Source organism: Vanellus vanellus (assembly GCF_965231255.1).
Source record: "Vanellus vanellus genome assembly, chromosome: 2".
Classification (NCBI taxonomy): Eukaryota; Metazoa; Chordata; class Aves; order Charadriiformes; family Charadriidae; genus Vanellus; species Vanellus vanellus.
In genome coordinates this window covers 14,539,934-14,684,112 of record NC_138906.1, presented here as the reverse complement: position 1 = coordinate 14,684,112, position 144,179 = coordinate 14,539,934, and positions in this window count along the sequence as shown.

Genomic DNA, 144,179 nt, shown 5'->3' with positions numbered 1-144,179 from the left:
GTAATTATTAACAACAGTGTTATTATTTATTAGTAGCAGTAATGTTTGATGCTAAAGATAAATAAAGATCATGTCACAAACTGAGCTACATCTCCTGGAGCAAGATGGACTGCAGCTATTCTGTTTCTGTTTGATGATTAGTGATAAACAGGATCTGCCAAGTTATCAGAAGTAAAGCTGACGCACCAAAGGGTCTGGAGGAACAGAAAGCAGATTTTTGTCACATCAACAAATACGTACCTATAACCTGTTTAGGAGATTCAGATCCTCAGCAAATATAAATGGGGTAGATCGTACTAGCCTCACTGACATTCAGTTGAGCTTGATCTTCATAAAATTTCTCATAGCATTCTGTTTCCATACAGTTAATCATTAGGTAACTTACACTTTGGGATAGAAGTATAATATAAGATCATGATATTAAAGTCACATGGTATCTACAATCACAAAGGAAAATCAATCTCAAGAACGTTTGACCAGTAGGAGTCATTTAGCAGTTCAGAAATTCTGAAGCAGCATAAAATTATTGATCAAAACAAATTTGAAACGTTAAAGCACAATGCTTACATTTCCCTGGTCTTGAAAACAAAAAGCCCCCATCGCCTGTGTAGTGTTCTATAAAAAGAGAAATAAATAAATAAACCCCCACATGCTGGAAACCCAATTGAGCTATTACCAGAAGATGGCAGTGATGTCTTTTTACAGCTGTAGTCACTATGCCATTTACAAGAATAACCTAATTGCTGCATAGTTATATCATAGTAAAAAAGGGACATTGGTCCAGTCAAACCAATTACCTCCTGGTATCTTCAGCCGTCTATCTAATGTGGTACAATTTTTCAGTAATTTGCAGTTCTGTTACTTTTCTTCTATTTTTAGACTATGGTTGTTTTGGAAATCATCCAAACTCTAACAACACGAGTATCATTTCAGTTGTAGCATTAAGAAACAGTTTGACACACCTTAAGTTTTATTATTTCCAAATTAGAAGAATCTGGTTGTAGGCCATTTCCCCACCACTTACTAGGTCTAGGCAACTCTCATTTGCTTCGGGTTTTTTTGCTAATTTAAAGGATCTGTGAAATAGTAGCAGGAAATGTAGTGAGGGTAAATTTAACATAAACAAGAACATTTATTTTATTGTATCCACCTCATAGCTGTGTATGTGAGTTCCCAGATGCTAAACCACAATGTGTTTCATTAGAGGGGAATTCCCTAACCTCAGCAGAATGATGCTACGTTTGCAAAATGCCCTTAATTTCATGTAGTGATGAGAGCCTGACAGTCATTCTCTATCCGGAATGATGCAAAGAGCTATAAAGAGAAAATCAAGGTTTCTGCTTTTAATTTCATAGGTCACAGAATTATACCATCCAGAACTAGACAAATGAGTGATTTGTGGAAGGTATGCGATGCCTTTTGCCATAAAGCCTGTCACCCTTACACACTTCATTGTCTCATCAAGAATGAGCGTGTCTGCTACTGCCAGTGCTGCCGTGAACCGAAAACCTTTCCGATCAAAGGTGATGCTGCTTATCAACAATTCAGCAATAATAATATGATCTGCCCGTCTAATTTTTCTTAGAAGAATAAAGGCTTTTAAATTGAATCGTACAAATGAACTTAAACACTGTTATTTGTAATAATACTGTCTTAAATGTTTTTCTTTGCCAGTTACAGATTCCCTAAGCTCCTTATTGCTATGTAAATGCGAAAAACCCAAACCTTAGCAATGGATTGGAAGCGCTGATTCTTCTAAAGTCCCCTAAGCAAACTGAACACTGAGCTGCCATGTCAAGCCTGTTAAGTCATTTGAAGGAATTTGGGAAGTCAGCACACTTGGGGTAATTTCCTGGCAATTCATCTATAATGTCTACTGCCTGTTCCAATTTCTGACACATAGATGTATTATACCCAACTGTGACCAGCCTGCATAAACAGTAAACTCTCTTGAAGATATAGAATGTGAAGAAAAAGGCTTTCTTAGTAGTTTTAGAAAGGTAGATAAATCATATCAAACTTGAAATAACAGATGATCAGATCTTGTGTATATTTTTGTCTAAGAACTGAATGTAAAACGTGTCGATAATGTATCAGTATTAATTTTCTTAATTATTTCAGAGTGTTTGCCAAATACCTAAGTACCTGAAGCAATCCTACAGCACATGATTAATTTTCCTGTTTATCTACCACAGGCTTCTCCCATCTATTTATAGAAAATGACTTAAATTCTTTCCAAAGTATGTTTGATTTCACTTGAATTTACCAGGCTGCTGGTGCATATTTTAAATTATGCAGCTTTCTGAAAGGGATAGATATGTCATAGGAAGTTTGGTGGGGTTTTATTATAAAAGGGAATTGGAAGCTTTTAAAAGATCAAGGGCAATAATGCAAAGATGTAGGTCAGCTGAAATTTAAAGTTCATGGAGCACTCTGAAGGCTTTTAAATACATCTCAGTAGGAAATCTGTGAGTAGGACTGCAGGTCCTTGCCATGTGGAAATGCCTTTTCCTTATGAATTTGTTATTCTGAACTCCAGACCACTCGTATAGCCCCAAATATTTTCCCTTTCATCAGTGTCTGAAGATGTGAAGTTTGGGTGGGCTTTTCTTCAGCAAAATGACAGAAACAACACATGACCAATGAAATACATAATTATTTTACATGTTTTGATCCACTAAATTGTGAAATTAAGAAAACTCATTGTGGATATTCTTTTTTAAAGGTGAACAGAATAGTTTGGGGGACGAAGCAAGGCTGCTTTAGAAAGCTAGAGGTGTCCACTGTATTTGAAAAGGGAAGCGTTTCCTTTACAATGTATTAATAGATTAGAGCCTTCCTCGGTCTATTGAAACTAATATATTTTTTGCCATAACTGATGTATTTCAGATCCCTCTTCAAGCCCTTCTTTTTCCTCCAGCGTGGTACAAAGTTAATTGAAACCACACAGGTTCCCATTACACAGACCAAAATCTGGTGATGAAATCTAAAGAACCATTTCCTTTTTTGTTCTTTCACTCCTTTAATTTTCCTCCTCTTTCCAAAGTTCAGACTATTTCTGTTCCTGGATAGAAAAGATATTTTTCACTTTTTATACCTTTTTTTTGGAAAAAGTAATAATAATAAAAAAAATTCTCCCGAAAACATATCTCTTCTTCACTGTAATAATCAGAACACCTCATTCCGGATAATTCTTTTGATCATAATTTTTTTTTTTTTTTTAAAGCTCATACTCATCCTACTCTGTTTGCAACTGTCAGTGATGTCATCGTGAAGGAAGAAAACTTAAAAGAAATATTTTGGTGGTTGTGTATAAACTAAAATCAGATCAAAATGCTCTCTGGTTAGGATAATTTATATTTTTCTACTGTGACTTTGTCTAATAAAACCATCAAATGCAAAGTTCACTCTCTGATGACTGAAGAATTGGACTGTGCAGAAAATAAAAAATTGGCAGAGCAAAACATCTCAGCTGTAGGCTATAAAGGAAAAAGGAACATAGAAAAGGTCTCTGTTAAAAAGAAAAACAGTGACTGAAGAATCATTTCTACATTCTGGAGACCTCTTTTGAAAAACGATGACCCTGGTAACTGGGCAGACAAAGAACACACTATTAGTGAGCATTAACTTCAGGACTGCAGCCAAGGGACAGATATTAGAAAATGAATAAAGCACTAAAAATCTCTTTCTCTCTCAAGATTGTGGAAATATAATGGCAAATTAATTAAGAGGAACCATACAATCATGCGCTACGATCTTGTCAATTCACAAGCTAAGAAAGGTCATGCGAGGTCAACATTTGGATGCAACCCCCTCTTGGGAGCATCCAGATCAGCAAAGTCCAAACTTCTTAGACTAAAGGCCAAACACATCATTCAATAGTATCAAAGGGATGATATCCTCTTTTTAGACAGGTTCTATTCTCTGTTCTTTAGGTAGTTTAAATGAAAAGCAAAGAGTTGAAAGCGTAAGCCAAGTTTTCTAGTGGAAATTCATGTGCACTGCAGGAAAATAATTACTCATTATAGTAAGAGAGGGTGTAAAGAAAGAATAACAGGCCAAAAGCTGAAAATGAGAATTTCTTGACAGTGACTGACTTCACTAGATTACTGTAGTGACTCCCAAGGTAAATGTCGAGGCAGGCTTTTCGATGTAAAACTGGTCTATGTAAATAAAGTTAGCTAACAACCACAGAAATAATTATAAAAGGTAGATTTAGAAAGAAACAATTAGAAAGGATGCTTTGGTTAGAATTTATCTTATCTAAATTAGCCTCTAAAATCAGACCATCTTTGAGATTGTTTTGTGGGATCCCCAATAATTAGTGGGACAAGACAGAAGCACTTCTAAAGGGAGAGTCTGCTATTTGCTTTCTTGGACACTGTCTGTAGGCTTGCCTTCCAGATGTGCCTGTTTCTCTCCACAGAGTTTAGAAGCAGCTTAACGAAAACCTTAGGCTACAGGCATAACTTTTTGATGATTAGTGTGGAAATGTATCCCATCTTCATTATCTCTATTCTCCATTCACTCTCTGAAAACGTGGATGATTGCAGGACAAGCTCGCAGGAGCTCTGACTTCAATAGGGAAGCTATAGGTGGTTTACAATCCAAACACTACGCAGGCCCATGGCAATGTATCTACTGACAGCGATACAATAGGAATCCGGAAGGAACCTTAGAATGGTATAATTTAATCAAGTTTTTCATATCCATATTCTAATATAGTCAAAAAAGTCAGACTACATGCGCAAAATAACTGAAATTGCTATTTCAAAAGCGGTCATTGGTCTGTCATTATAACCGTCGTTTGGTAGAAGTCTTTAGTGCGGTAGCTTTCACTACCACTCCAGTGATAGAAATGCTGTAGTCACCACAATGATTTGAAAGAGAAAGTATTGTAACTTTTCAGTCGGCTTCCTAAAAGGCATTACTTCTTCCTGCAAACCTTGTTTTAGTTATACCTTTTGACTTGGAAAACACTGACCAGTGGCACGATGAATAATGGTAAAGGCAGGGTATTTTTTGACTGAGTCCACCGCTCGGTTTAATGAGGAAGACTCTCATTGTCTGAATTGTTACAAATCACTTTGACAGTTAATGAAAAAATGGAGGACAAATTCACTTGGTGCCTCTTCAGTTCCCTCTCTGATGTTTTTTAACCAGAGTTACAATAGTATCCCGTTTCCCTGACCTGTATAAGGAATGAGGTCTCAGTTACTTTTTCGTTTTAAAAGTCAGAGATTCCAGCTGGTAACAGCGGCTTTTCTGCCCTTTGAAGTAGAGATAACAGATAATATTAGATTTACAAAAGCCCAGCAACATTTATTAAATTTTAGAAGCCTTCCTTCTAAATACACAATATCCTTTAAAAACTTGATCTGAGGGGGATTATGAAAGACAGAGTGCAGCAAGAGAAGAGAGGCCGCTGCCTGGTGTAGTTCAGAAGCAATAGAGAACACATTACAGAGTATTTTGTTCTTCAACTGATTTTCATTTGCTGATTTATTAGTCATGTACAGTTTGAAACTGAGAACAGAGCTAATCTGACAAGATATATGCATCTGCTAGAATCGATCTGCCAACTCTTGGTATTCACTAACTCGGTGCCCGAGCTCTCCACTCTACATGGTGAGGTTTTTCCTTTTCTGGAAGAGATGATTAGGAACACACAAAGGGTCACTCGGAGGGGCAGGAAACATCTATGTTTCCTCTGAACAGACTGGCAAACACATACCTGCAGAGGAAATTTGATGGTAATATTTCTTTTCTCATTTATACACATAAGTAAGATAAAAAAAAATTTGGTTCACACCACTTTTCAGAGAGGTAAAAAGTGCAAAAGTGAAAATATATCTGCATTGGTGATAACCAATAGGAATAATACCTAGGTAGGTACTATTCTTGTAGTGAGATTAAAGACTAGCAATGATTAGCACTCATACCTCTATTAATGTGTCCTGTCAATTTATATGACGATAATAACAGTTAAATAATTAGAATGAGTTTGAGTCTTCAGATTCTACTCTATATAGGAAGAACGCACAGACAGGCACACTACCTACTGAAACACTGAAGGTCAAAGAAGATTTTCTCCTCTTCATTTCTCACTCCTTAGGGAAAATTCTGCTCTTGCAGCAGAAAGATTAAGATGCTGAAGCCAAAGCTCTGAGCGGACAAGTAAGGTATGGCATGGGCATTCAGTCCCTGCTCTTCTCATGCAGAAGAAAGACACAAAAGTGTGCGGGCAGAAAATGGCACAGTGTCCCTCATGCATACTCAGCTACCTAGAAAATATGGAATGGAATGTTCCATTTTATTTGATTTTTTAATATCCCTACCAAGTTATGCCTTATTTCAATACATGCCAACGATTTATCAGGCCTAGGTATCACTTGTTCTGTAATTAAAAGTTTTGAGGACCAGTGTGTGATGTGAGAATTCCAGCTTCCACCCTTTGGCATTCCTGTGAGAATTCAGGGTGAAAACTTTATATTAATAAAGGAGAGAATATAAACAAAAGCCTCTCTTAAACCAATCAGCTATTCGGAAATGAAGTGATTTTTCTAATTGACAGGTTTGCGCTTTTTTGTGTGTGTGTTTGGTTTTTTTTTTTTTCGTTGTTGTTTTGGGGTTTTTTTTGGAAAGAGTCTTTGGCCAATTTGGAAAAAACTTCCACTCAGGTCTACTTTCATGTAAACAGAAGACCTCATTATATCAAGCCCCAGAGCAAAAAAAAAAAAAAAAATTGTCGATGACGGAAAATGTGAACTAACTCTTTTATTAAGACAGAAGTTGCAACATAATTGGCTGATGTAAAATTCCTAGTGAATACAACTTTCAGAACACTCCAGTTTCAGATGAACCAGATGTCTGGTGCATATGTGGAATTCCCAAGGTGACCTGTTTATGAATACTTGACATCAACAAAGACATAGGAAAAGATGTGAATGTAGAACATTCATTGTACCTCTAAGCCTTATACTGCATGTGTTCATCTTTAGGGAAATAGCTTGAAATTTAAAGTAACTCATGTCTTTTGTTCCATCTCTGTCTCATCAATCAGTAAGGTAAGGATTTCTAATGTTTTGCTGGTGTGCCTCTGAAATCTGTGTAAAGTTCTGTCGTTAGGCAGCTATAGCTGTGGTTTCTGGCCAGCTCTAGGACTAAGGGAGAACATTTTTTTCCTGGGTATTTTTTTCCACGGAACAACCCCTCACCCCTTCCAACTCAGCCTCATTTGAATGGAAATTTGAATGGTACATTAGGTGCTTGGCTGAGCAATGGAATATCTGCCAATTCGTCATGCCAAATGATCGAATTCAGCACAACAAAAAGAGTAGTGAGTAACACATTACAGTCCAGTCACAGTATGTTAAAGTTTGACATACACAAGATTATTCCAAATTCAGTCTTCCTTTTGCTATTATCATTTTAGTAATCAGCAGCTCTGTGATCTTTGTGCTTATATTACTCTTCAGCCTACAACTTATGTCAGGTTTACAGGGAGTCACCTGGACAGAAGATCGCTGAAGTTGCAGTAACCTTATCGTGTCTAAATGACTGACCACTACTAACAAACCTGTTCTATGCTTTACAGCAGCTATCTAAAGCTGTGACCTATTGGTTATAGATCAGCATGGGCAATTAGACATGGAGCTGTAAGACTTCTTGATTTATTATCTCACAGCTTCCATTTGTACCCTATCACTGTCCTGAAAGTAAACATCTTTTAATGTAGTTTGTAGGAAACCTGGCATATTTTGCATGAATTCCTTAACTTTCAAGAGATGCAAAGAATTGTAACATTCTTGAACATTTTGCGGAATCATGGAATCACAGAATTTTCAGAGTTGGAAGGGATCTCTAGAGATCATCTAGTCCAACTCCCCTGCTAAAGCAGGATTGCCCAGAGCACATTACTCAGGACTGCATCCAGGCGGGTCTTGAAAATCTCCAGGGAAGGGGACTCCACCACCTCCCTGGGCAGCCTGTGCCAGTGCTCTGTCACCCTCACCGTAAAGAAGTGTTTCCGTGTATTTGAACAGAACTTCCTATGTTCCAACTTGAGCCCGTTGCCCCTCGTCCTGTCACTGGGAACCATTGAAAAGAGCCTGGCTCCATCCTCCTTCAACCCACCCTTTAGATACTTGTATGCCATAATAAGGTCTCCCCTCAGCCTTCTCTTCTCCAGGCTAAAGAGTCCCAGCTCTCGCAGCCTTTCCTCATAAGGGAGATGCTCCAAGCCCTTAATCATCTTAGTTGCCCTTCGCTGGACTTGCTCCAGCAGTTCCCTGTCCCTCTTGAACTGGGGAGCCCAAAACTGGACACAGTATTCCAGTTGTGGCCTCACCAGTGCAGAGTAGAGGGGGAGAATGACCTCCCTCGACCTACTGGCCACACTCTTCCCTATGCAGCCCAGGATTCCATTGGCCTTTTTGGCAACAAGAGCACATTGCTGGGTCATGGATAATTTACTGTCTACCAGGACCCCCAGATCCTTCTCCTCAGAGCTACTTCCCAGCAGGTCCGCCCCTAACCTGTACTGGTGCTTTGCATTCTTCCTCCCCAGGTGCAGGACCTTGCACTTGCTTTTGTTGAACCTCATTAGGTTCTTCTCTGCCCAGCTCTCCAGCCTGTCCAGGTCACGCTGGATGGCAGCACGGCCCTCTGGGGTGTCAGCCACCCCACCCAGTTTGGTATCATCAGCGAACTTGCTGAGGATACACTCTGTCCCCTCATCCAGGTCATTATAACTGCTTGTGTTACGCTGTATGGCAGCTTTATTTAGAAGGGAAGTTATTTGAACTTTGAAGTTCCTAAACCTGAGTTTCAAAAAATAAACCAAGTGCGAAGTATGAGTCTATGTACAATTTCCTTGGATGTCCTACTTTTTTCAGTACAGTCAACACAGCTGTTCCATTCCTCCACTCTAGAATTACACGAAGACTTTTTCCAAAACAGGTGTCCATTTTGTCTTCTAAATAAACAAAGCCCCAAAATAGAGCACAAAACAGAATACAAAGCTTAGCGTTTTGCTCTTTAAATCTTTTCTGTAGAAAGTTTTGATCGGGTTTGTTTTACACTGTGCTGTGTACCTGCTTCGAAGAGCCATGATCTACGATGCTGAAATAACAGTACATAGCATGAATATTAACCTATGTCAACATCTCACATATAGGTATTTGTAGTTAGCTGTTATATCTATCCAGAATTTGTGTATTTATGGTAAATCGTGTATCACTTTAGAAATGCATAGTAAGATTATCAATCAGAGAGCTAGGCAGTTTACTCGAGAGAAACAATGGACAGCTGAATTACAGCCTTTTTTTTGCTACAACCAGTGCAATTTTCCCGAACATATTTTTTTAATAATTAATCAGATCATATATGCCATCCAGATGTATTTCATGTACTTACCTGTGAACTGAAATCTACAGCTACTTCCTCATGGCATGTTATCTAAGTTAGATATTCTATAGCCTTTATTAACTGATGTGATCGTCTAAGCTTTACAAACAACTGTAGCTTTCAGTTAGGAAATGAGGCAGCAAATGAACCAAAGAGATAAAAAAGGTTAAAACATGATTTGTTGAAACTTTCTTAAATTTCAAGTTTTCTGATCACAGAATCACAGAATCACAGAATCATCAGAGTTGGAAGGGACCTCTAGAGATCATCTAGTCCAACTCCCCTGCTAAAGCAGGATTGCCCAGAGCACATTACTCAGGACTGCATCCAGGCGGGTCTTGAAAATCTCCAGGGAAGGGGACTCCACAACCTCCCTGGGCAGCCTGTGCCAGTGCTCTGTCACCCTCACCGTAAAGAAGTGTTTCCGTGTATTTGAACGGAACTTCCTGTGTTCTAACTTGTTCCCATTGCCCCTTGTCCTGCTACTTGGAACCATTGAAAAGAGCCTGGCTCCATCCTCCTTCAACCCACCCTTTAGATACTTGTATGCCATAATAAGGTCTCCCCTCAGCCTTCTCTTCTCCAGGCTAAAGAGTCCCAGCTCTCTCAGCCTTTCCTCATAAGGCAGATGCTCCAAGCCCTTAATCATCTTAGTTGCTCTTCGCTGGACTTGCTCCAGCAGTTCCCTGTCCCTCTTGAACTGGGGAGCCCAAAACTGGACACAGTATTCCAGTTGTGGCCTCACCAGTGCAGAGTAGAGGGGGAGAATGATGATAAAAAGGATATGTTTTCTCACTAAAATGTCCCTTTTTTTTCCCCAGTTATGTTCTTTTCCTTATCCTTTTATCCCTTTTCCTTATGCTTATGAAGTATAGCTGTAGTAGGCTATGAATATGGACTTGCCTCCTGCTAGATTGGCCTCTTCTGTCTGGCCCAGTCCTTCACATGATCATTTATGCAGAAAATGACACTCTCTGTCACGCTGCAGATCCTTGTTTTCCTCGGCCTCATACCCCATGACTTCTTTCTGTCAACTAATGTTCCCGCTTCCAAGCACAAATATCAAAATGCAAAATATCAACCCCATCTTTATGGAAACCCTTATACAAAGAGACACAAATGTGGACTAATTTGATCCATGTTAGCAAGCATGCTCTTGAATATATTTTTCTCCCATTCAACCAGCTCTTCAAGAAATGTTTGGGTAAGATTAAGAAAAGAACATATGTAAGTTGCTTACCAAAAACCATTTTATATCTGTCATTTTATGTAATATAAACGTAAGCTGAATGTCGGGAGAAATTTCCTGAGGTGGAGATTGGCACTGAAATAGTTTTCCAATGAAAATTGAGTAGGAAGCCTTAAGAGATTTAAAGCTAGACAAGATAAAATAAAAGACTGTAGGGGAAAACATTGCAGTGATAGAGAGTGAGAATATGTTTAATAGGTCTTTTTCCATCTCTCACCTCTGTGCTTTCATGATTATTTTTTTCTGCCTGAGAAATTTTGAGAAGCTTCTTTTTGATAAACAGAATGATTCTGTTCTCTAAAGCTGTATGATTTTAGACAGTGAGCAACTCAAGAGCTTTGAGTTAGTGCTCTTGAGGTAGCACTTGAATGATGATAGAACAAAATGGAGCATCAATTAAATACGTTTTAAAGATAATTACAAAAAAAAAGTGATTTTAATTTAAAATACATTGATGCCATTCTGCCAAAGCCATATTAATTCTAAAGAACACTAAAAACGGTCTACTAATCTCATTTATTAGAAATAGCAGACTTAAAACAAACTAAACAAATAGTGATGATTTCTCTGTGTTGCCCCTTAACGTCTGTTGAGATTTGGGGAGAAGACAATTTTGTTCTGTATTTGAACAACACCTTACACAGCTGAGTTATATTCTGTCTCTCAATGTAAAGACTACAAATCCATAGGAAATAGCAACATAACCTACCTTGCTGATAGAAAATTTACCAAAGTGGGGCATATATTTAAAAACATTTGGTTTCCAAAAAACCGAAAATAAATATCTGTCCATAGGTGTAGGGACAACAGGTGTAATAATGAAAACGAAACGTTATGCTGAAGAAGAGGCAAAACTGCTGTTTATTTATTTATGGATAAGAAATTACAGGACTGAATATGAATTGATGAAATTATTAATAGTTTTTGAAACCTTGGTAATTCTCCCAAAAGATTCTTCTCACACCATGTAAAGTTAAAAGCAGAGAGAGACAATCAGTACTGAAGACCAATAAATATACAAAAATGTTCTGGATTTTTTTCTCTAGCTTCATCTGTATTCAAAAATTATACTGATTTAATTAAGCTGATATAAATGTAGTCAGATCTGTACAAACTTAGCACCGGTAGCAGTTGAACCCTTTTCCAAATTAAAGTCACCAAGTTATGTGAGAGTTATTTAAGCAAAGGTTTAATTGGTTTGCATGTATCTATTGTACAATTAGTGTAACTTCTCTGGGATTGACAAGGTTTGCAATGCAACCTATAGGAGGGGGGATCTCCATTTGATAAGAGATACTGTTTCCTGGGTTCACAAACACTGGATTTGTTAAAAAGGCTTTAACTAATTATGAAGAAAGAATGGTGACTTTCCCTGAAGTCAGATGATTTCAAATGTACTTCTGATGTGCAAAAGATAATTATCCTGCAAAGGAGAGAGGACCAAAGAAGAAAGGGGTGGGAAACCAAAAAGAAAAAGACTGAAGGTAAACAGCAAAGAGGGGCTTTTGAAATGCGAGAAGGCTAAACAAGTAGTAGAGAAAATAGGTTTAGTAATACACTGAAGGAAAGATGTTAATTACATGTCCAAAAGACACGTGGTAATGATTTTTTTCTGTTAACTTGTATATAACAGGAGCATAACAAAGAAACAAAGATCAGAAGAATTATATAAACTATTAAAATATTGTTTATTACTGAAGTTAGTTTTACTTTAGGATGATATTAATTAGGATAAATTAGTGTGAAGTGCTTGAATTCAATAAAACTACACTGATATCCAATAGATGAGGGTTTGGTAACTTTTACACAGCTATCAGTATCCTAACTTTAATAAAATGCTTCTTGTTATTTGATACCTCTTTCTGTGATTTCCCTGTCTGTTTTCAGGATCTGTCTTGTTCTGTGCTTATGTAAAGACAGGTGGCTGCAGCTGTTTTTATGGCAGTTCTGATTTGTTTTCTCACTTCTGTACCAAGTTTGGGGAATTCTTGTGCTTACTTGAACTGAATTTATCCCGTCCATCTAAGGATTTTATACAACTCTGACAGTTAAATGGATGAGGATCCTTTAAAAGCTGTAAGTCCAATAAAGAAAATTATCTTTAATTTTGTTTTTGCATCTTTGACCAGTTGAAAACTTCAGGTGAATGGACTTTAGGGTGTGTTTTTTCTTTCATTTTTATTAGTTTAGACAAATACTTACTGTTAGTTGCCACACTTTCTGGCAAAACTTGCAGTAACCTTTCACCTAAAAATGAAAACACTGTAAAATAGCATGCCTTACTTCTTTCATATTCAGAATTATAATTACAAGACAAGACAAATTGCAAAAGCGGTGCGCCTTTATCCTGGTGTACACACTAAGGCATCAACTGAGTGAATGCAATAATCTATAAGAAAGGAAAATGAGATGGTCACTTAAGTCATGCAGCAACCTATGCAGTGTGAGGAACCTCACACCAGCCCTTCCCACTTCCCCAGAAAATACTTTACCTATATTTCTTGGCTTTCACAACAGGGAGTTCTATGAAATACAGAAAGAATATATATCTTGCTGCTGAAATGTTAGATGTTTCAGGTGGGACATTAATATATCTTTACCAAAGTGTCCAATATTAGATGATTACATCTTCAGAGCCTCCTTTTATTATAAGTGCAGAGCGATGGAGTACTTTTCCACATGTTGACTCATTTTAATACAGTTATCTGAGATAGATCGTATGCACTGATCTTAAATGCCTATTTCTTTTCAATGACTGTTCAGTGGTCCAAGGCTGACTAACTCAGACTTTGAAATATACCCTTTTAGATACAAAGATTAAGGAAGCGAAATCCTGCTGCGTAAGGTCTGTTTTGCAAGGCTTCTTCACAGCTGTAAATGTAAGATGTACCTTCTCACCTAGACTGGTCATTCAGTACCTTTAACCACAGACCCACTATTTCATGCATCTGTGAGGATGACCCCTTTCCTTCCAGCAACTGGTGGAGAAACATGTCACGATTCTTAACAGAAATAAAACCCAATGAGTGATGCTCAGCTACTGTCAGCTAAGCACCATTTTGTTCTCTCTCAAAAAGAGATTTTAAGTAGATGGTGGAGTTATTACCAGACAAAATTAGAAGGATATCACTGCAACCCCTCGACAGGAGGACTGATATAAAACAGGGCCATTGAGAGCGTTATAAAAAGCAAAATATCTCTCCTTCCCACCCTGCTGTAATGCTGTCTGTACTGAAGCGATGTAACTCTAGCAGTAATTGCACAATATGGTACTGTATTAACGCTACCCTGAATAAAGGTGATTACATTTTTAAAAGTCTTTAAAATAGCATATTTTCCTGATAATCTCTGATAATAGTTTTGCTTCACCATCTGTCTAGCTAACTCCTGATTCTTTGTTAAAGGCAAGGAATATAAGCAGATGCAGATGGCATCAGAATCCAGGATCTCTACAAAGATTTGCATGAGCAGAACAGGCAGCACATGTATAAGGTTACCACGGAGTGGATTTGCATACCAAATAGCAAAACAAAATAGGAAAAAAAAAAAGAGACTGCACTATGTATGTGGTATATGCCGTGATCACACTAGGCAATGGTGTTTCATGTGCTATTAGGGCATGTATATCACATCAAATATTAAATGCTTGTAGAAACAACAGAAGGTACTGAAAGATACCTTTGTTTCCTGGAGTTCTTTAGATGCCCTAAGGGGTTAGGAGAACACTGGAAATCTGTTACACTGCTAACATTTTCAGAAAACAAAGTTTATACATCGTTCTTTTAAGGAATGTTTTATATTTTCAGGATTTTACCCAGTAGGACTTCAAGCTTTTACAGCTTTATGAAAATTAATGTTATGTGAATGGAAAACACAGTAATCTAATAAATAACAATTCATTAAATAAATACTTCAGTCCATTTTTTATCAGTTCCATTACAGAGCTACATATAAACTAAGAACTCTATTTCATGCTAATACCTTCTGATTGTTTTTCTTATTGTTTAAATGAGAAAACAAATTGGAGCTTTTGATATCCCTGAGAATTATAGACTTCTAGAGCAATGCAACAAAAGACCAGACTTGCTACTGGATCTCATTCTGCTGACAAAGGAGGAATTATTTCCATCTCAGAATGACAAAACCCATCACCACCAAACCAAAAAACCCCATATGAATAAACAGATTATGTTAGAAAGAAAAAATATATTTTATCAACAAAACAACCATGATGTAACATTTTTTTCTAAGCTGTATTTCTGCCATGATGTATTGACACATATTCTTTTTTTAAGGAATAGATTTACTGTCCAAACCAGCCCTACTCAAAGAAAATGAGGAGATTTTAGCGGTGCTCGGTTCTGACTGGAAACTTCTCTTTTCCAGGATACTTTCTGGCTAGAGCTCTCTATGCTATTCAATGAGAATAATTAAAAAAAAAAAAAAATATCACTAGGAAACGTAGTCTTAAACCACTGAGATCCCTTGGGAGACTCCTGTTCCTGGGGGTTTTAATTTTCCATCTGCTGGTCTTGTACTGGGTACCTTGTTGACCAAGGAGGATTTATACCATCTTTTTCTACTTGCTTAGGACAAATGATTGATTCATAACTAGGCTGGGTGGCATATTCTGATTCTTACTCAGGTCTTCCACTGAGGTAGTAATATCTTTTGGTATTTGGTAGCCTATACCATGGCCTGTTGGATTTCTACCTGTGCACCTACTAGAGTCATCCAAACTTTGGGCTAAGGGCTTACAACAGGTTCCAACGAGAAGTTTTTACCTAATACGTAAGATTTTTAATTAACTGGTAACAGCTCATTCCTATAATCTGGTTCCAAATAAATTAAGAAACCTTCGCTTATTGGCCCTTTTACAGTTTTTTATTTCCTGTTATTTTATTGCACTTGCACATGCAGGTCCATCGCTGCATCCACCCCACAAGGATTCTCTCTCCCTGTTTAATAGACATGAAACAGCTAAGTCGCCTCCTCTGTACTGAGTTACTGGTGGCATTACCATCCCAACATTGTGTACAACCAGAAATGTACCGACTGTGTTGAGGCAATTCAATCAAATTGATGTGAACCTTGAATGTTTATCAGATCATGAGCACTTGACCCTGTTGTGACACTTCTGGTCTGCTTTTCAACCTTCTTTTCCTCTACAGTGATATATGCCAGCATTTGAATCAATAGCATCTTTTTAGTTGAACAGAAATGTATGGTTCTATTTGCTGTGTTTTCGCCAGAGCACTTTAACATCTTCATAAAGATGTTATGGAACAGCTTGCAAAGCAGCTATTTTCACCACAGTTCATAAGATATGTGCAAACCAAATATTCACAGTAGAGCCTTGCATTTTTTCTGTCTTTGAAGATCCAAAGCTCTGTTGCATGGGTATCTGTAAACAGCTTTTACTCTGACAAAAGCAATTTTTCCATAGACCTTCTGATCTGTTTTAGCCATTCTGGTCTTGGCTAAACGACGCTTTGAAACATATCTTAGTATTTCTTTCCCAATAATAATATCAATAAATTAAATAATTACTATATATATGTGTGTGTCATGATATTCAAAGGTTAAATTCTTATGGTGCTAAGATTTTTCCTATTAACCTCTGATCTGATAGTATTCAAACTAAAGGGACTTGATAGTACTTAAACCAAAGGGACATGCTTATCCGTCTTCATTTGATGCAGCTCCACTGAGTTCAGGAGAGCTACTTTATTTTACACCTCGTAAATATTTGGCCCTCGGACAAAAGTAGACTCAAGAGAAATAATGGATATAGAGGCGAAAACAACATCAGACAAAGCTGATTGTCTTCCCTTACATCTCCCTGTGCAAGGTTCACTGTAGCACTATTTCTTCCTGTCTCTTGCGAAAATTTCTCACGACCTTACCCATGACTAACTATGTAACTGTGGTTTATAGTCTATTCTGGTGGAAATACCGGCTTCAGGAACATGGGGTAGCATATGAGGAATGGACAACGTGTATTTTTTTGTGCTGAAAATAGATTCTGGTGCCTTGAATGTTGTGCAGAAGATACTTGCTAATGGTATATTTTTAAATGAATTTTAAAACCAATAGGTTACTGTGTGTTCAGCTCTGACTTCTGAGAGGAGGAACAAATGACTTTCTCTGTATTCACCTTTGTGCTGTCATCCCACAGGAGGCAGCCTCTAAAAGCACAGACGGTACAACTATCCCATTCCCAAGGAAGGAATGACTCTCTGTATCTTGTTTTTCCCATTGTCTATTCCCAAAAAGGCAGATACATTTTTAGCTTTGCCATGATCCTGCTGCCCTAAGGAAATAGGATGTGGCTGGCTGTAACAGGATCGCTGTTTGTTTGCTCTCTACTGAAATTACATTAATCCCATGCTCTGGGGCTTCCAGTGGGCTCTAATGACTAAGGGAGGAGGAAGGGAAGAGGTGACTCCTACTTTTATGGCTTTTGTGATTTCCTGTAGGGCAAAGAGATGTACCACAGCTAAAATGGCCATGAGGCAAGGTGTTCAGAGATAACTAGGAGAATTTCAGTTTCTCAGAACCGAGGTGACATACGTTCCCCACACACTCAAAAGTAAACTGAGCATAAGACTGGGGGTAGGAAGGGACTTTTCCCTCCGGTCAGTTTGGAGGGAACTGAGGGTTTTTCTTTCATTGGGTCCTCCACTGGAGCATAAGTGATCCTAACAGTTTTCCTTGGACCAGTAACCCTTTTTATTTACAAAATTTTCCTACCCCTAGTAGTTATCATAATGTTCTTTCCTGCTCTGTTTCTATGGGACATTACATTTCTTCTTTTTTATTACCAGTCTTATATTTTTAAATGGATGCTGGAAAGGATTTTTTAGCTTATAGTGTGTGGGGACATGTACTGCAGAAATTGTTTGGATCCTCTGAAATTAGTCATCAAGCACATTATTTCCTGTGATTTCAATGGAATTAGTATAAAGGTGCTCATGCTGTTGTCCAGTCCTACATTCCTACTGTAAAAGAACTCCTGGAACAAGAAAAAACAAAAGATCAAATTTGACAGTGCGCTAATAGCCATAAGAGACATAAGGAAGGGAAAGTGAAAAAGGATGCTACAGTCTTATCTCAAAATCAGTAATGTTTATTGAACTTCTAAAACCTTATCATAGCTCCTTCGCCAACACAAAAATGACTTAAAACCAACATAATGATTAAGTGGGATTTCTGCTTGCTTAAAGATGTCTAGGTGGCTTCACTCAAGCATCAAAATGACATCAAAGATTCAAAGATACAGGCAGAGAACGGACCAGTGACAGACAGTGGTAGATTTTGTGTGCCATTGTTTGCAGACATGGGCTTCTACGGTCTGGTAATTTATCTCCTAGACAAGATGTATATTTGGCCAAAAACTAATACACTTCGCAGTGTCTGGCCAGTCTCTGGCCCGCTCTTTCCAGGGACTATAGTATCACCTAGAAAAATAAATTATTTTCTGTTCAGAGTAATTTTCATTTTCTTTGCTCCTTTAATTGTAGATTACCTGAGAAAAATTAAATATGTGACTTACAAGAAAAAAAATCTTTACACATTTTTTATTTTTTCTTAGTTGTTCCAGACTTTATAACTTGGTGCCAGATCAAGAAAACAGTGGATATAGGATTGTGTAGTAGCACAGCTCAATTTTACATTTTCATTATTATTCGTTTACCTTATGTGGTCATGTTCAAAGAACCACGAGTAAGTGGTTTAAATGAGATAGCATATCACGGAAAAAATTTACACCCATGCTTCTCAGAAAGAGGTAAACAAATCTGTACAATCTGCAAAACATCACCATACTGCAGATATGTTTAGCTAAGCAGAAGAAATTTAAAAAGTCCATATGTATGCATTGCCATCCCGTTCCTCAGCACAGATGTTTTCAGAGAAAGAATACAGAATGACTTAACTGGGAATTCAGCTAACCCCTTGACTCTCATCCAAAGTCTTTAGCAGGTGACGTGCTAGGCCTACTGTGGCTTACATTTCCTTCTACTTAATCTTTTTCTCTAGTAGGTTGCAGCTGGAGATATGTGACGGGAGAGTTATATTTGAATGGGATATCAGATCGTATCACCCCAGGTACTTTAGCTAAAGAAATAAAACCAAGCCTGTGCTTGTTTGTTGCTGTGCATTTGCCCTCTTTTTTCTTAATACCGCACGGAAAAAGATGCATTTAAAAAGTAAACACTAAATGGACTTTCTTTGCGATCCCCTACAAGGATCATTTTGTGTCTGGAGATTTAAAAATCTCAACAACTCTAGGGCAGTGACAGTAACTGAATTATGTCTTCTGAAGTTTAGTGTTCTGTCACATTAGATACTTAGTCACATTTGAAGCTCTCTGAACACTAAACTCAACTAGTTATTCATAGACAGTTTTTGCAGTTATACATAATTTACACCAACTTCCTTTCTTTTCTCCAGGGGAGCTGGTGTTAACTATCTAGGAATGCTTGGGAAAGCCTAGCTGGTCTTCATACTTGAAATAAAAGAAGTGGGAGGTATCAACCAACTTAATATCTGGAGACGGTAGGTAGCACAAAACATTTATGATCAGACTTAATAGCCAGGGTGAAATCTAAGGAACAGAATGCAAATTTCCAAATAGACCTGGACTTAGAGTGGTTTAGCATCCGTTTGCCCTCTGTGCTTTTCCAGAGATCAACTAAATGTTGACAGCATTTAAAAGTTTCCAAAGTGTAATAGCGCTGACTGGAATCTGCACGGAGCTGCACGCTGAGGCCCTGCCTCCCATGCTCTCTTCTGTCCCTGCTGCTGGGGGTGGCACAAAATGGTCTGGTTGGGAAAGGACCCTCTCAGACCAGTTTCCAGCTGCCTGCCTTGGTCTCAGCACTGGAAGAATTCTCTTCCGTCTGTGAGTTTTCAGATCCCCTCCCTGGTCTTTTGTGTCTTCTTTTCCAGCTAGGATTAAAAAAAGCAATAAAATTGTGCTTGAAAGAACGTTTAGGGAATCCTATTGGTAGCGTTTGAACATTTTTAATTCCTTTATTTATTTCTTACGTTTTAGCAATAAGAGTAATGAGAAAAGGAACAAGACTGAAATAACAAATTAGTTCTCCAGTCTGCAGCTCAAGCCCTGATCTGTGATTTTAAGGATAAGGAACTAAAGCAATGGTTTCCTGTAACTCGCACCTAATTACAACAGTGTGTTCAAGTGGGAAGAAACAAAATGTGTGTTGGCTTTGTCCACAGAGGCCCAGCATGAGGCAATATAAAAGAGTAGGAGCTCTGTGATGTATAGTATATCTCAGCAACACAAGCACATCACAGTCATTTTCCAATAGCTGCATTGTGAAGGAAGGTATGCAAACAGAATTGCTGAAACAAACATTCAGCCAACTGGACTTGTGTGGGTAGACACAGGTGGTTGTCGGCTGGTTGTGATTTCTGTTACTTATTTGAAGTGGCACAGAAGAGATGTGGCAAATTATAATGCTTGATTTTAAATTGGCTCATTTAATGTGCCTATGTGATGTGGTGGGAAACAGAAATTAAAAACATTATAACCCCTCTCTGGAATGGCACTGACAGGACATGAAATTCCAAAACCCTCAGATGCATTCGCTATGTGGATTAAACCTGAAGTGACAGTTACCTTTCCAAGTATGTGATTGCAGTCTTTGAATGTGCTTCTGAACAGAACAAGGACATTGACCCCCAGACCTCACATTGCAGGATGACCCTGGTCCTGCTTCCTTTGAGGCCTTTGACAAAGCTCCCATTGACTTCAGAGGCACAGCATTATGCCCCATACAGGGAGATATTCTTTCTGAAGAGCAATGTTTTTGGAAACTGTAGATATTTGCATGCCTGAGCTACACAGACAAAACAAATGGTGTATTTACATGTGATTTGTCGAAGCATTTCTGAAGAAGGTTGCATTTGTGTTGCCCACATGGTGGAAACTTTAATGTTTCAGTGGCACTCTGAAAAATGTTGATGGATAATATTCTATTTCACAAAAGACAAAGATTTGCAGTATCAAGCTGTTATTCTTGGACAGTTCTCTCTTTCCTATTATAGTCCAAGAAGTCACCTAAGATAGACCAAGATCTTTGTTAAGTTCTAGCTCTTAAGCCCCAACTTTTTCCTCTACATGTGGTCCAGTATCTCTCCAACTTTTTTTTTGCACCTTTCCAGAACTGATAGTATACATATAAATCTCATCTTATCTTCAAGAAACAGCTTGTGGCAAAGCATTAGTTTTCTACTTATCATAACATCTGTATCAACAGTGAGCATAATTCATGTGTTGACAATGAATTCAATGGCCAGCCATTCTTACATCAGGGACTTCTGAGAGCATAACATAGAGTAAATAAAGGGTAGATTAGGTTACAGAGGGAATGAAAGTATAATACTTTCTATCAAGTGATATTACAACAAACTCTTAAGCATAGACTTGACTTAAAAGGTTATGCTAAAATGCATTTCTGAAGCAAGTCTGAAATCATTTTCTTTGTAACAAAAGGCATCTTTCTGCATGGTGTTCACAAGCTTTGATGGTTGTCCCCTAAATACAATCTGTTACAAATAATTTCAGGAATAACACTTTTGACTTCTGTAGAAACTTCAGGAAAACCAAAGACATGCTATATATTGCACATATTGTATAGTAGTAAGTAGTATGTGTTATTACTTAGTGTTATCCACTTTCTAATAAGTTCCATGTGTTTATTTCATAGGCAGACTAAAGTAGTAAGTGTAAGCCAGATGGACCATGGCTCAAGAATGCACATTATTACTATTTCCTCCTGAACTAGCAAAACAATTCACGACCCTTTTATATGCGTGTCCCAGAATGTCAGGGAGAGTGGGCAGCTCTGTAAGGAAAGGTGACCCCAGAACCAAGGCAGGCCAGGCAGTGTCTTCACCGACAAAGGTCCCACGGTAAATAGAAGCTAGTGGCTGCCAGACAAGTCTCTAGTGATGAGGTAGAACCATGTTAAGGCAGCACTGTGCAAAAAGAAGCAATGTTTACAAATTACAACCACACACATCCACTTAAATATTTGAGGAAAAAAATCCCCAGTGAAGGTAGCCATACATTGGAAGAGGGTCCCAGAAAGGTTCAGAATTTCTCCATCTTCGGAGATATTTGAAACTTAGATAATAAATGCCCAGAAAACATGACCTAAGCTGGTCACACTTTAAGCCAGGTGACCTCCAGAGATCCCTTCCACCATTAAGTATTCAGTGATAAATCATCTTGATCATTGTCCAGCTCCAAGGTAGAATTAAATCTACCTTTCAGACACAATGAATCACAGAGCATGGTAGTTCTTAAGCTAAGGATGAATTTAAAAGTAGCTGCTCTTGTGAAGAAGGTAAATTTCAGCTTGGGATGGAATAAGAATTATTTCATTCTACCTTGTGCTAGTGAGATCTCAGCTGAGGAGTGGTGTCCAGTTCTTGTAATCTCATTAAAATGTAGCTTTACAAGACACATAACCCAGAGAAAGCCTAGAAGACAGCAGTAAAAAGAAAATGTTCTTTCAAAACCTTACCTCATGTGGAATGGTTAATGTAGGAAAAGAGAAATGAAGAAAAAGATGTTATAAAATTCTGACAATAGATAAAAGGTATGGTTAGAAGGCAGTTATCAGCTATTTTTCAAATTGCCCTTCTTGAATGTCTTAAAAAGAATAAGAAAATGAATTTCTTTGTAGTAAAGAGGGCTCAGGTTAGGCAAAAGAAAAACTATTCTAATTCTGCTCTTTATTGTGAACACAGTTTGAACAAACTGGCTAGAGAGGCTGTAGATTCCTCTTCTCAGGAATTTTGTCAGAGCAGGTTTAGACAAACATCTGCCAGGGAAGCTTTCTTGCTCTTCTGTGACTGCACTGAGGAGAGGCAGCGACATACTAAAGACTCTACAGAGAAACTTCAAATGAAGAAAGGGGTAAAACAGAGCAGGGGGAGAAATGGAGGTTAAAGTACACACCCAGGTTAAAAATTATGATGAATGAAGCAGATTGAGCCAGTGCACTTTCCTGGGGGAAGATTTTCACTGTTTTATTTTTAATGTAAAAAAGTGAAATTTTCCCCTGATCCCTTAATAATAAAAGTACTTTGCAATTCTGTAGCGTCTTCATCTTAGGATTTCAAAGAACTGTAATGAATTAAGCCTCTGAGTTTTCCTCCAAGCAAGATAGATGGGCTCCAAGTGCTTCCCTTTGTATGTCTGTCTGGCTACCTACTGTCGAATGTCATCGTTCTCCAATGGAATGAGGAAAGATGAGTAATGGAGGAATGAATATGTTTCAAATTGAATACATGAAAGCATAGTTTTCACGAAGGCACTTTTCCCATCTTAATGCAAACACAGTGACCCACATACATTCAGAATGGGACTGACAAAAATTACGTTAACCGCTTGATTTAAAATCAACAGCTGACTTCAAAAGAAAAGAAGTGTCACAAATATTTTTTTTCTAATAAGGGAGTGTTGCCATATTCTCTCATTAATATGGTAAATAGTCATATTGTGCACATTTTAACACATGACTACTTTGAAGTCTGTCTTCAAAGTAGGCAAGTAGAGCTACATGCTTTTGCTCTAAACTTCAGAGCAGGGAGCATTCTGCACTTCTGTCTCTTCATCTACTGGTCTCTTGAGCTATCAGTCTTTCAAAAGCAAAATATCCCTCACCATAATGCCGCTAATTCACAGAAGGCTGAAACGTTTATTATTACTAGGAAAATGTGAAAATGAATGAATGTTCCATTATGAATAAATACAGACAGATGGAAGAGATACTAATAATAGATCCCCCTACAACAGACCTTTTTCATTAAGATGATTCCATGTGACTATAACAGAAGCAGGTCAAATGTTGCATTTGGGGATACATGGGATATTTTGGTATTCTTAAAAGCTATCAGTCTGAGTTGATATGTAAATGGTAAAATCCTGACATTTTCTACAGAAAAGAAATTCAAAGACGTTTTTGCTTAAGAACAATTGGATTTCTTTCTCTCTCTTTCCCTCCTTCAGAAAGCAAAACCCTTAAAAAGACAGAAGAGTTGGTCTGAGAAACGTGGGGCCAGAATCAGCCCTGAGAGCCTCCTGGAGCTCAAGTTATCATCTAACGGGGGCTGGGAGAGGAGTAGTCCTGGGAGGTTTGTGGTGAGATCCAGAGTGGATCCCTGCTGCGTCTCCAGCTCTGCTCAAACCACACAGGGGTGTCCTGGTGTCCTTCCCCTCCAGGCGCCCTGCTCCAGGCGCGCAGCCTGGGAAGGAGGCCACCCCCAGCCTTTGGAAATCAGTTCTGTGGCTTGTTCCTGTAACTCGGGTCCTCGGAAAGAGGAGGCTTCTTGGCTAAAACAAATCTGCTTGGCAGACCTGATTTGGAAACATAAGCTCATGATGTCCCAGCAGCCTGCCAGGGCAGCAGGCGGAGTATACCGGAAACCAGCTGGCATTTTGGTGAGAGACCATCAAAACCAAAATATCAGCGTAAAATAAATGTGGATTTGGCCCCATTTTTCCCTAATACTTGTGTTGTTGGGCATATAGTATATGTCCCTAATATATTCCGTCCCTAATATATTCCACCCCTAATATATTCCTGGACCAGCTATAACTATAATAACAAGTGTCACCTATGCTGCTAGTATACACTGCTTATGACCAACACGTTAGCCTAAATCTTTCTCTTTTTTTTTTTTTTTTGTTTGTTTCCAGTAGCTTTAATTCTTCCTTCCTTCCCTTCATATATGCCATGTATCTAACTGGTATCCCTTTGGCACTTTTGCCTGGGACTGAGTGAGCTCAGCATTTATTTGAATACTGTTGATCTACTGATAATGCTAATGGCAGTGTGCTAAGCTGGAACATGCAGCTCTACCAGAAAACTCCACCCTATGAATCATTAATAGGACTTGCTGTAGTGTGCCCCTGAGGATGACAAGCATTCATGTGTGCTGTGTGAATCATCTTCTTGCTATGATGCCTGCCATTGAAAGCCCTATCAGGTTATTTAACAGAGTTACCAGAGTCCTCTATTATATTATTATTATTATTATTATTATTATTATTATTATTACCCCCATTATTATTACCATTATTATTGTTACTGTTGTTATTGTTATTATTCCACATAAGCAATGCAGACAGGCAGTTTGAGGCTAGTTATTCATGTCAGATCTCTCCACTTAGCGGGAAATATAAGGAGGAAAGCAAGATTAGAAATCCTCATCTCATTGTATTGGGGGTCACAAATTTATGACACGGAACTCAATGGAAGTATTTGTGCCAGGAAACCTGGACTTGTCTCTCTCCCTCAAAAAGAGGCAATTGCATAGCTCTCTTAGTGTGCTATTTGTTTAACAGGCAATGATCATAAAAGTACCGAACTCTAGTTTCGCCGCTTGAAAAGTTGACGTCGAGAACGGAGCTGAGGTATCTGGCGAGATCAGTACTTCAGGCCTCTCATCTCATTTATTTTTGTCTCCGAAAGCTATTTAATGCAGCACTTATTTGTGAAAGAAGAAAAAGGGGCACCTAAAATGATTGTACTCATTTGTGCTTTAAGGGGTTGACTTGTTTGAGATTTATGCATCAGAATGCCGTATATTAAAAAGCGCTCTGATGTTTTATACAACAAGGAAGTACCATTGTATGAATACATAAATAGCTCTTTTCAGCTTATATTACACGAAGGCAGCGCACAGAGTATGCCATGAGGTTTTACTTTGCTTTGAAGCTATCTTTAGTGCCGTGCTAAGAGCCAGAAGATTGAACAGATTAACCACACCCTGCACCTTCGCATTCAACAGGTTAAACGGTGCTTGTCTTAACTCTCAGCCTGCCCCACGTGTAGCGTACCCCGATACTGCAGGCCTGGTGCATCCTTGGGGAAGGAGCAACGCCTCTGCCTCAGCTGCATTAACGTGCATGGGAAAACAAAACGGACAAGACAGATAAAGCATGTGACAGCCAAAAACAGATAAGAAAAATGAGAATTGTCTAGCTGAAAATGGGACAGTTGGCATGTATGAAGGTAGAGATGGAGAGCGTTGTCACAGAAGTCTAGTGCAGTAATGAAAACACCAGTTAGTCATAGAGAAAATTCAATGGTTTTCATCATGCTGAGTTTGCGCACGGCAAGATTTCGGTAAAAAGGCTATAAGCTATTTCTTCAGCGTTTGACCCAGTCATTATAGTTTTTTCCTGCTGGTTCGGCAAGAATAGTGCTGAGGAAGTGGCATAGCTAAAGAAAAGGACGAAATCAACACGTCCTTTAGACATACCTCAGGGATGGTATATTCTGTTAAGTAAATAATTAATTCTTTTTTTGTTTGTTTTTCCTTTTATTTGAAACCTGCTAATTCGCTGAGGCTGTGAGCAAAAGGCTCCCTCCTGTTGTCCAGTTTTCTTTAAATTTGAAAAGGTGTAAAGTACGTCAGAGCCTTAAGTTATGGCCCTTCAATTACATCAATAGCTTGCCGAAAAAGTTGAGACTGACTGCTGTAACAGATGTATTTGTGATTACTGTAAGCATAAAAAGTAAACTTAAATGCTAAGAACATGCTTGGGCCTAAGGAAAACCATGAGGCGATGAGTAACATTGACTCAGCTCCCCCCGTAGCTATACGTTGATTAAGGTGGTCAAGTGAGGAAGCCCATCTGAAGGAAAATGCTAAGCTAGCCAAGTTTGTTCAAGTAGGCCAACTCCACTGCCTTTTTGTTTTACAGGAAGGGTGAAGAGAGGAAGAGGGCTGAAAAAGAGAGCACAGGTCGCTGTCAAACTTGAGCCATTCCTTGTGGTATTGCAAGGCTCTAGAGGGTTACTCTAAATAGTTCAGGGTTGGGTTCTTCATGATTCAAATCTAACTGGCTTTGCGACTTGGAAGGAAATCACTTCTGTTTCAGAGGACTGCAGTGAGCAGAAAATGGCTGCCCTGTACCCTGAGAAGAGAGCAAATGATGAAAACATTTGTGAGAGCAAACTCCCTGGCACCTGTGAGCCCCGGCGACGCTGTCACTCTTCCTGATAGCTGCGGTGCGAGGGACTGGGCTGTTATTTCACATCCCTACAGCTTACTTATCCCAATCAACCTGTCAAACAAAGCAAACAAACCCCTTCCAATTAACTCGGAATGAATGTTTTAATTCCACAGGAAGATCTGGATCTTCAGTTTGTACAGATTGGGATGTAGGATGCTTGGTGGAGGGGCTACAAAAACAGCAGAAAGGGCACATCTGCCAAGCCAGACATTTGTAGGAGGACCTTGCCCTTTTCATCACCACACGTTAGCTTTCCATCCTCTCACTGAATGTACATTTCACACATTATAGCTGCAAAGAGCAAACTTAAAACATTACATGAGATATTAAGCTTACTGTGTAGCGTAAGAAGACAGCATGCTGTGTCAATTAAGGCCACCTGCTTAATATACGAAACTCTAAGGGCCCTTCTTACCCTGTGTAATGTAAAAATATATTTAATAAGGAATCTGGAATATTGGCATAGACTTGGTTTGGAGTGCAGAGGAAGATAACAAAACCCAGAAATGCTTCATGGTAATTCAATATGTATTATTTAAGAAAACCGTGTGGGTTTAGAGTAAGTCACAAAATACTGAAGCAGCATGGACTAATGGTACTGACATGATATTAATGTGAGGTAACTCATTTTTTCACTGTGTACATAGACAGTTACAAGTGTGCAGGGCGCTTTTTATGTGTCTCCAGTGGAAGAATGAAAGCACCAAAGGTATCAGGTTTAAGATAAACAAAAGGCAATACTTTTTACAGACATGATTAAACTGAGGAATTTATTTCCACATGGCTTTTTTGATATGAAAATTTTACGTAGGTTGGAAAATCAATCAAAAATTGTCAGAAAAAAAAGGGGTAGAGCATATTAGATGCAATTATACCATCTGTGACTCAGCTGGTCTTGAAGGTGGAGAATGGAAAATACTTTCATAGTGTTCTGTTCTCCTTCCTCAAGTCTCTTCTAATGGCCACTACCAGAGAAAAGACAGTTGGTTAGCTGGACCTTCTCAGCTGTGTGTGACATTTGTCAGCCAAAATCAAATTTACGGTGTATATAGGAGCCAGATGGCTTTTATCCTGGCAGGGTTGAGCAGCAGAATTTAGCTCTTAAAGTTTTTAAAATTATTAAAAGTAACATAAAGGTATTAGTAATAGAAATGTAAACATATAATTAACTGATTTTTAATGTAAGATAGCCTTGAACAAGCAGGTTTAATGAAGGATATGCCTCTGTGCATTCTTCACCACTTGTCATTCAGTATTTTAATCCCAAAGGAAGTTAATCTGTGCATGGAAGGTTCTGAGAAATCACTCATGGAGGTGTGGCTAAGTGATTTCGTTGACATTAAATTGTTATTGTATAGGGCATGAGGGAAACTCTTCCCTTTTGAGTGGAAAGGTTTACTTTCTGTGTTTACATTAAATTATCTACTCCTGCTATGAAAAACATTGGAGAAAATTAAAGTGAATTAGAGTCCTCAACCAGCGAGGCAAGAACTGCTTTGACTTCATAGAAGAAATTAAAGGAGGCTATGCCTCACAAATCTGAGATGCAAAGAGTTTAAAATTGTTAATTTTTAAGCATTTTTTTTTCCTTTTTTGTCCTTTTGAATTTCCTTCAATTCCCAATAGCAAGACATGTGGCTTATTACATCTGGAACAAGTTCCTGGAACCGGCTTGCTGGATACCATGAAGAAGCTGGTTACTTGAGATAGAACCATGTGAAGACAGACAAGAGAATATTTTTTCCAAACGTTATTCAGCACTGTGTTAGGTCACAGTGGCTGTGGCTTGGGTTCACTACAAACACGTTTTTCCATATCACATCACCTAAAGGATTCTACGTGGAGCATAGCCTACACAAATTGTAAATGTCATCGCACAAGTTTCTGATGCCTTGATTTGCAGAAAACTTACTCATCGAGAAAACACTTCCCTCTTGGAACAGTTAATATCTCATCTTTCTTCCAGATCCTGTAACAAAAGAAGTCTCACATTTGAGCAAGCTGGAGATTGCTTGCAATGTGACTGAAAGAGGCACTGACTGAGAGAATTACAAGCAACGTCCAAAACAGACTTTTTTAATGAAGAAATCCATACAGCTAGAGGGAATTAGAAGGTGATGATGATGATGGTGATTTAGAGAATGGTGATGATGCCTAGAGTGGCTTCAGTTAAATGGGTATTTTGAGCCTAGAGTACTCTTTGAGTCTATTTTCTATGAGTTAGACTTGTGGCTCACAGACTGGGCAAAACGTTCTCAAGATAAATACAAGTGTGATAATGTTACACTAGAAAATTAGGACCAAATGTTGAGGTAAATTAAAAACCTGTGCAGCTTTTAAAATTTATTTTTAATGCAATGTTATTTGTCCCAGTACCTTTTTCTTTTTCCTCTTGCTGACCCGTGGCACGTTTTTTAGCCAACAAGGTTATTCTTGGGATGGAAACAGATGCTATGGTAAGAAGCTATGTTATTTGCATGTCAGAGAACTGATTACCTTACAGATGTCAAGTGATTTTAATATAGTCTCCTGCTCTTTTACTTTCTAGCAGTAAATGAACACTGTTCATTTTTCAGACGTTGATTTAGAACCTTACAGTAAAGCAGTCTGGTTATTATTATTATTCAAAGCTACATTTTATTGTATTTTCTCTTAATTTAGCAATTGGATCAGCTCACATGAAAATACATATCAGTGGTCATCATGAAAGATAAGAAACAGTAAAACAACCAGATTGTTTAGCACAGTAAGGTTTGCGAATAGATTTTCGATTTGCCAAGCAATCTAAGCTGGGGTTTGGGGTTTTTTTTTGAATGACAAATATACTAAAGAACTTTTATCTTGCATGTTATTTTTCCAGTATGCTTCAATCTGAAGATAACAGGCATTTTCATGAATCCAAACAACTTAGAACAGTGTAATTTAAAATAAGATGAAAGTACTGTATATTTGTTTGGTGGACTTACAGGTGTGATTTGCATGATCTCAGTTTACTTCTCACAGTATTCTCTTTGTTAGTCCACTGTATCAATAGACTCTCTTCCTGGATTCCCAACAAATGAGCCAAGACTGAAGGACAACGAAGACAATCGTAAAACTTCCAGTGGTGATGTCTCATTTATCAGTTTAGCTAAAGATTTAGCATATCAGCAAAAAGTTTCCTTCCATTTCAGAGTTTTCTATGATTCCAGAGACTTTTATTATGCAAATTTATTCACTGCTATATGTTGTGTGGGATCATCTCCATCACAGCCGTGAGAAATGCAAATTCTGGAAAGAAAGAATAATACAATAAAAATTAGAACATTTTATGACTGTTCTGACTTGCATTGCTGACTATGCCAAAATCTTTCCGGCATATCAACTGCCATTCATTCCTCCCCATGCACCTTTGACAAATAAGTCCTCCAGCAAGAGTTACAGTATGAGAGAAACTGTAGAGAAAAGGAAGAAGGAGGATGAGTTGTGTGGAAGAAGATGGATTCTATATCAGTAAATTGCAGCAGGCAAAGTAAATTTTTTTCCTTCTAAAATTAAAATAAATCAGACTGAATGATTAACATGGCCTTTTAAAACACAGATATTAGATGACAGATTTTGTACCAACATTAGGCTATGACTCAAAACCATGAGTATAAGAAATGAGCAATGAAAAGGGAGCTAATTCAAGTTGGCTAAAAATTACTGTAACAAACCCCCAAAGATTCACTAAAAAATTTTTAGGGTTTTAAAAAATTTATAATAGCTCCTTTTACAGGTACAGACGTGGTAAAAAAATTCCAAGTTTGAAACATTGCTGTAGAATAAGAAATTTATACACTAATGTGTTTGCAATGCATTTTCCAGTACAAATCAAGTGTTTATATCTTATATGGCTGTCACAGTTAGTTTTAGATAACTCAAGTGCATATTAAACAGGAGTTACTATGACACGGAAATTTGTAAAGTGGTCTATCGTCTTCTGTAAAAACAGCAGAAAAACATGCATCAGACACGGTAAGTCTCATTGTTCTCTAGAGGACACTGCAAAAAAGTAATTTTGATTATTGAATTTGACACTAGGTGACAGTTTGTTTTCCATAAGCATTTGTATTATTTTTATTACCAAAAATCATAGAAAAAGCTCAGTGAGTATGCATGCAAGCATGAAGTATTATCACAAATGTGTCTAACTTAAGTTATAGCTTTTGTATAAAAACTTTTCCAGAGTTGTTGAGGTCAAACATCTCCTTACTTATGTGCAAGCAAAATTACATTGCGAAAACACTCTCTTCTTTCAGCATAAGGGTTAATATGTATATTTCTGCCTGTAAACACGGACATTAATAATCTATTAATCTTTAAAGTAAACCCTTGAACTTTTACTCTGTCAGTGAATATCTGGTTTAATGCTTTCTGAGCACTTCTGAGAAACTGCTTTTGCATACAGTCCCAGTGTCTTAAAGGTGCCATATGACAGAACATTGCTTGATAGACAGGGCTGAGAGGACTACCTTTCCTGAGACTTAGATTTTTATTTCCCCACCTGTTAAAATTTTTGTTATACTTAAATAGAGATAAATCTCACCTTAGGCTTGTTTTCTATTTCTAAATGTAGAATGAGTCTGGAGAACCCCTAATACAATTATGTTTCTGGTACTATTCCTATCAATGTAATATGTTAACATTTAGTACACACTGAAGCATTGACCACCTGCCTGAAGAAATGGCTCATAGTTCATTGCATTTGCAACGATTCTTCTGATCCCAGACACTGAAGAGAAGACGAAGCAGGTTTCAACTGCTGGGAATGACTGCACAATACACTGCATTCCATACCTTTCTGCACTCAGCCTGGCAATCTTTTGTCTGTAGGACTTCAAGTTTCAAAATACCATTTTGGAGGAAAGAGCAAAGAAAGCAGTTCTAAGACAGTATTTACTAACGTGGAAAGCTCAAACATGTTTCAGAATCCTGCTTTCTTTCTGCAGTACAACCGTTTGGAAAAGATTAATGTGATAACTATGGTATACTTCCAGTGCTTTTTGGCAGGAAAGTACTGAACCTGGTTAATTTTCACATTACTGCTGTTAAAAGAGAAAAATAAAAGCTATTGAATCTCAAATTTTCAGATCAAGCTACATGTGCCAATCACTATCAGCCTATAATTTTGGAGGGAATTCACGTTGTCCAAATTCAGGCCACCCAGTAGGTCTCTGGATATCTCTGTCGATCTCCATAGGCTATATAGAAAATATGCCTCCAAGCACTAAAATAAATTACAGTAGGTTATGTACTTGTCTTTCTTTTTCAGAGTCCTTTTAGAGGAGTCCCATCAAAGGAATCAAGTGTACGTATTATAAGAAACATTGTTCATCAGCTCTTTTGTCATTTCCCTCACACTCTCTCCTCTATTTTTAAGACACAATAAGTAAATCAGTTCAGGGAAGCTTCAATTAGAAAGCATTGCCCCTGTTATATTAGAACCTCCACCTTGCTTTAACTTTGGTTACATCCCTTTATATTCTCTTGGGAGAATCAAACTCACTGATTAATATTGCTGAAGTCAAGTGATTTACAGTTTTCTCACAGAATCAAGAAATGGTCACTAGTCAATTAACTGGCTACTCAAGGTATCCAAGTGGAGGCAGTCAGTAGAAAGTGAATATTTACAGATTTGGGGTTTGCCAGTGAGGTTCAGTGTTTCTCAAAGGTGACATCACAGCTTTCGTATGATGATTCCAAACCACTAGGAAAAGGTGGCATCAATTGGCCGTGCTATATTATTCGAAGGACTAATGGAGCCATCTCCTGTTATCCTATAGATAACAGGGGCATGCCTCTCTTTACTGAGTATGTTTGAAAAGGAGTAAGCCCATAGTTAACATGTTTTGACAAGATTTCCTTTTGATATCATTAAAAAACCACAATCAAGTATTCAGAAATCATTACAGCATTAAAATATTAAATTGATATGGCCTTATTTATATTTCCCACAGGGAGAAAGTGTCCACTTATGTCTGATGTGGCATTTACTAAGAATTATCCACCATCTGTAATGTTAGGACTTACTCCAAAATCCTTTGAAGTCTATGGAAGGATTTGTATCAATGGCAGGAGACTTGTATCAGGCAGCTACTGCTCTGAATTTTGAAAGCTGACTGCACTTAATTCTAATCTTAAAGATTTCAAGCTGTGGGTATTTTGAAGGGGTTTGAACAGAAGACTTTGTGAGTGGAATCGCCAGGATTCCAATACTGACACTGTACATACCTGGATTCCTTGGTAGGTTATAGCCCCGTCTTTACATTTTTGAAAGTAGGGTTTCCAGGAAGCAATGCAAACAGCAAGAAAAGATCAGATATCTACCTTTTGTCTTATTTAATACATTAAAACTAAACTTCTACTTAAAGCCAGAATGTGTTTGGAAAGGTTATGTATTCTTCAATCTTACTTGGATGATTTGTGAATCAGGTCTGGGGAATCTCATTTTACAGTACAGATGTGAAGTCCCGAACTATAATGACGTGTCAAAATTTAAAGAGAAGATGACTTTCATTAATCAAATTCTACTTTTCATAAAAATAATAAATGAGAACACAGTGTGTGAAATACTGAATTTATCATTTGACAGTGTTGTTTCTACCAGCCCTAACATTTTCTCCACCGTTAATTAGCATTTCTTGATCATTCTTTGTCATGCCAGGTCGACATTCGCTCATCTGTAAAGTTGCGGTTGTAGTGGAGTTTGATATCCATGCTTTTTTTATCCACTTCTTTGCCCAAGGAATAGAATTTTGCCTTTTTCCAGTCTTTCACAAAAATAAACTGAAGTTAAGATAAGCCTGATTATGAAATGAAACAACTGGTCTCAATTGAAATAATAGAATTGCTGCAAAATATCAGGAAATCTTTCCACAGGAACTTACCAACAAATTTATTTTCTTTCTAAATTGACTTATTTGGCTCTCTGAATGTTAAATTAAGAAAATATTTTTTTAAAACGTAATATAAATGGAATATTTGGTGATTAAACATGAAATTATGTTCAGGAAAAATAAATAAGGCTATGTAATTTTGTTCCAAAAATAAAAATGTATTTTACCAAAGTTGTACTGGAATATCAGTGATTTCCTACTTAGCTGAAAATAAATTATAAGGTCACCTGAGCAAAAATATAAATACGATGAGGTTTTTTGTGTACAAAGTGTCCTCATTGCCACAAGTTTTGGTGTTGTCTTACACTTTAAAAAGCTCTTCATTTTGATCGAATTCATGCTTTTTGATTATTTGTGGTAATTATGAGGTTATTATTTTGCCATGTAAGTCAAATGCTGATTTTCAGGTTCATAGTTACAGTGTTTGTGAAGGAGCACGCATGTACTGTTTCCTTACTCTTTCCTGTGTCATTCACTACCTTTGATTACACTTCATTCTTTCATATTTCAGTCATCCAAAAGGGGTAGAAACAGTCTTTTAGTGAGTGGTAGTAGAATGTCTGATACAGAACTTGATTTATGAATCTTAATTAACAAAGAATTAAAGAAAGAAAATATAATTGATGCCAATCAACAAGGGTTCAGGAAAATGAAACATGTCAAAGTAACTTAATATCTTTTCTGATGAGATTAAATATTTGGCTGATAAAGATAATAGTGTTCATGTAGTATGATTAAACTCCTGATTTCACATCACATGCCCTTTTGATTAAAGAACTTGAACAATATGCTATCAACACATTAAATGCATTAAAAGCTGTTAATTAAGAGATCTCTGTATCAAGTTGCAAATGACTAATCACCAGTGAGTGGATGTTTCTGAAAAATTCTTACAGAATTTGATTCTTCATCCTGTACTATTTTCTCAATGGTCTAGAAATCATAAAAAGATCTCCAGAGAACTCTGCAAATGGCAGAAAGCTGGAAGAGTGTTAAGTGAACACAAAGACAGCTTACCCGTCTAATGATAACAAGCAATCTAGATTGGTCAACGCCACCACCACAGAAAAAAATTGAGGTTTAATTTTGACAAAGTCATGCATCTAGAAACAGTATCTGTATATAGAAATATAGAAAAAAGTACATGATGGAAGAGTCCTGAAGATGCAGTTACTCTGAAGAGGACTCAAGTGTTGCAACAGAAAATTGTCTTCATCTATATAAAGAAAAACTCGTTGTCTTCGAAATGTTTTCCAGATGAGAAAAGCCTAGTTAAATGGCCTCTTGCCCATACTCAGAACCTGAACTGTGCCCAAAAACTGTTTGGAAGTGGTCCAATTGGTATAGATCAAAAAAAAACATAGACAGAGGCGTCTGATGGAGACGAGTGATCAATTATCTGCTAAGACTGCCAGACTCAATGTGGTGGCTAAAAGGGCTAAGGTTCTTATACATGAAAATGAGAGAATACTAACAGTAGCAGGGCTTTATGACTGACGGTAATGTTAGTGACTCAGGAAGAGTATGCCTAGAATTAGAATATTTGCTTCAAGAAAGGTGTTGATAAATAGGAAAGGGTTCAAAGAAAATCCACAGGAATGATTAAAGGACTTAAAAACAATACAAAGGTATGTGAAAAGGTTAATCTAGTTTACCTCAGCAAAAGAAGGTTTAGTGACTTGTTCACACACTCTGAAAAATATATATATGGAACAAAGTGTTGACAGCAGAATGTTGTTCAGTTAATGAACAAGTGGATAATGATCCAATCAGTGGAAGCTGAAGCTAGACAAATTCAAGTGACAAAAAAGCACGTATTTTTACATTATATCTATATTTAATGAAGAGTTTAAAACAACTGTCAGAGCACAGTAATTGATTTTCTCTCCGTGGCAATCACATAGCAATTCCAGATCAAAACGTTTTCTCAATCATACAGCTTCTTTCTACACTAGTTTCCTAGCATGGACGTAGCTGCAAAGGTCTTCTGAACCACTACGAAGCCTCACAGTTTGGACGATTTGCGCTAATGTCTTTAATAAGAACTAGGTTTTCCTGCTATGTTTTAATCACTGTACAGTTCAACATTTGAGCCAGAAGACAGAGATGCCAGCACGCTATGCAGCACACTGCTCAGTGAGGGATCTCAGCAGAGAGGTATTACTAAGGGTATGAGACACTTGCATGCCATTTTTGTGGTAGTGTAGATTAATTTTGAACTCAGCCAAGTTATATGTTTGATATAATTACAACTGATTTTGGTTTTTAGCGCACCCTAGAAAAATCTTTACAATTTACATTTTCCACTAGAAAAAAAGAATCTTAAAATCTTCTCACCATTGGCCTGTGTATATAGAAACAATTTGCTCTGATTTATAGCTGATGTTTGCAGGAGCTAATGCGAAACAAATAATAATCTCCCGGTTTTGATTAATGTGCTTTTCTAGATATATTTGCCCAGATATTACCTAATTCTAATTTTATGTAATAAGCAATAAGTAGACATGAGAGAGATTTTAGAACTAAATATTATAAATGAATGTGCTTATGCAGCATAAGAGAGCATAGAAGGTCTTCACAAAGTAAAATGAAATTCAATGACCAAATTACTTTAATGTTTGATATTTGTATAAATTCAAATTACGGAAGTCCATGCAAGGGAACAGAGATTCAGAAAGCTATGTGTATCTGAGGTAAAATGTTCAGACCTTCTGAAGGCTGAACTCCCTGAGTTCTGGTTTCTAAAATAATTTTCAATATTTAATACAAATACAGCACAAATATTTATACTCTAATGTGGAAAAAAATTAAGATAAAAAGAAAATCTATAACCAATGAAATTAGGACTAGGGTAAACGTAGAAAACAGCTTAGAGCACACAGCCAAAAGCAAGCCGAAATGTTACAAAACGTGCCTACCTCCCTGATAGCTGATCAAGAGAACTGATCATACATACATTCCAAACTTATTTTTTGGATCTGGCAAAATACACATCAGGAAAGCAGACTTCACATGCAAGAAACAAAGGATGAAAGGAAAATCCTGAAATATAAGGGCAACATTTTAAGACCTAGCTTGGATGGAACGGTAAGGAAGTAGCAGGTAAGAGTAAAATGTTCAGGAAAATTTGAAAGTAAAAAAACATACTTAGTTACTCTGATGGAAATGGTGGCTATTAACAATAATGATGAGATGCAGCAATCAGATGATATAGGCAGCTCCGTCCATGCTGACAATAGTGCCATATAAAGATGGAACAGGGGCAGAGTGTAACTGCTTTCCCATCTCTGCTATTCACATAAGCGTTTTAATATTTTGGCTTTGTTGCTGGTATGTTCTGTGGGGTCCGTGTGTTCAATGTTCACGCTCTTTCCGTCACATCTAAATCATTTGTAGATGTGAAGTATTCCCAGGTCGCAGCTCTGGTATCTGCCCCAGCTGGGTCTTGGGTTTATATTGGGGTTAGCTTTCAGTGTCTGGATTGCAGCCCTCTTGGATCATAGTCGGAAAGCCCAGGACATAAACTGAACGAAGCAACGGTTGCTCTAACATGTTCCTCAACTGGATGGTCGGAGTCATACTACTAAGTTGTTTTCGCCTCCGGAACGGAGGAATCCTGTGCAAGCTGTTTATTGATCACGAGGGGTGGATGCAAAGCCCTGAGCAGGGAGGGCCTGGGGATTGTTTGGCAGAGCACTAACCGGGCAGACGGACAGCAGAGCAGGGATGCTCCGTACAGCCAAAGAGTGCAGACGGTTGAGGTCCAGCACCCAGGGTTGGTCCCAGCCCGTGCTTTGTGCAGGAGTGGAGGTGTCGTTTCAGGGGACCAGGATCGCAGGACACTCCACTGTTTAACTTAAAGAACAGTGTAAATGTAGTAGAAAAATGCTTATGGAAATGTAAGAACAAATTCATTTCCAAACTACTTCAGAAGCTTGCAATCCTCACTCGAGCAGCAGTGAGGGCATTAATTAAGAAAAGGAGCTTGTCATTTCACTCCAGTGCACATTAGCTTTGTCTATCTAATATTCCTAATGGATGTGTCTGTGTAAAGGCCCACAGATGGCTCCAGCAATGAGGAGGAGGAAAAGGAAAACATATAATCTCTAAATGTCAGAGAAGAATAAAAGCCAGCTAAACAAACCAAACAAGATGCTGACAATTGACACTGCCCTGCAGCAGGAAGCTAAACCCCTACCTTTGCAGTAAGATTATAATATGTTTTTTTTCATTGCTGTTGTTATTGTTGATCGCTCCAAGAGAGCTTTGCCAAGGAAGAAAGAAAGAAAGATCACTGTGAAGAGTGCCAAGCTACACAAAATGAATTCCAGGATTTTACTGACCAGAGTGCTTGACTGTTGGCAGAGCATATAAAAGTAACTATTTGTGTAATTTAGGACTGGATGTTCTCAGAAAAGTGCAATTTATGGGCTTCATTGAGGCACAGCCTACGAGTCATGATAAGAAGTACTAGTGGTTAACAGTCCCCATTACTCTCTTACCAAACGGCATTTAGTAAGTGGTCATTGCATGTTTTTCTACCTGTTTATACCTTATTCAGTGAGACTGAGTCAACTTGAAGAGAGACATAGTAGAAAAAATAACAATTTGCCTTTGTTATGCCAGTAGAGGCCAGTAGAACAGGGGATTTGGAGGAATCTCGCATCCCATAACAATTTTGGAGGGTGGTGCAATTCAGGATTCAGCAGCATGTCACAACAGGACTCAAACTCTGGAAGGGACACTCAGAGGTGTTTCAGATATTTGCTCTGCATTCTCCTCATGGCATTGCAGGAGCACACTCTGTTTCACCACATCATCATCAGATGTGAAATGACTTAACACACTGCAGCTGACTGCAAGTGACGCATCCGAAATACTGTCTGCATGTGAAACATTTGCAGAGACTGTGCATTGGATATTCATTTTGGGAGTACTTTCTTATTTGTTCTCCTTAAGCCACAAAGAGACCTTGAAATAATTGGTTACTTAGCCATTTCCAATTATCTAAATGATTTTGTTTTATTGCCTTGAGTGCCAAGCTAATTATTATTAGAGATGTGAGAAAATATTTTATTTCCCAAATTGCAAATGGATCATATAAAATTCTGGTAAAAACAAACAGCTTCTGATAAATCTTCATTTGCAGTCACTTAGGAAAAAGACAAAACCCCAAACCCTTGTCTATTCATTGCTCCCGGGACTATATAGAGTCTTACAGGAACTACACAATTTTCAGTGTTCTTCCATAAAAATAGAACATATTGAAATAGCCGGAAAACCCGACAAAAACACCAGTCAATGTAATTATACATACCTGAGCAGAAGACACACAATTCTGAATTCTTAAAAGCAGCTAAACTAAATTATGCTTAAATTTTGACAGTAGATACAATATAGCTCCATTGGAAACTAACGTGTCCCAAACACCACTGTATCCACACACTTCCTGAGTCCTTGAAGGGGTGAATGCAATGCAAAAGTGCCGTCAGGTACAATGTGGGATTGTTGAAGGAATGTAGGCATCAAGAGTCCAAAGTAGCACAGACCTGACAACATTTATGTCTAAATACCCTTTTCAGAATCTTGAAGCTCTTCACTGCATTTTGGGGACCCCAATGCCTTTGAAAAGCTCATTCTTAGCTGTTCTGTGCCTCAGTTCCGTGTTATCCAAGCGAGATCAATATGCTGCTCTGCCCAATAACGGAGATGTGATCGTAAATCCTTCAAATATTGCAAAGATTGGAAATCTAAATTGACTAACAGAAAATTGCCCTTGATTGCACACCAGATCCTCTATTGTGAAAACATATTGGATTAGGTGCACTAAAAATCTCTTTCCCTTCTTTCTTTCATCACAGTCTGGGGAGACCCTTTCACCAAGCCAGGGAAAATCTATAGAATTGCTTAAATATTGACTTCCTTTTTGATGCAAACAAGAATCCAGAATGTAAAGCATATATTCAGTTGATCTCCAGATTTCCCATGAGGGTCACACTTCTATGGGTAGTTTTATTGTACAGGGCTTGTGACGTGGCCAAAGGTAAACCCTTCATGGTCAGGATGAGTGAAAACGTTGGATATAGCATTCATCTGCACAACTTTTGGTCTCCTTCTAGAGGAGTCCCCCTCTCATCTTTTCATAAAAGAGTGCAGAACAGGCAGCAGCCTTGCCTACGTGCCACTTAAATGGTTTTCATTTAAATACCATTGAAATTTTCAGCACTTGTTCCAAAGCCTTTGACATTTGGCAGGCTTTTCAGAAACAAAAGCAAACTTGAAAATCAGTTTTGTTTTTCATATGTGCAAAACACGGCTGGCTTTGTTTAACTGTAAATATCATCAAGCCTCCTCCTTGCTGTGACATTCCTAATATGCTGTATTTCACTGAAGTTATGTGCCACGGTCACATTTGCACTAATTCAAACACATTCACAAGCCAGGAATATATAAAAATGGACTATTTTTCTTCTAGTGCAATGTCATAAATGTGAGCTCTTTCTTAGTGATACAGTTTTTTTTTTTTCTTTTTTTTTTCTTATATTACTAATTTAATTTTATTTTCATTAAAGATGAAATATTGAAATACACATTCATCTATTTCTGATACAAAAGACTAGACAACAGCCACATTATTAGTCATGCCATTAATTTGATTGCTTTCTTATTGATACTCTAAATCAGAAGAACTTCACATGTTGTTCCAGGAGGTGCAAGGTACCTTAACCCATCCTTAGAGCATCGTGAATTTGAATAGCATTGTGTGGACTTTGCCAGATCTTAATGCATTTAGGGTTTTGGAGTTAAGCCCAAAATACATAAAATTACACTGTAGAATCTCCGGCAGAAATATGAATAATATATTCCTTATTTTATACATGAAGTAACAAAGGCCATTGTGTATTTTCTACATGTAAATGTGATAAGACAAAAAGAATTAGGTCAACAAGACACAGACAAGACAATAACAAAACACATTATTTCAGAGAAACATTTTCTACTTGAAGGAAAAAGAGGAAATTACCTTTGTAAGAGAAAATATTTGTGGAAAGTTTAGCAAAACAGAGTCTCTGCTTAAGTTATTTCGGTACTGTGCCATTTAGTGTTGTTGGTTTTCGTTTTTTTCCCCCCTAATAAACTCAGTTAATTAGCTTAATTTGAATTATCAAGTGTTGCTTTTTGTTTAAATAAAGATTACAGCGTTAAAAGCTCAGAAAGGACTCAGCAAAGTATCGGTAGTGTAACAACAATTTTACATTGTCTACTAAATTGTGAACAAGGTGAATTTAGCTTCTCAGCCAGCATTGGTCACATCACCTCACGTTCCCTATATATGCGTATATAGAGGCAGATATGTCTCTTCCACAGAGTTTTCCTGATACCATTAGGACTGTGACACCCTTTTCCAGTATCCAGTGACTACATTTTGACTAACATACTCTGAACAGTATGCATCTCTTGCATGAAGAGCAAGAGACACCCACACTGTTTCTTTCAGAATAAGAAAACACTCTGAGTTAAGACAGAACAAATCTGAAACTTCTGTTAGGAAGTGGGAATACAGTGACTTCCTTGGCTGTATTCTGCTTCTGCACCGAAATGCAAAACGGCACCTGCTCTGGTTACAGAAAACACATTTGCATGTAATGGTGTAACACTAGAAAAAGAATGTGCGATTTCTCCTCTCACTGAGCTCTGTATACACTGTATTAGGCATTTTATACAACGATGCTCACTCCAGTACTGATTTTTGTCCTTGTTCGTGTATGTCACAACTACTGAAATCAATGAAGTTAGGGAGATTGTCTCTGTACCTGGAAAATGTCACTATTAGATAATATTGCCATATGTTGTCACTAAATTGTCATCCTGCACTTGAATGCTTCTTTTTTCCAGGGGAATTCAGAGCAGGCAAACTTCCAGTGTGAGGCACAGACTCTGAAATGGCAGTTCCCAAAGGAATGCTCCAAGGCTGACGGGTTTCCATGTGGAAGTGACAAGTTTCTTAGAGTGTCTTTGAGACCCCGTTGTATCTCGTGGTACTTCAGATGATCTAATTACTGTGTGTTCCAGCCAGGCTGACGAGTCCAGCTGAGAACTGCATAGTGAATGACGATTTCCTTCCAGAAGGAATTGTCTCTGGAGCAGAGCACGTGAAAGAAATACCTTTGCTATCTGTAATCCTGCCAGGAAACAGCTATTGTGGCAAGGTACAAGATGAGTCAGTTTTACATCATGAAAAAAAACCCTTATCACACTGAAACTGCTGTTATTGACCATTGTTTTAGTTTTTATCGCTTGTTACATCAACATGAGGGGTGTTTGCACTGACTTGAACTGTACTCAGCCCTTATGTGCTACCATGCAATTAGGCATTTCAAAATGCCCTACAGCGTTAGGGAAGTCCTTCATCGGTCTCTCAGGTATGAAACTGCTCTTTATGTCTTTTTTTCATAGGCGGGAGGGAACTTCTAATTGTGGATTTCTTTGTCCAGAAGTACTGAAAGCCCTGACAAAAAGACAAGGGCTATGCAAATGTTCCCTTGTGAAAATTAGATTTAAGTTATTTGAAGCTAGCCTTGGCAGAAACTTAAGCACCCTACGGAAATGGTTACGCCAAAGTAGTTCAACGTGAGTGTTTAGGCCAGCCACCCAGCAAGAGTGGAATGGTCCCCAAAGCTCCGACTTGCCAGTAAGTTGTTCTGCTTATCAGGCACCAATATTGCGTTCCCTCCATAAGCTCCCGATATAGCATCTTTTCCAGCACATCCATTTGTAGTAAATGGTTCCATAACCTCCCCTTTTCTGATTGCACTGAGCATCTCCTTTTGAAATGTGTTTCACCCTTAACCGTGCCAGAGTATATACATGGCATCCTTCCAGGTGAGATTCAGTATTCTGTTTGGAAGGCATTTCTCGTGAGATGCAGTTTGGTTCCTGGGGGAAGGGCAGTTGCAGACCGGCTTTTTAAAGGTTCATCTCAGCTCTGTATTGTCTCCTCTTGAGCATTATCTAAAATTTTTAGTTTACTGATAGATACAGAGGCAATTAAAGATATTAATGATAGCATTCATGTTTTTTACTTTTCCATCCGATTCTTAGATACATACAAGTCACATAGAATAACTTTTGGTAGTCAGTGTGAAGTATGTGATTTTTTTATTGTTATTCTTTTGGGGTTTTTCTGTCAACGTATCTTTCTTCCATCTTTTCTTTATTGAGTGGAGAGTACCCATCCATAACTATAATCATTCTGAGCACAATCCCATAAGGTAGAGGCTTGGTTTTGATTAGGAATGTGTTGATCTGCTCAGACTTGAATTACTTCCCTTAAGAAAACAAACAAACAAGAAAATGAACAAAAAAATCCTGGTGAAATGTTCATTCAGCCATCTGTATATCTACAGTAAAGTTAACATTTAACAATCAGTTATATTACTCCCGTTCGTATGAATTATGCAGTTATCTAAGAATGTGATATTGGGTCCAATTTCTATTAAAATATGACAGGAAGATTTTTATGTGTGAGTGTATATGTTTATGTGAATTTTTCAGAGCCTTGGATCTGTTATTACTGTCATTGTACCTCATATTAAAAAAAAAAAAAAAATCTTTGCAGAATTTATAAATGACAGCAGAAAGGAAACTAAACAATATTCTGGTCAGATACTGCTTTTCCTGGAAATATGTTGTAGAATACTCCTCAAGCTCATCCTGTATGTTCCAGGACAAGACAATATATGTTCAAACAGACGTGTTATTTTTGTTTTAAAATTAAGTGTATTCAACAAAGCGTTTGGAGATCTACATGGTATCTCTTTTCCAGCTTAGTCATTCCAGTTCTTTTTGTATTAGCTTCTATGAAGGTCTTTCTAGGTATCCCCCAGCTATTGTTTACACTTTTATATGAATACAATGTGTTTTGAACTTAGGTCAAAAATAGGGCTTGTAGGTTTCAAGCAGGCGTTATTAATTGTTGTAAACATCTAAGATTTAGACTGAACACTATAGTAGCTACATCTTTCTGCAGTCATTTGTAAGCTCTGCCCGAAATCCTCCTGAATATTTGGGTGGCTTCCTCATATGATGTGCTTCAACCCTTCAAAAAAAATTCACTGGATGCTCTCCAACAGGCGGGTGTCTACGTATCTGTGGCTTTGGTCTAACTTTGAAGATGATAGGATCTTAAGCATCGCTATCACTGTTATCACTAATCATGTGATTGGCAGTCTGTATCACTTGTCTATATCTTCAGAAACGGGGCTCTAGCTGTATGGTTTCTGAGCAATTACTGTTAATTTCTGAAAATTATATAGATTTACTGCTGGTTTGAGGGAGAGCAGAGGGCATAGAATAACTTCATTTGTAAGCAGAGACAGAACACTGCATAAAATTCCCAGGCTTGGTTTATTTTATTATTATTTCAGTACAAAAGGCACCACACATTTACAAATGCATAAACAAGATCCACACCTGAATATGAATTAACTTGTAAGGAGTGCAGTGCTGACAGGAGCAGTTACCCTTCGATTTCAGAAGCAGCTTTGCTATTTCTGCTTGAGACAGCTGTATCCTTTAGAGACAAACAGAACAGAAAAGAAAGCCCCAGAGCGCCCAAAATATTGAAACGTCAACATTTTGGAAAATCATTAAGAAATGTGAAATTCCAGATACCTGAAGGGAACAAAACCTTAAAATGCAAAGTATGTCAAAAATAAAGTGAATGTTTTCCCTTATATGTCTTCTCAATCCCTCTTTCACAAAGAAGCTTGTAGGGATCTTCAGTTAATACCATTTTTCACCATTATCATAACTGTTATCAATAATACATCACCAGTAAGAGTCCAAAATTGGAAGCTGTAGGGTTACATTCGTGTTCCTTGGTACTGCAGGGGAGCATAGAAGTCAGAGTTCACTCTGGTGGATGTTGTTTTCTGTTCCTTCTCAAACAGTGGATCTCTATTCTTTGCTCTTATCAGTTCATGGTCAGCTAAAGGAAGCTGAGTGTTTACTGCTGGTAACACCTCAACATGGACTACAGCTCATAGTGCTTTTTTGGCTAATCCTGTCCTCCTTTTCCATGGGATTTTTGTCCCAAAATGGGCTTCCTAAGCAGGGCTTGTTATGTTCAGGTCTTTATTACTTTCACTTGCCTGTGAGATCTTACTTGTATGCACAAGATCAGACTGTGCACTGACAGAAAGTGAAATAATTAATTTTTTTTGTACAGGCTGGGTTACGCACTCAGAAAGAGTGGGTAGAATCAGTGTTTGCTTTATGGGTACTCTTATTACTCAAAGGAAGAAGGAATATAGAAAAAAGTTTTTCAGAAAAAATGGAAAAAATCTGAAAAATCACTGCTCTTGATTATAGAATCATATAATCATAGAATGATTTGGAAGGGACCTTGAAAATCGTCGAGTTCCAACCCCCCTGCCATAGGCAGGGACACCTCCCACTAGACCAGGTTGCCCAAGGCCATGTCCAGCCTGGCCTTGAACACCTCCAGCGATGGGGCATCCACAACTTCTCTGGGCAATTGTGCCAGTGCCTTACCACCCTCCAAGTGAAAAATTTCTTCCTAATATCCATCTAAACCTGCCCTCTTCCAGTTTGAAACCATTCCCCCTCGTCCTATCACTACATGCCCTAGTAAAAAGTCCTTCCCCAGCTCTCCTGTAAGCCCCCTTTATGTCATGAATTGTTTTGTTTCATGGTACCCCCATCTGTGATTGGTGAGATGCTACTGTGTTATATTTAACTCATGTAAATACTTGTGGTCCAGAGTATTTTAATTAAGCTCAGTTAATTTGTTGAATATTATTTTCTGAAAACCTTGGAAATTGTTACCTGGATATTTGCATAAAACATGCTTGGACCGATATTTACACTCATTCCAAAGATTTTGTTCCTGTGTCACTTAGAAACTGCTCTGTAATGCCTTCTAAGTTTTGTTTTCAAATTTGGCTATTAACGGCACTACACATTATTATGAGGCTTTCTGGATTATGTTGACGGACACCAGCATTTCACAGGAAAGTCAGTCCTCCAAGTATTAAACATTGCTCATCTTACTAAAGATATCTCATGAGCTAGATTACTGAGTGTCTGGATTAGCAGTAACAACTCTGAAACAAAGAGGGATTTATGAAAAAGTAAGAGTCCTGTGAGACGATAATGGCATATTTGATGGACCTAACAGTGCTGCAAATAGAAGTGAGAGGGAACATGAATAATTTTTTTTTTTTTTTTCAGGTTTATGTCAGGATTGTGTCTCAGTAAATTTTAGCCGTATTAACTGAAAGAAGAAACTCTCTTGAATTCTTCTGCTGAAACCTTCGACCAAGACCCAGACCTTAATATTTTAATGTAAAAAAAAATTACAGCTGACTTTCTCTTTTAATTTTGTAATGCGGTAACTCTTTCTTTTGGCACAGTCTGCATTTGGAAATACTGAAATACCACAAGAAAGGCAGCAAATGCAATAATTCAGGCAATATTCAAGGAAAAAAGAGAGAACTTTCCAGATGGGTTTTCTAGGAGAATTTACCCTTCTCCCTAAGAATAAGGTCTATGTAAAAGTACTTGTTGCAAACCTCTGAAAGTAAAAGGTTTCATTTATGATTGATTTCTCTTTGTTTCTCCATTTTCCATTAACATTTCTTGTATAAATTCAGCATAAGAAAGCTTTCACAAAGATAATCATTTCAAGGTCACAAATGCTTTGGTGAAATTTATTCAGTGCAAGTCAGACAGTTTAATACACTCTAAATTCCAGGATTCCAAGGACATCTACTAAGGTTTTCAAGGAAATGTGCTAAAGCTGCCTGAAAAATACAAGGTAACACATGAAGAGATGCTACATTATCAGATGATTCTATTGTCGAAATGGTGGTAGAAGTCATACTCTATGAAGATTTTGTAGTCTTATGTCTTGTGTTACCGACACTGTTACCTGAGTTTGGTAATTTGCTGTCAGGTTGAGCGCAACAGAGCTCCCTGTGCAGGCCATTTTACGCCTCCAACCCCTTTGAATGCAAGAGTAATATGGGGAAAGAAAGATCATATTGGACTTTCATTGAATAATATCTCAAATCCGTTATATGCCAGAGGAAAAGAAAAAGGAAAAAAAAAAAGAATTAGAGGGTTTAATTTTAATGTGTTTCGTGTCAAATAAATAAGGCCAAAGATAAAGAACATGAAAATATTACCATTCTAAAATGAAGTGAGAATTTTAATAAAAAGAAATTGGAAAGTTCAGTAATAAACAGCACAGTAGATCAACACGAAAAATTAGCATAATTGGCAGCTGGCATCTTCAATTTGTCAAAGTGGTAGGAGGCACAGCAGACTTTTGCAGGCAGTAGTGGGGTTCACTTCTTAGTCCCTTGAATATGATCAATGATTCTCTCAAAAATACTGGCTGTAGATATTCACAAATGAAAGCCATTAGAGATATTTTTTAGCTGCTTATAGAAATAGAAAGGGCCGCATATTAATTTACCATGCTCTTTCATTAGTTTTGTGTCATTTGTTTCATTAGTCATCTGCTGTTTCACACCGATGTCAATGACACAAAACTAATTTCTGGCTAAATTGTACTGGTGAATTGCACCCCATTACAGGATTAATTCCATTGTGCTCATTTGTATTTGGAATGAATGGTTGCATCAAAGCTGTTGGCTTTAAGCGCTTCATCCGAAAGGGCTCCTCTGTGAAAAAGGAAACACGAAGGTTAGATGGTATCTGAGCTGGATTTTTGAAGTCAAATAGTGAGTACTCAAGTCCCTTTTGTAGTTCTGTCTGTAAGTGCCTTCCTGAACGTATCCCTAACAGGTGATTTATGCAGGCGTCCTTCAAGGTTCTGCTAATGTAGATGGGTACAGCTGTTGCCTGTGCGAAAACTTAGGAGTCCAAGTCATTAAAAACCAACCAATCAACCAAACCAGAAACTCAGCCCTGAGAACTTCTGCTTGACAGCATGGTATAAAGAAAGTGAATTACTACACCTGGATATAAATCTTCATGTCAGGCCTCAGTTAGTGGGTTAATGAGACTGTGGATGTCTCCTCCTATTTCTCTGTGAAGGGTAAGCAGTCGTTTTGTCTAAAGTCCTTTCTGTAGGCTTCTACAGCCTAATTGTCTTTCTGAGGGCTTCCTTTTACCCAGCGAGATCATGGCACATTCATGAGATGGCATAACTTCTTCCAGAAGGAGACCTTGGTCCTTAATGCTGTCTAGAAATTTTCCTAACATCAGGTCTTTGAAAAAGGGGATGCAAGAAAGGCAAAAATAATATTCTATATTGCAAGGAAAAAAAATAAATGTTTTGAGAGTAAAAGTGTAGGGGAAGAAATCCATTTCCAAAAAATCAGAACTTTCTCCGTAACACTGCAAAATTCACACTCAGAAATTAGATCTGGAAGAAGTGCTTTATATAAAATGAACAAGGGACACAAAATCTAGCCTGACGCCTCCAGCTGAGACTGAACGGCCGCAATCACCTTCTCTTGTTTTCCTTCTATTATGTACTTAGAAAGTGTGCAGTACGCTACTGTGTAGTAAGAGAAAGGAAATATTGTATCCTTTATGGTAGCTCTTTGCTTTTACTTATGTTTGATTAAACAAGTTTTTTAAAGGGGAGAAATATTTTTTAGTCTCACAGAATGACTACTCTTCATTCTTTAGATGTCAACAAAAAACAGGGATTTTTTTTTTTTTCTTTTTTTGTGCTTCCAGAACTGCTATGTTTTGGGTAGCCGCTATCAAAAGGAGTCTGGTACTTTTCCAGTCTAAAGCAAACTGACAGAGCAAATGACAATGTCTTAAAAGGAGAAAGCTACTTCATTCTGAAACGCATAGCACAAAATGACATGTTGTGACATATTGAAAGATGTCTAGCAGGCAGATTTTTAATCAGCTTGCTGGTAGCCTTTGACCGCTGCGGTGAGTGGCGCGCAGGTAAGCAAATTCTGCAGCCTACCACTGCGCCCTGTGTGAAGTACCACCGCTCTGAGTGACTGATCTGCTAAACCAGTGCATTGTGCCGTTCTGTGCCGGGGGTGCAGAGCTGTACCGGGAAGGGCGATTTTTGCCTCTCCCTATGTTTGTAAAGGTTAAGATGCTGTTTCTGCGTAGGTCGCTTACTCCTCGTGCCTCAGCCATAGCTCCTTTTCATTGGGCAAATCTTAAGAGAAAAAAATTATCAAGTGTTACAAATGTAATCAGCCGCATATGAACATGTATTGAAGAATATGTTTATTTAATTTTCAGAACGTTATTTATATTTCACCCCGGCTAAGATGTGACTCTTTAAAATGGTGTGGGAAATAGGAATTAAGTCCAGGAACTTGGGTGGCATTAAACCAGCAACAGGCTCTTTTAATTAGATTTCTGGTCACTTTTTGCTCAGGAACTCCAAACAGAACATGAGGCGGGACAATGCATCAAATATAAGGGTGCATTTGAGGATCTCATAGGATGTTACCGCACTCTAATAATGGCAAGAACTATAAGAACCCCTCTAAGTCAGGCAGTCTGATTTCATTCTTGACTGTCTTAATGTTGGGAAGACACAGGACAAATTTAATCTGGAGTTTATCTGCAGTCACTTCAGTGAAGTTAAATCAGGTGATACATTTGCTGCAATCCCTCGAGACACTGCTGTACTTGATGTACTTTGCTTTGTGTATGACAGAGAGAAGCCTGATGGTATGTGGATGACGAAGTTTAATATGGTTATCAGAAGGCCCTTTAATGACTATAATAATTCCCAAATCCTGAGCTTGTCAAGCTAACTGCTTTGCTTTCCTTTAATTATAACTAATGATCATTCTAGAGACAGAAAGGGAGAAATAAAATATAGGAAGAGAAAGATATGTTACTAGAAGGGACTTCATATGACCTTATACTGCTACAAACAATTAAAAACCCCAATCATTTTGTCTGATTAGATGGTTTACACTCATTCTGTTCCAACATGAGCTACTTTCTGATCATCCCATTAATCATGTTATTTAAGTGAACGTTAATCTAATGTCTCTTCATTATGAGAAATGCTAGGAGAGACAAATTTGTCTTAGTGATCAGACCAGCGACCTTTCTCATTTTTGGGAGAGTAATAATTAAAAAGAGATCTTTTCTATATTTTATACTGATTTTAAGATCACAACAATTGTGGAGGCAGAGCATCAGGCCTTTTGAAATAAGAGAAGGAACATTTTTCTGCAGCAGCCTGCTTTTGCTATGAAATGAAAGAGCAATATGCATGCCTCGGAGAATCCTTCTGACCCATGCAGGACAAGTACTGTAGTTAGTTCGAAGTCATTTTACAGGAATCACAAAACATAGTAAGTTACTATGAAAAAACCTCTTCTTGTGTATACAAGTTTGTGTGTGAAATAATAAAATAGTCAGTGAAACTATTCGGAATCTGCTTGGGGTTTAGGGCTTTGTAGAGCTTTACACTTTGGTTTGCTTTTTTATTTTTGTTTTGTTTTGACTATCATCTACACAAAAAAAGAATTACCTACAGTGAGTCTTAGCCATTGCTCTTTGTCAACGACTATACATCAAACATTCCAATTTAATGGGCATTCAATAAAAGAAAGGATTAATGCTTTCAGAATTTTGGTTTAATGGGATGTCACTCGGCTCAAGCACCAGGTGTTGCTGTGTTCATGCAGCTAAGGAAGGCAAAATGTCTTTTTAAATAACAAAATGGATCTTAAAACTTAATATTGTGGGTTTAAGTTGAATTGCAACATCCAGCACAAAAAGATAAGTGAGACCTGATTTTGAAGGTTCTCCTTTCTAGTGCAACTATAGGAAAACCTCATCCTGCAATTTAGGAAATAATAATTTATGTGAAAACGATTGGAGTTGTCTTCTACCTTAGTCACTGAGAAACCACCTGAGAAGCTCAAAATAGGTAAAGAAATTCTAATAAAACAGTTACTGAAGATGTAAAATCATCCAGTTTAAGGTCAGCCTCTGCTTTTGTCGTAAGCCTCGTGCAAGAGGAGGTGCCTTTATGTCTCTGTAGGGGCAAACAAGCTTATGGACAGGCAGCGACAGAAACCTGGCGCTTCATTCTCTGTGCTGGTGGGGCGCAGGAGGTACGCTGTTGCCACTGGCTTTTTTTGCATAGGAACAAAAGGTCCCCAACAAAAGGTCTTTACATTAAGGGGTTTTGCCTATTACTTAAGCTGTTAGCAGTCACCAGATTTATTCTGACTGAGCAGGGTTAAAGCAGAGATCACAGCAGCAGCTCGGAGGTGGATGAGGCAGAGCTACAGCCAAAAGATGTGTGTGCCCAGTTGTCCTGGTTTGAGGTAAAACAGAACCAATTTTGTTCAGTAACTTCGCTTCTTAGCTGGGCCTCTTCTAACTACTGAAATTAACTGCGTATTGTGCAGACAGTGTTCACTCTCTCAGAGTGATAAGAGCAATTGTCTATAGGTGATGCCCAGGGATGGGATGCAGAGAGGCTCTTGCTTATACTTATTGCTATAACCCCCACGGCCAACCAACTTTGTTATTTGCCCCGTTGGAGGGTCGGAAGTGGAAAAGCATAGTGGGGTCCCACCTGCAGGGAGGAGCGGACAGGACAGGTGACCCAAAACTGACCAACAGGGTATTCCATCCCATCTGCCTCATGCTCAGTATAAAAGCTGAGGGATCAAAGGGTCAGCGCTCTTCCTTCAATGGCCAACGTCTGAGGAGGACTCTGTTTGTCTGCCTGTGATCCCGATCCGGAATCCAGATCCGGAATCCAGTTCCTGTCCGTCACTGAGTCCAGCCTGGGACTGCCCCAGTGCCAGCCGGTGACGTGATTGTCATCTCGGGAGCTTGATACAGTTTTGTATATATTTTTCATTATTTCTTTTTATTTTATTATTAATATTTCATTAAAGTAGTTTAGTTCCTTCTAAACTCAGAAGTCTCTTTTTCCTCCTCTGCCTCTCTCTTTGTAGAGGGGTAGAGGGGAGCATCTGTCGGTGCCGTCTGGGGTCCCTCGGGTCCCCAGTGGTGGATTTGGCCTAAACCACGACACCAGTCTTAAAATCTAGTCTCCAGACCATCACTGAAATAGTTGCACTATTCTCTGTGAAGAAATTAGGTAAAAAGACAATTCCATGACCTCACCCCTTTTACAGAGCAAGCAGTGAAGCACTGTGTATGTGACACATTTATCTACAATTTTTCTATGCCATATTCTGGCACCTTCCTCTAGCACCATCAAAACTTATGTTCGTGTTGTTACTAACAAAATACACATACACACATACATATTTGTACGTACACCCAAGTAAATATGCATGTAATCACCATTTATGAGTATATACTTGAACGAGACTCTCTTGCAAGTAGATCATATATATAATGAAAGTCATTATATTCTGTATTTGACTCCTTGTATTGAAATTAATTTCCTGTCATGTTTGCTATCATTGCTTTCTAGTAAATTCACAGCAAACACGCTGACAGACGAGGATTAATGTTTTCAGAATTTCTTTGGAAGCAGAACTGGACCCTAGAGATAAAAAATTAGATAAGCATAAATGGGTGTAAGTGAAGTAATAAGTCCCACACTTCCTAGTGACCTCTGCATACGTGAGTAGAGCAGAATTCAACACCTTGGTCTCCTGGTGCTTACATACTGAACATCCTTTTTCATTTCCTCTGTCTGTTTCGTAAAATCAAGTAAGATCAAACCTGACAGTCCCCAGTAAAAAACAAGAAGGTAACAATTAAAACGGACGCCTAGGATTTATTTATTAATGGAAAGGGACTTTCCTTCCCTTTGGAGACACCTTTCAAAATGGTAATGAATAGTACAAGAAATCTATTCACCTTTCAGGCGTCTGCTGTATTTTGCTGTGATATGATGGGACTAAATATAGCTTTTCTGAGGCTGTCGCCCATGTGTGCTGTGCATAGCATGCTTTCAGGTGCTCTCCAGAAGCATACATGGGCATGGCAGGGCTGAGCTGCCTTCCTGTATTTCCCTCCTCTCCTCTTGGGGACAAAGTGAGGATAAATTTCATTCACGGCTGTAAAACACTTGAATGCTGTAGCAGCCGGCCCATATAATAAGCAAAGCAGATCTCAGAGACACATTAGATAGACAATCCCACATCTGGGTGAAAAGACTCCCAACATAAGGGCGCCAAAAAAGAAAACACTCATAAAAAATGTCCTGAAAAGACATGGAAATCTGGGATGCCCGGTTAACAAAAAAGTGAGCTACCAGGCGATCAGAGGGAAAGCCGAAGCCCAGATACCACTGGCATGTTTTGCTCAGCTCCCAGTCTGCACGAGGGAGACCAAACCGCTGGGAAAACCAAACAGAAGAAAATCAGTCAGTCTTTCGATATTTCAAACTCTCTTTATGAGGCTGCCATCTTACCAAGAGACTATCAATTTACTAAGTCTTTCCTATTTCTTCTGGAAACTTCTGTTGCCAAGGGAGTGAGAAGTAACATATAACTGTAAGGTGTTATACAGTCATGAGTAAATTTAATTGCTTTTACTGGTACATGCTGGAACATACATTTATGTAGTGTAATCCTTTTGTCTGAGTGACACCACACTGTTGATGAGTTATGTCTCCTTTTTTCCTGACTGAAAGCGGATATCGCCTTCATTGTCAGCCTAAGAGCAATATTTCGAAGCAATGTATGACAGAGAGAAAAACAAGGACTTTGTAAAGAAAATACTGCATTGCTAATGTTCAAAATTGCAGCTTAGTACCAAAATCTTTTTTTCGTGTCCATGATCCCATGTGAAGCGATGCAAGAGGGGGAACTGGTTACAAGGAGACATACTTTTATTGGTTTTCTGCACAAGTTCCATTTAGCCTATTGTTAGTCAATTTTCTTGCTGTGTGGGAAATAAGACTTTTTCCACTGTTCGTCTCCAAAGTCTGACTCTTCAGTGCCTGCACTTTTGAACTGACAGAGCTGTTCCATGAAAAACAGTGCTGGTTCATAAATCAGAGGTAGGCTGAGATCACTGGGACAGACTGCCTTCCATGCACACAGAATTCAAAAGAAACACTTGCTAATAACAACCACCACCACCACCACCACCAAATGAGCATGAAGAATTATGAAACAGTGGATAGCGACATTTTATTTCTTATTTCTTCAGCGCGAACATGAGTGGAACTTAGTATTGTGTATTAACACCGCTGCCTTCAATTTAGAAGAGTTTATTTTTACTTTGTAAGACAATTAACAGGGAATACAGAAACAGTAACAGCTTTTGGGGCTATTTACGAAACTAGTGCAGTGTCCCTGCTCTGCAATGGCAGAGACATAAAAACGATTTGGAAGAGTTAATAGCCAAAAAAAATATACCACAAAATGTTCTTGAACTTTTTTTTACATGATTTTCATCTTTGTTGCTTTTGGAATGATCTAAATGTCCAAATGTTGCTGGAAGGCATATTGTGTATGTTTGGCTACGACTTTTTATGAAGTTACTTCACTTTTTCATTTATTTCTGTTTGTAACAATTCCGGTGCTTATTCGAATACCATTGATTAGAAGATCAATTAACATTTACAATCATTGGACAGATTTAAAGAAATAGATTATGGTTAGGAAGCAAACTGTACTTGCTGAATTTATAAATGGTGAATAACAGAGGTATTTTCCCACAATTAAAAATTATACAGAGTTTAGTCCTTGCAAATATTTTAAATATATTTTCCCGTTCCAGCCTCTGATGTCTCCTCAGTATATTGGTTGACCTATTACTACATAAGGCAATCCTAGAATTTTAAAGGTTTTGATTCTTTATCATCAATTTACATGCCCTGAAACCTCCTGAAAAGAATTGCCAGAAAAAATGCCACCGATTTAAACAAGGCCTTATTTAATTTGTTTGTTTGTTTGCTTGTTTTCTGTGCTGACACTAACAGAGAATACAAATACATGGTAAAAATTCACACAATAGCTGAGCTTTATAGTTTGCCTGCTATAAAATTTGCCTTTTACTTCAGTAGACAGAGAACTGGATAGAGATGTGAAAGACAAGTGAAGCTGAAGTTGGTGAAAAGCAGTTAATAGCTACTGTATGTGTTCAGCAGGGGTCTAGCACAGGGCTTGTGCTTTGTTTCAGTTCACAGGTGATGGATATTTTGACCGGGTCTATTTCTGTAACGGATATTCACTTCACTAACTGTATTTGCTGAACCAATTTTAACCATGTTTTGAACATATTTAAAATATGTCATGTCTTTCTATTTGTCGAGTTTCTTGTTTTGACTAAGGGTAATTGCTATTTCTACAAATGTCAGAAAGTGTCATGTTTTCACTAAAGTGTAAGCAACATTGTCAACTCCAGGGCACATGTTCTATGAAGGACATTTTAATGCTTTATTTTTTAAGAATAATAAAAAGAAAGAACACATATATATGTGTTATTTACTCTACTCCATACTGGACAGAATAAAAAAACACTCCAGAAAGTAAATACTAGAGAAAATGTGATGGAAAGTATTAGATGAAGCAATTTCAACTAGTAAGATATTTTGAAATATTTTTTTTTTTCTGTACGGTCTTCAAAACTGCCAAAATGCTACTTAAGCTCAAACTGCTCTCCAGAATATTATTAATTTATACTGCATATGATAAATACAATATATCTTGAAGGCTTGATTCAATTGCCCACCTGCTGGTAGCTAGTGACATTTCAGATGCTCCTATCTGGCATCCAGAGGTATTGCAAATGGCACAGGTTTCCCACAGGTCCTAAGCCCGGTCACAAGAGCATATCTCAGATACTGTCATTAGGTATGGCATTGAGTACCTATTTGTGAGCGATCGAAGTAGGTGGCAAGTGACTGCCCTGATATTCGAGGCGAGGTTTAACTCACGGAAATGAACTCAAACACCATGTCCTAAATGTAAGCTTGATGTGCAGACACCTAGTCGGTACAAACAATAGAAGCTTTAGCAATCTTTTCAGTTTACCCCAAAGCAAACACTTGATGTTCAACTGTCGAAAAAGCCTTCTAGACCTATGTATCAGCTAGATCTGCATTGACTATGGGGTTTAAACAACAGCTCACACCAAGAAACTGTCTTAAACTTAGCTGAGAGAGGAGTCCCATCCTTGCATGCCCACCATTCTCACTCAAGTAGGGCCAAAGAAGAGATACTCAAAAGTTAACTCCTGCAGTGCCTGGTTTGCACACCTAGCACCCAGAGTAGAGTAGAGATTGGTGTCTGGGCTTCCTATAGAAAAGATGAGTAGTAGGTGCTTCAGGAAGCACTCCAGCTAGGCAGCCCATGGGACAGAGGCACCTACGTCCAGAGGACAAAAGTTGAGAGCAAGAGGAGGCCTGAAACCCTGCCCCTTTCTTGTCTGCAGGCACAGGTATCTGTATGGCAGCCACAGTGAGGTGAAAGATGTGGTTCAATCCTTCCTCCAGCCACCCTCCAGGAAGAGTAAAGGCGGTGCCCAGTTACACACCTGGCCTGTGGGTACAATACTTTTCTAGGTTGTGGAAGATGCAGATACAATTTGTCTACTCAGCTATAAATAGATTCAAGCACATTTCTGACGTTTAGGCTAAAAATTGTACTGAGTGCTGGCAACCTTCTACTGAAGCAGGGTTTCTACTTGCAATAGTATTTGAAAGTCTTTGTGTTAAAATAGAAGACACAATAAGGAGTTTCTTTGTGCAAGTGCAGCACTGGAATGTGTTTTTCCCCCCAGTTTTGTTGCTATGTATTATCTCATTACTTGGATTTTATATGTGTATAATTTATCTCTTTCAATTTAATACGCTTAACAGGCTTTCCCCCCTTCTTTTACTGATCATTTAAAGACTCTTTCTTTTTTATATTGCTTTCTCTCTATATATATATCCAGCTTGTCATTGATCACTTGTGTTTCATTGCTTGAACCTTGTTTCATCAAGTTTGACATTTCTTAGGGGACTACAATTAACATAAACCTAAGCAGCCACAGTTAACTGCCTTAGATCATCTGTAAAGTTATTTTTTCTTGTTCTAACCATTTCATTATCACTTCACCTTTGTTTTCTGCAGTATTTCCCTCGGGGAACTCATCTGTAGAGTCAGTATTTTTTTGTTTGTCGTCATGCTTTGTGGATTTCTACGTGTAAACAGTAGCTTTATATGACAAAATCATAACTTGTATTTGAGTTGTTTTGGCTTCTAAAAAAAAAAATTCTTTCAAATCTTGTCATTTTTTTCAAATTCAGCAGTAACTAGACTCCTTCTCTTATATCCCTTCGGTACTACATACTCTTTCAAAACACAATGTGGTTTTTTCCTATGTCTTGTAGTCCTTGGTCTCTTAATTTTTGTATTGTTTTTCTCCCCTTATCTTCCAACAGTCTATTTTTTAAAAATTTTCCTGATAATCATCACTCCATATTTTCTGCTTTGTCAGTCTCCATTGTAAATTAGTTTTGATAGATCAAGACTGTGAATTCATTGCCATCAGTGAAGCTACAGTTCTTTGCTACTCCTTTATATAGCGTGATTTTTATTTCATGTCTGAAAGCAAAAATTATGATTTCTTCTAGCAGTAAAATGAATGTATCTTATGACAGAATGCTACAGTCACTCTGATCATCATACTATGGTCCACCTCCTGTCTACTCTCACTGCACTGCTCAGCTTGCGGAGATGCAGTCTCCCAGCCTGATCTGTTTCTCAGGAATAATGTACATTTTGAAAACTTGCCTTCTCTCATATACTATCAAAAGCCTATTTAAAGCTTATAAAATTTTAGGGATATAATAATTTCTGTTCTGCAAACTTCCTTAGGATCTCTTTTTTCACAAACAACTAAGCAGCTGTGTTGTTCTAAACCTTGTCTACTCCTTCACTGGCCCTACTCTCATGGATGTCTTAATTTATTCCTGAAATGTCTTAGTTAATGTTCTGGCTCTTACGTTTAATAAGCTAACTGCTGTAGCTTCTGCATTCATGTCTACCTCAGTGCTTGTGGTTTTTTTTTAAATCTTCTTGGAGAACTAGTGAGTTGATCAAGCTCTGTGGTTTCCCAGCATCCCTTGCTTTCTCAAATTTTATTCTAGAATCTTTACTTCTAAGAAAGAATCTGGCACCTTGGTTACACTGAGTGGCTTTGTATGTCCTCTAACGTACCAAAGGATATTCTGTCTTTTACACACTTTAAAATATTTTTTCTGTCTCATTTTTCTTCAGACATCCTTTATCATTGCTGGTGCTTGTATTTCTCTGCACAAATATTTAAGTTATTTCTCTGATGATGTGATACAGCCCTGAGGTCCTATTTCCTTTGTTTATTCCTCTGAATTTTTGTACTCCTTGTTGGTCTTATCACCTCTGCTTTTTATTCCTTCCCTTCTTACCCGATGACTCTGTAGCGTAAAATCCATGGATATGTTCAGCCAGTTGTTCTTGTTAGATATTTAGGAGTTACTTCAGTGCCCAGTGGTGGGAGGCTGCCTGAGTCTGGAGTTTGAACATTGAAAATAACACACATAGACGATGCCTTGCTTGCCTTACTGAAAGTTTGGGCTCCACTTCAGAGACCTGCAAATCTCTATGTACAGTACAGGGAGTCTGAGAGCCAAGCTGAGAGTGTGAGGTCCAGTGTCGGGATACAGGAGCCCAAAAGCTGTTTCAGTGTCAAGGGCCTATTTCACACCTAACCTTCATTCTTGTACATCTAGTTGTAAAAGAGCTACCACTGCAAGTCCGCGGAGAGTTGCTGGCTGCTTTACAGTCTGGTAGAAAGATACTCAAATTGGATCAAATGTTGATAGCTACCTAGCTGTAGAAGAGATATTTGTCTTTCCTTACAGTATATTACATTGGGTTGTTGTTTTTTTTTTTAAATGAAATGTAAAAGACATAAATAAAGAAGCTAAAGATCCATGTCTCAGAAATTGCAATGTAGCATGTTTTTCTCCAGATACTTATACTTTTATTATACTGCGTATTCCAGGACTCTCATAACCATTTTAGCACCACTTTGACCCACTGGGAAATGGCAATTGACTGTATTTTCTTCAGTATGTAAGTCTTCTAATTGCATACCCTTCATCTATCAGATGGACAGGAAATAATCAAAATTCCCATCTGCAAACCTGGGTGACTTACTTGAACGAACTTGTTTTAAGACCAAGGAAGATATCAGCCTCTATCTTATACACTACTTGGCTTCAACCATAGACACAAATCAGTCATTCAGACTATCTTGGACCCAATTTTGTCTTTCTTCTGTATGCATAAATCTATGCTAGGTCTCTAAGCATACTTCTGTGCTCTTACAACAGGATGCGGTCAATTCATACTCAGTTTTCTGACCCATAACACAGGTTAATTGATCTAAACAAGTCCTAACTTCCTTTCTAGAGGAAAGCTCACCTAACCCCCCAGTTTTCTATTGCAAAATATTTGGAAGACAATTCTTGTATCAGCCATGTCTGTGGCGTTTTCCCTAAGAAAAAAAAAAAAAAAAGAAAAAGAGAGTGCACATGTGCAGGAACTAAATGTGCAGTATTATAACTTAAGAATTGTTCTAACAGTTGGGTTTCTAGAAATTCATCAGTTGTATGATGCAAAATAGATGTTCATTATTATTACTGCCATGGAGCTCACGGGCTACAATAGAAATTAGATAACTGAAGTTGCTATAAAGAAGGTAAGAGAAATTACACGCATCTAGGAAAGAAAACCTAAGTTCTGCTGAACCCAGCAGCTAGTAGAGCAGTGGAACTGGGGTATATTAACTGTATGAAAATGCAAACTGAAAGGGTGTACTTAGTGTTTCTTGCTGTTTGGCAAAACTCCAGGGTCTACACAAACCTGCATGCATGCTCTGCTAACTGTGTAGCCGCCACAGAGCAATTGAAGGGTGTACTGTATTTTACATCTATGCTAAGACTCTGCATGCAGTGAATGCATGCCTAATTTGAATATGGGATTGAAACCTTTCCCTGGTAACCCATGTTTCATTTGTTCATTTGTACTTTTTTTTTTTTCCCTGTCTGTATTGTGTGAAGATTTTATGACAACTTTCTTTAGCTCCTTCTGTGAATTTAGGAGAAGCCCTTTAACTGACTTCAAGTACACAGAATTATTAAGCTTCCTAGCTCAGGGAAGGTACTCATGAAAGATGATCTAGAAAGTTTTGCCAGCTCTCATTTCCATAATGCATCTTTTGGGGTTATAAATATGGGTGTATGATGTTTCACAGCTTTTTCTACCTATTTCATGGCTTATTAGTGCATCTCAACTGCATTTTGCAAAGGAGAGGAGGATCAATAATTTCATTTTACATATCAAGAGTCTGGGAGAAGGAGAGCTGGAGTGAATTGTTCAAGGTCAGTTGGAGACTGGTGTCTGATAGAAAGGCGGAGTGCAGGTCTGAGATCCCAATCAGTTTCAACAGTCATCTGGGAAAGCTGCCTCTCAGCTGGAAGAATAAAAAAATACTGTCTTCTCATATCTACTATCTCATCTATATGTAACATGACTGTGTGTGTATTCCAGGTACACCTATACTCGCATATGCTGAGTATGTGATGCATAATTTCTTTCGTATAGAAACCACCTTCTGAAATCTCGGAATTTTCTCCCTGTCTCACTCATCCTCTGCTCCAACACACTGAAAAGGTCTTGACAGTATTTCATCTCATTCATGTGTTATCATTACTACTGTCAGGAGATTTTGGATAATAAATGCAGTGCTTTACCAACTAAAAACATTTTCTTTTTGCACTGACACAGACTCGTCAATAAAACCCCACGGCATGTTAACTTCCCATCTCTCAGATGTGGCACACTGACATTTACAATGCAGAGAAAGGTAACAAAGTGTGAAACAGATCATAAATCATTTAAAGAGAGTTAAAAAGAGACTTAAAACAAAAGCCTCCAGGAAAGGAAGGAAAAAAAAAAAGTGGAAAAGTGAAATGGGCACCAAAAATTGTTTTATACAAGAATGAAACGATGACCTTTTCACCTATCATCATTCACATTGGTTTGCCTTTCTCAGCCTCTAGAGTCTAGAACAATTCACTCAGTGAGCAGAACGCTGCATGAGGAATGAACCTTTTATTTTATTATTACCCAGGGCATGATACCCTTGGGAGGAATGACAAAAACAAGTAAGAACAGAGCGAAAGGGAAAGCAATAGTCACTACTGGTTTGGGGTAATAAAACCAAGCAGCGAATGCAATATACTTAAAGATAGTCTTCAATTCAAAGTTCACAAGGCAGGCAAGTGCACTTTATTGGAAACTTTTACATTTCCAAATATGTTTTACAATCTTTTCACTCAGCCGTTTAAATATGAGCTTTGCAGATGCCTGGAAATGTAGCGAGGGAAAGGGGCACAATTCATCATAGCTTGAAAATGCGAACGTACAAACAGTACTCTTCACGAAGGCAGAGAACAGAAGGTTGGATATTTATATGATCAGCTCTAAATCATGATGTTTTACAGGCAAGCTCTGTTTTCAATTAAGTGGAGCTACGAGGGTGATATAGACTTGTAACCAAAATCAGAAATTGGATGTCTGTGTCAGAAGCCTCAAGCCCCCACCCCAGAAAAAATTATTTAATATTACATGACTAAGTGAAAGCATTTCCATACGAAACACAAATGATAACAATTAACAACTGTGGGCAGCTTGTTACAACCCTTTTTATAGACAAGAGAAGCAAAGACTGGAACTAGGAACTAAGACAAAGGAAATGTAGCGAGGTCACAGCTAATTCAGCTGCGCTTATGCACGTGCCAGGTAGTTCTTACTGAGAACAATAACATGCATTTATATAAAGCCTTTTATTATCAGGTACTTCGCAGACATAATACATAAGCTAGTTTACCAGATTCTGAAACACTAGTAGTGGTCTGAAATCTAATTATTGCTAAAAAACACAAAGCAAAAATGTGTAACAGTTTTTGGCAGGAAGAGAATAATAATAATATATCCAATTAACACTGTAGAAGGTATTTTAGGTAGACAGATTGACATTAATAAACTAGAAATTGAAAATGAATTCACAGTTAACCATAAGCTTTGCTGAGCACATTAAGGAAAAGAGAAAGAAAGCTATTTTTTGGTGTGAAATAGACTCAGGCTTGATCTGTGACTTCTGTTTGGAAGTGAGGTAAGCCACAGCAGTAAGTAACACAGGCAGAGACTTAAATTTCCACTTCCTTGATCATTTCTGCTAGTTTCTAAGTCACCAGTGATTTTCCAGCAATTTATTCCCAGGCCGAAAGCAATATTCTAACTGCCTTCCTTCCAGGGTCTCAGAGATAAAAGGCTGCTAGAGATCAACATTGTCCAAAATGTACAACTCTGACAACACTATTTTTTTCATGAAAAAATGCAGTTTAATAGAAAAGGCAACAAAAAGGAAATATCAATAGAAAACTCTTGGGTGATTTTTACTAGCTCTAAAAGTTCTTCCAGTTCCCCACTGCATCCCTTTTTAGATTTGGAAATGAGGGGCACTGACTCTTTCTTGCTAGCCCTTTGAAGTCGTGTGTGGTTTGCGGTCTGCTATCACGAGCTGGTCATTTGACCAGAGCTATTTTTCATCTCTCTCCCTGCCACTGGGAGTGCATTCTGAATTCCAGTCGCCACCCTGAGATTCGTTAGGCTGCATTTGTCCAGTCTGTATCTGACTAAGTGTCCAACGACGACGTCGCCTTGCACAGCAGGGCATCCTGTGACCGCCCAGGAATACGGGTACAGGACTGATTCACGCCGTTGTCAACATGACTCACATAAAATGTTCCACGCACCTAATAAGCGATTTTAATATTTTTCTTGTGACATTAGATTGCTTATGTCTATTTCTTTATCTGATTAGTGAGTTTCATTACAGTACTTAATTTCAATTTTCTTCAATTTAGATTGCCAATAAAATTAAGTGTCTTAACTCTGTCAAAGGGCTGGGAAGGGGATGTAATTAGCTTGTGTTACGTAGTCATTTTAAGTCTGTGAATGTTTCTAAAGCAGTTGCAAAAGGTCAGAAGAAAACACAATGCAAACACGCACGAGGAAAATAAATGATTCATTTGCATCTTCTCAATGTTCAGCTCTCCATCGCTGCTTGCATTCCTCTGACGATTTTCTCAGCATGCCTGATCCTCCATTTTCCATTGCTCCAGCAGAACTCATTGTTTTCTGTAGGCATTTTGTCTGGGTAAAAAAAACTTGGATCTGACTAACAGTTATCTCTTAGAACATACAATACGCCACACAGATCGCCACAGTAAAGGAAACTAAGGAAAGATGCTATAAAATTAGTAGCAAAGGAGAATGCAAACTTATGGTTCCAACAGGCATTTTGCTATAGAAACTTGCTATATTCAAAGTTACGTTTCTTCAATTACTATTCTTTTTTGGTTCTATAAGATTTTCCTTACCCAAATATGGCTTTAATAACTGCAACATTTACAAATGTTTTCAGCTTCTAATACAGCTAGAAGTGCTGGTAAAAACATATTCTTGTGATATTTTTCCAGTTGTTTAGTGACTGCTTTCATTTGCAGTGGCAGTGGCATGGCCATAGAGATGCTGAGACTAATACAAATGCTAAATCAGGAAAATAATCATGATTATTCCTAAGGTTCATTATAGCATCTCACTCAGCACTTTAATTTCTGGATGCAAAGCAGTTTAGTGCAACTGGAAAGATACAGAATGCCTTTTCATTTTTCCTCTGTCTCATAAATCAAAGACACTATAAAATTACAGCAGTAATAAAAATACTAATAATGCACTGTGAATCTCTTTAACCAATTATCCCATTTCCTCCCTGGCTATTAAGCTGCACTCAGAATTCTCAGAGAAAATGCATTTGCATTGTACAGTAAAAGGCAAGTTTAAATGCATTACATGACAGCTAGCGTATTAATGTCACTTGTGATCAGCAACTCGAATTGCCGATCTGAGAAATTCATGGACAGTCAAGACGATGAGCTGAATTACTCAATGGGAAAGACTTTTATGTCCTGTAGGACTCACTTAAGGTACATAAATGTAAGTTATAACAGTGACCCATGCTATAACATTGGATTGCTTTGTGATTGCTATTAATAGGGGGTCAAAAACCTACAGTCTACAACCCCAACACCTTTGAATGTTTAGACCATGAAGTCTGGGTTCAGAAATAAGTCTGTGGTTTTGTTTGGCTGGTTTTGTTTAAAAAAAAGACAAAAAATCTCCTAGTGAACTTCTATAGAGAAATTGTTTGGAGAGCCAGGGTGGATCTACTTTTAGGGCTGTTTTTTCTTGTGCAATATTATGATCATGAATGTGGAGCAGTTCAGACAGATTTATTTTTTTTAATAGGTCTTTGTCAAAAGGTTTGACAATTTGTCTCTGTCCATAGCCACCTATATTGAATGGATATGTTTTAGTTTCATGATTTCTATGCTTAGATGTTTGAAACCTTTCCACCAAATATCAGTAGTATGCATACATTTTCTGTAATGAACCTTTTTTAAAAAACACTTCACAAGAGGTAATGACTGATGTGCAGGAAATACTTTTTCACACTTAGAAATTCCTCTTTGTAAGAATGATTATAGTATCAGATAACATGATCATATACATCAGAATTCAGGATCTTAATGACTGTTTATAAGTGCTATTTTGCAACACTCAAACAGAGAAACACTTTTTAAGTCTTCCGGGTAATTCCCTCTGCGATAAAAACCTGGCTCTCCTGAGGTCTAAAAGACTTTGAAAATTGATTCCAAGGAATTTGTATGATGAGTTCCATGTAAGTGCCGACAAATATTGTCACTCAATCAACATCATGAAAGACAGTGATTTTACAGCTTAATATTTGTCTTTCCCACAGGTTGGAGGTTGGAGTACTCATGCCCACTCCTTTTTAAAGGACTCCGTGTGGGCAACAACTACACTTCACACCTTCTCTGTGACACTTGTGTCCCTGAGATACTAAACATGCGCACACACATGCACGTATTTACTTTCTTTTTCCTTCTCAAAGTGATAAGGGAATGCTGAGCTTAATGTGAGAGCATGTGCAGACATTCCAAAGGCAGAACACGCTAGAACAGTGTTGGAGATGTTCTGCATAGACAGAGGCAGACCTGCCATACTGATGCTCGGAAGTGGGTCTGGGAGATCAGACCCTGAAGAAACTCAGGATCAAAGTCATTTGACATTATGGTTCATCCACAGGGAAACCTCCCAGAGGAATTCTCAAACTCAGTGTATATGCTGTAATTCCCTATTCTTTTTCAGAAATATACCTATCTCAGTTCAAAACATTTAGTTAAGTTTACTGCAGTTGAGTTGTGAAGCTACTGTGATTCCAGGCCAAAATTCTGTCAGTACAAGATTGACATAGGAACTGCAATAGCTGAGTGACATAACATTGTAAAGGAATTAATGCATCATGCTGTCAGCATGACTGAGAAAATCTATTGCCATTATTATGCATTTTAATTCCGTATCAGCAAAAAGCAACGTCTAAAACAAATGTTTATCAGGGTATAAATTTAGATTTATTTTGGCCCAGCTTTTCAGTTCTTATTATTAAAATAAACACCTTTGAAGTCAGTATTAGTTCTGTTCTACTGGAAGCTTAATTTCTGGCCTCTAAGTAAAGCTTTCTATGTAGTCCGTATTGTATGTCCTTCTGAGAGTGTACTCTGGTTGCTTTTTTAATGTCCGTAACTAATCTTCTGAAGGGATCTATGTTTTTATGCGCATAGGGAGAAAGCTTGTTTGTCCATGTGTCTGCAAGGAAGGGAAAGACTTCGAATGCAAGAAAGATCTGCAGTACTTTGTGTTTCTGCAACAGAGAACACAGAGTCCTGGATAAAGAAAGAGCCAAATCTCCAAATACATATAAGCCCAACACATTTTGGGAGAGCTCATGACAGGCATACCTGTGGGACTGAGATCACGGTTTTACTCTTGTAATTACAGCAAGCAGGATCAAGAAGACTCTGTTTTGGGAAGTGAGCCCAAATGCGTGGACCAAAGGACGCGGTGTTCCTAACTACTTCTCCAAATATTTTTCTGTTCCTTTATTATTAAGTGGGTGAAACTGTTTTCATCAGTGCATGTTCCAAAACTGTATTGTTGGCATTGGAGGATGTTGAACCAGATCTCAACAAGTAATTTAAGAATGCTTCTTTTTGAGAAAGCATAGCATAGATTTCTTTTTTCCTTTCAAATATTTGCAGGCTTATGGTAGGTGCTTGCCTGACTGTTTTCAGTAAAGTCATGACTTTTTTACCAGTACAGGAGATAGTCAAGACCTTCACACCATTAACTTCTTTTCCTAGAACTCTATTAGCAATGTGAGGATTGTGTAGCCTTAATTTATTACTTTTTCATACCTTATGACGCTATCATTACATCTGTAGCCAGTCTAAGTGTTATGTTTCTAATGCAGTTGATGAAAGTTTCACCTGCTCTTCTGCAGAGCTGGCCTCTTACTGTATGCTTAATTGCAACTGCAGCTACTATATAAAATTTCATAGACCCTCGCGGATTAAGTCTAGTTATTAATTTGCATAGTTTTATGAAACATTTATTGAATTTGTGTTCTTTAGTGTCTTTAGCATATTACTGACAGAGATAGGCTAATTTGAAAATAACGACAAGGGACTTGGAAGCTTTATGAGGAATTATAAAACTATTCCCCAGTGCAATATTATAGGAACATAGCTTTTCAATGTAGTTGTGATGTGACATTTTAGCAGTATATGCTATATCGTTAATAAGTGAACACTATCCACATCTATTTCTTCTACATGAAGCCCTTACATGTACGCTGTTTCTTCTGTGCTTCTCATTTTGACAGTTGTTCAGGGGAGAGGGGGGAGGGCACACTGGTCTTTTATTAGCAATCTACATCAGTGCAAACCACTTCCTTTAACTCCCATGGAAGCACACTCCTCTTCCCTACTTCTATATTGCTACACAGAAAGGCAAACATTACACACAGTGTATATAGCTCAGTATCTAAGAAATTCTGCAATGTTAAATTTTCCCCTTGCTATGAATCTCTGCAATGTGTCTATGGTATAAATATCCCTTAATTAATTTTATAATGTTTGGTATCGCATTGCTCAACAGGGAAAGAAAATGCTAAAACCTGCAAATTCACAATTACAGATTTGAAGTTAATTTTGTACAACTGTAAATAAAAATAAAAAGAGCTGCATTGTTTGTTCCTCAGCAAGCTGGCAATAAAAATTTAGCACACTGAAAAGTTTCCTAGTGTTTCCTCTTTGCGCGATGGAACACTTTTTGTAGCCCCAGAGTATCGCTTCTATTGTTGCATCTGACATGTATAAAATTAACTCCTTTCCTCAAAAGTTGTTAAAGAGTATTAGGCAAAGCTTCATGCTCCTGTGAATAAAAGGACCTGGCAATCCTGGTGGACACATAGTTGAACATGAGCCAGCGACGCACCCTTGGAGCAAAAGCGGCCGACGGCCTCCTGGGCTGCACCAGGCAGAACATCAGGTGCAGGGAAATGATCCTTCCCCAGTACAGGAGAGATACGGACATACTGGAATGAGTCCAGTGAGGAGTGCAAAGGTCATTAAAGGCTCGGAGGATGTCTCAGATGAGGAGAGGCTGGGACAGCTGGGACTGTTCATCCTGGACAGGGTCAGACCATATTTCTGCCTACAAACCCTTACTGGGAAGGTGCGGAGCAGACTTTCCGACTCATGTCAGAGATGCATAGAAACAGGCACAAGGTGGAGCAAGGAAATCTGACTGGATATTTAAAACTTTTAGTTCACCAAGACTGGGGTCAAAAGGGTTGTCCATAGAGGTTTTGGAGCCTCTACTCCTAGAGATATTCAAAACTGGACAACAGAAGGCCCAGAGCAACCTGATCTGTCTTTGAAGTTGGACCTTTGCCTGTGAGGCGGTCACCATATGATCAGCAGGGGTCCTACCCAAACTAAATTACTCCAAAAAAAATGTGATATTAATGTTTTACAGTGGAAGTTAAGAAAGGGAAATTCCAGTTTTGAGCTAGGACTGAATCTATGAGTATAGGAACAATATCACGTCACAAGCTTGGCCTGCATGACAAAAGCTCCTTTTGTCTTAACCATTTCTCAAACTGCCTACATTCTAACCTTGTGCTGAAAAAAAAACAAAAACAAGAAAGAAAGAAAATTCATTGCTAACTTGAAAGCCTTAGAGAGACAAAGCCAAGAAATAAACAAAATTATGATGTGTAAAAGTTGGAATTTTTCCTACAACCTTAATTCCTTGCTTCTTTAACTCCTACGTGTGTTCATCGCTTGTATTGTTCAAAGGTGGCTCAGACTTGGAAGAACAAGTCCCTTTACATGGTGCTCGTCACTCTGCCAGAATCTTTTGTAACCCTGCCATCAGCTCCAGTTGCATAATTTTTCACAGGATCCCTGACTTTTTCAGTATCCAAGATGGACATCGTTCATCACATCAGTCTGGGTTTTTTTTACTTTTATCATTATTGAGAATATTGTGCCACAGTTCACAGTACTTGATCTTGCTCTAAAAGAAACAAATCACCCCAAAGAACACAAAATGTTACATTAAATCGTACCTGTTGTATATCATTGCATTTATTGTAATGTACTTAATAAATTTTGTGCCAGAATGAAGGCATTTTATAACCCAGGTTTTATCCTTTTAAATCCTTACACATTAGACATAGACCTTAGACATAAGTACGCGCTTATGCTTAGTGTCAATGTATATGTAAGTATACATGTAGCAGACACACATACACAAACTTATACTGGAGTTAAATATTACCACCCGAGATAGCAGTTGATACAGCTTTTCTAAATTGGCGTTTTGTACTCTCCATCAGTAGACATCAGCTTCCTCTCAAGTCTTTTATATCCAGCTGTTGAAAGGGCTGCATTTCGGTTCAATTAATATTACACAAGTAATGACAGGTTTTGAAGCGTCCTTTGCAGTAAAAAGATAACATTTCCAGTGATGCGACTGAAGTGTTATAATGTAATCAGGAGAGCCATTGTGGTTAAATTCCAAAGTTCTCAGAAAAGTATGCAAATCTTATCATTTTCACAGCATGTTCCATTGCACATTCGATTACTTATCGCTCCCTTAATATGAATTGGTTGTTTGTTTCACACAGGTTTTGTTTACACCGGTGATACCCTTTCATCTTTTCAATGAGGCAGTTAATATGAACCATCCAAAATACACCCGAGTTACAAGCTGCAATGTCCTTTCCATACCCTCCAAAACGCTGTTATTTGCAGAGCAAATGTTTTCGTTTTAAAATTCGCTGTCTGAGGATTTGAATACCTTCAGTTCCCCATGAATATTAGGTTGTGACTATATACAGAGTGGATCGTTTTCTCAGTGTCTGTAATTCCAGCAGCCATGCATGTTAGGAACTCATTCGGCATAAACCAACCATAAATTCATCTAGCTTTAAGACTACTTTTGAAAGTCACTGGGAGGATTTAGGAACCAAACGATTCTTCAGGAGACAAGGACAAATAGAAAATAAGTGAATCAGGGTTTGCAGTTCTTGGGTGTTATACACAGCACATATTATCTTGGCAATCATATAGTGACACATTACTACTCTAAATATTCAGCTCTCCTTAGTGTTAAAGGGGCATTGTGACAAATTGCAGGAGATGTCTAAGACTTTCTGAATGTGAAGAGCATATCATCACTCAAATTCAGATAATTCTGTTGAAGATGGTTGCACTTATATAATTCATCTGTCAGGAAAAAAAATGAAACTTTGCCACACTGGAATCCAATAAGAATTTTTTGAAAGGTTTTGACTCACTTGCATGCCTAATCTTAGTCAATTAAATAAATACTCTCCAGAATTTAACAAGGAATACATTGGAAATTAGTCTGTCTTGTAGGTGAGCTCTGTGTCCACTGAAACAGGATTAAGGTCTTAAAGGAAAAAAGCTAAATTAGCAGAATAAAGATCAGAATGTATCGTAAGAGGATTTTAAAATTACCAAGTTTCATAGGCTACTTCAGAAAATGAGATTTAAACCAAACCGAAGTCATATGTCTTCGATTAATATAAAAAAGAGGTGGATTTTTTGTTTTTGTTTGTTTGTTTGTTTGTTTTGTTTTCTTTTGTTTTGGTAATCTATGGAAGGTTTTAGGGATTATGTCTGATAAAAATTGCCCTAAATAATTCATCTGGAATGGTCCCAAGTGTTCTCTCTGGTATGCCAGATCGGGTCCATTAAGAAGTGAAATGTGACCATCTCCAAATGTATACTGCTTTACTGATGCGAAAACATTTTATGAAGAGGTAGCTGAATATAAAATAGGCTTTTCTTCTCTTTGATGAGATCTCAAGTAAAAGCTATATACAAAATCAACTGGGTGTGGGGGATTTTTTCATAAGCTGTTTCACTCAGATAAGTTTCATTTCTATGGTGAAGGCAGAAGGGAATCTGTAAAAGCAGCATATTCTGGCTGACTCTAGTATGGCATTTTCCTTTTTGCTGCTTAACATGAATATTATACAGTAGCAGACTGCACACCCACGGAAGTCCCATCTTCCTTTTAAACTCTCAAAATAGGAGCTAATTGTCAGGTCAAACTCCAGACAGTGTTCAAATAGATCCCTGCTCGAATCTAATCCCAAATGCTGGACTTGCTTGTTTCACTCTTCTGTTGAGCTTTGGGACCCCAGCCAGCAGGAGCAAATTTCCACTGGTGTTTACCAGCCATGATTTCATTGCCATTGCGGGGCTACAGTCATTTTCATCTGAGGCAGATTTCCAACGTAAACCAGTCCGATATTCCATTAATCTATTGCTACATTCAAATGTGAGTTTACTTGCTTGCTCTATTACAATGCTGTAAGAGGTACTTTTTTTTTTTCAGTCTATATTGTTGACTTTTAAATTCAATATATCGTCTTTTATATCTTACTAACATCTATAATGAACTTAAAGAAGCTCTGGGTTTGTACTTGTTTCAAAGTTATAACAAATTACTCAGTATTTTAGTTATTTATTTAATTGAATTGACACCAGCCTTAAAATGACATTCCTTTATAAGTTTGAATAATGCTAAAGGCTAAAAAAGTGTTCAGTGCCAGGCATATTCAAAAGTGGCTACTTTGTTATTGTATTTGTCTTCCAATTTACTCTTCAACGTGTTTAGTGTTTGGATCACAGTATGCGGACTCATAATTAGTAGCTTAACTTTAATAGAGGAAATAAATAGGTCTATGGACTGTTTTTTTATTTATTTTCCTTTAAATTTATTTTCTGATGTACATCAAAAGTAGCTTTCCATTTAAATATTCTCATCTTAGTTGAAGACATGATGAGTACAATGAAAGTCTTAAAACCTAATTTGTTTCATTCTTATTGGTCTAAATAAAAGCAGTCAGAAGAGTCTCCAAGGTGTTCATATCACATACAAGGACCTGTTTCTGCAGTAAACTGTTGGTACTTGTTCTGTAAAAAAACACAAAAGCAGAACTGATAGGAACTTTGTATTGGCTCAGAGCTCTTTAAAGTGAACCTATGGTGATGTGGCCATATTCAGTTTCCACTGGGGAAGGTTGCAATTGCAAATTCTCATTTACTCCCATTTTCCGCATCCATTAAAAGAGAGGACGACAGGAAATGGGTTCAAGTTATGTCAGGGGAGCTTTGGAAATGGACCTGGGAGTTCTGGTGGACAACAGGAAGACCATGAGCCAGAAATGTGCCCTGATGGCCAAGAAGGCAAATGGCATCCTGGGGTGCATCAAGAAGAGTAGGGACAGCAGGTCGAAGGAGGTCATCCTCCCCCTCTACTCTGACCTGGTGAGGCTGTATCTGGAGTACTGTGTCCAGTTCTGGGCTCCCCAGTTCAAGAAAGACAGGGATCTGCTGGAGAGGGTCCAGCAAAGGGCTACAAAGATGATTAGGGGATTAGAACATCTCTCCTATGAGGAAAGGCTGAGGGACTGTGGTCTTTTTAGTCTAGAGAAAAGAAGATTGAGGGGGGAACTTATTAATGCTGACAAATACTTAAAGGGAGGGTGCCAGGGGGATGGGAACAGTCTTTTTTCAGTGGTGCCCAGTGATAGGACAAGAGGTAATGGGCACAAACTTGAACATAGGAAGTTCCTTTTAAACATGAGGAGGAACTTCTTTACTTTGAGGGTGGCAGAGCACTGGCACAGGCTGCCCAGAGAGGTTGTGGAGTCTCCCACTCTGGAGACATTCAAAACCCGCCTGGACGCCGTCCTGTGCAACTTGCTGTAGGTGACCCTGCTCTGTCAGGGGGGTTGGACTAGATGATCTCCAGAGGTCCCTTCCAACCCTGACCATTCTGTGATTCTGTGATTCAGAAAAATTTTTTCACTGAAAGGGTTATTAAACATTGGAATAGGCTGCCCAGGGCAGTGGTGGATTCGCCATCCCTGGAGGTGCTTAAAAAAAGGGTAGATGTCGTACTTAGGGACATGGTTCATAAGTGATTTTGTCAGGGTAGGTTAATGGTTAGACTTGATGATCTTAAAGGTCCCTTCCAACCTCAGCAATTCTGATTCTATGATAATTTTGTCATGTAGCCATGTTCAGTTAATATATCTGCAGATACATATAATGAATTTCTTGCTTTAATGCAATAACCCCATGGAAATTTTCAATAGTTACATTTCTTTTTATGCCTTCCAAAAAATTTGCTAGGACTGATGGTGATTTCTGATCGTCACTGGGCTCTGATTTGGGGCTCTAGTAGCTGTTACCAGAAATCTATGGACAAAATGGACCTATGAAGTCTAAAACCTATTGTGCAAAGTGTCTTAGATTTGGGATGTTTTTTCCAGAATAGGAAGGGGGATCTTTGAGAACCTTGACAAGTGTTGGTTGCTGTTTCTACTTTCACTTCTTTACCAGCAGTGAAACTTTCAAGAATGGCATCATTACCATATGTCTAAAGATATAGCGGAAGTTTCAGTTGTTGCCTGTAAAGTTTTGGGGTTTGGTTTGAGAAGACATTTCCTGAAATCTATAAACCATTCTTTTCTCTTCTTTTGTTTTGGGGTCGTTTTTTTGTTTTGTTTTGTTTTGTTTTGTTTTTTTTTCCCCCCAGACAGTTCTGATATGCAAGCTAAAAACAGCCATTTTGTAATTGGGTGTCCAGAGACACAGAGAGCTAATGCTCCCAGTCCAGGAGCACTCTTTAAGTGACTGGCAGAAACCTAACTGAATTATGGGGTGGTTACTTTTAGAGTTTACTCTAATCTTGCAACCACTTTTCTCATTTTGTATACTGGAAAACTGTAAGAAGAAATGCGATATATTTTCATAGGCATTTGTTAAGCAGTTCCTAGAAATAAACTATTTGCCAGCGCATAGATTGGTAATGACGGGGAAAAAATGTGCCGGGCTGAGAAATACACTAAAACACATGGGTCAGAAATAAAGTGGAAATGAGTTTAAATGTATATCTAATTACTCCAGAAAAGCAAAAAGAACACCTGACAATCTTGTTATTCAAATAAAACCAGGTTAACTAAAAGCTATAAATTTCTCCATCTTCTGTTCCCTAATAATGAACCACCTTGATGCATATATATCTTAACACTTAGTACAGGATATTTAGAACTAATAATGAAATGACATAGTTAATGCCCCTTATGATGAAATTCAATTGCAACTGATATAGAGTGTGAAATTTCCATTGAAACTCTGTTGAGATCATTGTTTTCTTGGACAAAATGCAATTTCTGTATGTCAACAATATATTACGGCATTGAAATTAATTAGGTTTTAAGACTTTCACTGTACTGATCATGTCTTCAACTAAGATGAGAATATTTAAATGGAATATTTAAATGGAATTCAGCCACCATCATGGAAAACCCCATTGAAGTCACCAGCATCATTTTGAAGAGGACTTTCAACAACACAAAATGTTAGATTTCTTCCTTGGGGTTGTAGTTGACAAACGTTGCAGAAAGGAGAAACGCAGTGTGTCCGGTTTCAAATAGGATAAAAATCAGAGGCTATCTTGCAAATCTCCTGTAATGTCTTTCCACTGTGCCAGGTTTATCTACAAAAGCACTAGTAGGAATCTATCATTGATCATGAAGGCTGTAATTAAGCAGTGTCTTCTCACTCCGTTCTTTTAAGAGGCGGCAGAGTGTGAATCTATGTTACTTTTATTGCCACTCATTCATTTCCTATACTGAAAGCCGGGTCTGGGAGGCTTTCCAGGCAAAGGGAAAGGGCGTTCTCAGACCATTTCCACTACAGCTTCTGTGTGTAGTGGAAAGGGAGGATATTGCACAGCTGTAAATGAAGGTTTGTAGTGGAAGGTGGACTACTTTGCAAAATTAGAGCCTTGCAGAGTACAAGGGAGCTCAAGGGATGATGACAGAAAAAGAGCTGTGAATGAATAAAAGAAAGGGAGGTAAAAATAAAATAAGACATTAAGTCCCTTAAATAAATAATGCAAATCCATCACTTCATTTTTAAGCTAGATGCAAAGGTTTTGTGTTCCAAATGCTTTTCTTACACTGCAGGACAGACATCTTCCAGTTATAGCTTGGATATATAGAGAACCAGATTCCTGAAAGATTTATATATCCTTTGTCAGAATGGAAATCCTTACTGCTGCAAATGGGCCAGATCCTAAGAAACTGCTTTTTTTTTTTTCTTTTCTTTTTTCCTTTGGCAAGCTTACCAGACATGTCAGAGGAGGAAGGAATGTATTAGCAAAGGAAGGGAGTGGGTGTGGTGGAGCAGAGTTCAAATCCAATAATTCTTTATTAGCGCAGTGGCCATTAAATAAATTCTTTCCTATAAATACACTAACTTAACCCCTCTGACATGATATCCCAGTTGCACAGCTGAGAACAACTAGCCAGCTACACTAAATCACAACAGGGATGGGTGACTTTATACAGCTGTGTCAATTTTCATTATAATACAGAAGGCTAAAGCTGCCATTACCACAGTTAAAACACTGGCTGTAAAATTAGCAAACTTGTCATTTATTCATTTTCTCCCCTGTTATTCATATTTAATGGGAGACACGACTTTAAGACTTAAAAAAAATTAGCTGTTCTGAATGGCACTCTCTCAGCTATTTTCTTCTTAATTTAACTGCCTTTTTGCTCTCAAGTTCACCACAAATGCTGAACTACATTAGGAACCTAGTGTAGAAGAATGCTTTTGCTGGATTATCTCTAAGTTGAAAGCAAGGTTCTAACAGAATTTATGTTCCCCAAAAGAATAGTAATGTGATATTTTTTGAAGAACGGTACTTCTGTTGATCCAAAACATGCAAGAAAATTTAATGACCAGCAAATGCATATTTTCTGGTGTTTTTCTCTGTCTATCCCGTGCTTTGTAAAGGGTCATCTGATGACCCATCGAGACGCCAATTCGTCTGTTATTTTTAAAGGGAGTTTACGCCTGGCAAATTGACTCAGAAAAAGAAAAGCTATCAAGATTTTCTTCGTGGCCGAAAGAGAGTAAAGGTAGGTGAAGACAAAGGTTTTAGTTGTTGGTTGGATGTTGCACAATCTGAAGATGGGTCATGATGCAGGAGACAGAGGTAATAACAAAGTTCTGCCTGCAGTCTGATTTCCAGACACCTCTGCTCTTTACTCCCGTTACTCGGCACACTGCTGAACCTCAGACAGGAAAACATCAAGTATTTTCTCTGGCTTTTAGTCTAATTTAGGTAGATTGGTTTGTAATTTAAACATCTTCCATTTTTCTTCCTCACATAGCTTCAACTTTCCCCAGTCTTCATCCTATTTTATTACTGGATCTAGCCATACGTAAGCTGTGTGTATAACCACGCAAGTCCATGGACTAGGCAGAAAAAGAATCCAGAAGGTCAGAAATGTCTTTCTTCCCTTCCTCACTGCCTGGTGCCTAATACCTTATACAACCAAATGAGTCTCTGTCACTCCCTGACCTCTTTCTTACCTCTCCTCTCCTTTCATGAAGGATGATGTGTGGGATTACAGATTTTGGCTTTCCACTCCCTGCAGCACAGGGAAGGTCTTAACTGTACCGCTCTGCCCAACTGGGTACAGGCCATAACGGTCTGGCCCTTTGTGGTTAATAAGGGAGCCGGATTAGGAACCAGAGCTTGTCTATCTGTGATTTCACATCATCCGACAGCGGCTTGCTGACTTCTTATTTGTGGCCTTCCTTGCCTCCTGTCACTAAACCCCTGTGAACAGATTTTAGTCCAGTATTTACTAATATCTTCATATCATCTTCTGGACAGAATGTTGTGCTGTTACTGAAGCCAAGAAAGCAACTGCAGCGGAGATGTGTTGATGATGTTTTGGCTGCTTTTCAAGACAGCACAGATGCTCTGAACACCTTTCTAGAATTCTTAAGTACTAAAATGTCCTTCCATTAAAATTTACAAAGAAAATGGAGAAATACTGCTTAATGTCTTTTTCTAAATGAGTATGGCTGTATACTGCTGATGGTAAGCTACTAATATGTTCTGGTTAGCAGTCAGGAATCAGTATATTATCTGAAAACTAAAATTCATACCCTGATTGGGAAAAGAAATGCTCTAAAGACATCTGAACAACAACAACAACAAAACCCAACCAACCAAACAACAAACAAAAAACCCCAAACCCTCCTGCAATATCTGTTGTTCTGAATAAAGTTCTTAGAAGCAGAAGCCTTTTATCAGTCTATTATGCAAAATAAGGAGAGATGTCATGTCTGTTTTGATTTTTTTTTAATGTGTGTTTTATATCCAACAGGTGAAGAAACATCAATCTTTACTTTGTGAATGTAAAGGGAATAAGGTCTTTTTAATTTAAAAAAGAATCTACTAGCTTTTTAAAAAAAGATAGAGGACTGAAATCAATCTTATTTAGTAAAGCCTTAAGGAACCACAGAAACCATCTATCTTTTCCTTAACTGCTTGTCTGGTAATCACCAAGTAAGAGTCTGTCTTTCACTTTAGATGGAAACGAAGTTGCAATTAGAAAAGGTGCTTCAATCACTTACTGCTGTCCTTAAACTAAGCGTGGGAAAAGTAGCATAGGTAAAAATAAGAACTGACCCAAAATTGGCCATAAGGTCAAACTGAACTTGAACCAATTACTCGAGGGTTTCTTGTAATTTGAGAAGACATACTGAATTACAGGGAGGAAAAAAAGCAATTCTTGCTGTAGTTCTGGAAAAACCAAAAAGTCCTGAAAATCTTCCTGAAAATAGCAGCGCTTTTGAGGTTTCCAAATAGAACCGCAGGAAACGTTAAGCAAAAAAAAAAAATACTCATGCACCTAATTTCTCCTAACTCTGCAGATCCCGGCCGTCTGGACAGGATGGTACCTGTTTAGTCTTTTTAACACCAAGTCAGAGTCATGAGGGCACTAATGGGCCTTACTGGCCAAGTTCCCAGCTGGTCTCCGGCTCTGCTGCAGCCCTGCTCTTCCTGGCCATCCCAGGACCATGTCTGACCCGGACCCCCATCCCGGGCTCGGCCCCCTTACGTGCCCCCAAAGCCGTGGCAGGCAGTTTGACAGCGAGTGCCAGTTGGTACCGAGCGCTTCCTGCCTGTTCGCAGGCTTTCTTTCCCGCTAATTCCCTTAAGGGCTCGTGCTGTCAGCCTGTTCCCTGAGGGATGAATAACCTTTGGAGATAAATCTATCTGCACTGCAGCTCCTGATCTGTGTCTGGCATAAAGCGATGGCCGAGAGGGAGCAGGGCAGGCAGGGAAAAGGAGGACTTGCATCCGCAAGTGAGTGAGGCAGCATGGGGACGTGGCGGGGATAAGTCACCCCGTGCGGCCGCCCGAGCAATTCCCTGCTTGCTGCGGCAGCTCCTGTGAGCGGGGCGCCTGGTCAGCATCCGTGCGGGAGGAGGAACAGCTGTGCTGCTGTGTCTGACCAGCCCTTTTTCGGCCCTTTCTAGCGGAAAAAGTGCTACGACTCCCCACTTGCTGTTAGCCGCAGGAACAGGCTCCGCACCGGAGCAAAGAAACCGCCTTGTAGCTAAGTTTTTCTCATCTGCTTATCTACACTGGTAACAGCCCTGGTCAGCGGAAAAATTAATCACATGCGCGTAGCTTCTTGTGTTGTTTAGCAAACTGAACGCAGGTCTTGCTTTACCTTGTCCATAGTGACTTTCTTCCTAGATAAGAGATCTCTATTCTTCTTCTTCCAAAGTCAGATCAGACATCAAAAATCCTGCTTCCACGGCTTACGGGCAGGCAGTCCTTAATTTTTAGTCTTTTTAAAAACCTTTCAACACCAAACCCACCTGTGCCCATTTCATTTATGTTTTTGTGTTCTGGGGGATTATTATTATTGTTTTAAACCAGGATCCTTTTTTTTTTTTTTTTCTGTTTATTTGTGTCCTGATTTGAGGTAAAACAGAACCAATTTTGTTCAGTAACTTCGCTTCTTAGCTGGGCCTCTCTAACTACTGAAATTAACTGCATATTGTGCCGACAGTGTTCACTCTCCCAGAGTGATAAGAACAATTGTCTATAGCTGATGCCCAGGCATGGGATGCAGAGAGGCTCCTGCTTATACTCATTGCTGTAACCCCCACGGCCAACCAACTTTGTTATTTGCCACGTTGGAGGGTCGGAAGCGGAAAAGCATAGTGGGGTCCCACCTGCGGGGAGGAGCGGACAGGACAGGTGACCCAAAACTGACCAACGGGGTATTCCATCCCATCTGCCTCAGTATAAAAGCTGAGGGATCAAAGGGTCAGCGCTCTTCCTTCAATGGCCAACGTCTGAGGAGGACTCTGTTCGTCTGCCTGTGATCCCGATCCTGAATCCAGATCCAGAATCCAGTTCCCGTCCGTCACTGAGTCCAGCCTGGGACTGCCCCAGTGCCAGCCGGTGACGTGATTGTCATCTCGGGAGCTTGATATGGTTTTGTATATATTTTTCATTATTTCTTTTTATTTTATTATTAATATTTCATTAGTTTAGTTCCTTCTAAACTCATAAGTCTCTTTTTCCTCCTCTGCCTCTCTCTTTGAAGAGGGGTAGAGGGGAGCATCTGTCGGTGCCGTCTGGGGTCCCTCAGGTCCCCAGTAGTGGATTTGGCCTGAACCATGACAATTTGTTTTCTTTCTTTCATTCTGACTCTGGTCTTACTTTAGGACTAATCACTGAAGTGCAGGCACCAGGCTGTAGCTCTTTGAGAAGCCATGGCTGGTGGCTTTCAGAGTTATAGCCAGCCTTAGAAATGTGAATACGGAATGATGCAGCAAAAGTGGAGACTCTGTGGCTGCCTGAACAATAACAGTGTAGGTTGTAACGAAGTCTATTGGCTGCCACTTCCATCAATTGTAGCCGAGCGCAGAAGAAACCCAACTCCTCATGGGTATGTGTAGCTAAGGAAAACCTGGCCGAGCAGTTTAACTCAAGTAATCTTTCCTTCTTTCTTTTATCCTAGTTTCTTATTTATTTTCTGGCAAGCATCGGCACTCCTGGGAAAACATTCCTTGTATGTAATAAAAATAAGATTACTTTTGTGTAGCTTTTGATTGCCAATGTTTGTCCAGCTTTCAAAGAGCCCTACTTCCATACCTTTTGCAGAGGAGTGTGTTATTGTTATGCAGTTTGGTTTAACTCCCTGATTTGTAGTAAATATGGTTAGTGTTTTCTTTGTTAAAGGAAATAGAATAAGCGCATGTCTTTAAGATACAACATTTCTCAGTTGCCGAGAAAACCTATGCAGAATGGGAAGCCACAAGAAAGAGGTGGCATCAGAATTACTCAGTCTTGAAGCTTTCTATCATATGAAGAAATACATGGATGATATGTCTTTTGGTCCTGAAAGATTCCCAAGAAAGTATGATGCACAATTCTGGAATAGTTTATGCTAGTAAATTTTTAATTCCCGTAAAAATTTAACTTAAACTTACCTCAGTTAGAAATCCTCCACCTAGTTCTCTAATAGAGTTTTAGATTCACAAAAGTGATAATATGCACAACTAGTTTCATAAGTCCATGCTTTAATGAAAGGAACTGAACCTCTGTTTTCCATAATAAAGTATAGTCATGTTGCTGGCTCATTATTGACCAGTCACATAACTGACAATAAATGCTGCTGTTTATCATACAGTTATGAGATCCACAGAAAGGTCTTAATATGAAATAATTCATGACTCTGCAACGAGGCCGTGATTAATTTAGGTCGGCTCCAGCTAAATGAGAGTCTTTTTGTTTAGCAGTGGATACTTCTTAAAAAAGAAGAAAGTATAACTAGGTATAATTCATTAACCTCATAAATATGCATAGCACTGTAGAGACATAGATCGATGAGCACCAGTCATACTTCTGCTGCTAAAATCTTTACAATAGCTAAAATTTAAGGGGAGAGTAAGACATTGTAAGACATAATAATTTGTTCTGGGGTAAGAACAGGTGTGCGAATATAGTTTTGCTGGAATTTTTCAAATGTATTGAAATTAAAAGTATTATTGAGGTCACAGTACTTTTGATGTTACATTCTGAGAATTTCAGTCACTGGTGGGAAATGGTTTGGACCGGCTCTAATCCAAGACCTTATTCTAACCATGAATAGCAGGTACTAACCCATGTTTAAGCTATTTGTCTGAGGCAGAGAAGCCATTTTTTCCCAATGCTGTTTTTCTCGCTCAGAAAAAATCTTAAACTCATGTGTCTCAGGCTATAAATCCAGTTATAGAACTAAAGAAACTAAATCCCCGAAACCCCAGTCTTTGTTTCTTTCTTGTAGCAAGGAACTTCATAGCTAAATTATTTGGAAGTCAAACATTTTAATTGCTTTCTAATGAGAATTGCATCTGATTGCTTTTATAAATTCCCATCTAGCACACAGTCCGTTCACCTTCTGAATACAAGTTTCAAAATCATTTCTCATGCTCCAGCAAAGTTCACCGAAAATACAGACTTAACTGTTACTCAGAAGATTAATGATCATCTGCCTATTCTGCTTGTCCTCTTCAATCCTCACAGAAGCCCCTGGCACTTTAGTGTTTTAATATTTACCAAATGGAAAAATCCAACAGTCTCTTAAGGCAACTGGATAGCTGCTAATTGGAAACACAAATTAGTTTGGATCCTATTACAAATGGGCCAGTAGACTAAGTTTTCAAGTTCTGGGGAACAGAGCTATGGGGTTTATATTTGTTATGAAAAAGTTGTATTGCTTGGCATTTTCAGAAATTTATTCAGAATATTTGGTCCTCAACTTTGCTAGGGAAACGGAACTTTCAGAATGTCATCTGTAAGAAATGTTGAAATTCTGCTGAGTTCTGCATGTGCAGAAGGCTTTTTTCAAAGCGCTGCACATATTAGTCATCCAGCTAACAGTAAAAAGCAGATTAACATGACGTTCGGAATACAAAACTGGCTAGCAATAATAAAACTGAAGACAATGAAACACTTATCCATCAATTCCTCAGTAATACAGTTATGATTAATAATGTCAACAATGAGCAAACTATTTCAGAGGGAATGTTTCCTAACAAGGTCCTCTCAGTAGATATTAAGAGTTCTCTAAGGAGTTTTTCTAGTTCCAGTTCTAAGGAATCTGTCATTCATTAGTAGCTGGTCTACGCTATAGCCTGGCCCACAAAATATGCAAAGAACTTCACCCTGGATGGAAAAATCAACCAATCAATAGATAAATGTGCCAATTTTGATACTGCAAGATCATCTGAGACCTACTAAAATGACCAGAATTTTAATGCACACTCTTGAAGCTTGAAGGTACTCATTTAATATCAATAGTGGTACATTCTAACTCATGCTGTTGTAAAGTCAGCTAGGATTTCCAGCTGCAGAAAAATTGATGGCATCTTTAAGGAAATAAATAACTTCAAAGAATTGTTAAGGGATATCCAAAAAGCCTTTTTAAAGTACATGGAATCCTGGAATTTTAGTTTGCTTCATGATTAAGTTCAGAATGAAGACTTTAAAAGCCAGACAAGTTGCGGGGAGAAAAATAGCCTGGAGGAAAGCGTCCGCAGTGTTAAAAGACTAGCCAGGGGAATATATCTATGAAGTCTGGGTCACATTCCAGAGTCTGGTCAACTTTTATATAGGCACAATGTACTTCTGATCTCATTGTTCTACTTGTCTGAACCCAGAACTACTTCTTGAAAAGGTACAGGACTAGTGTTCATGTAGGACAATTTGGTGACATACATATATGTATATGTTGGGGCACTAGGTATATGCTTCAAAGGACAAGTCCATTGTATTAAAAGTAATTTCATTTTAAAACAACAACAATAATTAAAATAAAAATCTAAAAATCCCCAAACAAAAACTACAGCAGTACTTCTGTTGACTATTCTAATCCCTATGCTACAGACTTGGAGTCCTGCTTTTTCCCTCTGCATACTGAATTCTGAATGGTATTCGGTCCTGTAGGAAAAGAACTTAACTGAGAGTGTTGGAGAACAACCAATAATCTGCAGTAGCCAATACACTGTCTTTTGAAACACTTCTCAAGGAAACAGGTGATCTAATTCCCCTCTCAGACTGTGGCCAGAACTGGGTCTTGAAATGCTTATGACCATCATAGACAAGAGAAGGGCACCACTTCCTTTTCCCTAAAGAGAAATTATTAGCGTCAGGCTTGTATATCAGGAGGAAAGGCTTTGCTGCTGCATCTCAGGGATCATATACCTGAAGGACAAAATGTCTGCTCAATGCACTTATGGCACCTGAGATGTGGTTGTTAAGACTCCTGTTTTCCCTGGGTCCAGGCTGGTTCCTGCTGGGCTTTCCAGCTGTACTGAACATCCATACTACTCCTCCCTGTTTTATACAAAAAAAGCTCTCTGTGGCAGCCAAGCTCAGACCGTCACTTTGTGACCCAGCACTTGATGACTGGATAGTGTAGAGTGACTGAATCTAACTCTGATGACTTTCTGTCATAGGAAAGTCCCTGAACTTAAGTAGCAAAACAATTCTTTCGACAGTCAAAGTCTCCAATTTTCTCACTGCACTAAAGGTAAGGGGTCCATGATTGCAAGAAGAGCCTGAACAGTCCATAGGGAAAACTCGTGGTTATTATTATTGCTGTTATTTTTTGCCAGCTGTGTTCATCAACACACCTTATAAAAGTCAACCCAACCTTCTGTCAACATTGTGCTGTAACTGCTCTGTTGGTTGTTACGGAACATTTTAATACCTTACTGCAGCCGGCCTGCCTTCCTCAAAGTGTTCAGCTATGTTTCTTGGACTTGTCTCTGCGCTTGACACCGTCACCTCCTCATCACCATAAGGTGTGGTCATGTGTCACCTAAGATCTGACACAATCTGTGAACCTTAGAGCAAGATTGGACTTAGTTTTGGACTCTGATTACAGAAAAGCCCCACATTTGGAGGATGTTCACGTGTTCCATTATACAAAGCTCTCATGTAGGAACTTTTCTGCCTTTTCAAAGTTCAGTATTTTCTGGATCCTTCCATTTGACATTACATGATTTTCTTTATTTGTAATTAGTGGCTCAAGAAACAATGTAGACAATATATCTGCCAAAAAAAATCTACAGATTCAGACTGAAGCAATCTGATATAAACAACACTTAGTGTTAGTCATTTCAGTCTCATTAGTTTCTTATAGCTTTATGTAATGTACAGATGGGGCTGACCTACAAAATTTGGATTAGACTGAATTGCAAAGTCTTCAGATTTTGGAAGACTGGATTCCATTTTTTTCTTTAGCTCACAATGTTGATAGCCAACACTGAGAAATATAACTGTTCCAAGATTCAGTTTTAACAAGAAAGGTCTTCCATCTGTATGATTATTTATTATTGTTATTTTAAGCCATATTTGCTTCATTTATTGTTCTCAGTTTACTGAAACCACATTCTTACAGACCTCTGTAGGAAAATACCATTCAGGAATAGTCATGGACATATAATAGTATGGTAAGTCTGTAAGGGGTAAAGGAAATAAACCAGTCATGACCAAGTTTTTGTACCCTATAAAATTTCTTCCAGTGTAAATCCAGAGAGACATTGTAACCTAAATCCCATCTATACACATGTAAGTGGGTTAGAAGTTTGAATGAAACCTTTACTTGTTTAACCGGCACTTCCAGAAGAGCTTCATTTCTGGTCACAAGCACTGTGTATCCCGCAGAGACACTAATTTAATCCCTTAAAGTTTTAAGGCACTGAAGAAAGAACAGGTTTTGGGGGACTTTCTGGGGTCTATTAACTTTCGATTACATTTTGTGACAGAGAGACCTCAGGAAATATCATGTTCAAATAGATAAAATATACTCATTAAGCACACACACACACACACATTGAAACCAGTATTTCATTAGTTTTGTGAAATATAGTATATTTCTATATATTTTTCTGCTTTTTGCATTATCTACAATTTTCAGTTTTATACGGTGCTTAATTCATTGCTCAATTATTGCTGGGGATATTTTTTTCTGATTTTCAGTTTTGTTAGCTCTTTTACAGTACACAGAAAGTAGTAGGCATGTAGTAAAGATGTCTTGAAACAAATGACAGAAGAAAAACATGACCAAATCATTAACTATCTGATCATATACTTATTTTTTGATACTCTCCCTGCCTTATTCAACTCATTTGAAGAAAGGGGTTTTATTACTTGTTGCATCGTATCATTCCCCATAAACTGGAAACTATTAAAACTCGCACCAAAGAGGTAATTATTCATTCATACTCCGATACATTGTGCTTCACTATAGCATTTAATCATTATTAATTTTCAGAATGGACCTCAGAAGTAAAGGAGCAGCATTATCCTGATTTTAAAGATGGGGCATTAAAAAGCTAAGGACAGAAACAGCTAACTGAGTTACTGCATGAGAACACATGGCAACAAAGGGATTCCACTCACAGGTTAGACACCAAACTGAAAGTTTCTAAAGAAAAGTGTATTGAATGTCTCACTGTATAGAGATTTGTTTAATACAGTTGGTGGAATGCAGAGAGCTGTTCACCTCACTTTAAAGTAGACATCCAGAATTCAGCTAAGTTGCCTCACCATACAGATTTGTTGCCACCTGAAGTCCCTTATTCCAACAGCTCTCTAGCAGTTCCTTCAAATATCCTGGAGGACCTGAGTCATAGGTGTTGGTCCTGAGGGACTCGGCTAGAACAAGAAATTTCACTTGGCAATCGATGCCTGTGTGTAGGCAAACTGAACAAGGTAAGTCATGTCTATCGTTGGTCAACTGGATCATTCTCTAAACTCTGCTGTCAGTCAAATCCTCTTCAATTGTACAGGGAGCTTTAACACCCAGCTCATGCAGCCAATTACAGGTAGCTGTCTTATTCAGTGAGATGCCGAACCCTGCCCTGCATGTTGTCTAAAACCCACCTGAACTGATTGTGTGTATGGCAAATGTACGGCTAAAGAATTGGCAACTACACTTCCATTAAAAGCTGCCATTTGAGTATAACCTCAGGCCCACAGACTGAAGTCTTCCCAGTTCTTCAGTGTGAATGCCTGTCACTGACTTGGCTTTGTACACCAGTCTGGTTAAGTTACTTAGCAGTGTGTAGTATTGTGTGAGCTCACAACATCCCTCACTTCAGTTATGCGTGTGAGCATATGCATCTCAGGCCCTGAACCTCGTGCTGGATACACACAGAGAGAGTAACATCTAATATCCTACCTCATCCCTTATTCCAGAGTCCAGGTTCATCACCAGATTTGCCTTGTGCTGAGCACTGAATAAGCAGTTCCTGAGATTTATGCTGGATGTGATCAAGTAATTAAAGACTGAGCCGTGCCTAGAGGGTTTAGAAGTGAGGTACGACACCATGGAGTGACTTTCCATGTCTTCCCATGCAGCAGCGATTAGAAGCCTATCAGAGTAGCAACACACCACTTTTCTAGATCATCAGGGTAACCTTTTATTGCTCCTGTTCTTGGGATCCTGGAAGTCAAAGCCCAGTCAACAGCGAGAACAGAATCATACTACAAAATATGGTGAAACAGAAGGCACTTGTCCAGGTGGATGACGCTAAGCCAGCAGCCTGCCACACTTGTGTGAAGAATAATTTTATTCTTTGGAGTGGATGAGAGAATAAAGTGTAGAGTAATTTTGAACGGGGTAGTTTATCTGATAGTTTAACAAAGGATTGTCCTATCTATACTGGAAGACTTGAACACTATTTTATTACATCAAGACTGCGTTTTACATAGTCTGTTGTTTTGCTGATGGCTGTTTTGCTGAGTGTAATGGCCACCAAAACTATATCCCGTAGCACAGCCTTACAGACGCTATTAAAGCAAAAGACAAAACTTTGCTGAGACTGTGGATATTCTGCAAAATTACCTATCCCCAAAGCCACTTGTGATTGCAAAGCATTTCTGCTTTTATAGATAGAGACAAGAAAAAGAAACATTTTCTGAATATATGACTGGATTAAAGCAATTAAATAAGCATTGCCTGTTTGGAGGGAGTTTAAATGATGCATTAAAAAATGGCTAGTAAGTGTTACGCAAAATAATGCAATCCAAAGGCAGTCTTTGATGGAAGCAGAATTGACCCCAAAATGTGCAGTAGATGTTGCAATTTCAAAGGTGCCAGAGAGTTACAACAATTCATGAAGCTTATACAACAAATAAATTAGATAGTCTCAGAAAGCACAGCACAGAGAACTGAAAGATTAGGTGCCTCCAGTGAGAAAAACAATCTCCTGATACTAATCATTGGCAGTTCAAGGACAAATTCTGAAGGAACTGCAAGTAATGGATACATTCAGAAAACGTCTGGGCGAGTGCAAAACTAAAGCTACCATCTCATAAGGGCAATTATAAAGAGTATCTGATGCACCATCTTGCAAAGAACCACTGTGAGGCTGCATGGGATACTGTAGCATCTCTAATCTAGTTACTTTAGAAAGGGAAAAGAGAGGAATAATGCTTAAAATGGAGCCTAAGAAGGGTTCTGTTGTTTCTGTCCTTTAATAGCAGAATTGTAAAGACCTTGTTTAGGAGAGTACAATACAGAAAAACCTCAGTACTTCTAAGAATGTGTATGGAGGAAATTCTGAGTCTTCTGGGTGTTATTCTGCAGAGGTAAGTGATAACAGCATATGCTAATCCTCTGTTTTGTAATACAGCAACCGTGCATTCCTTAATAAAGAACGTCTGAAGGAAATTTAGCTGGACTGGCCAAGTGTAAAGTGTGCAGGCTCCAGAAATAATTATGAACTGTTGCCCAAAGCAAAAATTAACTGAACTTTTGAGCAGCTGATATCTTTCTGAGATGGTACCCAGAAGCTTAAAACATATGAATGCAAAATGTTGTAATTGCTCTCTCTTCAAGCACAATTTTCACTATGCTTGTCCCGTACCTTTGTTTGCAGAACAGCCAAATATAGAAGGAAAACCTCACCACTTACATACCCTTGATAGCCTTTTACCCAAGGTTAACTGAAGTAAAGGAAACCTGCAGTAGCAGCAGTAATGAAAAAGAAAATGGCTGTCAGGATATGCGGTGATTCACGTTCTGTTGACTGCGGAATGCACAGTGTGCTTTGCCAGACTAGAAGATACCTCTCTCGTTAGTGATTAATAAGCATTTCCAAGGATGATACTGATTTAAGCCTATTGGCAAATGGATACTGGAGATAGTGACAAGCAGTACCTTACAGCTTTTTCAGCCTAATCGGCTAATGTTTAGAACGACATACCTGTATGCCCTTTGGCATGAACAATGGCTGTTGGTTTTCACAACATACCTGTTGCTCAGTATTACTTGGACAGTACACACACACGGGGGGGAGGTAGCGCTGAACACCTTGAATGGGTGTAAGACAGAGTGCTGTTTAATGCAAATAATGAAAATTGTCAATGCTTCAACAAATCAACTTTCTTTGATGGTTGCACCATAATAAAACCTGGCTTGGCTGCTTTAGAAAACAATAAATGCATCAAATAATTGAAATTATCTTTAAGGAACTGCGGTTCTTAAAATCTCTGATTTCATAGCATGGTTACTCTGCAGCATTGGTTTTGCATTAAATAACATTGATTACCAATACTTATTTTATGTCACATGGTAAACAAAAAGGTAAACACGGTAAAGTCAGTGGATGCTCTTGACAAAGCCTAGGTACTCAGTCTTCAAAAAGTCAGGTTAAGTTATCACTTTTCCTCACGGAATAGTTTCACTGCTGAAAGTCCCAGTGCCTTTGCACCTAGATCTCTGATGTCTATATAATCTCTATATTATCTCCATATATCTTTTTTTTTTTAAATCTCCATGGTGCCCAGGTAAAGAAGCTTAGAGTTGGATCATCCATTAAATTGGGATGGATTAAACCACAGAGCTGATGACCACTGAAGGAAAAAAGAAGGCCAAAACCTCTTGTTTGTTGTGCTGCCTTTTGCTTGTATTTTTTTCTCTGGAAACAAAATGAGAGAAAATAAATAGCTACCTGGTATATATCATATTTGGCTTCCTACTGTTTTTTGCACTTCCTGGTAGGTCTGCACCTACTAGAAAAGCAAACTGTACTGCTGATATGTGTAATGAATTATTACAGCTCCAATGGTGGCATCAGTCACATTTTGGTGACATTATCATGGACCAAAACCAGGATTTCATAGAGAAAAGTATCAGTTTGCCTTATTAATTGGTGATGTTGCCAACTCAGTGCGTTGTGTATACTTGCTCTGATATTCAAGGGGTATTTTAAAGAAAAGTTTGTCAAAGTAAATTTGATTAAAACTCAACCTTAACTGTTCAAAAGTCACAAGTCAGGCTCCAACGAAAACTTTTTAAAGTGATGTCTCTAGGGTTCTTTTAATTTGTCTACCAGTATTTGTAACATTACTGTTCATATTGTCGTGTTCCTCTCTACAATAAACAGGTAATTAACAATGACATTGAATGAGTTAGGGCTGCAGGAAATAGTACACTTTAGAACATTTGAGAAACTACCTATCCTTCAACGCTGACAGCATCGCCAACCAGGCTGTAATAAGAAGTACACCAATATCCTATCACAGGTTTCATCAATGAGTACCAATGATATTGCACAAATAATTAGGTGGCAATAATGCCACATTATCATGAAATTAGTCCCACTTCTCTTCTTTTCATCATCCTCTGTAACCAACCTTAGAGCTGCTCTTCAATATTTGGCTTTAGTCTTTGTGTACAATCCAATCTTTTCTGCAGCAGGCGTCATTCAGACATTCCCTGATAAATCAGGAGGTGTCATGCATGTGGATCTCCAGATGTGTGTGCATGTGGGAGGGCAGGGATGAAGAATCTTGGAAAGGAGGCAGATGATGAAGAGAGAAGTCATGTATCACAACATAAAGCAAAATTTCACAGTACAGCTTCCATTACAGGTTGAAATCCCCAATTCATTATCCATCAAGGAAAAGATTTCAGTGAGATTGCCTGAGAAAACACATGAATTGTTTAGAGAAAGAAGAAAAGGATCTCTACTATCACTACCAGCACTCCAAAATCTCTTCTTATCCAAAAGGCTGAATCTCAATATATGGTGGTATCATGGCACATTTTTTGCTATCAGTGAAAAAGAAGGGATGAAACAGTGTTGTATATTGTAACCGCAAACCTGTTTTAGACAGACACCATCAGGTCTCTTTGCATCTGTATCTCTCACATATTTAAATTATTTTATTGCCAAAATAAAGTCTTCAAGGGAGCAGGACATGAGAGCTAAACCTGGCCCAAGCAAAAGCAATCTTATGTGGTTTTTGGTTTTGTTTTGGTTTGGTTTTTTTTTACCTATGCACAAAATTTTATCCAAATAAGGAATTATGTGTATGGAAATAGGGAGATAAAGTTCACTAGAAAATTAAACAAATCAAATAATAAGGAATTTTCGAGTATGGCCTGAAAGTGTGAGAATTATGATACACTTTATTACACCATGAGCCCTGATGCCATGTTCCAATAATAAAAGAGGACAAACATAAGTGATGCAGTCAGAATCACAATTTTATTGATTGAATAGAAATGGTTGGTATATTCTTGACAGGAAGACATTGCTGTTTAATTACCCCAACAAAAACCCCTCCTACTTATGATTGATCTAATTTTTTCAGCTATTTTAACCAGACTAGCTCTGTGTTCTGACTGATTCTGCCAATCAGTTTGAAATATTTTAGTCCCCACATCTTTTTTTGACCTTAAGAAGCATCTGACTTGCATTATTTAAATGTTTCATAACTGTCTTTTGACATGGTTCAGTAGTGATTATCAGATAAATTAAGTAAGGTATACAAGGCAGTTGTATGTAATATACTGCTTTGAAACCAGTTACTAATAAAAGAATGACAATGATTTCCAGAGAGATATCCTACAGGCGTAATAGCTCTACATTCCCCAGATATTGGGGTTTATCTCAGACCTCCTAAATCAATGGAAAGAATTTACTCCCAAAGGCTTTGAATCAGGACCTGTAGGGAATACCAATAATTTTAGATGCTGTCTTTGGTTATTTAAGACTCTGAAAGAACATGGATGAAAATAATCAGCGCACCAGGACTGTTTTGCCGGCTGGAAGGGAAAGACTGCTGAACACGCATCTGACATCTCGGGCCAGGATTTTGGAGGCAGGATTTCGCAATGTCAGGGTGACACCAATGTTTGAATCAGCAGCCCTTTCAGTGAGACAGACTTTATTATTGTGATGATATACTGTGATATTACTTAACAGCCACGGTCAGGAAGCAGTATATCTCACAGCACTAGATGTTGTACAAACACGCAGCAAATAGAATTTCCTTCCCTGACAGTGCTTAAAATTTTAGAAAATCAAGTGGGACAACAATTTGGCATAGTGGAAAATAGGGAAATATAGTGAAGGTATTGCTCACTTGATAGTAAAAGTCATATCCCTGGCCTGATAGAAGGCAAATTTTCTGGCATTATGGCAAAGGACAATTTCTAGGAAAGGATTAGAGGGTGGTAGTGAAAAGACTTTGCAGATGATTTCAAAGAGTTTCTTTAGCACTATGAGTGGCAACATCAGTAAAGCCTGAAGGTGGTTTCTTGCAAATCTAACAAGCTGGTAAGTGAGGCTAGCACCTCCTCTTATGAATTAGGGACAGTAAGCGAACCTAAACTCTAGTGAATATGGCAGTTTAAGAATGCTGGATTATTCAGAGTAATTTTGAAGCTCAGAGAAGCAGTCATTGATACTTGTGTTCTCACACTGCAGTTATGTCTATTTTTGAGAAGTCTGAATTAAAAACTTAGTGGTTTTACCTGCAGAACTGATTAAATTTGAACTCGTATGTTAATATTCCAGAAAATGGACACACAGCAATATCATGAAAAACAGTATTATTTCACACAGAGCTAGCCATGAATGAAAAGCCCTTCCAAGTACAATATGAGCAGGCATGCTGTTAGGATGCCAGTTGGCTTCATCATATGGAGATATTGCTGCCTTTAGTGTCTGTTTCTCCACAGACTGACACAATAAACCGAGGCTCCAAAAAGCTAAGGGCTTCTTAACTGCTCATTGACACAAAATAGTGGTCTCCGAGTACTCTTTCAGCTGTCATTATGCTCTATCATGTCAGTGATCCATGGATAACATCGCCCCATGCAAATCACTGGGGGGTGTTCTGCTAGCTTGTTAGGTTCTCCTATAAATTTAATAACAGATTTATTTTATTTCCCTTTTGAGAAATTAAAATTGCTTGAAATGCTTTAGATATAGCCACAAAAGTGAAATGGTCTCGTGTGTTCCAGAGTGTTGTGTGCATCCCTACCGTTCTGTTCTCCAGCCCATTTCCCTGTGATTCCCTTCTTCAGTTCAGAAGAGACCATGTTTCACCCCTATTTTATCCTCCACTGACATACCGCAGCTCAGCTCACAGCGTTCTTGTTCCTTCTACCAGCAACTTCAGTTTCTTCTTCATCTACTCCTGGCTGACCCTGACCAGCAGTTCTGGTCAATGGGTCTGACCAGCAGGGCTGAGTATCCTGCGGGGAGGAGACTTTTACGACTGCTCTGCTGGCTACAACGCTGTGTGCAACAGCTTTCGTGAGAGAGTCTTCCTACTTGCAAGACTTCTCACCGGAGCACCTTTCTTGACACTCAGCAAAGATGTGAACGCATTTCATTACACAGCCTTTTGCTGTTGCTCACAGCCTTAGAGATATCCTTCATCTGCTATAATATGTTATTTATCTCTGTAGTTTTGTCTGGAGGGCGTATTCGTGCAGGCTCTATAATTGTGTCCAATGGAAAAAATCACTGTTATTTTTCTTCTAGTAATATTGGGAATTCCGAATGCCAATATAAAAAGCTGGTAGGAATATTTGGTGTATACCAGAAAGAACACATCAAGTCCTTCAATTTGAGCAATTACTCGTACTGAACTTTTCTACCACACACATAGAAAGCTACGTGTTCCGTTTTATATCCAGTCAATCCAGTTCATTACCACTGAAAGTTCTATATATTCTGTAATGACCTTTTTTCAGGGTCTTTGGCCAACTTTGGAATATTTGATTTCGGATCAGCTGCCTTTTTGGAGAAAACTGCCTCTATCACCCCCATAGCAAGTAAAAGCTGCACCTGCCTCTGACATATTGGATTTAATGAGGTAAAATCAGCTGACTGCCAGCTGTTTTGCCAACACTGCAGAAATCTGGTTGTTTCAAAAAAGCTTTACTGATTATTTGTTCTGCAAATTGCTGAATGATACTTTCATGGAAGTTATAAAAAATACATAGACTTTGATTCCTGAACATTTCAGATGACTATTTTTTGAAAAACAATGGCAATCAGAGTCTAAATTTTAAGAAATTGTATGATCAAGCAGATTAAATTTTTCCTTTTAACTTAATTGGAAATAATTGGCATTGGAGGTCTTTAAGACAATTTAAACAAAATTCACTTCTTTCCAAATTTCATTTCTAAGGAAAAGACTTCTGTTTCACTATCAACATCTATACTATCAATATGTATAACTATATTATACCCTTACTAGGAATAGTCATAATAATACAAGCTACGTCTCTTTACAGGCTAAAAGACTGGTGTGACCTGATGGCTCACATGATCGGAAGTCAACGTACTAAGAGAGTTTGTGAGGTTTGATATTGCTACTAGGATAATTAATTTCCTTTATGTTGGTTTCTTTGTGTGTACTTAGATTGATTTGGTAAGAGCAATTCTCAATGTTGACATCATTCCACTGTATAAATTATCGTGACACTGTGATAACCTGCTTTATTCCCTGGGAATCTTGGGTGTGTAGAGTGAAATCCATCTCTGGATGGAAATGCTGACTGATGACTGGTGTCCAGTGTAAGGCTTATATTTTTGATTCTCCAACAGGCACCCATGAGTGGTGAATGTAATCAGAAAGAATTCATTCTATCTTAAACCAAGTCTATAATTCTGTAAGTTAGTGACTCTGAAGGTGTCTGTCTTAAGAGAAGTGTGTTATAGCCTAGATCAGTAGGTAAGCCTGTCTAAATTTTAGACAGCTGCAGTTAGATGAGATGCATCCCATCTTAAATTACTTTTTTTTTTCTTTTTAATTTACTCTAAACCAAGATCTCTCATGTGGTTTCTGAACTTTTAGAGCTCAAAATCAATGCTTTCGAAAACCACAGTGTGTTTCCTTGCGTGTCATAGGGATTTTATTTTTCTTTTTTCCTTCATTTTTCCTTTTCCTTCCTCAGAGCACCTGTAAATATCTATTACTGCAGCTCTCAGAGCTAATGAAGTTCAGGAGCTTACTCCTAAATTGCATAGTCTGATCTTATTAAATGCAAAGACTCAGATGTGCCATCTACTTTTCTTTTACCCTTTCTCTTACATCAGGGACTGCAGAGACGGGAGCTGCAGTTTCCTAGGCAGGTTCCTCAGGAACAGTATAACAGTAAAGAAACTGTCCATAGTGAAATCTAATGCATCACCTGAGTCTAATCTTTATTAACTTCTGTTGCAAGAGAGTCACAGCAATACCTACCAACATAGTCATGGCTCCAGCTAAACATTTGAATCAAATATTGATGGTGCTCCATTCCTCTACCATGGCTTTTTAAACACAATCTGCCTACAGCAGGTTTTATTTGGTGGTATCTTTAGGGCCCTACCTTTTTGTATTTTATATTTTGAAAAATACATGGAAGCATTCATTCCATGTAAATTCACGTGACTTTGGTAAAATGTGATTTTAGGGGAAAAGAAAGTCAGAGGTCTTTACTAAATAACCCTACTTGCTCTTATGTTTATGCATCATTCATTTGTCGTGCATCGTTCTAATGAGTAATATCTCTCTCTGTGTGTAGTGCAGTAATATTTTAAAAGCAAAATAGGCAAAGATAAACCTGACAGCACCCTCTTTTATTCCCTTCTGCTTGTGTTTCATCAGATCATTGTCTGCTTTATATCTATGATATTTCTCTGACTGGAGAGGAACTATGGAAATGGTAGATTAGGATCTGCCTCCACAGTTTCACAATCTGATCTCAGCAAAGCCAATGTTGTGTCATAAATGTAAAAATACTCATGATTATAAAATCCTTTTGTTTCACACGTTAGAAATTTAGTTTATGGACAGAATTAAAAAGTTAATGAGAAAAACATTTTTCAACTTAGTTCAGTCAATTGTTGTCTGACTTTCTAAGCTTGTCAGAAAAAGGTGAGGAGGCTGCGTTTTAATGAAGGATTACATTGATTTTTAAATCCTTAGCTAGTTCAAGACTGCCTTGTTATTCACCAAAACATAGTTAATCCTACAATGGAGCTGAATGAGGTTTTAGAGGCTGACAGAAATATCCTGGGCTGGCTGCATGCTATTTTTGTTGGAGCCTTTTAAGGCAACTGGAACCAACAGTTTGTCAAAAGTGTAATTGCATGATGAAGAGAGGGTGAGAGTTTCAATGCTGCTTTCTTTCCAGATTAAATGGTCACTAGTAAAACGTTGGCTTTTTTTCCCCTTTAAATTTAATATGGCCATTGCTTTAATGGTCATCAATCCTTTTGAGACACTGACTCCAGCCCAAACTCCTTGGGGATAATCCCAGCTGTCAGATGTAAATCACAACAATTATCATCACTCCGTGTTCAAATGGAGAGCATGCTGAGGGTGTGCTAATTCCAAGGGAGAGTGAGATTTGGATTGCTGCAGCAGTGGTAAATGTTTCCTCCTTATGTTTCCTCCGCCTTATGTTTCCTCCTCCTTTCTTAAATGAAAACCTTGAATTCAAGTTTTCTGTTGAAAGCATAATAAGCAACAATCTCTACAGAGGGAAATTAATTTTCAGCTATCATGAAATATAGAATAACAGTTCTTTCTACAGGAAAAAAAGATTCATTGAGAGAAATAATTTGCACATAGATATACCCTGAGCTTGAGAGCCACAGAATCAGAGTCACAGAACCACTGAGGATGGAAGGCACCTCTGGAGAGCATCCGGTCCAACCCCCTGCTCAGAGCACGGTCTACCACAGCAGCCTTCTGAGGTCCTTTTCTTTTTTTTTTTTTTTTTGTTTCCTGGTGTGGTTTAGGCTTTTTATTTCTCCTGTGCACTCAGGACTACTGACAATCTGAATTGTGCTGACCTACAGGCAGTCTAGTAACTGAAAAACATTCATATAAGACTATCCCATTACAGCACAAGTCCCCTATTTTTGCCTTTTTCTGCCCGTGAACATTGGAAACTTAGGAAAAGAGTAAAGCTTTTTTTTCTCTAAACAGCAATGTCTTGCATATATTGCAAGCATATTAGCTGTAAATAGCATGATACTATCAAGTTTTTCTTTTATTAGTATGTGAGGTAGTATAGTGTTATCAGAGCGTCTATAAAAATTACTATTGATGTAGCTACAAAGAGGAAAGGAACACTTTAATTTTGTGTAGCTACATAGCTTTTCAGGAAAATAAACCAGACTTACCTGGCATACAAATAATTTATACTGTGAAATATTTAACTATATTGAAGAATCTCTATACAGGAAAAAAATCCTGCAGACTCTGGGAAAGACAATTACATGGTAAATCTCTTAAATCCAAAAAAGCATAAATGTCACAAAACATAATTCTTTCAAATCAGACAATCCATTATCCTGCCGAAAACCCAAAACGTAAACCAGATGAGAACTGGGAGCTGCCCCCTTACAGGCTTACGAGCCAGCACAAAGGCCTGAAAAGACTATACAACCACAGGAGAGACGGACACAACCTTTCAGTTCCCCACATGAACACCAGTCTAACCCAATACAGAATTACTGACTTCTGCTGTCAGAACTTCTCACTCATTTTCACACATGGATCAAAAACTTGTAGACATGCTAATGAACATTTAATTGTGTCTACATGGTCAGGAGACAGTCATTAAAGGAAGCTGAAGCAGCTCTTTTTTGTTTACCAACATAGGTGTTTCCAGTGGGACAGTGCCCACGTTAATGAGACTCTCTAAGAGATGGGTTTGGGAGGAAGGACACACACCTATGCTTAAATGTTTCCAAGCTTTTGTTTCGCAGACAGGCAGAGGGAGGGTGCAGTTATCCGCATATGAATGTGCAGCCACACAGACAGAAGAAGTTGCCAAGAATATGGTGTGAAAAGATAGCCCAAATCACACGTCAAATTTAGGAGATTTTGGGGGTTTGTGTAGGGAAATTCAACTTGCTTTCATAACTAGAGACCACAACCGATAAGAGGGCAAAGGAGGCAGCTGTCCGGAGTGTAACAGTAAGTGACAGAAGGAGAAATGACAGCAAATCCCTGTCTGCTCACTGGGTGAGGGCCATACCCATGGCAGGACTCGGCTAAGAAGTTCCTGAACTGAATGAGTGCTCACGCATAGTGCCTGAGCTGCTTCAAAATGCTGAACATCGGCTCACTGTTACTGGAGAAATTTGCTCACACAGGCCAGGGACTCTTCGGAAACACACTAGTCTCTTTTCTGAAAGAATAACATAGTGCTTATCAACAACTGTATTTCAGCAGTGATGATGGTACAGTCATCAATAACTCTTTTTGCTGACTGATGCCCCAGATTCATATAGAACCTTTATTCTCAGAAAAAAATCTTTAACTGATCTGGATCAGTCCAGTCATTTTGAAGTTGATAGAGCGAGGTCAAACTAGGCAGCAGAAAATGGTAACAAGAATACAATAATAAAACATGAATATAGGTTAAATTTACTCATCTCACAGACTACAGAATGGCATATGGGCTGGAAAATGAGGATTGGAAAAGGTATGCAATGTTTTGCTTTCCATAGACATAAAATTCCATAGTTAAATGGAATTATTTTGAATACAAAACTGTTTTTTTTTTTTAAGTTTTTTACTCAACGGGTAGTATTATAAAAAATGAAGATGGTTGGTAACCTATGCCATAAAAATTGGGTATTGATAGTTGTTGATCTTTTTCTGAATCTAAAGACTAAAATTAAAAAAAAATGTGAAAAGTAGGATATTATCTCTCTAATATGCTATGACTTCATTTATAAATGGTTATTTAATTTTCATCTCTTAATTTTAAACTGTACTTTGGATTGTGGGTTTTTTGATGTATGTGAACCAGACAACTGATTTAAAAAAAAAACAAAAAAAAACCAAAAAAAACCAACTGTGGAAAAATGTTATAAAAATAAACAACGATGTTCAAAAGATATTTTTCTCCCTAATTTATCACATATTTTGCAAAGCAAAATATAATCTCTTATTATAAATGTCATTCTGTCAGCATATGGTTGCAAAATACAGCTGAAATGCTTAGGAAACCCAAGCTTTCAGTACAGAAACATTTAATGTAGTTAGATACATTGATTTATGTTAAGAACTTCTGGTTTCCTGCGACAGCATGTCTAGAAGTTCTCCAAAAGTTTTACAGAAATTATTTTTTATTTCTTTATCAAAGGCTCCTAACTGGAATGTGTCTGCCTTTGTAGTAGCGTAATCCAAATCTACTATCAGGAAAAACCTTGTTTTCTTAACTCAATCAGTTTAAAGCAATATACTTAACTGATTGTTTTCCTTCTTGGTTTACAGCAATCATATTGGTCTGGCATTGAATTAGGTACTAATGGTGTTTCTTAACATGAAAACTGTCAATTCAGAAAGCAGGTTGATAATGGTATTTGTCTCTGTCTCTTGGGAATTATTAGTGGAATGAGTTTGCCTGCAAAGATTCCCACTCTGCGGATACAAATTCATTTCCAGTACTGAAAAGCAATATCTTTAAAATGGAGGGAAAATACAGTTAAAAACCGCAGACATGCTTGATATCCATGCGATAAGAGGTCCATCTCAGGAAGAAATATCTAAGGGGGGGTTATTTGATTTTTTTTTAATTATAGACATTTTATCAAACTAAGAAAACTCTGCTTGATCTTACTTCTGATATCAGAAGTGAACCTGTGAAGGACTTGTCCTGCTAGGAGACTGAAAATTCATAACTCACTGTCTAAGCATTGATGCGGAGGTTGAGACTGAAATTAAAACTGTTCCTGAAGACAGATTGACATTCAGGGCCAAGTTTATACCATCTCTTACAATTGATGGGAAAATTTAACCGGATGGGCTCAGCTGGACAACTTGAAAAATTATTTCATATCCTGAGCTCAAATGATTAATAAATATTTGATTCTTTGCAATAAATCACAGGCTTATCAGGCAAAACCGAACAGCCATTGCTGTGATCTAACACTGCATCGATAAACTATTTTATATATATATATATAGAAGAAAAAGTGAACAGAAAAAGATGTAAATGTTGGACATATCACTGAATGCTTGAAGTGATAGGAAAGAGTCATCTCACTCACCCTACCCATGGGATGTATTTTAACAATAATAATAATCTTACATATCCCGATTCTTCATGCGCCATGATGCATGCCTTGTCTTAGTGTAGGACTTACAAAGATAACGGGGAAAAAAATAATGATTATTTGGTACAAAATGCACATTCCCGTAATCAGATTTTATCAGCTGTATGAAGTTCCATATTTATTTTGGTAACTGGAATTTCAATTTCATGAGATTACAGGAACCTTTAAGAAGAATGTGGAGACACATAGAGGCATTCAGTTGTTCTATTACTTATGGTAGCTGCTCTTGATTCATGATTTTCTATAACTGCCTCTGACTGAATAAATGGGAAAATGTTCATTTTAACATGTGAGGAACATGGGATTGAATTCAGAGCAGAGTCCAGTCCTGCTCTGCATGGTCCTGTAAAGACTCCATTGATTTTATTGATTATGAATAAAATAAATCTCCTTTACAAATATACCGTATTTTTAGACCTGAAGCCAACTGTATTATCATAAAGCTACTAATTTCTCCTCCGTACAAGTCCTTTATAAGATATATTTCCATTGTAACATCTATAAAAACAAAAATGCAGTCTTCTAGAACAAAGAACACTTTTATCAAAGAAAAGAGGAACACAGTTCTGCCTTAGGGAAAGACAGCAACAACCCGTCTGCAGCACGTCGCAACCTCGAGTAAAACACCCATCTGAACAACATCACGGGCAGTGAGTCAGAATTTCATTTTTACTCCTTTCTTCTTGTTGCAGCTGACTAGCAGACAAGCTCCACTCGTGCACCCCAGGTTTTCTGTGGGTGGTTAGTGATCTGCTTGTGTCGTGCCCTCTTTTGTGCCACCCCTATATTTTATGCCATGTAGGACCTGCGGTAGACAACTTCATACTTTGTCCGTGCCGCGAGGCAGCCCGGAGCTGACTACTGCAAGGTGAAGCTGGAGACCCTCCCTATGGCGTGCGGGGCGTCTGCAGCTCTGCCCCACCACCCGAGGGGAAACTTATGCACCCTGTGTAACAGGGAGCAACGGCCACAGTTTTATGCTGACCTCTCCCCTCTTCTGCTGGATGACTCTTTGGTAGGCTACTGATCTTTTGACAAATAGCTTTCTCACATTATAAATATACTTTTTTTTTTTTTTTGTAGCTAATTACCCAAGTGAACTGAAATCCACGTTACAGGACAGTCACTGGAACGAATGAACTCAAGAAAAGAAAGCTTCATACCAAATATGGGGAATGGCTTTAAACTAGAAGAGGGCAGGTTCAGATTGAACATTAGGAAGAAGTTTGTCACTTTGAGGGTGGTGAGGCACTGGCACAGGTTGCCCAGAGAGGTTGTTGAGGCCCCATCCCTGGAGGTGTTCAAGGCCAGGCTGGATGTGGCCTTGGGCAACCTGGTCTAGTGAGAGGTGTCCCTGCCTATGGCAGGGGGGTTGGAACTCAATGATCTTCAAGGTCCCTTCCAACCTAAACCATTCTATGATACTATGATTCTATGAAAATTATCAGTTTATAGTGTGTATACATGTGCATATGTGTGCGTTGTATTTCCAGAATAGCTTTGGTTTGTCCTGTCACCCTTGGTGTTTTGCTGACAGCTAATTATTCCATTTATTTGGTTTGTTGACTTTTTTTCTTTTTTTTTTCATTAAAAATGGTTACATGAGCTCTCGCCAGCCCAAATTAAGACTAAGAATGGTGCTGACGGGCTGCAGAAGACAGTAACACGTCCTGAAATGTGAGGCCTCTGTTTGGAATTTGAGTTTCGGTCACAGTAAACCCTTCCAGATTCCTTGCCCCTTACATAACAGGGTAAATCCTGTCATCTGTTTTCTGATAGCATCTACTTGTAAGGCTGGAATGAACAGCGCAAACATTCCTGAAATCTCTCCTGTTTGTCATACCGCTGGGCTCACGAGCAATCACAACTGCATACCTGAAAAAGGATACACTGCTTTGAATGTTTGCAATAGACCACTGCAGCAGCTAGAAACAGACTGCTCCAGCTGAGCAGGAGAGAGAAGAGCTTGGGGAAAGCTTTTTTTCGTTTTTAATAAGTCTCCAAGTTCTATAAACTTTGCTCTCTTTTTCTTTAAGAAAACTTGTCCCAACATCCCTATCGTGCCTTGTTTTGAACTTTTTCTGAAGTTTTCCCTGCCACGTCACTTAAGATGATCTAGAAAGTCAGACCTACGTATTTGAACTCCCTAGCTTCTCTGAAAAATGCTGATATGAAACAGCTGAATAAAGAGCTTATGCAGAAATACCCTGAAAGCATACGGACGTGAGTTAGTGCAGCGCTTGTGAGCAAGGCAGCTCATGTTAGTGCTGGCTGCAGTGCAAAGGAGGTGGGTTTTGTTTTCTAGAAATGCTTGCTTTTCTGTTGAAACATAAATAACAACAACAACAAAACCCACACAAAGAAAAAAAACCCGAGAAAACAGAGAACCCATGAAATGATTCAATTACAAATATGCAGGTTTCGTTTATATCACTGTTCCTCAGCTTTCAATTTTCAGATTTTCTTTCCAAGTTACAGCCTTGATGAAAGAGGAGGTTTCATCAAAGAAAAAATTCAGATAAAAGCTTTCAGACAGTTTTACTTGTGACCACAATGAAGCATTAAATATATATATTAGCCAACTCTAAAGCAGGTACAGTTTGTATAGGCTTGTTGTGTCCCTGTCGTGGGAGTGACATTATTTGAGCTAACTGTCTACAACCACATCATATGACAAAGAGCACACGCACTGAACTGGTGTCCTGCTCGTAAATGTACACGTATTCTGAGTATACATACACTGACCTTCTCAGGCCGGGAATAAGTCAGTTTAACGCTTACTGTTATGCAGTGAACAAGGGAAGAGCATAATTAAAATAATGAAAGAATGAGAAGCCACTATTGTGTGCCCAGGTGGCCAAGAAAGCCAATGGCATCCTGGCTTGTATTAGAAATAGCGTGGCCAGCAGAAGTAGGGAGGTGATTGTGCCCCCGTACTCAGCACTGGTGAGGCCACACCTCGAGTATTGTGTCCAGTTTTGGGCACCTCAATACAAGAGAGATATCGAGGTGCTGGAGCGAGCGCAGAGGAGGGCAACGAAGCTGGTGAAGGGCCTAGCAAACAAATCATATGAAGAGCAGTTGAAGGAGCTGGGACTGTTTAGTTTGAGGAGGAGGACGAGGCTGAGGGGAGCCCCCATCACTCTCTACAACTATTTGAAAGGACACTGTAGAGAGGTTGGTACAGGTCTCTTCTTACAGGTAATTAATGACAAAACAAGAGGGAATGGCTTCAAGCTCCAACAGGGTAGATTTAGACTGAACATTAGGAAAGAATTTTTCACAGAAAGAGTGGTCGGGCATTGGAATAGACTGCCCAGGGAGGTGGTTGAGTCACAATCCCTGGATGTGTTTAAGAAACGTTTAGATGTGGTGTTGGGGGATATGGTGTAGGGGAGAACTTTGTAGAGTAGATGGTAGATGGTTGGACTCGATGATCCCAAGGGTCTCTTCCAACCCAAACAATTCTATGATTCTATGATTGAGTCAGTGTTTAATTTTTTTTTCTTAATTTTTTTTCCTTCATTTTTTTTTCCTCAGTATGTACACCACTAAACAACAGCTCACCTGTGCTACTGGAGACCCACCAGCACACTGCAAGCTGAGCTGGCTGATTGCTGGAGGAAAGTGGAGTGACAGATGGATTGATTCTTCAGCAACCTATGAATGAAATAATAAAACTAAATGACATTTCTGTTTATAAGATTTCTTTGGTCCCCTAGCTGTCACCTTTATAGGTCAATAATTTTCCTATTTTCTTGTAAACCATTATTACTATTTAATTTTGGACACTGTCAAAGACTAAATAAGCAGTATGATACATCTTTTGTAAATAACCTTGCTGTTTGCTGCAATCTTATTCAGCTTTTTGAATGATACCTATCTTCAGATCAAGGCACAAAAGACCACAGAGCTGCACTGAAGTGTTGTCCTGTCAAAGATAATGATGGAGGCAATTTTTTTCTCATCATTAATTGCAATAAAACTCATTTTTCTGGCTGTGCAGTGTAGCTTTCAGGATTCAGTGAGGACATACATGGAGAAGTCCACGAAAGTACCTCAACCAGAAAGCTGAGAGCACGTGGGCATCACGTCAGCTTTCAAAGCCAGCTCATACTGTCAACCAGTGCAAGCGGTGGAGACAATTCAGTGCTGGTCAACCTAGACATCCAACATTTGTAGGTGTTCTTCTGTCTATGCTTGAGTAAGAACTCAGATGTAGAACTGGATCCTGCATGCAACTTTTCAGGCAAAGTCTTCTATATAAGCCCTCCAAATGATAAACCAGGGGCAGATTCGTACTGAATTTCCCAGTATTTGTCAGATCTTTGGTTGGGTGGTCATGATTCTAGGCCTGGAAATCTCAGAAAATCTTAGCGATCTTAAAATTATCTTAAATCTTAGCTGTTTAATGCATGAGGAGCCAAATGCCTATCCTGTCTTCCTTAAACCTATTTGAATATGACTACTGAATTGTCTGCAACCACTTTTCTCTATTTCTTTCATTTGTATAGTAGCACATAACAGCTTCACAGAAAAAAATAGAAAAAAGAAAAAGTGAGAAGTCTTGGACAGTCTCCATTTTCTGCATGAATAAACACATCGCATCGGTCTGTGCACAGTGGTGATGCAGTAAGAAAATTGGTAGGGTTCCACTGTTTGATGCTTTACTTCTTCATTGAGTGTTTTGATATTTTGTTGCTGTTAAGCTATGCAGAGCATGTAGGAATACTACTAATCTCTAGGATTGCTAAAAAGGGGCTTTTATTTAATTTTTATGGCATATAGATAAAATAATCTATCTGTGTTTCTGACTGTGGGTTTTTTTGAAGTTCGATTCTAAGAGTGGATGAAAGACATCATAATTTGTATTGGTGTAAGCTAAGGACAGAATTTGTCCCCGAAGGGTTTATGAGGCTTGTTATGAAAACAGAAAGTATCTGAAGTGTAAATCCTTACAGCAGGAGAAAACAATATAAGCATGATATGTGATGACAGTTTTGTATCAATTATGAAACCATCCTAAGGTATACTTTAGCACTTGCTAGGTCATTTTTTTTTCACCGCTGCACTAATTAGGGAATATTTCAGCTGACTTTTTCATTAGGCCATAAAAGAGGGTGAATAGGCAAAAAACAACTAGATGAAGTTACAACACGAGCATATAGGAAAAGACATAAAAATTGCTAAAGTGACGAGAACAGAATTAAAGCAGAGCTGAAATCATTGTACCCTTCATTGTTATTGCTGTTATTATTTTTAAGTTTTTCACAAGACAGTTTCATAGAAAACTTTTTTTCTTCCTGTTTGCTTCAAGTTGTTTGTATATTTTCCTCTCAATATTGGCAATTGATGGCAGGAAATGTTGAAGACTGACTTTAGGAAGGACAAAATTAAGATATTCATCACCATGCAGCTGGAAATAAAGGAAATACAGAAGACTACCCAAGATATATGGCAGAGTAAAAGTTGACAAGGCTGCCTTCCAGTATGTCTCTGGCAAAGAAACAGCAATAGGAACAGTAGCTCTCCAGAAGACCGCTGAGCTGAGAGACCCAGGACCACAGATATCTCTCTCCCAACGTGTCATTACACACATTTGGGGTGCTCTACCATACGACTCGTAGAGGAAAGAAAAGCTATATTAGAGTTATAAATAACAAAACTGAAATAGGACACATTCGAGGCAAAGAAATACACATTTTGTCAGAGGAAGAAGGATGGCCAAAGACACCTTCCAGCTACGTGGAGGCAGCAGATCTGACAGCCCAGCTGCAGGCAGCCCAGAGCACTGGGATTGATCCTGGTGGCCCTCTTCAGTAGCCGCTGACACCTTCTCCAAGGTGATCGGTATTTCGATGCAATTTCAGTCTCCTTGTCAGCCCCTTGTGTCTCTCAGCGTTCTGGTTTCAACTGGGAAAGAGTTAATTTTCTTTATAGTGATTGATGTGAAAGGAATGTCAATTTTACCTATTGTTTTTAGTTGTTGCTAAGTGATACTTACACTATTCAAACACTTTTTTCAGCTTCCCGTAGAAGAATAAACAGAAGGATGGAATGGCCAATGAAATACTCCATACCATAGGCGGAGTGCTCAGTGTATAAATGGGGGTTAGCCTGGGGGTGGGAATCCACCATCACTGCTCGGGAGGGTGCCAAATTCTCCCATGTCATTATTATTATTGTTGTTATTATTGTTTGTTTGTTTTTTTTTTTTTCCTTTTGTGTTACAGTTTCTATTTCTATTAAGCTGTCTTTATCTCAGCCCATGAGGTTTTTTTCTCTCTTTCCCCTCCTTTTTATTTTTTTTCCCCTTTTCCCCCCACCCTTCTTCGGGATGGGAGAAGGGACGGGATGGGGGGGGGAGGGTGGTAAGCGAGCAGCCTCGTGGTTCTAGTTGCCAGAGGGGGTTAAACCATGACACTTAAACACTGTTTTCCTTCCTCATTCCTTCATTTCTCCCCTCCCCCCCCCCAAAAAAAAAAGTGTGTAAGAAGAGAATTTTATCCCTTCTGATGTCAAAGACAAGCATGAAGTTGAGTCTGTTAGAGGGACATGCAATGGTTAGAGGCTACATGGGAGGCAGTACAACTTACTGTTCAACCTCAAACAGCTCTCAGGAATGATTCCCTTTGGCCATGCTGCTTTGGGGGCCCAGAGCCGTGCTGTGCTAGGAGAGAGCATCTTATGTCTGAAAATCCTGTCCGCGCGGCGTTTTCAGTCCACAGACCATTCAACTTTGACTCTCAGGAGCTTTTTGCCTTCCTTTTAACTTGACTTCCCTGTTAGGTGAAGGTATCCAAGCGTGGTTTTCGTCCTAGGAGCTGTAGCTTCCTTCCGAGAAATGTCTTCTGTCTTCCTGGTGCTGGTGACTCCTCACTGTGACGTGGCACATCCTCAGCTCTGCTCCTAATGATGTCTGCCGAGCACACAGATGACAGATCTTGGCAGCAGGAAGATTCAAAGGAAAGGAGTCAACTCACTTGAGGATCTTAAAGACCCTACAGTTTCTTATTCTTTTGAAATTGCTAAGAATGACCATGACCCTAACTTTTGTGACCATGAGACTCTTATAATCCTTTAAAGATTGACATGAAACAACCAGGTTCAGTGAAAATTATTTGGTGTTTGTATCAGCTTTGTGTTTTGAAATGCTGGGCCACAGCACCAGATTGACATATTTTTTGATCATTCAAGTTACCTGAGTCCCTGCTATTGTTTTGACAGGCACTGTAAATGGAAATGTAAGAGCTGGGCTGAGTGCAGTCGAGGTAAATTTAGTTTTCAGGTTATACCTCTGCAAAGGACTCCTAAACAATTAATTCCTCTGCCTTGCAGATGACATTTTCTTCACTTTAATTCGTTCCCTGTTCCAGTCTTTTTACTTCTGACTTCTTGTATTGATCAAGTTTTAGTTATTTCATTGGAAGTCCTCTTTTTAACCTTTCTTGTGTTAAAAGCTTTCCTTTCTTCTCAGATTACAGTATAATTCTGCTTTATTGAGGTCTTACTTCACTACTGAACCTTGAATCAGAATTGTTTTTACATGTTCTCATGTAATCCGGTTTGCCAGGGTGATTGCCAAAATTTGTCCTGGTTTTGACCTAATTTTTGCACACATTTTAATCGCTTCCTATTCACTTTTTTAACCAGCAGTGGAGAGGTAGATACAGGTGCACACACTATATAATGGGCTTTGGTTTGATAATCTAACAGTTATCTTAACCTTGCTTGTACATGTTGCCCTCCTATAAAATACAGGCAAAAGAAAATAAGTGACTGACATGATTTGCATTGCACAATGTACTAGTCAGTAAGCCCATTTCCAAAAATGTAAATATCAGATATGGTTGTTATTGCAGCACTCTGATATATAGAAGGAGATACATCACTCATTTCTGTTGAAATTAAAAATATAGGGAAGATATTCTGTCTACATAAATTATAATAAATAGATATTTTTTCAAGATCAGGAGCAAGCTCAGATTTTTCCTATCTGTAGGACATTCTTCAAATTCTACTCATTCATTTGATGTGTTTGGTGACCTTTTCAGTTTTCATGTTAGAATAGTAAAATGCTTGGTTTATATTTATATTTAAGTAATCTGTACTAAAAGAAATTGTTCTAACAAGGTTCATACACTGATCTCAATAACATTGATAAAAATCTGGTACAGATCCATTCATTCAGCATCTGTTCATCCTTTTTCTTCTCTTTTTAATAAGAGAGATATCCACTCCATACAAAAGAGGTCTTAGAAAACAAAAAAGACAACAAAAAGCTCTAACCTGTTGCCTCAGCACAACATAATGCTTTTCTGAAACTGCAAGGCGTATGAAATGCTTGTGATAAAATTTTTGACATTCCTGCCGAAAGTCATGCTTTGTGTTTATTACTGAGGTGCATGGCACCGTTTGTCAAAAGTGGCTATTATTTCTCAGAAATCCTGTGTTGCAGAGACACAAAAAGTCACGCTTCCTGAAAGATGTACGCTGACAAATGTTTATATCTGTTCATATCTGCAGTCATTGCTCATGTTTGTTTAGCAAAAAAGCAAGATCCTGAAGACTTCATGATGATGCTGAATTATTTCTTCTGCAACTGTCCAATTAGCATCATGATGCGACTGGGGGAGATATTAGTGCCATATGGACTGCAAGATGCTGAAGACACCTAGCTTTGTCTCCCTCTCACGAAGAACAGATAAAGCAGTCGTTCAGTGGTTCTAATGCATGATGGATGTGGGGATTTAGCTGATAAATAGCTGTTTCACACAAAACCTCATGAAGTGAGAGACAATAGAAACGTGAGATGGAAAAGGTCCTTCTGCGCCATCAAGCAAAGCCACTGACAAATGTGCGCACTGCACTGTCTCTTCCCTCCCAAAAGTGTTGTGATAAATCCTGTTAGATTTCATTGCCTTAAAGTGAAAGGTTTTGTTGGATTTAATTCCAGTGAGGGTAAGAAACTTCTAATTAATTTGAAAATATATTTGTGGATGTTTTTAGGTCAGTTTGCTCACGTGGAGAAGTTTTCATCTTATGTATTTCTTATGTGTGTTACTTTATTGTTTATAGCAGTGCTTATATTTTATTAGTTTCAAAATACTTTTATTATTTTCATCCTTATATTTTATATGGATGAACATTAAACTGGTGTTATTATTCCAGTCCCAAGTTCAAGTTCATGCATTTCTTTCTAAACGCTATTCTCAGAATTTCTGCACTGATGACTTCTCAGTTTTATGTTATTTTCAATTTAGACACACTTTTTTTTTTTTCCTTTTTCTTTCTTAAAATATTAAATAAGGTAAGTTTTGAGTAAGATTCTGGAATTTCACAAGTAATCACCTTCCGATTTGATATCTTTACCATCAGCCTTGCTCATTACCTTTCCTAATATACAGCAACTCTACAATATTCACGTACCCCACCTTTTTTTTTTTTTTTCTATTTGATCTCCCATATACCATCACAGAAAATGTTAAACTAAAGTCCAGGTAGATGAAATGTGAATTCCTTTTGTTTATAAACTCAATTATCTTAATAAACAGAGTTATGACATTAGTTTGTGAAGGTCATTCTTGGATAAACTGAGGTTTTGTTTTATTCATCTTCTATTGTATAATGCTGAAATTTATATTTTGTCCCCACTGAGGCATGGAGTGAGCTGAAAGTCTACCTTTTCTGCTAAAGACGAGAAAGGGAATACACCCTTAGTCTCCTAAAAGGTACTTTGAGTAAGAGAGAGGGTCCAGAAATAAGAGTTAAACTTATGAAGTTCTAAGACTAAAATCAATATTAAAATTTATTGAAAAAATCCCATCCCCGTTTTTCTTAACTGGTCTAATACCTTTATTTTGTTTATTGATTTATGTGTGAAAATTGGATAGAAATGAAGGAAAAAGGCAGGCAATGTTAACAGTGATGATAAATTCAAGAGAATAATGGGAAGTAAAATTTGCAAAAACAGAAATGGAAGAACTTAGCCATAACCTTAAAGGAATAAATTTTGAATCATCACACAATTTTGCAAGCACAGATGTACTCAGTTGAAATGATGGTAGTAAAAATAATAAATAGATCCATATATTCATCAGTAACGTCATAAGCCTTGAAGTAACACACTTCAGGATGCTTGCCATTCTTTGAGTTTCCTTCTGTTAAAGAATGGCCATGAAGAGGGACAAACCAAATGAGACAGCTTCTTCTGAGAGTTCATTCAGGAACAATTACTGACCTCTCTAGTAAAGCTTTTATACATTTTGTGGTAGCTCTGTGTGCCACGCCTGCATGTCCCAGCTCTATGCAACCTCAGCCTTCTCCCCTGAAGGACCGGCCAGCACTGTGCCATGCTTTCTTGAAGGTTATTATAGTCAGCAGAGCCCTTAGTCCTTACGGAGACAGGAGGAGGATGTTTCCCTTTGATCAGCTGAAGGCCTCATATGGTGCCTTGTGTGGACCATCTGCATTGGGATGCGGCTTGTTTTGTGTTAACAAATGGGACTTCTAGGAACTAAGGCTACAAATCATCTAGGTATTTTACTCTCAGTTCTCAGTTGTCTGCCCATACGGGTTCAGTTTATACTCACGAAACAAACTTTAAAAGATTTCAGTGTATCTGTCTTAAAATTAGCCTAATGTTAGTCAAATAACATTTGGAATAATGTTTGGAGAGAATAGTACCTGCAATGTACTATTTATAGTCTCCCTCGGAGCCGCTATTGTGTAAAACATAATTAAAGAGTTTCTAAAATGCACAATACAGTCTAGGTCAGGTAAATACATAATCAGGGAGTTATTAATGGAACTGCAATTAATTAATATGCCTCCATCGGAGCCATTAAAGCTGATTAATGTTATGGCACACAAAGAGAATTTGTAGCTAACAAATCAATGACCCAGTAGACCGTATTGTCTCCTTTGGAGCCATTACACTGTACCGTATCAAAGCCTCATTAGAGAATTTTTAATTTACTGATCATCAGCCCCAGTAGTCATTAGTTGGCCCAGGCTGATGATGCATGTGCGTAGAAGAAATGTAAGATAGTACTCCATCGGGGGATAGATCTCCTCCCAGTTACACGGCTGTAAATCAAGGGTAACTCCATTGGAACCAATGAATATACATAGCTTAGGGGGAGGGGGAAACCAAACCCCCAAAAATACTCCATGGGGAGAGTCAAATCAGTTGAGATTTTTATAAAATCATTTATTATGCTTCTTCATTAGCTCATTTCTAATGGACTAACTAAAGGTTTGGCTTTTCTTTTTAACCTAGAAAGGGAATCCACTCAGAACTCATAAATACATGATATGGAGGCAGAGAAAGGCAGCAGATTATATATTTTCATGCCTTATAGGTTGGGATTACATCTGAGGTTTATCTTGCAAGCTGAATTTCCAGTCTGCAATCGCAGCATCTCCAGGAGACTGTTAAGACATACTCCCCGCCCTCGCTCTTTCTAGGTACAGATTTTGTTGCGAATTTCATTGGCAATTTCTCATTAAGAATAACTCTTTGGTTTTCATTAAAGTCAGCGGAGTTACACCCAAGATAATTTTGTCCTAAATGGTTCAATATAGAATGAGTGTTCACAACAGCAGTAACCAAGAGTCCTTTGAGGACAGTGCCGAACAAATATTGCAATTTTAAAAAGGCTGAGCCCAAGTCTTCGTCTGTCTAAATTCACAAACAGACTTGCTGTGGGAGGTCACTTGCCTTGAGAGCTGCGCCGCCCCGAGAGCGCAGGAGGGGAATGGCTCTGGAGATACGATTTGCTGGTAGTCACTTTCTTTGTTTGTAGGTTTTGTTACACTGCAATGCCTTTCAGATTGCCAAAGATTTATGGACCAGATTCTTGTTTGCTTTTCCTTTTTGAAGCAAGGATTATTATCTGACAGTCTTGCTCAGAAATGTAGATAAGAGTTCATTTCATTTACTTTTGATGTGTTGTAGATGGTGGGTGTATTCTCTTTTACACATTTATTCTTACAATAGACAGAGCTTAGAGAATTTCTAAGAAGCAGAGGATTTACTCTATGTTGTACAGCTTTTGTTACCCACCTCAGACTTTCTGTAGTCATGGGTTTTACAAGACGTTTGATTAATGTAGAAAAAAGGTATCACAATATTAGTTTAGATTAGGAAAACTAAATCCACCTTTTGAGGCAGCTCCAAGTTAAAAGGAAACAGCACCTCCACCGCTTTCCTATTCTTCCTTAAACAGAAAAAGAGTGCCAGTGACACTGGGCTACTTATTTTAGAGATCATTCCCTAAATTTTCAGCAAGTGTTTATTTAAATGCATATGTCAATATGTATTTCAGACCCATAGAACCCAAATTATTTGAGAAACAGGTTTTCTAACGGGTCCTATCAGCTAGATTGTACTCCAGCAACTGAATTTAATTCCTTGCTTTCCTCCTACTGTCCTCAGCTGAGCAGTGGATACTGCCAGATGAAAAAAACTCACAATACTTCAGCTCTTGATTAGTGGTTGGCCAAAAGCTTGTGGAACAGCCAAAATGTACCCATAGTTCATTATGCTGGTAGAATAGATCTACCTGACAACAACATTCTTTTGATGCTTCACTTATCTTAAAAGTTAAAAAAGATCCAATGTCACTGGAATCAGGAAAGACTGTTTTCTGCTTTGGATAAGTTTTCGTCAAATATTTCAGATGTGTTGTTGCTAGATTTGGCAGAATCCGGAGACACTCCCTAGTGTCAGGGAAATCTACGTTTTTCTCAACTCTTCTTGTTCTCTCTCACCAGATTCACAACACTTTCCTTAATCTTAGATGCTGGAAATTTTGAGTTTATTTCATACAAATGAAAGCTTTAGCAGTCATTATAGGGAGAAAACCTTTACTGAGATTAAATATTTATACTTCGGCAAAATTCTTAACAGGTGCAGTGCTATTGAATTTCATGGAGTAGTGTCAGTTCACAGCAAAATACTTAAACATAGGTACCCAAGGAAAATACTGAAAATAGCTGTCTAGCTGTCCAGACTTTCAGAGTATAGCAGTGAAAGAGAAATATTGTATATATTTATACATATATCAGCACCAGTATATAAGAAAACAAAATGAATACCAGAAAGTATAATTTTTCATAAGAATTAAAGTTCTTTAATAATCCACAAAATGTACAAATTGGAATCATCATCTTTGGAGATGCTTCTTTCACTTTTCAACAACCTATGGTTTTGTTCAGCAGAAGTGGAAACAAAAAGGACTGATTGTGCATATACTCTTATATGAAAATGGTGCAAAACACTTTTCCCATGCCTTAACTTGGTATGTTGTTGGTTTTTTTCAATATATTTAATGTACTTCTAAATAATTATGGGGTATTTTATGTGTATCTTTTTACTTGTATTACATCAGTTTAGATTCAATTTCAATCCTAGTCACAGAATTCTAGTGGAACTGAGTTCTTCTTTGTTCTTCTATTTCCTAAATGTACACAACATTAGTGTTTTGATTTTAACCCCCCTGTTATTCTTTTTCTTTTTTTTGCTTTGATTCGCATTGTGATTTTTTTTTTTTTTTTTTTTTTTTTGCTTTGATTCGTATTGTGAAGTAGTTTCAGAGTGCCTGAGCTGGATTCCTTTTGGATTAAAGGGAACTGAAGAAACTGGAAACTGTGCTCCAGGAGTGCACGTAATGGACACACACACAAAAAATATTCAGTCCATAGGACCAGACTGAGAATTAATCTCTGAAATGTCCATGGTCTTTTTAACGGTCCTCAGCACAAACTTTTTTGCTCTGTGTATCTATCCCCTTTTGCCCCATACTCCTTATGGACATAAAAAACAATTGTTTTTTTTCTTGCTTGGTCTCCATACTGTAGGCTGGTTTGGACAGATATTTTTCCATGCTGCATGAAATGTGAAATGGGGGCCTGAAGGTAACTGGTGTAAACTAAAATAACTGTAAAGGGAGAATGACGGCAATAATAATGAAAAGAAGAAAAAGTAGGTTTGAATATTTTCTCTTCTTTCAGATCAACCCTGATCATAAGGTAAAGACACCCAATTTAGACAATTGCGAATCCGAAACGTTATTAAGCACGCAGGTTTGCTTAGCGCAGCGGAAGGATTAGTATGAAGAGCACAAAATGAATTATTGGTGCTTCATCCAGAGTTGGCTATACGGGCTTTACAAGAGAGGAGGAGGACGCGGAGCACCAGGTTCAAGAACTGGCAGCGTCTGTCCATTTTAGCACAGGAGTCTTCCCGTTTAGCGATGCAGCACATAGCGCGATGCAGCGGCTCTCAGAAAGAGCTGAAAGCAACCCAAGCTGAGAGCAACCCAAGCTGAGAGCAACCCAAGCTGAGAGCAACCCAAGCTGAGAGCAACCCAAGCTGCGCCGCCCCGCACAGCGCGGCTCCGCGCCAGGCAGGCGGCTGTCTCTGGGCTGGAAGCCTCACCACCCCTGTTTGACCCAGCTAACACAATTTCCACAAGCCCTCAGGTGTACGCTGGGCTCAGGGAACAGCCATTCAACCTATACAAATGCAAACGTGTAAACAAACCATTATTCTGGATATTTCAGCTCCCCCCCCGCCCCCGGTATTGACCAACTGCAGCTGTATCATTTCCGTGTCACCTAACTCTTCTCTCCTGACAAATCTATCACATCAGCTGCATTTTTTTCCCTTTAGCACACTTTGTATAACACAGCTAATAAATTCACTTCCTACAAGATGACTCATATTTTAAAAGTGTCAAAAATAATTTCACAGTCATAATTATGGTACTTTGGCAATGTCAGACAAGCACAACACATGATTTATCCTAAATAAGAGATGAAAGGCACTTAATTGTTGTTTTTACTAAGTCAAATTGGCCACTAGAAATTCAGGTAAACGGAAGTTAGGCTTTTATATGGACTGCTGAACTGAAGAATCATGTAAAATTCACTTTTTTTTTTTTTTTTTAAATTTTGACAGACACGTTAATCACCTGGGATTTCACTTCTTTGTGCAAAAGTAGCACAGCTGGAATGAAATTCCCTAAGAGGTTGGTTTAACTCTATTTGCTCATGATTAAAGCTTTGTTCATAAATAGGTTTGCATTCTCAGTGAGATTCTGCTGTCTGCTTCTTCTGAATTGTGTCAAAGGATGATGAAAAAGGCATCGGGTGACTTGACCCCAGTCACACGCAGCAGGGGCTTTACTGGCTTCCAGCTCTTTTCTGTTTCCTATAACCACGAGATGATTCCTGAGACCTTTCTCCTGCTCTATCCCCTGCCCCTTACAATCCTTTTTGTGATTTAACACCAAGGACAAATAAAAATGAAGTCTTTTACTCTATGTTCACATACAGTGAACAGTGAACATACCGTAGAGGACTGACCAGCTGAATTATGCTGGTTATTTACTAGAACTGAAGTAGAAATACTGTAAATTTTTTGTCTTCCACCCAACCCTACGATTAACTTTATGTGAGGAATATGCATTTATTTTCTTGCTTCTGCTTCACGGTTCAGAGCAGCATAGAAGTGCTGGCAGCAATAAGAAAAATTCCTGTAATTTCACTTGTGACAAGCTATGTTTGCATTAGAGTCATTAATATGTTTTGTCCAAACCTTCCTCTGGTACAGATAAAGATAACGAGATTTACATCAGATGAGAACTTGCAGATTGAGAGGTTGTTTTTAGTAATAAAATTATTTACATATACATACACACCATCACTTGCAAACTACTTTCTTACATTTTCTTTTAACATGCTTTTTTTCTCTCCTCCAAATGTACTTTCAGCAAGGTTCACAACAGAAATGTAGTGCATAAGATGGAAAACATAATACATTATTAATAAAACTTGAAAGCAACAGCTTAAATGGTAATCTTTAAGTAAACTGTAAATCCCTCCAATATGTCCTGTGAGTTATATAAGCATCCTGAGACAGACGGAGGATACAAATTAGAGAGAAGTAAGGAGAGAAAAGTCAGCAAAAACCACTATGAATTGAAAATCTATTCCTTTGTTTCTTGAGTTTTTTTTTCTGCAAAGTAGAAATTATGTTCTCAGCAAATACAGCAAAGAGAGCACAGAGGACTTTAAATTCTCATTTAAGTCATAGTAATGCAAATCAGGAACGATTCTGTGAAGCTCAGTAGAATAACACTGTTGGGAGTGAAATGGAAAGCAAGCTGCAAAACTCAGCTCTTGAACTCAGTTGCAACAGCACAGAGCAGCTACTGGCAACTCGCCCAAAGGGAACATACATCTAAATCCTTTAGTCCACTTATTAAAATATTGATAGAAAATGAGTTCTATAAATACAAACAAAATGGGAGGGATGCTGAAGGGTAATATCTAAAGTACCATCCCTCCCATTCTTCCTCTTTCTTCCTTTGGCAGTCGTGAAGAACTTCCCAATATTCATTGTATTTATCTACGACACAAAAGCACTGGGCTTTCTCAGACGCCATGTCGTTACAACATCTGTCACAGGGGAAGTTTTTGAGCTCTAAAGAAGCTTCCTGAAAAGAGGGGAAGGGTGCTTAAGTATCTCTAGTGACTGGACTAGCTTAGGTACTCAGATGTATTGAGTAGAAAGAGCAAAGTACATCACAGACACAGTCATAGCAACTTGCTGAAGACCATGCACGGCTTCCACGAGCAAAGTTCTGGTTCTCCCATCTCCCACACTGATACTCCAAGACCAATGGATTATGCTTTGATACCACAAATTCCCAAGTAGTTCTGTCAGGATTAGCTCATTTCACATGTTGTGCTGCAGCGCAAATTTTCAGTTCTGAGCCTATGAGTAAAGAAGAGAGAAAAAGTGAAGAAATTCTGTCTTCTGCCATTGAAATTCACAGCTTTCTCACAAAAAAACCCCAAACCCTAACAGAATGAAACAAACCAAAAACCCAACACAAAGCAAACAAAACACAATAAAACAATGCACAATCCCCAGAAGGTTTAGCTCATAGTGAAACTGTTTTATTTCCTCCATGACTTCTAATTTTGTCTCTTTGCCATTCTCCTCAGCCAGGAATAGAAATCCTGACTAGATAACAGGCCTGATGGTCATTTACGAAACTTTGCAAAGGAATATAGGTTTACATGATAAATCATAACATTATTTTTTCAGAATCTACCTTTCTTAATTTAGCATTTTTCAGAACAGTAATTAATGTGTCCTGACACGTAGAGAATTACACAATTTCCTGCCTGCTACACCTTGGAGTTGTTTAGATAAGTCTCACTAGTGTTTTCTAAAATGAGGACAGTCATTTTGCTCCACTGCAGTTACATACTGACCATATCTTGAAAGACTTAGAGAAAGTAACAGGCCATCTTTTTTTTTTAATTTTCAAAACTGAAAATTAGAAATAACAAAGAAATTTCAAAATAGAATACACACTGATCTGTTGGGGTTTTTTGTTTGAATAAATATATAGATTTTCAGATCCTCTTTCACTGCCAGTTGAGATTATATCATAGAATCATAGAATGGTTTAGGTTGGAAAGGACCTTGAAGATCATCGAGTTCCAACCCCCCTGCCAGAGGCAGGGACACCTCTCACTAGACCAGGTTTCCCAAGGCCACGGCCAGCCTGGCCTTGAACACCTCCAGGAATGGGGCCTCCACAACATCTCTGGGCAGCCTGTGCCAGTGCCTTATCACCCTCAAAGTGAAAAACTTCTTCCTAATGTTCAATCTGAACCTGCCCTCTTCCAGTTTAAAGCCATTTCCCCTCATCCTATCGCTACATGCCCGAGTAAAAAGTCCTTCCCCAGCTCTCCTGTAGGCCCCCTTTAAGTACTGGAAGGCCGCGATAAGATCTCCCCTCGGAGCCTTCTCTTCTGCAGGCTGAACAGCCCCAACTCTTTCAGCCTCTCCTCATAGGAGAGGTGCTCCAGCCCTCAGATCATCCTCGTGGCTCTCCTCTGGACACACTCCAGCAGGTCCATGTCCTTCTTATGTTGGGGACTCCAGAACTGGATGCAGTACTCCAGGTGGGGTCTCACGAGAGTGGAGTAGAGGGGCAGAATCACCTCCTTTGACCTGCTGGCCACACTTCTGATGCAGCCCAGGATATGGTTGGCCTTCTGGGCTGCGATCGCACACTGCTGGCTCATGTTGAACTTCTCGTCAATCAGCACCCCCAGGTCCTTCTCCTCAGGGCTGCTCTCCAGCCATTCCCCACCCAGCCTGTATTTGTGCTTGGGATTGCCCCGACCCGGATGTAAGACCTTGCACTTGGCCTTGTTGAACTGCATGAGGTTGGCTTGGGCCCACCTCTCCAGCCTGTCCAGGTCCCTCTGGATGGCATCCCTCCCCTCCAGGGTGTCTACCTCACCAAACAGCTTGGTATCATTGGCAAACTTGCTGAGGGTGCACTCGACCCCACTGTCCATGTCACCGACAAAGATGTTGAACACTATATGCCCCAGTATCAACCCCTGAGGAATGCCACTCGTCACTGGTCTCCACTTGGACATTGAGCCATTGACCGCAACTCTTTGAGTGCAACCATCCAGCCCGTTCTTTATCCACCGAGTGGTCCATTTGTCGAATCTATATCTCTTCAATTTAGAGACCAGGATATCGTGTGGGACAGTGTCAAACACTTTGCACAAATCCAAGTAGATGACACCAGTTGCTCTTCCCTTGTCCACTGCCACTGTAGCCCCTTCGTAGAAGGCCACTAGGTTTGTCAGGCATGACTTGCCCTTGGTGAAGCCATGCTGGCTGTCACCAATCACCTCCTTGTTTTCTATGTGACTTAGCAGAGTTTCCAGGAGGATCTGCTCCATGATCTTGCCAGGCACAGAGGTGAGACTGTCTGGCCTGTAGTTTCCTCACATATCCAATATGACAGTTGTTTTATGAAGACATCAACATGCCGTTTCTTGACTCTCTTTCACTGTCATGTATTACTACAGTCACAGCTGGTAGATAATTTATACCTTATCTACTAATTGGCTATATTCTACTAACATCAGGGCCATTTTACGCATGAAGCAAGAAAGTGCATACATGGCAGTAATGTAGCAAAGGTGGTGCTTGATTGCTTTTAATGACTATTCTGAATAACAGTACTTAACACTCACATGCAGCCTGACAACAACATCCAACATTACATTTCAGGCCCTCCCTCCCCCCAAAAAAAACCAAAACCTGAAGACGATGGTTATTCAACAACTGTTTTTCTTGCTTCTTTCTTTGAATCTTTCATTTCTGTATCACAATGCCAGAACCCTGACTCAAACACATGGGCAACACTAGTTAACCCCTTGGCACCAGGCAAATGCTTCCCAATTAAATTCAATGTTTGCTAATACTATTCCAATTAAGCAACAGCGGTGCTTTGTAGTGTCTTAGGGCTAACAGTCCACTGGGAACATTAGTACAGATACCCATTAAATAAAGTCTAAAGATTTTATCTGTCTTGATTAAAAGGAAAATGCTGTAGTAAAACGGTTAACAGGTAATAGATTCATTTAAAAATTTACTTACCACTTTCTCTCCACTGCACTAAAATCCTTTCTTTCAGTGTAAATAAATGATGCCCTGTATTGCAGTGGTGATGTATTGCAATCACCTCTTTATCCACACTTTTAGCAAAACGTATTGTCTGTGCGTAGGTCTGCCTTGCAAGTCAGTGGCCATTAAGCATGTCAGCTGGGGGAGAGGGGTACGGAAGGATAAGGCTGAGGATGAGCAGCACACAAATTCCAGTGTACTCATCCCAGAGTCCTCCTAAAACCCTCAGGCATCAACAGAACTGCTCTGGCTGGCAGGAAGAGGGATGCTGGCTGCAGCCTGGGTGGGAAGCCAGGACACCCTCGGTGGGGAGCCGCATGGCGGGGGGGAGTACAGCACAAAAGCAGTATTGGCTGATTGTGGCAATAGAGCAGATCCCTGTCAGGTCCCCTTGCAGGGCCTGCCTAACACCTCTTAAGGGCTCGCTAATGCAGACAACACTCCACCCCATTCCATACCCTAACTAGCGGTTCTGGCATAAGATGTTTTCCCATCCCTTGAGCATTTCTGAGGATTTGAAGAATGTTTCCTTCTTGGAATAGAAACATCAACACTTTTTAGATTTTTTTTTTTTTCCTTAAAAAAAATCGAAAAAGTATGGAATTTTTACTTTAAAAATTGCAAAATGTAACATTTAAAGAGTCAAACCATTGTTGTTGCTGCTGGTTTTCCCAAAACGAAAAACAAATCGAAATGGAACCTTTCACACATCCAGATTAGGTTTTATGGCACAATGTCGCCTCTTTGTCTGCAGTCAGTGGAGGGAACAGCATCTTGAGTAAAGCATTCATCCCAGTTTTACACAGTTGGGGTAATCTTCTCTTTAAAATGTCTATTTGTTGCCATTGTCTGTAACCAGAACTTTGGTGACTAGCTTGGATTTAAAAAAAAAAAAATCTTCTGAAGGTTGAGAAAATTAATAAAACTAAGGAAATTAATTCTGTAATTTTCTTTGTTTGGTTTCTTACCTAGAAAGTAGGATTTTTAATCTCTAGTTTGTGCTAAAAATCCCAAAGGATAATTTTAAAGGGCAAACAAAAGAAATGCACTCACTCTAAAATTAGATGCCTAAGAAAGAGAATTGTTTTATCAGAAAATGTCTCATTGCAAAGTTGCCTGGTAGCATTTTGGAGGTTCCCTGTTGAGCTCTAGGAAGTCATTTGGAAGAGAAAGCTGAAGGCTTAAAAACAAGACTGGAGACAGACTGTTTTTTTTTCTTAATCTATTTTTATCAAGTGAGAAGTAGAAATATTTGCAGAAGCTTTATAACACAGAGGGAATCTTGCTCCCAGAGATAAGAAGGAATAAAGGGTAAACTACAAGAATTACTATGATTCTGTGTTGGTTTAAGCTTCTCCTTTATGTATAAGTGAAAGGGTAATGGCTTAAAATTTTGTTCATACAGTGCATGTATGCACATATTACCATTTGCTCATCTGCTTTTCTGTTTCATTTCGTTAATGGACTCCTGGGGGAAAGTCTATTTAAGCTAAAACTGAGAAAGACAGCATTAACCCAGGATGCAAACTGGGGTGGTAGATGAAGAATTGGACTAAGGTGCCTGAAATCTCCAAAAGTCCAGACAGCTCTCGGCAATCTGGGCAGTCAGATCTTGGGGAAGGCCCAAAGTTACAACACAGCCTATAGAAAAGATCTTGACTAATTAATTCTTAAATCTTAAAAACCACCACTACCACCATCAAATATGTAGGAAAATGATAGGAAAACTGAATAGCAGGAAGGACAGAATAAGGGCTGGTGTTTGTAAAGGTATAATAGCTATGGCATTAATCTGATCAACTGCAATATTGCTCATAAATAGCTTCTATGTTATTTTCGTGTAAGTGTTTGGTATTTCAATATTTCATTGTCTCCAAATACACCGTGCAGAAAGACAACAATCCAGTCTGACTGTGCCAGGGGAGAAACACCTTGCAGAATCCCAGGATTAGCATCTATGCCATAAAACAGCTCTTATGCTTTTTTTTTGCCCTTGATGAATCAAATTCAGGTCAAAATATCATTGAAATGCAAATCTCCAGTGCCATATGATACATGTAATATGTGTTTATATCAATTCTTTTGGAAAGAAAGGATGTCCATCCAAAGCTTTGGGAATCCTTGTCACTACAGCTGGGATCAAACCTGTGACAAATCTAGGTAGAGGTTAGGGCAAGAGCCCTCTTTCCTGACTCCTACACTTGGCATGATTTGCACTGCTCGTTAATGTAGTGTTATTGCCATTTTCTACGTGGTTTGCACTGAAGGCAGCTGAGCTGGCTGCTTGACCCCCCAAAACAGCTGGTGATTGATTACGAATAAAATACTATAAACTGCAGTTTACAACACAAATAAGTCTTGTCTTAACTAGCCTAAACTATGGAATTTTTGGCAACATTACATTTCATGTCTCTCTTTCTTTGATTAATGATTAAAAGCCTCACCGTCTTCTCATTAGCTTGCTACAAAACTATTCATTATCCTGTTACTGAACTGCTGAATAACGGTGGGATTTTACAAAACTGTTCAAGGAACAAGGATAAAAATTACAAATTTGATGGGCTTTGGATAACTATGTGTCTCTGGAGTTCTCATTTTAGAGGAACTATTTGTAACTAATTATTATAACTAATTTATGAAAATGGAGATAATGAAGAGACTTTTTTCTTGATTTTCTGACTTATTCTTTAATTTTCTCCAGTAATGAGAGCATGTTCAGAACTGATGAAACATAGAATCATAGAATGGTTTATATTGGAAAGGACCTTGAAGATCACCTAGTTCCAACCCCCCTGCCATAGGAAGGGACACCTCCCATTAGACCAGGTTGCTCAAAGCCCCATCCAGCCTGGCCTTGAACACTTCCAGGGATGGGGCCTCCACAACATCCCTGGGCAACCTGTTCCAGTGTCTCACCACCCTCAAGGTAAAGAATTTCTTCCTTGTATCTAATCTAAACCTCACCTCTTTCAGTTTAAGACCATTACCCCTCATGCTATCCCTACATTCCCTGATAAAGTGTCCCTCCCCATCTTTCCTGTAGGTACCGGAAGACTGCTGTAAGGTGTGACTGGAGTGTTCTCTTCTCCAGGCTGAACAAAAAAGTCATTGAGCACCTCAGCCTTCTCCATGTCCCGGGTGACCTGGTCTCCTGTTTCCTTCCTGAGAGGGCCCACATTTTCCCTAGTCTTCCTTTTATCACCAACATACCTATAGAAGGTTTTCTTGTTGCCCTTGATGTCCCTGGCCAGATTTAACTCTATATGGGCTTCAGCTTTCCTAACCCGATCCCTGGTTTCTCAGACAATTTCTCTGTGTTCCTCCCAGGATACCTGTCCTTGCTTTCACCTTCTGTAGGCTTCTTTTTTTCTCTTTGATGTTGTCCAGGAGCTCCTTATTCATCCATGCAGGCCTCCTGGCATTTTTGCCTGACTTCCTCTTTGTTGCATTTCAAGGCCAGGTTGGATGGGGCTTTGAGCAACTTGGTCTAGTTGGAGCTGTCCCTGCCTATGGCAGGGGGGTTGGAACTAGATGAACTTTAAGGTTCCTTCAAACCTAAACCATTCTATGATTCCATGATTCTGTGATCATTCTTGAGCTTGGAGGAGGTGATCCTTGAATATTAACCATCTTTCTTGGGCCTCTTGCCTCTCCAGGGCTTTATCCCATGGTACTCTGCCGAGTAGATCCCTGAAGAGGCCAAAGTCTCCTCTCCTGAAGTCCAGGGTAGTGAGCTTACTGTGTGCTCTCCTCACCACCCTAAGGATCTAGAACTCCACAATCTCAAGGTCACTGCAGCCAAGGCTGCCCTTCAGCTTCACATTTCCCACCATCCCCCTCCTTGTTGGTGAGAACAAGGTCCAACATGGCACCTCTCCTCATTGGCCTCTCTATCACTTGGAGAGGGAAGTTATCATCGACACATTCCAGGAGCCTTCTGGATTGCTTATACCCTGCTGTGGTGTCCCTCCAACAGATACCCGGGTGGTCTAAGTCCCCCATAAGGACCAGTGCTTGTGAACGTGAGGCTGCTCTAATCTGTCTGTAAAGGGCCTCATCTACTTGTTCTTCCTTGATTGCCTGTAGCAGACCCCTACTGTAACATCACCTGTCCCTGCCCTCTATCCATCCTCATCCATCCCCAGGTGGAGTTCCATGCACTCCAGCTGGTCGTTGACATAGAGGGCAACACCCGCTCCTTGCACCCCCTGCCTGAAGAGCCTGTATCCTTCCATTCCAGTCATAAGGGCCATCCCACCACATCTCTGTGATGCTAATTATATCATAGCCTTGTGCAGGTGTGTGCACCTCTCTAACTCCTCTTGTTTGTTGCCCATGCTACGTGCATTTGCATAGAGGCATTTAAGCTGGGCCCCCAGTGAAGCTGACTTACTGACTGGAGTGTCTGGAATTCATTTGTGCTGCATTCAGGTGCTCTCCTGCTGACCTGCAACCCTTTTTCCAGGTTCTGGTACTTATTACTGATATTGGTATGACTTCTAGAAAGGCTTGTCCAGTAAATTTTAGTACTTCTTTCTCATTGTCTGTGATCCAAACCCAATAGTTTATAATAAGACTTCACCAATAGCTGCTGCTTAGGGGAACAAAATATGGTATAAAACTTTTACAGATTCCGTGTTAAATACATTATATTTTGCATAAGGCACTAATACACAGTTTGGCTCAAGCTGCAATATTTTGTTCTGCATATACTATGATATTCTCTTTAAATTTGATTTAAGCACATAGTTTAGTTCTCCTCTTGAAAGTGAAAAAATAGACACTTTAAGGATGAGGAAGGAAGATACTGTGACTTCAGTAAAGGTGGAAGGAGATTTTACCTGTACATTATGAGAAAAATAGAACTATAGAGATCTAAAAGAGTAGTGACAGCAGTTTTAAAAAAATCAATTTAATAGTAATTCAGGATAAAATTAGAAAAGAGAGCTTCTTTTAAATAGTAGAGAACATTTCATTCTGTTATGGGTTTTGGTTTGTTTGTTTTTTTTGTTTTTTTTTTTTTTTTTGTGAATGATCATCTGTTACATTTCTTTTGCCAGAATACACCAATTACATTTCTAGAAAAAAGTTTCTTTCCTGAGATATTTTATTATTTAACTTGAGAAGTGGAAAATTAAATTATCTAATAAAGGTTAAAATGCATAATATGTACCCTCTAAATAGAAATTTCATTGATATATAGTCTAAAGGAACTTTGTTTTCCAGGTCTTTTTCTCAGATAAACTGAACAGTGTCTTCCAGGGTAGGTTAGAATCTCCCCAAAAAAGATGGCTATGAGTTAAGGTCAAACTTATTTCTCTTAATTTCTCTTTTCAAGTTCTTAAGCATGTGAAATTATATGACAATAATCAGCTGAGAATAAAACCAGGGGAAAACCATTCAACACAGGCCTCTGAAATTGAACAGCTATGTCATAAATTATTGTCTTTTTTTTAACAGGGAAGGAAAAGTAGACCAATGGGTGTATTCGCTCATTTAGAAAGTTTATATGGTATAGTTGAAGGAAAATTACACTCTACGTTCAAGAATATTTTCCGAATGCTGCTATTTTGTAAAAATGTGTATCTGAAAAGCTATTGTTTCATCTTTTGAATTATGACTCATCTGTGATTTGAATTATATATCAGATGCACTGTCTAAAACAGATTATCTACCTTACTTTCCTCCCTGCAAGTGTTTTTTTTTTCCTGAGCATTTTAGATTTTGCCTTAATTTTATGGCTAATAATCTCCAGTAAAACAACAGATCCTTTGTCAATTCTGTGCAGATGATATTTATCAGCTATTGTAAGCTCAGAAAAAGTCACTGCACAAATCAAAAGTTTCAGAGCTCTCCCTGACTTTTTTTCACTTACTGTTTGCCAATTTAACTGTGCTAGATCAGCCTTATGATGTGTTTGAAAAATTATCTGTTACTTCTACAAAGAAGGTTTAATAGTTCTTTGAATACATGAACATTTCTGCAAATCCTAATTTCCTCCTGACTTAGATTCTCACTTCATAATTCTCTCTTTGATCCTTAGAACCCAGATTTAGACATATTTCCTTGCAAAATGCAATGGGCTGTTCCTTCCTGAACATATCGTTAGTACTATGGTCTTTCTTTTTTCTTTTCTTTTTTTTTTTTTTTTTAATTTAAAAGAAACATTTATTTTATTTCAAATTTTGTTGATTTTTAAAGCTTCAATATTTTTGAGTGAGTCCTCAGATAATATGCTCAGATTTTTTAAAAATTATTAGAAAATATGGGTATATTCTAAGTTATGAAGCATTGTAACTGCTGAAAATTAGTAGTTGTAAATTAAGGCTATTAACAGCTTTGCACTTCTCAGATTCCCATCTAACGTAATTTAGAGTGTTAAACCATGTCATAGTGGATAGCAACACATAAGAGATTCAGCCCTCCATTTCTGTTTTTATCTCCAGCTTTCCTTAAAGTGTGACCCTCTGATTAGTGGAACAGCTGCTTCCTTTTAATCCATGTCCTCCTTTAAAGAGATCTTACCCACCTTCAATTTGCAAGTAGAAAGTGTTTGCTACAGAATTGCCTTGAATGGCAACAGTGTTAGTGCACATTCCCATCGTAAGGACGCAGATTTGGAGCAGTATTTGCAAACCCCCTCTTAATTTAGACGTCATTGTCTTCCTGTAGCGACCGTCATAATCCTCCTTGTCAGCCCGCAGTACGTTTCTTATTAAGCCCTGTGCATGGACGGTACAGCTCAGTGTTCCCATTCAGCATCCCAAGTACATCTTATGAAATTACCATAATGCATCCAAGAAGAAAGCCGGGTTACACAATGGGCTGTTTTGTTGCTTTGTTTGTTAATGGCTTGTTTTCCACAGGCAAACTTTCTCTATTATGAAGAGCCCACTTAATTCTTTTGAAAACCACAACTACAAACCCCGTTCCACTACCCTCCTGATTTTGGTAGGAAGCCACCACCTTTTGCAAAAATGTGCTACCCTACTGTTCTGTCTCGTGATTTAATGGTTCTCTGGATGAATGACTGTTGTGTCTGCAGACAAATCCTATTGTTCACACAAAGTGAGTTTGTCCCAAATGTGTTGGGCTCCGTGCATATGTTGCAATTGATCTAAACACGCAGCGTTGTTTATTGAATTTGTGGCTCATGCCTAGAACAATAGAGTTTAGGCAATAGGTCAGACACAGAACACGGAACACAATGATATTTTTGCTTTTGGATCTGCCAAAATTACGTGGTCTGCAAAACATGCCAGTGTGACATGTTCAAATCTCATTGACTTTGAACTGGTGATTGTACGGGACTATAAAGCACTAAACACAACTCATGTAGTCCCCAAAGACTACGTGGAATAGTAATTTAATTGAAGTCGATTTAAATATTAACTAAATAGATCTCAACAGGATCAGGATATTTCTTCCTTCTGCCCAGTAATTTCTAATTTTCTTGCCAGGGGAGACGGACCAATCTGCTTTTCACCTAGAAGAGCATGTTTTTTGGAGAACCAAGGTGGAAAAATTGAGGTCAGACTCACCAGTTTACTGACTTTGGAGGAAGCACAATTTTTTTCTTTCAATTAGTCAACTACTCTGCCTTTGATTGCCCAAGCAGCGTCCCGGTCTGTCATTACTATGACTTTCAACGCTGCCAGTGAAGTCAACAGGAGTTAAGCACAAACAATCATTTTTTCTCTAGTGATTAAGAATAGCGTATGAATGAAATTCTCTCTCCCAATATTTTATGAGCCCACTTTATGAATGTAGAGACAATTGCAGAACTGTTTACATTCCAGACTACAGCAAAGTAGCTATGAATTATAATTTGAAATTTGCGTATAAACTAATATAAAAGTTCTGCTTACTAACTGTAGTGCGTTCTGCGTTAAAACAAATGTTGATGTCAGTCAATGTAGCAGAAATTATGGAAGTCCAACTGCCTGAAAAGAAAAGCTAACTTTATTGTTCAATGATTCAGATAAAGTGTATTTTTCTTATTTGCTGTTAGCAAAGAAAAGCTAATGCTTTAAGAAAGGTAATGGTTAAATTGTTCAGAACTATTAGCAAGGACCAAGTCCCATTAGAAAAACTGCTTCCAGAATTGGGAACTGCACTTAAAACTCTAATTTGTCCCTGCCTTCCTTTCTCTTCTTCCTAAAACCAAAGAGCAGGAGGTAAATCGATAAACTGTTTACAGTGACTTGCAAAAATCCGTTTCTCAGCTTTTGCACCCTGAAAGCATTGAAGATCAAATGGCTAAGGGCTCCTCCCAAAGCAAAGAAGTGCTAAGGCCGTTCTTGCATTGCTCCAGGGAGGACAAAGTGGAAGGAAGTGGCCACAGACTGTATTAAACGGGTCTGCATCCATTCCCCTTAATTGGTTATTAAGCGTGGCTTAACTGAAGAGAAAAGAGCCCTGCTCCCTAGTAAGCACCAGTGGCTGTCCCTAGTTGCTTTATGATTGGAAAAGATGGACTCGGGGTTTTGGTCCACAGACGCTTGATATCATAGGCAAACTATGAACTCAAAACTCTACACACAAGTATATTACAACCACAGGAATCTGGAATAAATTTGGGAAATAAATCCCAGACTTTTTTTTATCCTGTCATATCCCATGAGATACTGGGTAAGCGGGTGAAAATGCTGACGGGTGCTTTAAAACCTGAAGGATTGACATAAGTCCCCTTTGATTCACACAGCCAGAGAACGCACGGAAAATTCTTGCCCTGATGAAGTAGTTTTACCGCTGGCTCTGAGGGGAGAAAATTTTTGTCCTCTGCTTCACTGAACATGTGTATTTAATAATGTAGTGATGAGATTACATCATGGAACTACCCTTATATGGTAAATCCTTAGCCATGGGCTCTTACTGCATAGGCACCTTAAAGTTCTAGGCTTCTGAAAAATTCAGCATTTTCATTTTCAATTTGCTTTATTTTAGAGGCGATGAAATGAATCACTGTTGCTGTCGCTGTAGCCATTTATCTGATCCTGCTCCTCTTGGCCCTTTGTCCATGATTCCATTGCGCATGTGATGTGTTCACTGTGAAAGGAGCTCAACGCTTATGAGGCAAAGGTGTGGTGGAAGGTGCACCAGGGTGAAGCAATCAACAGCATTCTGCATTTTGTTTAAAACATGCACTGGCGGTGGTCCACTTGCAATTTCATAGATATCCGTGAGTACAATCTCCCCTAACCTGAAAGGGTTACATTTTCAAATTTGAGTGAACCCAGTGACCTGATGTTTTTTTTTCCACGTATTATTTTTGAAAATAAACTTTTCTGATAAGATCACTTGTTGCTCAGCAGGTGATTGCTGTTTTCCCAGATGCACAATTCTGGTTTATCCTTATTGTAAGCATTAAAAAAAATGGGAAGAATGCAAGGAGAGACATTGATAGCAGCTGACCACCTACTAGTTCCTAAATAATTCTGAAACTTTAAATGTATGAGGTGACTGAGACCTACACGTGTATCAGTGCCTATACATTGTGCTAGATTCTGTTAAGTCCTTAGAAAATTTGCACTTCTTTCAGATGATGTATAAATGAAAACTCAGCTGTTGAAACTGTGTTATTAAGTTTTTCTTCAACCAAATAATAATAATAATTAAAAAGCAAAAATCTAGGTGCGTAGCAGAAACATTGAGATACAAAGCCTATTGAATCAGTACAATTGAGTTAATTCAAATGAAAGGTAGTGATTAAGCTTTGGAAGAGCTTTTGAATACTAAACACAACAGGAAGTTCTTTACCCTCAGATGTACTATTGTTACTGGAAAATATCTTTGTCTTTCTAAGAATAACCTTAAATAACTATTCTCCCTGCTTACTACTTATGAACAATACTTGAGAAAATAGGTTTTTAAAGTGTACGGTGTAGATTACCAGAGCTCTGTTCTGAGAGTCAAAGATAATTAGCTCATCGACTGCAGAGGAAGCTTCAAAATCTCCATTTAACCACTTGTTATGGCTACTCAGCCTGTGGACTTTTAAAACAACAAACAAACAAACCCAGCTCTTCTTTTATTAACTGTGTGCATGCATTTATTCATTGACTCAACTAGAGTAAAATAGAAACAATGAATACAAGTAGCCACTTAGGCTACTGTGCTTGATATAATTGTGGACAGTTTGAAAATAGATTAAAGTAGGGAGATTGTGGAAATTCTTTTGAAAGGAATTTGTATATCAAAAGTCCAAAGCATGCTATATGGAAAATGGAACCTCTTGGCAGGATTCAGAAGTACAAATCCCGAGGCCTCCTAGAGATAAGTGCTCTCTGAGTGAGCCTGTTCGCAGCCAAAAAAATAGCAGATGTCTAGCTAACTTTGGGAAAGGGGAAAAAATGTTGTTGATTATTGCTTTCGGCTAACTAACCAGTTATTTAAAATATAAAGAAGATAGATATAAGCCTATATATATATTATTTGTTGGTTGTGTTTCATAATTTCTTCATATCATCAATTTAGCCCCCGAAAAACAAAAAAAAAATTCCGAGGATGAAGCTATCAAGCAAATTTGAAGTTGCTCATGGTGAAATATAAGAGCCCAGACTGTTGCATTGATAAAAAGAATTAATTTTTTAGGTTTTGTAAGTATGTTGACCAGATGTCCTTGAATTTAATTTATTAAAGCCAATACTGTTGAAGTTGCTAAATAATTTATAGCAGCATCATTGTAGAATTTTGCATTTGGTGACTTATTGAATCATTTTTTATTAATACAGGGCTTTTAATTAAATATTTAAAACTCCACTACAGTATAAAACTTCTTTAGGAAAAAAATTCTTGCAATCAATATGTTTGGAATATCACATCAATAATCACAACACATTGTGTTACTAATTCACAGTCACAGGCATTTCTGTCATTATTCCAATAAAATGTAAGTAATTTCTAAATAACATAAACACTGCAGCTGGTGGAAAATAGATGGCCATGAATTTCAGTTTTTTATCTTCATTACAGAGTTAATGAAAAACTTGTAATATTTTTTCTTCTCTGGAAATCCCAGAGAAATAAATAGGTATTATGCTCTTAAATTAGCATAAGCTGATATTGTTCAGTTTTGACTACTGTCTTGTTTTGTACATCTTGCTCACATAAACTCTCTTTATGGGATCACATAACTCCTTCACAACATTAAGCCCTCCACGTTTAGGGTTTGATTGTAGAATTATCTGAATTCTCAGAAATCATGAAGGTTGGCTTGAGTGGCTGCAGAAACAGAAAGAATCAAACCTAGTTTGAGAACATAAAGAATTTGGAATCTGGGCATATATCTCTTTATTCAAAAAGTTTCTGATTTGATTTGAAAGAAAAGCCTGCCCTACTTTTCACCTTTACTATGTAAAGATTTTTTGTTCTCAGATAGTAAAACTGTCTATGGTAGGTGTAAATGCTTATATTCAACTATAAGCAAAAGCTTAGAGTTTGGAAGGATGCATGCTAAAGGGCACTTAATTTCATCAATAACTAAGATGAATTCAGGTTTGCAAGCTACACTAATCTCCTTTCATGGGAGGAAGATCTATAACACTAAAAGTAACTGATCATATCAAAACCAATTAAAACCCAATTAATTACCTATTTACTAAGATTATCAAGTATGCATTGAATGTAAAAATTTGACTACCTGTTAGGTTTGCTCAGAGTAATTTTGTCTTTTAACCTTGTTGATTCACTTTAAACATAATGACAATGTTAAATCTAAAAATTGTGCAGCTCCAAACGTTAAGGTCACTCAGATGCCTGAACTTTCATTTCTAAAATATTCTGCAAGTAAACACAGTGGTTGTATGCTATACATTATTCAACCACTATGGCTGTTGGTTTGGCTACATATTATAAAGATGCTAGTGTGGATTTTCTCAAGAATGCTTAGCAACCAAAAAAAATCTCTTCTTTTTGTACAGAGGTTTGCTTAGGACTGTAGTTTCCATGGAAACTCCTAGAAATAGCAATTTCATTCCAACCTTTACAAACCTAGTGTGAAGCTTTTTCATCTAGACTTTTTTTGCTTTAATAAACTCTTACATTCTGACTAGTTAGAATAACAGAAATCATGCCCACGTGGATTATTAATAGTTTATTAAAATGATCTCTTTATTTTTAGGCTGAAATTAAAAATAATTCTATCATTGTCCGCTTACTGCCGAAGAATATGAAGCAAGAGCATTTGAAAGGCTATTGTTTAAATTAACTGTCACTATAAGCAGCTTTGATTGCAAAAGTTTTGTACTGCATTTTAGCTCACTATTTGATAGGATATGAGTCACACAGAAAAATTATGTACCTAACTCTTAGAGCTATTAAAATAGCCGCAGCTGGGAGGTGTAACTCCATCGTGAATGAATGAGATGATAGTAAAAAAAACCTATCCTCTGTAAGGAAGCTTCTCAATGAAAATGCTGGTAAACAAGTCTGAGAAAAAAGGAAACAGATGCTAAGTGATAAGAATGTGCCTGTTCTGACAGGGAACACCACCAGTATGCGTGTGACGGGTTGAATGTGTGTGTCTGTGAGGGGAACTTATTCAGCTGTTTCCTTGCTACACTCAACAGTGAATCAGTAAAACGAGATTTTGCTTTTCAGCTAGGAAACGACACTTTGATTCTGTGTTATAAAGGAAATGTCCCTTTTGTTCTCTCATGTAAATTCCTCTTTAGGAATTCAAGATGGCTGGGGTGCAGCCAGAGTTTGGAGAAATAATTTTGCAAGGCTCGGAAGAGGTATATTGTTACAAAAATAACTGAGTGGCCGCCAAGGATGGAACCGGTACCAAACCTTGTGGAGCGTGATTTACTTTCTGGGTTAGCCAGGTGTTTGGGACCATTCACAAAGGGGTCCCGCAGTGTCTGGAAGCCATAGGTAGAGTCTCATCAAGCTATGCAAACTTGAAATAACAGCATTCCCCCGTACCTTAGAGTGATCATGAAACTAAGTGTAAAATACGTACGTGTAAAAATGTAAAATACTTTTTGAAAAAGGTTCTGTAAACATGCAAAATGGGGTTTTGTACATAAAAGTGTCTTGACCCTGACATGACGAATCTGAACCTGGGATCATTCTTTAGTGGCTGGAACCAGCGAGCTAGGGTTATGAGAAGTCTGTGCTACTGGTGACTCTTAGAATAAAACGATAGAGGAAATTATCTCTCTATTTCAGTCTCCAGGCTAGAGAGAACATGTTAAGTTTAACACAGTCTGAGTTATGTCAAATGAGAAAATAATTTCCCATTATGTATTCTGTGTAAGTAATGAAGTAGTTAATGAGAGAAGCCGTATGAATATTTATCAGACTGGTATTACCTTTACACAGATAGAAAATTGGGTACTTTTTTAATGGGCCATTTGAACTTTATTATGACTGATACGGTTGAACTTGGATGAGATGGGAAGCTTCTGTGTGGCATATCCATATCTTTTAACATACAAAGATGTATCTTAAAACTTCATATATACATATAAAGTCTTACTGCAGAAGACAAGTGCCACGGTGGATTTCCTTTCTCCTGGCTGGAAAACACATCGGAAAAGTACAGTCCAATTTTGATAGAATGGATCAGGTACCCTTTTTGAATAACAAAATGTTAACATTTTTCATTTTAGCAACTGCTAGTATCTTGCTCGGTGAGCTCTCTTGGTGCTGATTATCCCACGCATTATCCTCTGCTTTTCATGCTTCTTAGAAGAAATATTACTAAGAATTTTATATTGATGATAAAAGTCTGGCAAAACTGGACATTCTTATGCTCCTTGAATTCTTCGTTCTGTGTTCTATTGGCATAATTCAGAGAATGCAGCAGTTTCACAGGCAACAAACAAATCAAGAGCAGCTGGATATGGACTTGGCGGTTCGTAAAGGGGTTGTGAATGATTCATTCTGTAATCTCAGAAAGGTATGTGTGGTGAATATCTGCAAAAAGTCATTATATGTCAACTGTGAGCACATTTGTAATGGTTTATTTTACATAGAAAACAAGGGATCTTCTTGGATGGTGTACAAATGTTGTCTTTTACAGATTGTTGTGTAGATAGCAGTGAATTAATTAATGGATTTTTCTCTTTCCTTAGGTCATGCGCAATCATAGTATTTTGAATCTGCATTATACGTCTTTAAGAGACTTTAGGTTTTTCACTAGGATTCTTTAAATACAGAAAAACTACTCTTTTTACCAGTTCCCAAGAGTGCTGTGTGGTCACTGAACCAAATGGTACCAACTGATTCCCACCTTCAACACTGAGTTTAGCCCTAGGAGCAACATTGTTCACAGAATCACAGAATTATCAGAGTTGGAAGGGACCTCTAGAGATCATCTAGCCCAACTCCCCTGCCAAAGCAGGATTGCCCAGAGCACATTACTCAGGACTGCATCCAGGCGGGTCCTGAAAATCTCCAGAGGAGGGGACTCCACCACCTCCCTGGGCAGCCTGTGCCAGTGCTCTGTCACCCTCACCGTAAAGAACTGTTTCCGTGTATTTGAACGGAACTTCCTGTGTTCTAACTTGTGCCCATTGCCCCTCGTCCTGTCACTGGGAACCATTGAAAAGAGCCTGGCTCCATCCTCCTTCAGCCCACCCTTTTGTTGTTTAGTCCGTGCTTGGGTTTACTTGTCAGAGTGTTCAAAGTAAAGCATATGCAGTGTGAAAAATCAGGAGTCCAGAAATGGAAGGAAATACTGAGAACTGTTAATGAAAACACTGTGAAGTCAGATACAACCCTTTATTGTTTTAAAAGATATAGAAGGATCATTGGCTCCCTTATCAATACATTGCCTGGCTCCGCTGATCTTCTGTAGAGAACACTATAACTTGCAGATAGTAAGGACCACTACTGAGTCAATAAAATTTCTTTCCTGCAGTTGTAAAGCAAATATTCTAGACTTAGGATTAAGCTGCCATGTAACTCCACAGTTAAATATTATTGAATCTTACACTTCAATTGCTAGAACTCATCTTCTGAGGCTCGGGGGTGGAGGAGATCAGCTGTTACAGTTATGATATTCTAAGAAAGACTCATTTAATACTTACTTATGTTTCTCTTTTTGCCTTTTACCTCTTCTTGAGCAACGCAATATGTATCTGTTAAGAGCAGCACATATGCAGTAAACTGAGGGTAGTATCTCTCTTTCAAGCACATATAGGCATAATTTGATTAAGATGACCCAAAATTTTAGCCTGCTTTCTTCTCTGATGTTGCCCTGTACAGCTATAAGTTAAGGCATTTCTTTGTCATTTTTTTATTTGATCAAAGAAAGAACTTTACCTGCAGTTCCGTAATAAAGTTTGAGTCCCTGAGGTACAAATTCAATCTCTTGTGTTAACAAGGCTATGGAGAAAAGACTACAAGGAAAATAACATCTGTTGAACAGTTCTTGGAAAGGGTTCATTTTGGAATGAAGTGTTAAAGTCCTCCCTCAACATTGTTAGTTTTAGTGCTCAAGGCAAAAGACCAGACAGTTGCGTTACCTCAGAACTTGAGTAAGGATTAAAACAGCATTGAACTTCAAGGCCCATAGGTGATTGATTCCTTCTCTTGCACCGATATTCAGCACAACCAAGGGTGCCGATCATTCTCCAGTCATCTCCCATCAGGAGTGGGAATAAGAGCTTCTTTTAATCTGTTCTCCACACACGTGCTATGAGTAGCAATATAGAAGCACTTGCAGAGAAAAAAAGAAGGTTCCTTAAAGGCCTTTGAGGAGCAGTGAAGGCAATATTTCCAAGTTCTCTGCACCGCTTTTGCCTTCAGCAGTGATTTAATTGCATGGGGTGAGGAATGGAAAATGTGGTAAGGAGACATTTTTGGGCTTGGTGTATTAGATTGGCTCACAACAGACATGCTTTCTAAATATGTTCAAGGTGTGAGTGTCTATGGTGTATGCTTTCTTTCAGAACCATAAACTAAACTGTACAAAACAGTACTTCTGGAGAGCTAAAAAAAAGGCTTAAACTTATTCAAAAGTGGCAATTGATTTTTACCTTTCAACTGTTGGGCTGAGAGTAGGATTGATTAGAAGTGAATTGCACTTTGAAAGTTAAACTAGTACCAATGGCATATCCGAAATTTGTCACTGCTGAAAATGTCACTACATGATGTGATAAAAAGTTTTAAAGCTTTGAAATAAGATACATTTTCATGTGATTTTTAACAACCTACCTCTGAGTCCTGCAAAGAGATGACAGAAAGACAAACCTTCAGAAAAAGACAGAAGTTCCTTGCAATAACATATTATTGAATTAATATTAGACTCCATGGATTTTTCAGCAAATAATTCATCCGTTACATTTTAACTCAACTGATGCTTACATTGGATGCAGATTAAGTTGGATGGTAAAACAGCATTTCGGAGGAACAAGTCTCCTTGCTGTGGAAGAACAATATTTTATACAGACATGGAACAATTGCTATGAAGACATTTCCATTCGCACTGCAGGCATTCCTGCAGCATGGAATGCCTATAAATAATTACTTCAATTGTTAAATATTTTCTGACATCTGAATTATTTTCTATTTTAACAAAAAATAAAAAAAAAGTAACTCCTCTTGAAGGTCCATCTGAGCTGTAGGCCAGATCTTAAAAAAATAAAAGAGAAAAGTAAATTTTTTAAAGTTATCTAATAATTTTTGCAGTGTTAATGGAATTCAGTATTTTATCTGCTTCACCTAAAATTGCCCTCATTTGAGGTTAGCACAGTTAGACCCAGAAAGATGAGCATTTTCTATCACTGGAAGTCAGCACAAGTGGACTTCAGTTTCCCCATGATAGCCGTGACAGAGAATGCTTTAATGAGGGAGTTTTAATAACCCTGTGAACTGAGGAACCTGGAAAATACATTCTTCCTGATTTCTCTCAGGCAAAATGACAAGAAGAAAGAAACAGATGTGGCAGGATGACATACCTTCTCAGCCTTTGGTGTATTGTTTGCAAACTTTATGCTTATTTTGATAAGAAAAAATAATTAAGATAACAGATTCAGTGCTAAGGAGATTTTAAACTTCACTATTTGTATTAACTTCTAATGCAGAGCCACTAAACCTCTCTTGCACTTGAGGTTAATTTAGATTTGTGGCTTTGGAGGAACAGTTCAGTAGTCATCTATAGAGTATCAATTTAGGTGGGAGAATTTTAGATAAGACATGCAATTATCTTAGTCTGATTTCACAACCTGTTCTGGGAGAAGAGATGCTGCTAACACATCACTATCCTGTGATGTCAGGTTGGTGTCTATAATGAATTCTTCTCAAGGAGCATTTGTCATATATTATAGTTATCTTTCACTGATGGGTATGTTTAGCAAGTGAGCAGTTACTCCAAGAAGATTAATGCTGCAGAGGTGGAACAAGGAAAGGGGCTGATCATGCAGAAATGCTGAGCATTCTGGAAAGGGATATAAATGTAGCGGGACCTTTTTAATCTTTCTGTTAAAAGATATGATACCCCTGTATTTAACTGAATAGGATTTTTTTAGGTAATAAACAAAATCTTCCACAGGAAGATTTCTGCTTTCTACAGCTTAGATTGCAAATTACAAATGTCTTTTTCACCAGCTATCAAATGTTCTTTTCTATGACCATTCATGACCAGGCCAACCTGTAAGATGACAGGTGGGCTTTGTTCAGGGAGATTACCCAAATTCTGTAAGTTTCTGGAAAGAGTAATGAAAACTTTCCTTCCCGTGAACAGCCTTATTGACACTGTCCCAGCTAAAGGCAAACGAACCCACTATATACACTGCTATTTATGCAGTCTCTTGTACAAGCATATAAGAAAATAACCTTTAGGCCAAACACAAATGGAAATCAAGACTCATCTTCTCAGTCCCTATGCTGATCAAGCAATGAACAATGTAAGTTATTTCTCTCTAATATGAAAGCTGCATATGTCATCACTGGGTGTGGTATATGAAAGCTCTTACCTTTAGACTTTCTAAAAAACACATTTTGGAGCTGGATAAAAATATAAAAGCTCATCCTTTGTGATCGTCTTTTCCAGTTTGGGGAGAACAAGGAACTGTTGCGTCTTTTTGGCAGGGCTTAATTTAGCTGGATAACTATAATGATATCTATTATATCCAGATGAAGACAGCTTGACAGCTGCATACATGCTTAATAACTTTGCAGGGACACAACAAGGGATATCTGACATTTTACAACAAATAATAGCTTGTATTTCTTTGGATTTTTTTTTTTTTATTGTATTTTAAACATGTAATACTGGTATCCAGGGAGTTTTGAGCTAGAACATATTTTTCCCAGATTACACATCCTATCCTCCTCAGTCTGTATGACATTTAAAGACAAAGACTATACGCTCTCTTCAAAGGAAATTTAAAATCAACATCCTTTCTTTTTTCTAAATATCAAAATTATATCAGATACTCTCGTATCATCACGGATTGTACCCTTATATCAATCCATCCATGAGATATCTTTTAAATAATTAAAAGGAGGAGGCAGATAAGGTCTAGACAAGAACTCTGTGTTAATACCCCACCTTTCAGCACTCCTTATTAAGATACAGATCATGACAGCCAGGTATTTGCATACATATACAAAGCTTCCTGAAAAACCCTATTCATTACCATCTATGGTCGCTGCATTCATCACTTACTTAAACAAATAAGAGCCGTGTTAACTTCCAAAGTTCGCATCCCTACCACCTTACAGTTCCTTTAAAAAATCAGCAAGTACTTCAGAAAAGTAAGAGCATAACTGCTACCTATGTTTAACAAGGAAAATGGAGGGGATTGTGGTTGCATAGAGACCTCGAAAACTTTTGACAGAGAACAGTCTCTGAGAAGATAGTGTAAGCTATCACTGAACAACGTCCATACCTATTAGAATTGTATCAATTGTAGAGCTGAAGAAAATAATTGAAATAATACCATTACTGTCTTTTCTATACAAAAACGTATGTTAGGCCTAGAAATTTCAATCTGGCCTTGACTTATAGACTGCACTGTTAGGGGATACCAAAGTGGGGAGTAATGGGGAAGGGAGACGATGGCCCAATCAAGTGAAGATGTCATGGACTGGATTGGCAAGCAAAGGGTGTAGGGTGATACAGACAGGAGAGACCTCAAAACCTTCATAACGGGGTAGAACTGTATGGCAGGGTGCCCCTGAAATGCTTGTATATTGCTGCATGCAGCGTGGGGAAAAACAGGAAGAACCGGAGATCTGCATGAAATTGCAGTGCTGTGATCCCATTGGGATCATAGAAGCTTGGTGGGACAGCTCCCAAACCTGCAGACCTGCCACGGGGGGATACAGGCTCTTTAGGAAGTAGAGGGTGGGAGAGTGAGTTGCCCATTATATGAGAGAGCAGCTCCTCCTCAGCTAAATCCAGTTTGCTCTTGGAAGACTTGCTAAGACTCTGTCCAATTCCACCCTCTATTGCATAGCAAACTGGGATGTTCCTATTAACTTGATTTTCCCTCTCCAAATTCTGTGAACTCTTACATGTTCTGGAGACCTTTGATTTTTTTCCTCTGATCAAAGGTATTCTGTAGGACATACTAGTATCGTAGGATTTGCACTAGTGATTAACTACGGCTTTTGTGTATAACCCTAGATATTTGAAAATAAAGGAAAAGTGAGGAAAATGTATAAGAATATTAAATCTAATAAGAGTGTTCTACTGTCCTTGGGGTACTGTGACTTCCTGAGTACTTCAGTAGCTGTGAAAAAGAACATTACATAGTTGTTTTGTAAGTGTACTTACACATCTCCCCAGAAACCCTCTGTTGCTCTGTCCTTTCCTGACCGTATTCTGGCCATCTTTTCTAGATATCACAGTATCACAGTATGCTAGGGATTGGAAGGGACCTCAAAAGATCATCTAGTCCAATCCCCCTGTTGGAGCAATACTTAGTGTAACAAGCTAAAGACAACACATCGCTAAACAGATGTTGCATACAGGTATTATGTTCACCTCTGGTAAATCTCTGTGATTCCTTTCTTTGTTATACATAGCTTACAGCACCTAAGAAACATAGCCTGAACTTGCTGGCTGTCTTCCTGGGCTTCGATGCATTCTCACACATTCACATGCTAATTTAATATTCCTAGTATTCCTATTTCAGCTAGCAAGTAGGTAGAGCAATGATGGGAGTGCTCATCTTTGTCTTCAATGCTACAAGAAAATTTACGCTGATGGCTGTTAACATGCCACAGGAATGAGGAAAACCCAGACAGGATGTCTCCAAAAGCTAAAAATCACTTCAATAAGGCAAACAGATTCTTTGCCAGATATGCTGTGAAGGAGTAGGCTTCTGCACTGCGCTGTGTCTGATGTTTCCAGCATTCTTCATACTGTTTAACTAAAGTTGCTCTGCTTCCCACGTCTTCATGTCCCTGTTCAGTTGTCCCTAACTCCAGGTCTAGTCTCCCTTTTAATTCTCCTCTCAATCCTAATAGTGTTCTTACTATTCTGAGACCAAACAAATTAACCAAACTTTTAAACTGATCTACGATTCTTTAACAAAAGCTCAAGATTGTCTCAGACTCCTCTCCAGGCAATCGTAGCTAAAAATTACAGTAGAAAATCCACGTGCTTCATATGACTGCAAGTAGCTCTCCTCTTCTTCAGAGTCTCCCTTGGGCACAGTCTGAGCTTTGACCTTAGAAGGTGTAATTGTAGTTGAAACAGCTCTATTAGCAGAGTTGGAAAATGAGTATATTGCTGCAGTGTAACTGCAGAGATGACTGTGCAGATAAATAGTTTTGTGGATCTGCTAGCACGTGTCAGCTCAGATGGGCAAGGTGGCCTTATTCGTGGGTGATGAATGATGCTGTTGTAGCCAATGACTTGTGTGAGATACCTAATCTTGGCTGTGATAAGAAATTGAGCTTTACAGAACGGATAAATTCTCAATCAGGATTTGGTTCAGTTCTAGTCATACAGTTTATTTATAAAGCAATGTAAAAAATCCTTCATTGACTCTTTGTACAGATACTTAAAGAATTACAAGCCGTATCAGCTTTTATTGTAGTCAGCTGGCATTTCTTTGATTTTAATAATTATTAGATCATTGGCTTGATAGAAGAGAAAACACTGAGTATGCCAACTAAATGTTAAATATCAAAAAGTATACAGAAGGGGATTGAAAAATTAAGAGGAACAGTTATCCGTGTATAAAACTGACATCAGAAATTATTCTTTAAAAATATTACTTAGAAGATGTAATCTTTTTTCTTATTCCCTCCACTACTGTTGTTATTGTGGGCTTGATCTGGAATTTTAGACTCAAGCCAAGAAAAATTGAAGTATTTTTTTTACCCTTAGATATATGATTATTTTCATTAGAACTTTGCTTAAATTATCCACAAATAATAATGAGATGTTTAAAGATGCATTTAAGATTCTTTACTTTATTGGATCTAGACTATGAATCTTTGGTCCTTTCAAAAATCAAGGCTTGCAACAAGCAGTATAATGTCATTCAAGAAAACCCTTTTAAGCCCAATTTCCAGAAGGTCACCTTATCTCCGAAAAAAGCTGTAGGAAAAACTGTAAGGGCGGGAAAAAACAATAAGATGATGAGAGGAAATACTAAATAGTTAAAGCTTTTCAGCTTCGAAAATACTGAGTGGGAAAGACTAGTTTTGTTGATTTTGTGAAGGTTATGGAGAAAATAATTAAGGAATTTGCTGTATATTTCTAACTTTATAAAGTTAAAATACAACCACCAAAACTAATTCATAGTGAGTTCAATGACCAAAGGAATACTTTTTCTGTATAACACCAACCCCAAATGCACAGGTTCGGCCTATTAAACTTGACTTAGACCATGAACTCATGTGTTTTACCTGGCCTGTGTCCCACATGGGGGACGACAGTCTGGCTGGGGTATGAAGAGAATTACAGCATTTGCACTAGACCTTCAGGGCCAGAGAAAGGACTCCGGGCTATGTTATTTACTAGTGTAAATACAGCCATGGTCTAGCAATGACACTGATAATTACGCCTTATGCTGCTCGTACCTCAGCTTTAGCCTAAGTCTGGGACTGTTGCAACAAGTTCTTTACAAAAAGTTTTGGAAATACTGAAGATAGGGTTCCAAATAAGCCATATGGGCATATAGACCCCATACCTTGTCCCAGCAGGGATTTGCGTTTTGAAACATTCTGCCCACTCTTCTTGTCACACCACAACTAGGGGAAGGCAGTGAACACCCTCTGTTTTGTGCTGTAGAGCACTACTGTACTGAGCTTCTTTACTACTGCACAACCCAAACTTTACCTCAGGTATTCTGAACCAAGCCAACACAAGAACAGTTGTCTTAGCGTCATGTCGGACCGCTTGGGTCCGTAAGGCCCAGTTTATGTAACAGGGATGTGACCAAGCTACTCGTGAGGGTAAGAGGACGTAAGGCAAGCCATAACACTTTGCTTCAAGTGTCACCTTATGACCCTTTCTTATTTAGCAGTTAGAACATATCCATAGAAACCAAATATTGCAGAGACCAGAAGTTAATACGTGTTCAAGAAGGAATTAGATAAATCTATGAGTATGTGAAAAGCAATAGTTCAGATACAACTTTCATTCTGGAATCCCCTAAACACCTATCTGTCGGATGAGGAAAGATATTTTAAAGGAAGGATCACTCCATGAAAATGTTCCAGGTCCACTCTCTTGGCAAGTGTCTGAGACACTGACAGAGACCTCTGGTCTCACCTAACGATATTAGACATAAGAATTTCTGAATGTCAAATGCAAAAGCTATTTCTGACTTCTGTCTCTTAGAATTCCTTTCTTTTTTACTTTTTGAATGTGTAGAATTCACATGAACTTTGTATTTTTGAGTGTCACATTAGCCCATTCAAAAACTCTCTAATCAAGTCATGCTTTAATTCCTTTGAACGCATCTGTTTTCTGCCAACCATATATTATAAACAGATCTTATTGCCTTTCTTAGTGCCAAGAATGTTAGTAAAAATAATACCTTAACTTTCAAATATCCCATTCCTTCCAAGATGCATTTAGAATAATGACCGCTGGAAGATCTATCCTCCTTCAGTTGTTTGAATCATTTTTTATTCTTTTTTTTTTTCTCTTTTTTTTTTTTTTCTTCTTTATAATGTAGTCTTTTGGGACACGGTATGCTACTCCACAGCGCAAGGCATATTTATTCTGCTTTACAATTCACACCTCACATTCTAAGAATCACACGAAAAGCTTTTCGTTTGCACTATTACTGCAACCTATTACTGTGTTCTTTCATCATGTCACATGACAGTCTGTATGGTACTGTGTGGAGAAAAGCTATTCTGTTTTGAAATACCAAGAATTCTTTTCGCACTAACTTTAGAATGTTTGTGATACCTCAAATCTTAACCCAAGCAATACAGTCTCTTTAAAAAAGCAGCCCTAAGACTGGAAGCATAATTCCACATTCCATTTGCTGTAATGGCAAAACACTAATTAGTGTGTTATGAGTTCAGCTCTGCAGAAGCTCTACATAGGCTGTCTCTATTAGTCTTGTAGCCTTGGCTCCCTAATTTAAGCTTGGCTTAATGGGTGTGGAAATTCCTCACACCAAATGTTGGTGCGCTGACAGAAACGAGCAAGGAAAGAAACAAGCAAAGCCCCCAAACCCTGATCTGTCACACAAGTTTTCAAAAGGAAAGGCAAGCTTAGAAGTTAGGTGTAAAGTGAGATTGGGCCAGGTCTTTAACAGAACAACTTACTTAATGCTTTTCAATCATGATATTGGATAAATATATTGTTATTCACATTCCATAATGGATTTTTGGCTGAGCTTTATATTGAACTGGCTAGATCCTCTACTGAAATCACAGAATCACAAAATGGCTGAGATTAGCAGGAACCTCTGGAGGTCATCTGTCCAACCTGCCTGCTTAAGCAGAGGCACCTAGAGCAGATTGTCCAGAACCATATCCAGACAGCTTTTGAATATTTCCAAGGATGAAGAGACTGCACAACCTCCTTGGGCAACCTGTCCCAGTGCTCACTCACCCTCACAGTAAAAAAGTGTTTCATTATGCTCAGATGTAACCTCCTGTGTTTCAGTTTGTGCCCATTCTCTGTTGTCCTTGAGGCAAATTATCCAGAACTTGGTTCTGCCGTCTTTGCAGCCTCCCTTTATTTATAGAGATTTGTGAGTTTGGCCCTGCGCCTTCTCTTCTCCAGACTGAGCAGTCCCCTCTCAGCCTTTCCTCATATGAGATGCTCCAGTCCCTTAATCATCTTAGTGACTCTTTGCTGGCCTCTCTCCAATAGCTCCATATCCCTCTGAAGCTGGGGAGCTCAGAACTGTATACTTCTGTATACTTTCTTTTCATGTTTGAGTTTTGCCAGGAGCTCCGTGTTCATCCACACAGGCCTCCTGATATTTTTGCTTGGCTCCCTTCTCGGTGGGTTCGACTGGTCTTGAGCTTGGAGGAGGAGATTCTTGAATATTAATCAGCTTTCTTGGACCCCTTATCTCTCCAGGGTCAATGGTCCGTGTTTATTTCATGTTCATAGTCATGCTTATTTAATCCAAAATTTAGTTCAATGTTTATTTCATCCACGTTTATTTAACCCATCAGGTGGTCCATGTTTATTACATGAACATAATCCTGTAAAAGTATCTATCTTCCATAATTTTTGAAATTACATTCTATTTTTTAATAATAGCCTTTAATTGCTTTTCTGATTAATAGGTCACTAAGTACTAAAGGAATATTGCCTATATACAACTTACATTTTATTAAAACCTGCTCTTCTTTCTGTTACTCACACTGTATACATGTTTTAAAGAGGGACTCAGTGATTCAGACAGAACTAATTATTAATATCACATGAAATTCAATAGAGAGACCTTAAATTTATAACACTGTATGATCAGAATTTGGCTTTTGGTATTTGTCATAAAGAGCAACTTAAATGGCAGTCTTACGCCAACCTAATGTAAAGATAAAAAGCATTCATTCCAGTCCATGATTTCAATACTGAAGCAGTGCATGAGGAAAGGTCATCACAATTAAAGGCATAATGTAAAAATGAAACTGTGAGCAAGTGTTTGTGCTTCTTCTCTATCTCAAGATTTATGTGATTGACTCTTAATTGGAGACCTAGGGTTTCGTTTCACAGCTTGGGCTGACAGGCTATTAGATCTCAAATGAACAGGGAGAAAATAGCAATACTTTGCGTGTATGTAATAGAGAATTAAAATACTTTTCAACCTTCTGTGATGATTAGTTAAAGAAAAAAAGAAGTTTAAAATACAGAAATTCAAGATATTATTTGACTATAAGAGCTGTGTATTAGTTTATGACGGCAAACTGGACAAAACTAAGTCTTTGCTTTAACACACGTCCACATCGTCACATATGGGCATTATCTGGATGGAGGGGGAACATTGGCATTTCAGCAGATTGATGGTCCATTCTTGCTGCCCCCTGTTTTTTGGCTAAAAAATAGCTGTAGAATATAAAATTGTATTGTGGCTTTAAGCTTCTTTGGATGCCTCTGAATGTGGAAATATAAATGATTACTTAGTTATAATTGGTAATTAATGTAAGGCTGGATGACAGGAGGTCTTCAGTCTGCCAAACCTGTGAGACTGGGCACCTTCAAATACAGCTGCCTATATCCTATCATCCAAAGCCCGTTAAGGTGGATTATATTGCCAGCCAAACTGGCACGTCACAAATCTTCAAGGCCTTCCTGGATTCCTTACGTCTCTATCCATGCTGGTGGGAAAAGGACCTCTCTTTGCAAAATAAAGCTTGCCTTTGCAACTATGTTGATTCTACCGAACAATAAAAACATAGTGGATAAATTAATAATATCTTATCACATTGTGGCATATTGTGACATCCTACAAAGCTTTTTCATTCCGTTTTTTTTTTTTTTCCCAGCGAGGAAGTTGATTTCATTTGTAGGGAGCATGACTATGAGACATAATACATAGACTCTCAAAATGTTTCTTCCTAGGTTGTGATAGAAGGAAAAAAAATACTTGCAGCTCCAGACTACATCTGTTGTAATGTAATGAGGTCCTCACAAATCAGGCAGCCTGGGGCAAATGGCTTATTTTTCTTAGGTCTTTCATATGTAAGTAACTTCTTTCAGCTCAGTAACTGAGCTTCTGGGCTTTTACTTTTTATGTTCTTCATTCGATTTCTGAGGCTTCTGTTTTCTCCTAGCA